The 144,179-nt window shown below is 41.9% G+C and overlaps 3 protein-coding genes and 1 long non-coding RNA gene across 12 annotated transcripts; 2 read left to right on the top strand and 2 right to left on the bottom strand.

Moving 5' to 3' along the window:
• Positions 1-3,913: 3,913 nt before the first annotated feature.
• AP1S2 (adaptor related protein complex 1 subunit sigma 2) lies at positions 3,914-26,631 on the bottom strand. 7 transcript variants are annotated; one of them, XM_081859146.1, is made up of 6 exons: positions 26,271-26,439; positions 22,489-22,667; positions 20,602-20,710; positions 19,253-19,390; positions 12,474-12,566; positions 3,914-5,853 (listed from the first exon to the last, which is right to left on the bottom strand). In XM_081859146.1, the coding sequence occupies exons 1-5, from the start codon at positions 26,280-26,282 to the stop codon at positions 12,522-12,524; spliced, it is 483 nt and encodes a 160-aa protein (XP_081715272.1). In that variant the 5' UTR covers positions 26,283-26,439; the 3' UTR covers positions 3,914-5,853; positions 12,474-12,521. The 7 variants fall into 7 exon arrangements, with proteins under 7 accessions (XP_081715272.1, XP_081715273.1, XP_081715270.1 ...); XM_081859147.1 differs by lacking the exons at positions 12,474-12,566; positions 26,271-26,439 and adding an exon at positions 26,477-26,631 and having other exon boundaries at positions 3,914-5,849; positions 19,240-19,390; XM_081859144.1 differs by lacking the exon at positions 12,474-12,566 and having other exon boundaries at positions 3,914-5,849; positions 19,240-19,390; positions 26,271-26,440.
• Positions 26,632-27,032: 401 nt separating this feature from the next.
• LOC309340395 lies at positions 27,033-35,490 on the top strand. 3 transcript variants are annotated; one of them, XR_014155965.1, is made up of 3 exons: positions 27,033-28,829; positions 31,191-32,008; positions 34,105-35,490. It is a non-coding gene; the product is annotated as an uncharacterized lncRNA (long non-coding RNA). The 3 variants fall into 3 exon arrangements; XR_014155966.1 differs by lacking the exon at positions 34,105-35,490 and having other exon boundaries at positions 27,033-28,790; positions 31,191-32,426; XR_014155967.1 differs by lacking the exon at positions 34,105-35,490 and having other exon boundaries at positions 31,191-32,426.
• Positions 35,491-76,984: 41,494 nt separating this feature from the next.
• Positions 76,985-105,464, top strand: GRPR (gastrin releasing peptide receptor). Its single transcript, XM_081859128.1, has 3 exons — positions 76,985-78,077; positions 96,872-97,223; positions 100,386-105,464. The coding sequence occupies exons 1-3, from the start codon at positions 77,452-77,454 to the stop codon at positions 100,770-100,772; spliced, it is 1,365 nt and encodes a 454-aa protein (XP_081715254.1). The 5' UTR covers positions 76,985-77,451; the 3' UTR covers positions 100,773-105,464.
• On the bottom strand, positions 84,098-140,550 carry LOC309340383 (uncharacterized protein). The gene is made up of 7 exons (XM_081859143.1): positions 140,520-140,550; positions 138,588-138,684; positions 134,516-134,610; positions 133,486-133,535; positions 129,428-129,530; positions 85,450-85,579; positions 84,098-84,179 (listed from the first exon to the last, which is right to left on the bottom strand). Exons 1-6 carry the CDS (start codon positions 140,547-140,549, stop codon positions 85,454-85,456), a joined length of 501 nt encoding a protein of 166 aa, XP_081715269.1. The 5' UTR covers position 140,550; the 3' UTR covers positions 84,098-84,179; positions 85,450-85,453.
• Between the last annotated feature and the right edge of the window lie 3,629 nt (positions 140,551-144,179).

Genomic DNA, 144,179 nt, shown 5'->3' with positions numbered 1-144,179 from the left:
CCAGGAACTGAAATCCTGCTCCAGTTCCATGTGTAACTGTGAGCTGGATAATGCTACAAAGCAGGTAACCAAGAACTGCCACAAATAGTTTACAATAGATTTGAAGAGCACTTTAAATTAAGGTGATGCTGCCATCACACTTTTTAAAGGTATAAGAGGCTTCTGGGTCTAGGAGAGGCACATACTGAGAATAATTATTTCTGTATATTACATCACCAATGAGGATTACTGGTATTTTTTTTCATTTAGGGTAGGCACACCACACCTATGAAAAGTACAATTTTGGTATAGTATCTTAAACTACCCTGAGTTAATCTCACAGCAGTAAGAAAAATCCATTTTACAGTGTGAGAAGTCTCATAAAGAGAACTGTCTCCCCACCACCTGAAGAGTGTGGCCAGAAAAGAGCATTGAGGGATTGTGTCTTGGCCCCATGGTCCTTGTACTTTGGTGCGCTGCAGGACACAATTATGTTGCCAATGCTGTTTAATAGCTGTGTTAGGAGCAGTCATTCCCAGCTTGGGGGAAAATGTCTTATGAAGAAATCTAGAGCTCGGTATCATCAACATGTTGTTGTTGTTTAGTCGTGTCCGACTCTTCGTGACCCCATGGACCAGAGCACGCCAGGCACTTCTGTCTTCCACTGCCTCCCGCAGTTTGGTCAGACTCATGTTTGTAGCTTCGAAGACACTATCCAACCATCTCGTCCTCTGTTGTCCCCTTCTCCTTGTGCCCTCCATCTTTCCCAACATCAGGGTCTTTCCCAGGGAGTCTTCTCATGAGGTGGCCAAAGTATTGGAGCCTCAGCTTCACTATCCTTCCAGTGAGCACTCAGGGCTGATTTCCTTCAGAATGGATAGGTTTGATCTTCTTGCAGTCCATGGGATTCTCAAGAGTCTCCTCCAGCACCATAATTCAAAAGCATCAATTCTTCGGCGATCAGCCTTCTTTATGGTCCAGCTCTCACTTCCATACATCACTACTGGGAAAACCATAGCTTTTACTATACGGACCTTTGTTGGCAAGGTGATGTCTCTACTTTTTAAGATGCTGCTCTACTTTTTAAGACTCCTCAACATATGAGTCAGGAAAGGCAGAGCCTAGTCTGGAATGCTGTCCAGAGGCATTTGTGGAATGGATGGGTAATAAGCCAAGCTTAAACCCAGAGTAGTTCCAGTTCCAGGAGATGGATTGGCCATCTGCCTGTCCAGGATGGGGTTACTCTCCTTTTCTCAGAACAGGTGCATAGGTTGGGGGTGCTCCTGGATCCATCTTTGCTGCTGAGACTTAATGGCTAGGAATGCCTTTTACCTGCTATGGTTAGTGTTCTAATCACAGCCCTTCTTGGACAGGAATAACCTGGCTACAATGATTTATACATTGATAACCTCGACTTTTGCTATTGCAATATGCTCTTATGTGCCCAGCCCAGAAGCTCCAACTGGTACAAAATACATACCTGGCACTTAAAAGTTTTCACTGGCTGCCCCCGGTTACTAGGATGGGGTCAAGGTTCCTATGTTAATTTGCAATATCCTTAACCCTGATATTCTAGCCTGAACACAGAGATCTTTGGGGGAGTCTCTTTTGGTGGCTCAGATGAACAGCTCACAACTACTACAAACTGCATTCAACTGAGATCCTTGCTGAACTCTGAATCTAATCTTTTTTGCTTCATTAGTCGTTTTACGACTGTGTTGGCTTAATGATGTTAATTGTTCTTGTTTTCCTGACTCATTTTCTGTGAACTATTTTTATACACATTGCCTAGAAGTACAAATAATCACTTCTATTTCTTTACTAGTAAATACGAACAAGAGACCATACAGAGCAGATTGGGTACTGGAGCTGGTTGATGGAGAAGGAAAAGAATGGCCATTATTCAGTCACAAGACATTTGAGAGCTAACACAGTTTAAAGAGCTTCTCCCTCATCCAGTCACACTATTTGCAACCTTCTCCCCCAAAAAGACAGGATCTGCTAAGAGTACAATCAGCTACAGTAATTGTCAGGGTGGGGAGATAGCTTTTATATGTTCCCCAACCTCAAGAACTATATGCAAGTTTATTTCGGAGAATAAACAAATAATAATCACAAATAAGGTAAACATTTTCTGCTGTAATCAGAGCTGTAGGTGTGGTACAACACTACTGCATTCAGCATCCTTGGAGTGCCAGAGGGAGTGCTAGCTTGGTGTGGCTGTAATCTTAGGGCTACACAATTATGCTTTAATGGATGGATTATACCTGCTGAAGACTGCAAATCAGAGAAACTAGACATTTATTGTGGTTAGGGATATGGCTTTCACAAGCTGCTCAGCTCTTACCTCCCTCTCCATGAACAATTTGCATAAAGTAGTAAAAGTGAATTACACAGTGGAATAATTTATTCTCGTCTCACAATCTAGACTTTGTTTTTACAAAACACCCACATCTTTGACTTCGGAGGTAAATATATACCACTGTGAAACATTTAAAAGTCAACTTCGAGCCCTGCAGTTCTTTAAGAACAAAACAAAACTCTAAACTTCTAAAAAGAGTTATTTTGGCAGGCTACTTACCCATCTGTGTTCGAAACTTCCATTGTTCTCGGCACATTAGTGGCAGGGAAATTCATTAGAGTGAGCAGTTTCTGAGCTCTGGGAGCCTAAGATTTCAGATTAAAAGTGCAGAGTGGAAGGAAAGGAGGACCTTTTTCTGCCTCCACACTTCCAGCTACTCTCTGAAGACTGGAGAAGAGAATATTGGGGGGGGGCAGGGAAAGGACTAAACCATGTGGGAAATGAACATAATATCTTAGCTGCAGTTCATTTGGTTTTCAGTTTTGTATTCTTGTTATAAAAAGCTGCCTAGACATTCCGTTGTTGCAACCATAACCTAGCTATAAGGTGCCATTTAGCTCCTATCTTTCATATATCAGTTCCTAACACTGCTACCCATGAACTTTAAGTTGATAATGTTCATTTCTAAAGGCCAGAAAACAACCATCTGTCAATAATCTGTCAATAAATTTGTTTTGAATGGAAAGGTTATCATCTAGACACTGATTTTCTTCAGCAATTGAGATAAACCTAAATGTAACTGAGGAGATAAATTGTTGATGCTTTTAAACAAGACTCTAAAATTTATGTCTCCTGTGAATTACAACAGAGCTCGGGGAGCCAACACAGTGCCCTTCAGATGTTGCTGGACTACAACTCCCATCATCCCTGTCCACTGGCCATGTTGGCTGAGGCTAATGGGAGTCCTTACAATATCTGGAAGGCACCACAATGGCTACCCCTGCAATAGAGTACCACAATACTAATTCTGAAATAATGGAAAAACAGAAAAACACCTTATATAGAATATTGTTATAGGCCTGCAAGAATTCATGGTGACCTGAGGAATGATGATACGACCTGAGGAATGATACCTTTGTTTAAAAACTGAAATGACTTTTGTTAAAGGTAAATAAGTAGATATTTGGTGCTTCTGTGAGGGGTGGGATTGTAAAAATGAAAAACAAAAAACCCCAGCTGTATATGAACTATTGTTTATAACTGATTTGCAAGTAAGTAAAGAAAAAAACACAAAAGAAAAAAGAAAAACGCCTTATAAACTAAGATGTGCTACACAATAAAGTTTTGTTTCTATAAATTGTGTTCTAATGCTTCCACTGACTGGATGTCTACATTTTTAAACATGGACAACTGGTTAAACAAACAAACTAACAAACAAAATTCCCGAAAAACACAAAGTACTTTTTCTTAGAAAAAAATGTTGTATATTGTCATGATATGCTTGCTGTTAAAAAAAAAAACCTCTACTGCATTACAAGTGCTATATTTAACTGTCAAGAAAAAGATTAACATTCTTAACCGTAAAAGGAAACGAATTATTTCCACAAGTTTCTGAACAGACAGACGTAGCAATGGAGTAAAAATGAACATTTATTACAACTCAACTGGTGTGATACTAAGACAGTGTCCACACAGCTTATGTCACAGTCACAACAAAGCTTCAAACCAAGCACATACAAGGCAACATTGTAAACCTTAAACATGGTTTGAATACACATTAAAAAAATTGCTTTCGGCTTTTTAAAATGTCAAGTAATTCGATCACTTCAACATCACACAGAGGGCCACTCTAATGTTTCTTGAAACTCATTCCAGATTTTCTGTGAGTGAAATGTAGAACAGGGTTCCTGGGTATCTTATGCAAACATGATATTTTCATAACTTCTCCTTTGTGATTATGGCATGAAGCCATGATCTTTCAAATGCCTGGCACAGCTTATAAAGTATTTGGATGCTTTGGAACACAGTAATCACAGCAAATAGACCCACAGGAGGGGAACTTGATAGTCATATTATTGGAAAGGCGTCCAGTAACACACACAAACACAATGTGCAGGAAGTCACACTGCTTTCAACAGCAGGTGTTCTGTACTGGGGTTCTGCACTATGTGAAGTGCAGGACATGCAGGAAAATGCAAGACAGAGTAAAACAGTTTGACTTTGTGAAGTTCATGTTGCCTGATCCTATACATGTTTATATGGTAGTAAATCCTGCTTTGTTCAATAGGACCTAACGTTTTATTCTGTTTTTAATCTGTTGGGAGCTGGCCAGAGTGGCTGGGGAAACCCAGCCGGACAGGCAGGGTATAAATAATAAATTATTATTATTGTTTTTATTATTAATAATAATTATTATTATTACTGCCAAATAAAGTGTGCATAGCTTTGCAGCCTTCTGAAAAACTAGCTGAGGTAAGGTATGCCAATGACTTAAAGAGTTTGTGTGTAATGTTTGCTTCTAGTGTGTTCAGATTTGAACACACTAGAAGTGTTCAAAATAGGTTTAGGGAGTAAACCTATCCTTGCAAAGTAGAATGAAAAATGAAAAACAATGATTAACACACAGATTGTCAGATTATCAAAATAGCTACTTGAGTTCCGGTTTAAGTATAGTTGATATACTTGGAGAAAGGTAGACAGATGTGTTGTAACATTCTCTTCTTACATTTTTCCCTTTGAGATTATGTCAACTATCTCAATGACTTCTGGCTTAATGCTGCTTTACACTTTTGAAAGGATTACATGAGCAATCAAGAAAGCATTTAAGCTAGTAAAAAATAAGTTTTTTAACAGAAAATTCCATGTAGCCTCAGCTGGTGTTCCCTTTGTACATTAACTCAGTTTTCTGGCTGAATTTCACACTGTACAATTTCATTCTGATACAAGTTCTGTTTACAACCTTGTTGCTAGAAAGAAAGCAACTAACATCTCACAACAGATCTTGGACTTGCAGATCTCAATAGAATTCTTTGGTATTATGAACAGCTGCAAAACAGTTGTTTCTCCCCAATCTAACAACCTAAACTGAGTATAACAAATGCTGACTTTATAGTAAAAGTCTTTGGTTACATAAAACCAAATTAACACATTTTGACTGGTTGCCATATGGAATTGTTTCTTTTCAGTGTAAGACATAATGTACAGTACTTGATACATTATGTATGGCATTTTACAAAATATATTTACTAAAATTGCCATCTATGACTCATCAATGTTTGTAAATTACTGTGGCTTAAATCACTGTAATATCCCTTTTCTCCCAGAAAAATGTTTTTAAATCTTTCATTCCCTTGTTTTTAAATTTTACAGTAAATGGATTTTTTCTTGTAGGCCTAAAAGATGTAGCTCAGCAGAACAGTAATACTGACAAATAGCATCATAACACCATTAGCTAACAATAAATGAAGGCAGTGAACATTTAGTTATGCGGAAACATCACACAAGACATCAGCAAAGAAGGAAGTTTATGTCAGTCCAATTTCTTCGAGTACACTACGAGGGGTTTCCGCTTCCTGTGGAGGGAAAATTAGAGAATGAACAGATTTTGTGCTCCTGGCAAACCATATGTGCTATGTTAATAGAGAATTGATGAAATTCAGGATATGCACCAAGCAGTCGCTAGTTATGCAGAACACTCTTTTATAATAGTACTCATCACACACACCCATCCCTTTTCTTTTGTCGTCAAACAGAGGAAGCAAATTATTTTCTGTTTTCAGAGCAGAGATAGGGGATATTGCTATTAAAATTCCCACTCCCACCCACCCCAGCAGGCATGGCCAGTGGTCAGGAATGATGGGAACTGTAATCCAACAACAAGTGGAGGACCACAGATTCCCCATCCTGTTTGACATAAAAGAATGCTATGATACCACTAAAACTTTTTAGAATCAACACTTCTAGTTTCAAAAAGTTAGATTTCTATACTTTATATGTGAAGTTTGTATGGTACTTCTTGAAGTGATTTGATAGCAACTGTAATGTTAGCCGAACATCAGATGTTTCTAAGACTACCTTAAGAAAAGCACACCATGTTGTTTTTCCTGTTAAAAGCATAACTTGTAATTTTTGTATAAACACAGAGAGTTTACACTTACTTTAGCATCCTAAACAAGGCACAGCACCAAAAAGAGAGAGTTAGAGTTAGGCAACAATTTTCAGAAAAGGCAGCATTGAAAATGTGAAAGAATATAGTTAAAGATGCATTTTGAATTTCTGTATGTTCAACTAAAGGAACAGAAATGGGCCACGAAACTTACCAGATTAAAGACAAACACATTAAAAAGAATTTCTACTTCATGATTTTAAAACTGGAAATTTTGAAAAGGCTATTGTCAGGGGACTGAAACCACAAGAAACCTACCTTTATTATTCATTTACACATCATAGAAATAAACGATGCTTCTAAATATTCATGGATATAAGGATAAAAGAGCTGGACTATCACAAGTGGGGCGGGATGTTCCTAGAACCTCTAGATTAGCATAGATGGTACATACAATCACCAGTATGATCACTTGCCACCATTCTGCATTGATAGAAAGACATGCTAGTGTATGGAACTGAAGGGCAGGATACGAGATAGCACTGCAGTTAAGTTTTAGCCTAATCTGCTCTGTGTAAAGAAGGTGTTTCCTGACAAATAGATCTATTGGCAGTGAAAGGCAGCATTCTTCCAATTTGTGAGGCAGACTACAGCTCCTTGCCACACAAGAACTACTTCCATCAGCAGCTGCAGATCAAGAAGATAGTATTTTCTTCTTCCTTTCACTGATTTGTGAGGTAGGTTAGAGCCACTGTATGCCATGTGAAGCATAGGCTGGACTTCCATGCTAGTTGGAGCTATCCACATAAATGTTCATATTCTCCTATCAGGACAGGACCTAAAGGAAGTAGTGCTTATGGACTCTAAACTCTGGGCAATATGCAAATACTATCAGACTATTGTGTGTATTTTCATATACTGGGTAAAAAAATAAAAGTTAATTTGCACCTTAATGAACAATATTTTATGAGTAAATGAAGCAAGCACACCCTCAACTAGTTAACATCCCAGATGCAATCTGGGAGCATTTAAACTACATAGTAGCTGTGAATATCAATCAAACAAATGTTAACAGCTGTTTGAAAATGTGTAACTGAGTAATGCTTGAGAATCAATTTAAATAATGCTAATGCATTGAAGTTTGAATCATTTATCAAACATGTTTTCACATATTTTATGCCTGTAGATTAGAATTACCAAAGGCCAACTGCACAAACATGAAATATATCATAGCAAAGAGATGGAGGAAAAAAGAAGCCATTCACGTCAGGAGTGCATGCAATACTTTATTATAGACATGCCATGAAAACTAATTCACAGAAATTTACAAGCATGCAGCCGTATAAAGCTATAACATAACACAGCACCTCATTAGCACTCCATGCACAGCACTTTAAAGATTCAGGCATGAGGAGAATGCAAGCAGCATTTAACATATACATTCACAGAAGCAATACAACAAAAACAGGAAAGTTTTGTAATGGGAAAACATCCTAAGATTTGATACTAATACATCCCAGACTGTTGTAAATTCAGAATGTTAAACCCCCTTACTTGTGAACTGACATTTTTGTTCAAGTAAAACACGTATATCTGGAATTTTCTATTACTTATAGTTCATTTGGCTAATCCTGCCCCTTTCCTATTTTTGCAATCACTATTTTATAGCAGCCTCCTGAGCAATGTAAACAGAATTAGTCTACCACTGCTCACACTTGGAATGTTCACATTTCTGAATAGAAATTGCAGAGTGGCTCAGAATATCTGTGGATGTTTCTGTATGATTACCTGCAGGCACATATTCTGCCTGTTGCGGCAATGTTTGGGTCAGCTCCATTAGTGCACTGAAGTATAGTCATATAAACAATTTTTTCTATGGCCTACGAAATTTTTCTCATTATCTATTAAACGAACATTTAACGGGTCCAACAATAATTCACTATCAATGGATTTCTGTAATATATGCACAAAAACCAATTCATACTTAGTTTGAAAAATACAGTCCCCATGGTGTTTGCATATTTAAACTGCAATGTTGGGCTCAACGTATTCCAGCTTGAATACTACATGCCATGACAAGTGCTACTGGTAAGATTTAACATGGAAGTTATGGCATGCTGACAAGACACATGAAAAGAAAAAACACAGACATCACAAATGGTAGGAAAAGAAAATATACAACAGCAAAACAAATGTGATAAACTAATTTGTTCAAGATGACTGGATTCGTCCAGCTGAGGATAAGTATTCTGCCATGAGTAAATCGGCTCTATCACGTCTCTGTATGCATGGTGAATGAAGTCATTTAGTATACTGGGACATTAAAGTATTCATGACGTGGCTACAAAAGAAATGTGCACATTCTTTATAAATAGTACAAAAGTTTGCATGCATACAATAATGCAAATGGTTTTTTATTTAACACTACTTTTAATGCTATTACACTATTTCTACACCAATCTTCTCGATCACATGCATTATTAAACAACATGCTATTCAGGGTTTGAAAAGCACACCACTGTAGTATGTTTAACAAACTATATGCAATTAGACATCAATGAATCATTTGTTTAAAAAATGTTGCTCTGTGTGTGTGTGTGTGTATGTGTGTGTGTGTGCGCGCATGCTTCCATATTTCACAACAAGCTTGTGGTGACTCGTCTGTACCATGCATGGCTATAGTCAAACATTATTTGTTTGCATATGATTACATTTAAGTAGAGAAGGCAGAACTTTGCCTGCCTACTGCTGAATAGAATTGTCATTTTTCCTTTTTAGTGGAGGCACAGAAAGAGGTGTGGAAATTAAAGTACGCAAATTGTTCAGTTTTTGATAATGCATCTAACTACATCAAATTCTATCCCCGCTCTACCCAATGTGTTTTTCAGCATGGCAATTTGCAAGCAAGGGATTGTTAGAATATCCCCCCATCAGCAAAAAAATAAAGTGTAGTCTTGCAAATTATCTCTAAGCACAATGACCACATTCTGTCTAATCCATTTTTAAAACCACTTGTATTAACATTCCAAGCCAGCTAACCGTTAATCCAACTACTCAGATGGAGACTTGGCTTTTGGGATTTCCTGCCAACCAAGGCCAATTTAACAGGATCTTAAATTCTCTCACACTTCTAAGAGCTTCTGTACAATCAGACTATTCATATAACTGTTTCAGGACCAGTTCTAAGAAGACTAATCCAAAGACCCTTCTGAGAATTCTCATTTAAATAGGAATGCCCAAATTCTCATGCACAATAACCAGGCATAAGAATAGCCTGTGGACATTCCCATAGCACTGTGTTTATGTATGAAAAATATGGGCTTTCCAGAAAATGTTAAACTGGAAAGTCTCCCCCCCCCCAAAAAAAAAATTTCTTCTGCTCTAATATCAACTGGGATCCATGTTAGTCTTATATTTAGTTAACATGTAATATCTTAATGAGAAGAAAATGAACTTTCTCAACTAATGTGAAGTGTTCCTGTTCAGATAAGATTTCCAGCCACTCCATTCCAGTTTCCCTCCAGTTTTCAATCTCCGTCCCCCTGCAACATTGTCTGCATTCTATGCTTACTAAACACGTTCTGTTCTTGTTAGATCATTTTTGCACACAACTCATGATGCTGCATAAGATTGCAAAGAAACAATAGTTAACTTCTCAGGCAACAGAGCAAGAGCTACATCAGCTTTAACCTTGACTAGCATTCCCTCCTACAGTGTCTTTGAACAAGTTCTTAAAAATACAAAAATAATTAGTCAATAACCTAGACTCGGTGTTCCCATCCGCATCAGATTTTGCTCCTTCTGTTTCACTTTGCCCCATGTGAGCATGCATTGTGTAGCATTTCTGAAGGAGTTTGTTGCATTTAGAATATTATATAAGGAAGAATGAAGTTTTACCAGAAGGGTGTGAAGGTCTGGTTTGACTTACTAATGTTGAGCTTTTGCGATTTTTTTCTTTTAAATTCAAATTGCACAGAAGCACTTAAGCAAACCACTCTTGAGTAGGACAATGGCAAAGATAGCTAAACACCAGTAAGTTGATTTGTTATTATTTAACAAAACATTTTATTTTTTACATTTTCCAACCTCAGACAGGTAGTGAAAAATGAACTGGTTCAAAACATTACAAAAGTAATTAAAACATTAGGTCAGGGCAGGCGCACTGAGTCAAGAAGCTGTTAGCTTCTCAATGACAATATTCTGCACTGCAGCCCACCCACATAATTTTTGCAGCTCAGGTCCTAAGCAAATTTCTATCACATTGTAGGTAATGCTGACACGAAAGTGTCTCTTCTCTCATCAAATTTGGGACTTTGCAACCAAGTGGAATAGAGAAGGGAAGACTTACTGTTTGAGCCATGATGTACCCTCCATAAGTAGAGCTGAAGATATGTACCAGCATGACTAGATGGAAAATTACTCCACAATCACACTCAAACCAGGGGCAGAATCCACAGAACAGATGAATGTATTGTAACTTTGAACAATTTCATCTTTTGTTCAGTCTATTCAAGGGGAGAATGGCCCGCAGCAATCATTCTATATAATCGCTGTGGCACACATAAATGATGGTAGAGACAACCAAATCCTAGAGTATGGAGCATCTTATATCTTTAGGAAGGGCTGTAGCTCAGAAATCAGGTTCAATCCCTGTCATCTCTGTGTAGGGCCCGATAGATAATCCTGTTGAAAACCACTGCCAGTCAGTGTAGACAGCTTCCTAATTGTCTGATTCAAAATAAGGCAACTTCCTAAGTTTTTGTTTCTTCACCTGTGGCGTGGGATCTAGCAACAGCTGCTATCTACACTAGGGGTCCACACCAGCTATCAAGCAGATCAGCAACAACTCTAGGACATCCAATTCATTATTGGCTGTGGCCAGGTGCGTTTCTGTTCAGCTTAATCTTATGTGCCAGCTACATCCATTCCTGGAGTCTGCAGATCTGGTCAGGTGATGTAATACCTTAGTTACACCATGCCTGGATTGCTGCAATGTGCTGTAAATGGGGCTACCTTTGAAAACTGTCTCAAAACTATCAGTTGTCAAGAATGTGGCAGATTACTGGGGGCCATGTGACTTTCCTATTAAACACAGGAAAATGAAGACAATTGGTCTTTCTAACTTAGTATTGTCTACACTCACTGGCAGCAGCTCCTCAGGGTTTCAAACAGGGGTCATTCTAAACACTACATGGAGATGCCAGGAATTGAACCTGGATCTCCTGCATACAAAGCAGATGCTCTATCACAAAGCTATGGTCCATTCACAACTACTGTTCAGGTTTCCAATTCATTTCCAGGCTCAATTCAAAGTGCTAGTGATAACCTTTAAAAGTCATTCAGTTTAGGACAGAGTTTTCTGAAGGACTCCCTTCTGTAAAAGCCTGCACATGACTGAGTCTTCAACAGATCACTCTTGTGTGTCCCAACAACTTTGAAAGGATGCCTGGGAACAGAGACAAGGTCTTCTCAGTGCCCATGTGCAAGCTCTAGAATTCCCATCCCGAGGTAGGACAGTACTTCTGCTACTCTGTATATAATTTAGCTCTGGAAAGTTTTCAGTTTATCCATTTGAATGTTCACTGGGATTTCTTTAAAATACACTTACCTTTTTGTGTAACATATTCCTCTAAAATACTCAACAAAAATGTTGCAATGCACTATAGATGTATATTAGGCTTGTCCTATGAAATTGACTAGTAAAGCATAAATAAATAGTTCTGCAGCAAGGCCTATGGTAATTTCATGGCCCTTCCAGGTAATGTTTCAATGCATAATTAGGCCCTACCTAGCAAAAAACTTTGTGAACCTTCCAACTTCTATTAACACCTAAAGATTAACAACACCAGAACAAAACCACACACCACACACTTCAAACCGATGCTGTTAGTATGAAAGGAAAATAAGACAAGAGCACCCAAAGCATATTTCAATACTTTCATGCAAGTGTTGCACAAGGTTAAGTTCATCACTGGCCACTTTTCTGTTCTTCTTTTTACTTATCAGGCAAGAGTTCCATTACACGTGCAAAACTCTGCAAAGCACCCATGTAAACCATGCCACCAAAACGGTAAATTTGGTAGTTACCAATCGTATGGATGGGATCAAAACGCTAAGGCTTTAGACTGCTCTTAATCATAAGATATCCTCAGACAAACCTCCCCAGTCTTCATTCTGGCTCTACAAACAAAATCAAGCACAATTGAAAATTTGGCAAGTCTGAAGTTTAAACATTTTTTTAAAAAATGTAGCAGAACTATCTGAAAAAATATCCACTATTACACACACTTGTACATATGAGGACCGCTAAGGCCCTCAGGTAAACGGCTTCTTTGCATTGCTTAAAAAGTCAGTGTTATCAAGGACAAAGCTAATGAAAATGTGACAAAGACAACAACTCCAATGAACTCCACATAAAAAACATGAGAACTCAACACCACAAGATGTTTCTTTTTCAACAGCTAATCAAGCTTCAGGTTGGGGAAGTTATTCTGAACACAATGAGAGCATTTGTTAAGAGTCAAGCTATATTTGACAGTAGAAGATACTTCCTACTTGTCAGCTCCATTCCCATATAAAATGGGGGGTGGGACTCAGGTCTTGCAGCAAGAACACTGCACCCTTACCCTCCTCCTGTGCCTTATTTCCTCTCAGTTCATTTTGCCAACCATTTTTTTCCATTAATGATCCACTTCTGGTACTGGAGCTAGAAACAGGGAAGTGTCTGAAGCAACTGAATACAGGGAGGTGAGGTACATGAGAAAGTCAGTTAGTCGGTCAGTCTCCCATGGACGCCATTTACTGTTAAGGACCCTCAACTTTATATGACAGTGCGGTAGACACATAAATTATAGTTCCCACCATGTCTGATTTGGTCCCCAAATAGATCACATTAATTCAGATCTCATCATTTGAAAACTCTTGCAAGATGTAACTGGACTATTGGATTTATTTTTAATGGGTTTTTAAAAGACAGTATCTCAGAGAATGCTAGCCTCTTTGAAGTTTTCTTCTGAAGAGTACAACATAAAACCTAAAAAGCTGAAGTTAAGCCTTTCTTAAAGTTAGCATTTAATTTTCAATAGTGGAGTTATGCCATTCCCAAACTATTTAGTACTATGTAGAATACATTAATTCCCTCATGCTACAAAGGACTACGATGTAAGACATCGATGAAGAGACAATAGAGAACAAGACAGAGTTCTCATTCAATATTCCTGCCTCTGCCGAATACTTTAAAGACTACTTTCTGTGCTGAGGTCAAAGTACCAAACATCCAAATAGGGTGATGACAGTTATCTAATTCAAAGCACAAGCTCTGTAAGGGAGATTAAACAGCTTTACCACACAGAAAGGTGCTTGCTTCATAACTTATGCAAGCAGTTCAGAAACACACATCTCTCAGAGGCAAAGCATAGGTACTGATTCTTTCAGTGCTAAGTATTACAAAAAACCAATAACTACATTAGGTATGCAATGTATTTGTTATTTCCCTATGTCACTCCAATATTACAAGAAGTTAGAAATCATGTAGAAGGGACAGAATGATTATGTGCATATAGGCACACAGTACACAATACATTTTTTAACCATGGCATCCCCTCACTTCTCCATGTGATCTTCGTCCTCCCATGTAAACTTTAAAGCCTTGCATTCCTCTGGCAGCTCTAGACAGAGCTAAAGGACTGCTGCCATACCTGTAAGTCAGGCCAAGTATGTAACATGGAGAACACTTTAGATGTAAACACTGTCCCAAGTCCTCTCCATATCTTCAGCAAGCTAACTGCAAGTTTGAAATCATATGGAAATACTCTGAACAAAAAAAAGTAGGAGCTGAACCAATGTTTGGCAGCTGGCACAGTTCTGAGTCACTACCAGTACCTGGGCCATAACAGGGAATGTGGGGCTTAACACATCTATTGCTCACTACTTTTCGCCATAATAAATGTGTCTGCAAATCTTGGGGAGACAAGCATATGAAGTGTGGTTGAGGGAAAGCATCTTGCAATTGAAGAGTGAAGCATTTCTTCCCATTTTTCCCCACTCCATATCACACTGCCTCCCATGGCTTTTCAGCTCTGATTATCTTTGTTCTCAAGTTCCCACTTTGTTCTGGATTAGGCATCTCTTGGTCTTAAAATATTTTCTTCTTGTGCCACATCCAAGGTGATTTAAATGGGTTGCATGGAGCTCAGTTCTGCAATGACTTAAGTATTTCTTTCACCAGAACTTAAGCTTAAGTAGTAGATGCATTCTTGTGAGATCTTTTTTGTTATCTGCAAGTGAACATGCTCACTGTCCACTCACAGAACATGAAATGAAGAACTATGAAGCAATGATGCACTAATTTAACAAATCACAGTTCTAGTTAACAGAGTACTTAATTTCCAAAAATAATGGAAATGTACTACTAATGTAACCCTCCCCATGAACTATGTGCTTGATAATAAAGTAATTCTAAAATACACAATTGAGTAAGAGCATTTGCAATCTGTCCTGGAAGGACTGATTGTCCTTCTTTTGTCCTTGTGCTTCAGCTTGTCAAACTGATTTTTAAAAATCCTTCAGTGTTAGGGTATGAAGGAAGTATTATGGTATTAGCTACAAAGGCAGGATAAATGACTCTTCCTTGTCTAGCTTTTGTACAGAGAGTCCCAAGTGAAAAGCTACTTATTATGTTTACATTTGTTTTATCAAACAGATTGTTACATACATATAAGGCAGCACTGATTCCAACCAAAGCAAAGGAACGGAATGACACACACATCACCCATTACAAATAGGTTAACTTCCAAAAAGACACTAACCAATGTAAAGGAAACACAAAATTCCACAAAATTTTAAAATGTTTAGTTTTTGTAACTTTATGTAAACACAAAGTCTAACACAGGTACTGCAGTAACAAATTCTGTAAAAATAAAGTACATAACTAACACACTATTGAAAAGATAAACTATCAATTATACAAACCCTGAAAGTCTATGTGAATTAAATGATGATGGGAAAGAGTAAAACTGATAAGGGGAAAATATTATTTTATTTCCTTTTAACATTTAGATGTCACACATTCAACAACTTCCGCTGGGCAGCTGTACCTCCCTTGCAATTTCTTAAACAAGATTTGTTCTGGCAAAACTATGATTTTAAAGGGGATTTGTATGGTAGTGAAATCTATGTATTTTGTTCTGCAATTTATTATTGGACTTTTTTCTTGAAGAGATTCCAAAAGGAACTGCATTTTAGATTGTTTTTACTATGGTTCATTAGCCACCTCAGACACTTTTAACTGAATGGTAGGTTAGAATTACTCTGTAAAACAGACGTGCAAAATTTTGTTCACAACAGCTAGTGTGCCACTGCACTCTGGCAAGCAAAACAAATGGCCAATCTTGTTCCCAAACTTGGGAGCTATAGAGCTAGCTGCAAATTACTCTAGCAGCTGTGTAATGATCCCGTCCTTTCTTAAAGCTGGGGGGTGTTTTACCACTATGACAGATATCCTGGGCGCCATAGTTCACCAAGCTTCTCACCATACTTTCCTGCTGGGAAAACCTCCTTGGTTGCTTCAAGCCCAATAGCAACTTGACTTGGAGTAGTCAAACCAGTGAATTACCCACAATCCTGTCCTGCAGGGGAAGCATAGCGAGTCACTGGAGCACATGGCTAAGAAAAGTCCTGGCAACCACTATTTTTGGCTTGCCTAGCAAGGACAGCCAAAATTCTGTTAATAAACGAATCCACCATAAAATTATGTGAACAGAGTATGCCAATATTTTGTACTAGTACTATGGAGCCAGATAAATTCTGGACTGTAATGCCAGCCAGATAATAGAGCCAAACTAGACATGACATTTGCCACATGGCTTGTCTTTGTATCATTACTTTTTCTTTAACATATAGCCAGCACTTTGAAGAATCCTTAGAGGGGGCCATGGCATGTAGTAGTTCACAGAGTGGATAGACTCAACAAAAATACATTACCAAGAGGAGGAGGAGGAGGTACACACCCCCCTCTTTTACCCTGGCCACAGAGGCATTGCTATGTCTGACTTGCAGCCCCAGAGCGCTTTGAGAGCTGGTCTGCCAGACCCTTCAGTGAGCCAGTGTGGTGTAGTGGTTAAGAGTGGTGGAATCATAATATGGTGAACCAGGTTCGATTCCCCGCTCCTCCACACGCAGCTGCTGGGTGACCTTGGACTAGTCACACTTCTCTGAAGTCTCTCAGCCCCACTCACCTCACAGAGTGTTTGTTGTGGGGGAGGAAGGGAAAGGAGAATGTTAGCTGCTTTGCGTCTCCTTCGGGTAGTGATAAAGCGGGATATCAAATCCAAACTCTCCTTCTTCTTATGGGGTCCACTTTTCTGCTTGCCTTTCTTCCTGGCAGCAGCCCTCAACTCTCTCCCCAGAACCCCATGCAGTATGTATAGCTATGTGTGTACAAGCGGCTGTCACCTGTCTAATCTTTCTGTTCTCATTTCCTCTGTTTTATAATACTTAAAAATCTGTTAGGGGAGGGAAATCCTCCTCCCTTCAACTTCCTTCCACTCCAACCTCTGTAAAATCATATTTATGAAACAAACCTGTTAATTTCCTATCAGCCTACATGGCACTGTGCACTATTAAGATCAAAGCAAACTAAACCAATAGTAACCATGAAGTAAGATCATACAACTATAGCAAACAGATCTCTCTGCAGCCTTGTCCTTTGTGTGTTTACTCACAAACAACACTATGCAAGACTTGCTCCCAAAAGTGTGCATAGTGTTGCAGCTGTAAAAAAAAAATCTTCCTCCACCCCTTTAATTCATATTCCTTCCTCCCTAATTTCTAATATCACATTTTCTTCCTGTGGATAGGTTAAAAGAGAAAAATCATTCTCAGCTGTGTTTGAGGTTGCAAGCCTAACCATGTATATGCAGGAGTAAATCCTACATAATTCAGCAGGGCTTACCCCGAGGTAAGGATTAAGTTTGGAGGTTTAGTGACCAAAGCCCACCCATCTACTCATTGCCTTTTTCTGCCTTCCTCTGCCATCTGTCCTACTATCCCTATTTGCACAAGCTTGACTTGCTGCACCCAACACCTCGGCTCATAGGCACTTCAGTAATGCAGACTGTTGCCCCTATGGCCAACTTTGCAGACATGCACTGCACACATGCACTTTAAACAAGCATGAGCAGGTTACACCTCATGTAAGGAATAAAGAATCTCACATTTTAAGAAAATGGAAAAATATATACTGAAAGACACTGTATGCAATCACAACAGTCTTGATGGCTGTTGTATTAATCACAGAATTCTATTTGCCACCTGCTCCTTCTGCAACTTTTTCTAAAGCTTCTTATATAATATGAACAAGCCAGAGTATTTGTGGGAATTCAGAATCACTACACTGTCAACATCCGTATGAAAACTTCCATCTAGTTGAGCCTTCTCCTCAGTATACTAGCATTTTAAAGGCAGTGAATTTTTAATGAAGAATGCTTTTAAACAAGTAGTCCCAGTGTATATATTCTGAAGTGGCAAAACCCAAGAAGTTAATATATATTTGGATGGGATGGCCACTTAATTGCCAGCATAAATTTATGGTTTATTATTTTAAAAGTCTAATGAGTGGATACAGGAGGACGACTGAAAGATGGGACTTCAACAAAACACATATCAAAGCAAAGCAAATACACATCTCAAAACACCACCCATGTTTGCAATACAAAGCCACAAAAGTTCACATTTGCATAACTGTACAAGCACACAGGCTAAATCCATGTTCCTTTATGTAGAAACAGACTTGCTGTATTTATAACATGGCTCTGAACCAACATTCAAAACATCTGTAGTGCCAGTTCTATGTTATCACCTCAAGATTGAGGAATTTTATGTAGCCTAACAAAAAATGAGTTGTTCCAACTACTGTGTTGAAACTCTAATTCTAAATCAGTGCACTAAAGGCAACAGAGTTCACTAATATTTATGCAGCTGCTATCTGTATACCAATGAGGCTAGGTAAAGGGTGTCAGTATATGGGGTGGGAACAACAAGGCCAGAAGCAGGACCCTTACTATTGAGTTAATTCTTACGTATTTCAAAGATTTATGGCTTTAACATATTACATATTTTGATATATGCTATGCTGTGTTATATTGATTATTCTGATGCTGTGTTAATTGAGTTGTTTTCTATTAGTCTCTTCGGGCTTCTCTCAGGAAGTAAAAACAGGATGTAATACAGGAAATGCATTTTGTTAGCAGCTGAGGTGCAAAGTTTCAACCCAAAAGTCTACTTTATTTGCTACGGTTCTAAGACTAGTGTTATAACTATTTTCTAAATGCACAGTGTATATCTACTTAAGTTAGCTATGGCACTGTTACTTGTTTTTAAAACACTTAATGTTAACTATACCTTAGCGTCTCAAAGAAGAGAGTCTAGCTTCTGGATTTCAGCAATGAAAGAGGCATACATGCATCAGGTATGACAAAAATTAGTTATAATCATTCAGTTAATTGAATAAAAAGAAACGGATATAAATTGAATAAAAACAACAGAAATGCCTAGACAAGAAGACACACACATGGAGACAGTAGCTGCATGTCTAGCAACACATACAACACCAAACACATTATGAAAGGAAACCTTAAAAAAATAAAGCAGTATTACTGTTCTTTATAGGTTATATACTGAATATAGTGATGCTAGCTAACAGAATAAGAAGTGGGTAAAGCAATATTGTACAGAAGAATATTGAGAAGCTACATGCTAGACATGCTGAAAAGCTTTTTCAACAACTTCTGGAGAAATAAGATGCTTTTCTTAGAAAAGAGTAAAGCATGCTGGTGGAGCTTTGGCAAAAAAAAACACAATTTTCTTACCTCTTGTAATAGATCTGCTTGTTCAATGGCTTTAAGAACATTTTTCTTTGAGGTCTCCTGTACTTCCCCTCCCAAAAGAAATTCATCCAAAATAAAATAAGCCTTCTCAAAATTGAAGATGATATCAAGTTCACATACCTAGAAAACATAGGAAAAAACATGTTGAGATTTAATCCCTTCTTTAAACTGCCAAGTTAAGATCCTGTAGTTTTTAAAGAAACACACATTGTCATGATCTTCTGTGTGATCACTAAAGGCCATGTCACGGATTTGGTAAGGAACAAACTTTTGAGAAAATATTATTATTGATTTAAATAGTAACATTAAAATATAAGGAACAGGCATTTAAATAAGTGTATCATTTGAGCTCATCAACCAGGCCTCATGTATATACCACATAGTTCTCTGAATTATGTAATAGCATTTGTAACAGCAGCAGCACACTACTGAATATCTTCAAAGAAGATTCAGTGAAGTTGCTGACGGAAGAAATACTACCAGTAGTTTCTTGGTTGTTACATACAGTATTGGTATTTGACATGCAATATCTGACAAATTCTTTACTTTCAGACTTCATTAACTGTTCCCAGTAAGGAAACAGACCTATATAATGCAATGCAATAGATAACTTTTTTATTCTCATTCACAGTAATAATGCATACATGCTGTAATATAAAATCAAAATACCAAATTTATTATTCTTTTACAGCACTTTTCAGAGTGCAGAATACTATTAAAATTCCCCAAAAGCACTGTGAGGATGAAAACTAATGTCACATAAGCAAACTTCCACAGTGAAGCTTCCTCTTCTTTTCCTTCTCCCTGCAACATGCCCGCCCCGCTCCCAGGGCAAATCTATTGTTAATCTAGATCTGGCAAACCTCATGAGTAAATTTTGAGGGCTGCAGGGAGAGGAGAGGAAGAGAAAGGCCTCTTCAGAAATCTGTTCCACTCATGTACAGACAGCACTGGGTGTTATTTCTTATGTGTATTAAAACATTTTTTTTATTTTCTTCAGGAAAAATAAGTCATCTTAATTTGTGTATTACATAAATAAAAAACTTCATTACAGAAATTTATAATATAGGATGAGACCCAATGGAGCTTGAGTGAGTATCTACTTAGTCAGTGAGGCTTCTGCTTTCTCTTCTCCCCCCATGTATCCCCCAAATTTGTTCTGGAGGTTGGGAAGAAATTCTGGAGCAGATTTTGGGAATGTGTGGCAGCAGGGAGAAAATGGTGAGAAGAGAAACCCAAGTCCCATTACACAAGTGGATTTCCACTGCCCAAGCAGGCAGACATCATTGGATGTCACCTACAGAGACTAGAAAAACAAATTAATAACTTACACTTCCAAAGTATTTATCAAGCAATTCCACATAACGGTGAATTATTTCCAGGGTTATTAGCTCATTATCCTGATCTTCAATGGCACAGCAAAAGTAGAGACTTGCATATCTGAAAGAAACAGGTTACTCTAATTATGAAACACTGCCAGATTGTTTTAAGAATTATACATACCCATTACATATTTCACATAAATTAACAGTGCCAACTTCCTCAGAGTAATGCATTAACTTTCAAAATTAACCTGAATTCACAAACTTTACAAACTGGCTTGAAAATAGCTGTATTATGGCTTTTTCCAAGTACCTCATTGTAGTTGCCAGTTTGTGGACAAGTTTCATATATGAGTGTGTTATCAACAGTTATTCAATCAATAGCTATAGGAAAGATTATAATAGAAGTTATCGTTTTTATGAAAACAAACTTTCAAGATGGCTGTGGAAGCGCCACCCCCAGCAATCTTTTCCATCTCAAGGGCCACATACCAGTAGTGAGTGGGGTGTAGAATGAGATACTTAATTTTGTACAGTAAGCTATATTCTGCCAAATAAAAGCCAGAGGTTTCTAAATACACACACACCTTTTATCCTCCACCCAGGCAAGGAAGGTGCATTAATACATTTCAAGAACACATTACAGCCAGGCAAATCACTTTAGGCTGATGCAGAGTGAAGGGTGTGTGGCCTGAATGGAGATAGAGGCCTGAAGGGTGTTGGAAGTGCTACAGCAGGGATCATTCAGTTTGTAATTTAAGGGTAACCTTTGTTATCCATAAGTCAACCAGACAGTAAGGGTAGAGGAGTTGCTTAGCAACCAGTAAAGGTAAAATGGTGTTTGCTGAAGCAGCATATGCCTATTTATACATTGCTTTTGTTCATTTTCCTCAGCACAGTGTTATCAGGATTTCTTTTATTTCTGGCTACATCGGCATTATTTAAGTGACTTTGCTAAGAGAGGGGCCCCTAAGGTTCCCCACCCTACTCTAGAACACAACCATCATCCTAGGTACTTTTATGTGGGCCTCTTTCATGGGAGGTTTGGAGAGTGACAACACAAGATCAAGCCTTTTCAATGATGGCTTGTTGAATGCTCTCTCCAGGGAGGCATGCCTGGAACAACCTTTATCTGTTTTTATCTGCCAGGCAAAGACTTTTCTCTTTGTCCCTTAATTTGAAGTGTGGCATTGTGGCTTGTTTCAGTGGGGTGCGATCAGTAAGTCCTCATTTGTATTATCAGTTTAACAGTGTGTTTAATTTTTTATTGCATTTTCTCAACTGTAGAAAATTGGCAAATTAAATAAACAAATAATTAAATAAAGTGGTAAGTAGTTTTGCAGGGCATGACATTTCCAACTGTGAGAGATTTATGAATGCACTGAAGCACAGGTAGTACTTGATCTGTTTAGCTATTGAAACAAAGATTGAAATAATTTCACTGTGGTAGCAAGAACAATTTTCCTTCACGGCATTAAGCAGACAGTACAACATTCCATAGCTCTTAAATTTACAGTTGAACAGGCGAGAAGAATAAGACAAGTGTAATTGTGCAACCTTTCTATATTTGAGCAAAATCAAGTCCTAGCTTATATAAAATAAAATGATGTAACATTTAACATTCAAGTACATTAAATAGCCTTTAAAACACAGTTTTCAAATATGTATGCCTCATTTAATGAAAAATCTGAGTCCATAACTTTTTATTAAGTGTAAAATTATCTCATTTTTACAACACAGAAAAAGTACTGCAGACACGAATAATTCCTACAATGCTATTGAATTATATTTGAGGAAAGTTGAATATGTTTTTCACACATAAGAGAAATCCTTATTTCTACTATTCAATATATCTTTTGTTGTATAGAACTTATAAGTGTAAGGATGGAAAACCACCTTTTGTAGACAATCTTCAGGTCCCTCCACTCCAGAAAACTGCACATTTTCGGTTTACGGGCCAAGACTGTTTGAACAAGTTCTCTTGTGATTTTCTTCTTTTCTTTGTCAGATAATGGGACATACCATTTCTGAAGTCTCAGCTTCCCTTGACGACTAAAAAGCAACATAAACTGCATCTGTTGAGTTAAATAAAACACAGTTTCATGTCAATCCTTCAGTCCCGTTGCATAGTGTGTGCTATACATTTGAGAAAGCGTTTGATCATTAAGATCACCAGCATTTTTCTTTCCAATTAAGCTCTAAAAGCAGGCTGTGGGAAAGGACATCAAGGAATCTCAAAAGATAGACAGTGGCTCATATTTTTAAATAATTATTTTGAAAAATCTGGATAAGATAAACACAGTAGTGAGTTTTATCAATGAATCATCTAAATTGTATACAACTGTATACAAGTGAAGTTTAAATGCAAAACATATTCACAGCAATTAATCATAATTTACTAACATCTTCCCATTGAAGACAAATGTAGCATAATGCCCTAGGTTAAAATTGTTGCTGTTTTTATAAACATTTCTAGAACTCATTGCACAGCAATAGAAATTCTCAACTCTGAAAAGCTATAAATTTCATATTAAACAGATCTCTAGTAGCAAGATCCTTGTTATCTGGGTCAGTATTCTTCAATTATGGGTTCCCAAACATTGTTGGATTTCAACTCCCACCATCCCCAGCCATTTTGGGGCTTAGGCAATGGTCAGGGATGATGGAAGTTGTAGTCCTATAACTTCTGGGGACCAAAGACCACTGATCTAGTTATGCTGTTGCAGGTGCACAATATACTTTATTAAAAACCAGCCCATTCTTCTACACTGACTCTGCGACTGTACACAAAAGATATGACATAAAATAACAATGCTGAAAATATAATGCTGTTGGTCAGACTGGCCTTAGCCTTCTTCCTATATCTATGTCTACTTCTTTCTGCAAGCAAGCTATACAGAAATTGTAAACAAATTTTACACTCAATTTGAAAGACATCATCCTGCAAACATTTATGCAAGCATTACACATAATCCACCATACAGATTGTGGAAGGTTTACTTATGTGAGCAAATTTAGGTAACAGATAAATGAGTATTGTTTTGTGGTTCATTATGGCCAGGCTTCCAATTTTTAAAAATAAAAAAGCGAAGAAAAGAACATATAATGCAACAAACAACCTGGGAGAAACAGCTAAAAACAAGAAAAATATACTAAAGAACCAACTTATAAACTTTAAAATGCCTTGATAACTGTGCCTGAACGATATGTGGTGAGGAGGCAGGTCAAAGAGGAAGTGATGGCATCCACACTAAATGATATTAAAAAAGCAGGAACATTGATGCTTCAAACATGAGATGTGATTCACATATTGCAAGCCATACTTGAAGATAGGTCTCTGGTTTCAGAAGGTGGAAAATACTGAAGAAAATTACTGTATTTTTTGCACCATAACACTCACTTTTTTCCTCCTAGAAAGTAAGGGGAAATGTCTGTGCGTGTTATGGAGCGAATGCCTGCGGGTGGCGGAGGGGATCTGCTGCAGTCGTGAGCAGAGGATCCATGGTTCCCCTTCCTTCCCTCCTCCGTGGCTCGCTTTGAAACAGCAAAGCGGGAGAAGAGCCGCGGAGTGGGGAGGATAGAGGGACAGAGAGCCTGCTTCTTTAAAGGAGCAAAGTGGGAGGGGAGAGGAGCCTTCTCCCTTATACCCCTCTTCTTCATTATTAGCAGCATCCTTCTCCACACACCCCACACGTGTTCCTTGTCCCTTGAGTGCTTTTCCTTCCTTCCCCAATTAAAACGTGGTTACAAAGCACGGATCCACATGGATCCTCAGGATTTTTGCACTGGGTCACCCCAAATTCACCATCAGATCACATAGCATGTCCATGGCTACATCTTGCACCAAAAAAACCACGCACCCACTGTTGCCTGGGGCCACAGTGGTGCAAAAACGTGGTTACAAAGCATGGATCCACATGGATCCTCAGGATTTTTGCATTGGGCTACTCCAAACTCACTGTCAGATCACATGTCTGTGACCACAGCATGAACCACAAAAATCATATATCCACTGTTTCGTTTAGAATATTTTTTTTCTTGTTTTCCTCCTCTAAAAACTACGTGTGTGTTATGGTTGGGTGTGTTATAGAGCGAAAAACACAGTATGTACCATCACACTATATTTTGAGTTCAACAAAGTGCATCTGGGATTGTGGTCAAGTAAATTTGTACTAAAGAATATCCACACACACCAAATATGCATGCAGTTCTTTCTTAAGATCAAGTGAACTTCGGAGTTGAAATCTTTTTGAAGGAACTACCTAGACCTTTTTGGCCACACACAAATATAAAACTTGCCCCTCTTACAAGTAGCTACAACCATGACAGGTCCATTCATACTTAGGGTATTATCTTCAAAATGGAGTTAGAACATGAAAATACCAAGTTCATGAGGTGTGTTGCTGTGAGCCAAAGATTTTGACTAAGCCTTGCTTGCAGAAGTTGTTTTTCTGTAAGCTCTCCTCACTATGTAGAAGGCCTCAGTGAAAGTTACAAGAGAGTTACTTTGAACTTTAAAGGCATTTGTCTCTTTAAAAATACAAGTTAAAAAGCAATTTGTATTCTTGAGCCAGAGCAGTCTGGACAGTTAAATATGGAAATTTAGTACCACACAAACCACACATTTCTCAATCTGAATATAGTGATGTATCTCTCACTTTATCACATGAGATACAGGAAGAGGAGCAAAGAATAAACAAAAGGAAATCCTCCCATAGAACTTCAGAGCAATATAGATTTGTTCTATTTTACAAATCCCAGAATATTAGGCATAATCTAATCCGATCTATGAAGTGTCCTTAAATGGGTTATTTGTATGGAGAATCAAAACTGCAATAATACCATAGGGCAAAAGCTTACCTTATTTATAATACATTTCTAGCGGCTAATCTCCTTAGTGGAAAGCAGCTCACCTGCAATCCCCACTCATGCTCAAAAAATGATCTCTCTCCCTCCTTCTCCCAGGGTCTCTCAGCATACATATGCAAGACCACACTAAGGACAAACACCATTCTGCTTTTAGGCTTTAAGCGCTTCAAATTCGCATGTAAGCATGTGCAGGGAAGGGATGGAGGGGAGAGGGGAGCCACCTTTGTTCATCCAGGCTGCGTGTGGATTACATCCCCCTCCTCAAAAAAGAGAGAGAGAAATAGCTGAAGCGCATGTTAGGAGCTGGTTACCCCACTCATACATCCACTTCCTTCCAGCATCCCACTTATGAGGAATCGCGCACGGGTCCAACTACAACCACGGCCACCAGAAGCAAAATCCACAATAAAAGGCTACAAGAAGTGAATGGTCTTTTTCCCCCCCCAGGGGGTGGTGTTGTGTTTGTGTTTGTTGAAGGCAAGCAGCCTGCCAAGCCAGCGTGGCCTCAGGGGCCACGAGAACGACCGAGGGCAGCGCCAAGGGGCCAGGCAGGAGACTCTTGATCTCAGCGAGGTCGTGGGTTCGAGCCCCGCGTTGGGCAAACGAGTCGTGCATTGCGATGACCCTCGCGTTCCCTTCCGACTCCTACCATCTCCTTCAGAATAGGGCCTAACACTGACGGGTCACGAACAGCTCGACCGACGCATCTACCCCGCCAAGACCTCGAGGAAAAATACTCTCTCTTTTTTTGTCAGCACGTAGAGCCCGCGCGGCTTGTATACAAATGCACGCGCTGTGTATTCCTGTACCTGGGCGCACATTTTTATATATGCACACGACGGCGGCGGCGAACAAGAGGCAGCGGGAGAGTCTTTACAGCCGGTCTTTACAGCCTCCCCGCCTTCCACCCGCCGGCGTATTAAAAAAAGGGGGGGGGGCTCCGTGAGGAGACGCCTCTGACCGTTATAAGGAGGCACAGGCGCGCGCGCGAGGCCAGGCTCGCCGCATCACTTACCGTTAGTCAGGAGCGTTCGAAGCGCGCGCACCGATGTCTCTGCGTGAGTGTGTGCGTGTGCGTGTGTCTGCTCAGCGCTCTCTCAAACTACGCAGGGAGCAACCGCCGCCACGCTCCCCACCAGAGCGAGGGAAGGGCGGGGCTCCTCACGGCGAGCAGGCCGTGCCAACTGTGGCGGGGCCAGGAGGCGGGGCCAGGAGCTCGTCGCAGGGGGCGGGCGGGCGGGCGGCCCCACTTCTTCTCTCCAGCCACCAAACTTCATTCGCCCCCTCGCAGCGGACACCAGGGTGTACCCAAGGGGCGGGGTGCGTGTGCGTGGGAGCGCGGCGGGGCGGGGTTGGTGAAAGGAGGAGGAAGGATTTCCCGGGCAGCCAATCCCTGAGGCCGAACCGCACGACAGAAGGTTGGGGAGCGGGTAGTAACCGGTGCGCAGGCAACAGCCATCCGGACACGGGGGGTTGTGACAGGAGCGAGGCGGACCAATCAGAAAGCCGGGTAGACGCAATATTTGTGTTTCCCCCGCCTCTACTCGCATCTCGCCAATCAAAAGCACAAGGGGAAAGTAGATCAGCCAATCAGACGGGGACGCCCTCATCTTGCCCACCCACCCAGGAACACAAGGCGGTATATGAAGCCTCGACAGAATTGCACCGATTGCACATGCGCAGGGTCGTTCACCCCCCCCCCCGCGCTACACCGGTAATTGGGTTCCAGCTTGTCATCGTTAAGCTATGTCTTCTCTGTAACTCTCCCTCTAGTCTTACACACACACTTTTGCATTGCTTCTAGCCGCTTAGTTGGCTATTAAGCTTCTTAGAAAGCTAGTAACGTGTGAGTAGAATGTAGGAACATAGGAAGCTGCTTTGCACTGAGTCAGACCACAGCATCGTCTGCATCAACGGGCAGGCTTAGTCCCGCAACAGAGTAATATGCAAGCCTAAAAGCGGACACGGAAGCATTTTCATTTCTGCAACGGCTGCAGTCCTGAACTCATTCACTTGGAGAAAAGTCCCACTCCACTCAGAAGGATTTGCTGCTGGTGTTAGCACTAACTGTCCCAGGATATTCCAGTTAGCCAATTAGTGCTTCACTTTCAGGTTTTCTCTGTTATATGTGAAGTGTCAGAATTTTCTCAAGTTCTATAGGTTCTTCTGCCCAGGATTCAAAAGTTGCTTGTAACAATACAGTAATGCAGTTATGAGTGTAGCCTTTTGTTCACTACCAGTCACTTTGCACAACTCTCAAGCCTCGCTAGTAAACGCAAGGAAGTGCACTACCTTATTTAAGGTCCAGGAACCCCAGAATGACGGGAAATGACTCTTCATGCAATTGTGTCAGAGGACAGGCTGCGTTAGACTGTTGGTTTAAGACTGGAGAGACCCAGGCTCAAATTCTTTGTCTTGAAGCTCCCGGGTGACCAGGGGCCATCATTCTCAGCTTCACAGGAGGATAAATTGCAGGAGGTAGAATCAAGTAATGCTTTAAGATCAGGGAAGGGCTGGATAGAAATGTAATTGATAAATACTCAAATTTAGCAGAAGAAATGCCATAAAGGACGTGTAGGAATGGCAACACATCATGTTTTAGGATCTGTGACAGCCTTTAATTTTGAGAGCAATATAGTTTTCTGGAAATGAGCTTAGTTGAGGCAGATGTGATGCCATGATTATCTATTTATGGCATTTTAAGATTAATGGATTAATGGAACATATAAGCAATATGATACCCAGCCATACCCACAGGCAAGCCAAAATGTGCTGATTTTAAGCCAAATTGCATGCAATCCTTTGTCAGGAAGATTGTGAACGGAACAGGATTGTGCCTAAGAGTTTATATATCGGGACCCACTGTGAGTTGAATCCAGACTTAGTCATGTTTAGAGTTGACCCACTGAAATCAATGGAATTTAAGTTGATTGCGATTCTCCTCTAAGCGTGATCACCTTCCACTGCCACTGTGCATAACCAGCATTTCATCTGTGTTGCTGGAACTACATGCCACAGGGTATTCCATGTTTAGGAAATGAGAGAAAAAGAAGAAGCCTGACATGGGAGGAACTGCAACTCTAAAATGGCTGCCAAAAAGGGGATTCAAATTGCCCAAAGGAAATGTTAAAATCAGGGTTGTCTCTAATATTAGGTAAAGGGAAGCAACCACTTTGGGCAGCAGACACTGGTGGTGGGGAGCAGCAAGGGCAGCCCTTTGGCTATCTCCCAGCTGCATATGTTTCACTCTCTGTCCTGGCTATCATACACAATCCTGTTGCCCTCAGATGCAGTGGAAGATTGAACACCATCCCATCAACACTGCTGAAGTAAGATTCAAGTGCTAGGCCACTTGGCTTCTGCACATGGTATGGACAGAGGAGGGGTGCCATCTTATGCACAACCTCGGGGGGTGGGAAATGCATTGTGTTGCAGAACCATTTCTCTTTGTGTTGTGTGTTAAAATACATATTGTCAGCTGCCATGAGCTCTGGAGACGTGGTAGGATATAAATCCAATCAGGGGTTCCCAAACTGTTCTGCAGACCACCAGTGGTCCACAGGCTTTATTCAGGCTCATCACATCGAATTTAGCACAGCGCATTACAATTGCTACAACAGGCAGAAAAATAATTAAGTTGTTCAAACGAATCCCTCAGCAATTTTCAAGTGGTCCATGGCAGGGAACATTTGGTCACTACTGATCTAAACTGTAAAAAAATGCAAGCATTTGGAAAAGACATAGGGCAAGGTGAGGCAACCGCCTCCGGAGGCAGAATCCACAGGGATAGCAGATCCAGCCTCCAAGGAATGCATTGCCTGCTGTCACTGCCAGTGCCACAGTGGTGCAGGATCTGCCTCTCCAGCAGTACCCCTAATGCCATCTCTACAGCAGTCTATTGAGGAGTAGGAGGGATTGCTGGCTTCCTTGTTCTCAATGTAGATCTTTATTCCCCTGTTGTTCCCAATGTAGATCTTTAGTCTCCCCTTGTTCCTGATGTAGATTTTGTGGTTTGCCTCAGGTGCCAACCTGTCTTGGGCCAGCTCTGGGAACTGGATTGGATGGAGAATCAAATTTCTACTACCAGAGCGATTTGAGAAGGGAGGGGAAGTCATTCTCAGTTTGATTCCCATCAGGGTTAAAGGAATTAGCTCCAGTGTAGTAATTTGAACATTAAAATCAAGATTTCTTTTGAAATTATTTATCTGATCCTCAAGGGTGTCTTGAACATTAGACACATATTAGTTAATTTATACTCCATAAAGCTTAACATCCTCATTTTGTACAGTTTTTCTAATCACATTACTCATCTCCCGATATTTATAGTCTTTTACAAGATAATTTTAGGAAGATAAGAATCAAAATCTCTTGTGCTTTTTAGGATCTTATTTAATCTCATTTATGAATGCATGCAGTTTTCCCCCAGTCCTTAATCAACATGCAGTAGCGTGTTAGAAGTATTTTCAATAAAGCTTCCACAGTTACATTTTAATTGTTCACTGGTAAATAGAAATTAGACTTAAGACATTTACGGTAATTACGAAGAAATACCCTTTCTGTCACCTATCTATGTAGACTGTTAGTAGGGAGTGTTTTGAGTGCACTGCAAGGTTTTAGAGGAAAATAATCGGAGTGAAGAACCCAGCCATTGAGATTGCAGTCCTGTATATCCTTATCTAGGAATAAGCATAACTGAGCTTACTTCTGAGTAGATGTGTATATAATTGTTCTGATAGTTGTTTCTGACCTACTATTATTAGTTTCATATATGAACTGCTTCCCAGGATGCATCTTGATCTCAAAGTGACTTTACAATACTATATATATATAGATAGGTAGATAGATAAGTAGATATGTAGATAGATAGATAGATAGATAGATAGATAGATAGATAGATAGATAGATACCTACCAACTGCATTTATGGAAAAGGTTGCATATAAAAACAATTGCATATATAAAAACAATTTCAAATCTAATAAAGATAGCAATTGGGATAAAAATTTCCACTTAGAAGGCTTGTTGAAAGAGAATAGTCTTTAGCAGGTGCTAAAATGACAATAGAGATGGTGCCTGTCTGATAGACCAAAGGCCTGGTTCTGGCACAGTTCGGAACAGACATCCTGATAAGATGGTATCTGTAGGACGCCCTCCTGCAAAGCACAGTGATCAGCTGAATATGCATTTCTTGACACCCCACCCAGGGCCAGGGATTATTGACCCATTCGCTGCTACTTTAGGACTCAGAGATAGTTGGAGGACTGTGATTGAAGTGTACAGCACACCTTCCTGTTAACAAGCGGATTTAATGAACATTGATTAGAACACATACCAAGTCAATAGTGGTCAGAACTGATTGTGCTCAATTAAAAGGGGAAGGGGAGAAAACAGATCAAATAAGAAATGCCCAAAGTTTTAAGCACCTATTCTTGCAAACCACGAAGGGCCAGCCAATCCAAATTATGAATACCACTACTCCATGTTTTTGGTTCTGCAGAGACACTGTACATTCACACTTGCATTTGAATATCGTTTATTCTACAAGTAACGAGGCACCTTGCCCTTTGTTTGCCATTCAAATTCTAGCTCTAATAGCTTTTTGTTTGCATTTTGCAGGGGACGGCATAATCTTTGGGTATGACTAGTAATTTTAACATGCTGTTTATGAGAAAAGAAGGCAGAGTGCCTAGCATAATCTGTAACCTGCCTCTGTTTGTGCTCCACTTCCAGATTTCCTTTGAAGAATCTCGTACTTCTTTTGACCTGTGTCAAAGTCTCAGATTATTGCTGTTTCTGGCTGTTGCTCACCCACCTCTTCCCCTGTCAAGAAGTCTTACTGCCAAGGTAAAATTGTGCTTCCTCCTGCCAGACACTTTACCTAATTTTGTCTCAGAGCCTTGGCTACTTCACAACCCTGGCTCACAACCCCATACCCCTTCAGCACACTACATCAACTTTATTGGGGGTGGGTATTGATGCACAGATGCAATTGCCCAAATTAATCGATTGTTAAGAAAATCAAAGACCCTGAACCTGCAATTCCGCCACTCCTGCTACTCATGCACACATGGAAATATTCCATTGAATGTCCCATTTAGGTGGAAATAATCTAAAATTCAATCTATTCTACACCTCCACAGTGGACAGAAAATCGGTCTGTCTACATTTTCTGTTCCTGCATTTCAGCATTGTCCCATGTGGACACACCACCACCAATATATGCACAAAAAGTGTTTGAGCAACGACAATGGAGACGTGCTGATCTAAAATTATAACAAGGACAGCTTTATCAAGAATCATCTTTGTGCTCCCTTCAGTCCCATTTCAACAACTTAAATAACTGCTCTGTTTTGTAATTGGTGCTGTTAAAATGTCATGAACTGATCAGACCTGATCGTGTTGCCTAGTAGCTTTCAGAAGACGAGTGCTGATTGGAATCTTTCTGTGTGGTTTTGAAGGAAGCCACTCCTGGTTAAAGAGAGAGTTCTATGAAAGCTTCCTTAGGAACCGGGAGAACAGAACTAAGGGGCATATAATACTGATTTCAGGTAAGTAATGCAGATGCAAAGATGTGCCTCGTTACATTAACAAACTGCAACAACTAAAAGCCATCTGCATGCAGTCAAACGATCTCCTTTCTCAAATTTTGACTTCTGCCCTGTGGATAGATTGACTAGCAGTCTACAGATGACACACTAGAGATTAAAATGCAAACTAAGAGCTAGTTCTCATCGCCTTTTGTCATAACGTAACAGGTGCAGCACTAAACGTGTGCTTCACTTTTGAGGGTAGAAAAAGAGACGTGGAATTTCTGCCGTGCAAGACTGAACCTGCTGCGATGCAAGCAGAAATGGCACTGAAAGGGAACACAAACATTAAGGTCAAAATGGCTTGTTCTGAAAGGGTTGCCTTATGTTAATACAGTAGTTTAAAAATGAAATTACATGCATTAGGCTGGCACAAAAATGTGGCTGTTGTCTAATATGTAAGAGTAGCAGTTAATAACAGAACACCTGGCACCTTGACTATTATTCTGCTGCCAGCTCTGACATTTCTAATAGCATTATGTGGTTGCTGGGGTGTTTGGTTGCTTTTAAAAAAATGTGTTTTGTACTTTTGCTTTGTTTTTCATTGGGAACAAGTAGATCCTGCAACAAAACATTGCCGTATCCTTTGTCAGAATTTCAGCCATGTCCTTTTCCGAAATGCTGAATTCCTTTTCCCTTTCCTAGTTTTTCTTTTCCCTCATCAATAGTTGGTCAGCATTTTGTGGCCATTGAGAATGCTCAGTTCCTATTAGGATGGGGTTTTGGGGGGGGGGGCGGGGAGGGTTTCTTTCCCTTATGTTTTTTGCCCCCATGTAGGATGTTTTGTACTGCCATCTTGGGGTTTCTCTGACACAGTGATACCTGCCGCTTGTGTGTGGATGATGCCATTTTAATTACAAAATGATCCACGCCAGTTCACAAAGTGTGGAAACCAGAGGATGGTTACGATGTAGTCACCCAGTGAAACTGATTGGTGGATTAGGGACAGACAAGTGAAAGTACATTTTAAAAGCCACCCACAATTTCTCCTCCCAATTTCCCCTCTCTCCGCCTTTGAGAGGCAGATCTAAACCATCCTCCCAGGTACCATATGATCACAGCTTTAGTTGGTCACTTCTGCAAGCAGATTGCTTGTCTGGATTTGGTAAAGTCATGTGATATGACTTTGTGTTTGCTTCTGACATGTGACCCGTGTCATTTTTATGAAGACGGAAACTACCAAGCCAAACAGATTCACACAAGAATAATAGAATCATAGAACCATATAATTTTACATTTGGAATGGACCCTGATTATCATCTAATGCAGGAGTCAGCAAACTTTTTCAGCAGGGGGCCAGTCCACTGTCCCTCAGACCTTGTGGGGGGCTGGACTATATGGGGTGTGTGTGTGTGAATGAACGAATACCTATGCCCCACAAAATAACCCAGAGATGCATTTTAATTAAAAGCACACATTCTACTCATGTAAAAACACGCTGATTCCTGGACCGTCCGCGGGCTAGATTGAGAAGGCGATTGGGCCGGATCCGGCCCCCAGGCCTTAGTTTGCCTACCCATGATTTAATTATACAACCCCCTGTCATAGTATGACAAATCTCCTATTCTCTTTTGTATAGGCAAGCAACATACTAAAAGTGATCTGCATCTTTGCTGAGAATAAAAAAATTAACCTTGATGAGACGTAATGCATATAGACTTCCTTGCCATTAGGAAATTTTAAAGGACTGAAGCGTACTAAGCAGTTCCTCCCATTTTCCCACACGCCCCTTGCCAAGTTCAGGGCTTTTATTTCATTTGTATCTATGATGTAGTCTAGCAAGCCCCATTAAGGAAAACGATATTGCCTATTCAACAGCATGAATCTTCCCTGTGTCACTAGACCTTGACCAGCTCATTATTAGTGGAATGGAGCCAGGAGAGAGACAGAGTGTTTTCTCAAACATGTGAGGCGAGTGCGTCAGAGCTGTGGAGCAGGCTATTATCAGGGGTTTGTCCTTTGGTGAGGACCTCCTTTCCTTTCCGGCAGCTTTCTGAGCTGAACTTAAGACCCTTATTACAGATTCATGAATGAATGATTTTGATTTATTTTGGCAGCGTCTGGAAGCATCGCAGTCCCGTGGAAGCAAGAACAACCAGCCATTTGTGCAAAATAAGAATGTCATTAGAATGCACCTTTTAGCAGATCAGCCTTAAGCAGTAGAGAAAAACAGCAACCAAGGCCCAGGAGATCGTTTTTTGTGTCTTTGTTATGTGTAAACAGATCAGGTCTTAGCTTAGCATTCCTTGAAATGGTTACCTATATCATGTGGTAAATTCAAATTTACTCAAATATACAGTGGTACCTCGGGTTACAGACGCTTCAGGTTACAGACTCCGCTAACCCAGAAATAGTACCTCGGGTTAAGAACTTTGCTTCTGGATGAGAACAGAAATCGTGCGGTGGCAGTGCAGCAGCAGCGGGAGGCCCCATTAGCTAAAGTAGTACCTCAGGTTAAGAACAGTTTCAGGTTAAGAATGGACCTCCGGAACAAATTAAGTTCTTAACCCGAGCTACCACTGTATTAGCATTTCTGTGAGAAACATCCACCTTCACATCAGCAGGCGTCTCCTTCCTTCCCTTCCCTCCCCCTGCATTTTTTATGCCCTTCGAATCCTCTCCAGAGGGTCCTGTAACCCTCTGAAGCACATTTTGAAGGTATACAGGAGGGGAAATTCATTCTTCCGATTGTGTCTATTCTGTTACTGGATGGGCACCATTGGATTTCACCCAGTAGTTTGGGATTAGGCTCTTTGAAGCCCTACCTTCTCTCGCGTTCCTACCAGTGCCCAAACACAGTGCACAGTGGAAGCATCTCAGATGCCTTGTTTTACATCCCATTGCTACAAGAGGCTTGGTTGATTGGGAGCCAGGACAAGGCCTTTTCAGCTGATGTTGCCAGAGCTTTGAATTTGAAAGTGTATTGGCGAAGCACTCTGTTTGTTGGCTGCTAAGACAACTTGGGTTGCAGTTGCTTACAAAACGGGGGTCCCTCCTTTAACACTTACAAAGAATCATAATGCAATTTCTCCTCCATTCCCTTATCAGATATCTGAAGCATTTATCTGTGCTTTCACACCTTTATATCTGTAACTTTTACTAAAGCTAAAAAGTAACAAGAAACATAAATGTCTCGAGTAATAAAAACCCAGGACCTCCATACACACAGCCCAGACTTACGCTCCAGGGAGGTCATTCTGGAGCTGCAAACGCTGTGGTTTGACTTCACCCCTGGGGGCAGACTCCATTGCATCTCAAGACAGATGCATGCCAACAACAAAGCCTACACATAAAATAAGGTGAAAACCAAAATCTACAATAATGGCAATTAAATTAGTATCATGCAGGCAAATAAAGCAAGTGGTGCAACATGAGGATGATGATTTTTTTGGACCATTTGACACGCTAGACTGGAAACAGGAAAAATGCTTTTCTTCTCTCTGTCACAAAAGTGTGTGTTGGTTTTTCTGTCTGTTATGACTTGAGTCCAAGGCGATGCTTTAGATTTAGAAAGGGGATTGCTCCATGTTACCTGACTAGGACAGTTCAGTGTTAAAAGCCACCATGTGGCTCATCACATTTGCCAGTAGCATGGGGCAAAGGAAATGACAGGCACACCTTCTAGAATCAAGCCCTTGAATTGGGTACCTTTCTAAACTAGAAGCCCTCCTATGGCCAGTGTGAAGATGTGTGAGGGGTCTTTTTTGTCAACAGCAACCTTAGACACAAAGGGTAGCTACATACATCATAAGTACTTTGTTGTTAGCTCTCCCACGTTGCACACTCCCGCCAGCATAAAATATGTATATGAGAATGAAACTGGTAGCCAAAACTCCGAGAATATTGTTATCTTTACCTCTCAACTTCCCACCATCTGTTCACCTGTTATAAAACATCCTGACAAACCGTGCCAGATGAAGCTGTTTTTCATCTCTGTGTGCAGCCAGCTGCCATTAGCGTTGCACAAATCTGGCTGGGCACAGAAAAATATTCATAGGATGATTGGCTTAAATCTCCGCTGTAGGAGAAAATGATTTTTTAATGCAGTGACAGATGTCTTGTGCTGGCAGGTGCTCAGTTTGACAGCGTATCTTGGACCTGGACTGTTGACTTTATCGTTGACTGTAGCATGACAAACAGAACCTTTTGATCTACATATAGGCACACAGATCACATAAAACGCGTTTCCCTCTGTTGAGATATCCCTCTTTAATCTGTAGGTGGAGGGTTTTCTGAAAGATAATTTATGCTTTCATATGGCCCTTGTTTTCTTGAGGCATACAAATTAAAACCATGAGTATCTTGCAATAATGTCTTTCAGAATCCTACTTTAATTTAGAGCTCTGAGCGCTACTTACATATTAATTAACATTTCTTTGCTGAGAAAAGAAAAATCCCATGCTGGGTTTGTGGTAAGAATGTCAGAGAAGTCGGTTGAAAATGGGCTATCAGGCAGATTTCCTTCTGCCCATTATGCTCCTGCTATGAATTATATTTATCTTAGTTCTCTACAACAAAATGGTTTTTTTAAAAAAACATATGCCCATTATACATACATCCATTGCTTTGTAATGTGTGCTATTTACATATTCATGGAAGTACAGTTGCTGCTGTCCTGAAAGGTGCTTTATTTTTTCCAGAAGTGTTTGTTGACATGCAAGTTGTTTGTTTTGTAGATTGGTTGTTGCTGGGGCAGACTATAAATGCTAAAGCTGCACTCTCACTATACTCCAAAGCAAATCCTATTGAATTCAATGCAGCTTACTTCTAGGTATGTAGGGCGTAATCTGCTTTAACTGCAGCCTTAATTTGCTTCCTGCTGTGAATTTTAAAAACTAAAGGCATGCATGCATAGTTCATTATTCTTTTCACATGGACATTAGCTTGAGCGGTTTGTTTCAGCACCCAGCTATGTTCTGAATAAAGTACACATTTATGAATTAAAACACTACAGTACAATGAAAACATGGACTTATATGGTTAAGCGGCAGAAGTAAATCATACAATTCAGGACACAAGGAGCAAGATATCAACGGGGTGATAAACTGTTCCTCCCTGATGCCTGAGGAATGGAAAGAAGATGGGATAACAAGCTTAAACTGTAGTGAACTGTGAAATCAAGCTGGCAAAATGCGATGAAATTCTAATTCCACATTAGTAAGACCCATTGAATTCAATGGGCATGCAAAGGCACGTTCCTGAACTGTCTCCTGAGATAGACAGGTGCCTACCTAGGTGCTTAGAATTGCAGCCATAAATGACTTTGTGATGGTTCATTAGCTGCTTCATTAACTTTGTATTTGAGATACCATTGTCTTTGCTGCAAAAGACTTAAGAGCATCATCCCACTGTAAATGTATTAACTTTGAAAGGGAACATGCTGGGCCCATTGGCATACAGCTGTATGGGAAACACACAGGAAGATATATTTTACATCAAGGTATAGTGACCTGCACGGGACACGGGTGGTGCTGTGGGTAAAACCTCAGCGCCTAGGGCTTGCTGATCACATGGTCGGCGGTTCGAATCCCCGCGGCGGGGTGAGCTCCCGTCTTTCGGTCCCAGCTCCTGCCCACCTAGCAGTTCGAAAGCACCCCTAAGTGCAAGTAGATAAATAGGTACCGCTTTATAGCGGGAAGGTAAACGGTATTTCCATGTGCTGCGCTGGTGCCGGCTCGCCAGAGCAGCTTCGTCACGCTGGCCACATGACCCGGAAGTGTCTCTGGACAGCGCTGGCCCCCGGCCTCTTAAGTGAGATGGGCACACAACCCTAGAGTCGGACACGACTGGCCCGTACGGGCAGGGGTACCTTTACCTTTACCTTTATAGTGACCTGCTATGAATGGTCCTTCATGCCACCCATATGAGGACTTCACTGCTCTCCTAGGCAGTCATTAGCCTTATTTTGCTAAATTAGTTACCTTGTCCACTTGCCACCTGAAATGCCTGCAAGAGATAGCGTGCAGCTCTACGAAATTGGGAGGATCCTAGCCTTAATATCTGCAAGAGATAGCGGCTACATTGGGAGAATCCCATGGGCGTTAGAGTTATTCTTTGCAGCTATAGCCCAGATCATGTGGCCCACACCAGATGTGGGGAATTCAGCTACCGTAAGTCATCATGAGACAGGCAAACAAACTTTGGAGAACCTGGGAGCTGAGCATCAGCAGACCTACAGGCCTGGGGTGCTGTGTGACTCAGTGGCTACAGTGGGGTTCTATCCACTGCTATCTCTTTGCCGGTCTCAGCAGTATCATAGGCGCCGACTCCATGGGGCCTGAGGGGGCCCGAGCCCCCTCAAAAAATCGTTTGGGGGGGCTCTGCCCCCCCCAATAATTTAAGAAAATTATTAGTTATATTATGCTTTGTAAAATCACAAAATTATGTTGGTATTTTTTATTTTCCTTGTTTGACGATAGTTACCTTTTAAAATACATTCAGTAATGAGTTAAAACAAATAATTATTACGGTAGTAAAAGAGGCGGCGCGAGTAGTTTTGCTCGGTGCATGCGACTGGCCCAGCCCCTCTTTCCTTTTCCTCTCTTCTGCTCTCCCGCCAGGCGCCTGAGGGAGAGTTACTTAGCGGTTCTGAGGAGCCGCTGTTGTTTTGGCAGGGGAAAAACCGCCGCCCGCGAACCGCCGAGCTCCCTCTCTCTTTCCAGCCCCTCTCTCTCTCTCTCTCTCTCTCTTGCTATGGCCAAGGAGGAGAAGAAGCCCTTCAGCCAGTCTATGGCCGAGTGGCGGAGGTTCATCTACAACCGCCAACAGCGGCGAGTTCCTGGGGCGAACGGCCAAGAGCTGGGGTGAGGAGGGCGAGCGAGCGCGCGCGGGGAAGGGAGGGGAGGGGGCGGCCGGCACAAGGGGCGGTGGGAGGCGCGGCGCGGCGGGCACTTGCCTTGCCCACCACGCATCTCTCTCCTTCTCGGTCTCTCTCCCTCCCTCAGCTGGCGAGGGGGCCACGAGGCGGGCAGCAGCAGCAGCAACGGGCCGGGAGCGGCTCTTAGAAAACTTCCCGGGGCAGGACCCCGGTATGGGCCCCCCCAATATTTTTTATAAGTCGGCGCCCCTGAGCAGTATACCTGAATGAGCGTCTTCACTCCCATTGTTCAGCCCAGACACTGAGGTCCAGCTCCAAGGACCTTCTGGTGGTTTCCTCCCTGCGAGAAGTGAGGTTACGGGGAACCAGGCAGAGGGCTTTCTTAGTAGTGGCACCCACCCTGTGGAACGCCCTCCCATCAGATGTCAAGAAAATAAACAACTACAGTAGTCTAATTTGTTCCGTAGATCCGTTCTTAACCTGAAACTGTTCTTAACTAGAGGCGTGCTTTCGCTAATGGGGCCTCTTGCTGCTGCTGCGCCGCCGGCACACAATTTTCGTTCTCATCCTGGGGCAAAGTTCTCAACTCGAGGTAACTCTTCAAGGTTAGTGGAGTTTGTAACCTGAAGCATTTGTAACTTGAGGTACCACTGTATCTGACTTTTAGAAGACATCTGAAGGCAGCCCTGTTTAGGGAAGTTTTTAATGTTTGATGATTGTGTTTTTAATATTCTATGAGGAAACCCAGCCAGATGGGTGTGTTATAAATAATAAATTGTTGTTGTTGTGAATGGAGGCGTTGCTTGCTTGGTATGGTATATTTTCCTGTGTAATCTGCCTGCTGTTTAACTAAATCTTAAGGCTTCTTCACCACCTGTGTCTTGTACTGCTTCTGAATCCCAGATAAAGAACCCCCCTTGCTTTTGGCAAGACATCAACTCTGCGTGACGAAGATGTTTCCAGTGTGACATGAAGGCTGGCAACATCAGCTTCAACCGGGGGGAATCTCTTGCAGACAATCATGCATCTGCAGCGGTGACCAGAGGAGGAATGACCGCCGGGAGGAGTGCAGAGAGAAGAACTGCCATGGTTCATCTGCAGCAGCACAACAAGACGCCTGCATCTGCTCCAGCTGTAACAAAACATGTCTCTCCTGTATCAATCTCTACAGCCACAGCAGGTGCTGCAACCTTCCAACAGTTGGACAGAAATTAAGTGGTTTCCAGCTGTAATGTTTTAAGAGATATGGAAAATAAGGTTTTGAATTAAGTAAAAACTAATGGTGAGGATTTGCTGAATTTATAATTTGAATTGGAATATAAGAAAGGGAGGTATGAGGAGGTCCGGAAAATAAGTTAAAAGAAAATAGGTAAAGGGAAATTTTATGTGTTTTTTAGTTGTTTTTATATTTTTCTTATTTTTTTGTATTTTTGTTGTTTCTTTTTTGTTGTTTTATAATGTATTCTGGAAAATTTCAATAAATATCTTATAAAACAAACAAACAAAGGCGCACTCCTCCATTGTCTCCCGAGACAGATGGATGCCAGCCAACCATCTGTTGATGGCTGAGATATACCTGGGTGTCATGTGCTATGAGCTATGTAAAAACAAACAGACAAACATATATTTCTGCATCACCTGATCATGAAATGGAAGGAAGGTTTGTGCAAAATAAAGCAATTGCAGCAGAATGGATAATAGCTGATGACTGTGTGAATGAAGATTGGAATGGACTGGTTTCTCCACAAGTTGCCATGCTAATCTTGTCAGGCTAACATGGGGATGGGGCGTGGCAGGAATAAAAGCAAAAATAACAAAAGAATGTCCCTTAAAAGCATTCCTGGTGTTTGCCAGTTTTATTTCTCATAGTAACTACAGCAATGTTTTCAACGCGAGTTTAACAGGCATCCTGTGCGTTTAAATAATTTTTAATATAATTTTCTATTATTGTGCCAAACTGCTGGAATGCATATTTAGTAGATGGGAATAGCTAGCAACAATCACACAGTATTGTCTCCCAAGACAGACAGGCGCCAACAACAGCAATGTAGAACCCATGAGTTAGTCAGAGGTAAGTTCTACATAATAATCACCTGTAATTAATAAGAATATATTGCTAGCTATGTAACATAGGGCAATAGTAAATATCACAGATCACGAGCTTAACTGTTATGTACTGAAGTTCTCACCCTGGGCCAGCAGGGGGATACTGTAGATAGTTATGCAAATGAAGGATCGAAAGTGATGTTCAGTGATTGGATAGTTTTAGAAAGTTGTTACAGTAACGAGGTACTGGAGCTCTATATAAGCAGGCTGACTGAGCCCTTCAGTTCAGTTCTGTTTCAGCTTACAAATAAAGAGCTGCTTTGGAAGAATCGCTGTGTTGTCCGATGTGTTCACCCACTACTTAACATTAACTATGAAACTCCAGATTTAGAAGCAGTCTACTTTTGATTATGCTGAAGTTGGGGAGACTAACAACAGAAAATGGCTTAATAAATCTCCCTGTCTTTCTAAGCAGCCCTTGCATTTCAACAAAAATCTCCAGAAGTCTCCCTATCATTGCCAATATACACATCTTTTGGCCTAATTGGGTGGTATTCTATGTTAGTCCTGCTCAGTTTGTAAACCCATTGAACTTAAAAGACGTTACTGACTTAGGTTCATCAATGTCAATGGGTTTACCCTGAGTAGGACTAGCATAGAAGAAAATATTTTAAAAGGAATCTTTAAGGAAACCTCAAAGCAAATCTGTGGCCCTTGTCCTGTGCCTTGTGGTAAAAAAAAACCTGAAATAAAAAGCAAATCCTTTCTCCTTTCCCCTGCAAGCTTGCTAGGGAGAAATTAAGGTTTTCAGACTTGAAAGAGCAAATAGTCACATTAAGAATGCATGGTTTTGATTGACTTAAATAGGCTGGGCAAACAAAGCCTGGTCCCCAGTTTACCTTTGTGCCTGGGGACTTGTGTGGCCTCTGAGAGAGAGAAAGGGGCTTTTAAGAAGGAAAAAATGAAGGTTTTCCTGATTTAATTATTTGTTTGAAAAAGCCTAGTTCCCTCCCAAGATTCAAATATATTTATCTTGCACCAGCAGCTTGTGATGCAAACATAGGATATAAATCTTGCTAATTTATTTTATTGATATACAGATAGGAACAACATATTTTCTGAGCCCCATGAGACAGATATGTAGAATATAGCTTTTGGGAATCTGTGCCATGGATAAGAATTGGACACAGGAATAGATAAGAGCATTATTGTACGCTGCTTTTAATTACCAGCAAGCTTGAAAATCCTCAAAAATACAATAGCAGAATGTTCCGACAGTGTAATTTATTTTTTTTATTTTTTATTGTAGCAGTTAAAAAGAAATGTGGCCTAATTTCAACAGGGCCAGCTTTGTTTTATTTCAATATTGATGACTGATTACTAGTCTTTTGTAAGAAACCCGCTTCCCTTCCAAGTTGCTAAAAACATGTGTTGTGATAATCTGATGCCACCTTGTGGCTAGATAGTCATATTGTTGGCACATGTCAATAGCTGTTCTTGTTGTCTGGATATGTAAGATCATAACTGCTAAAAGAAGCATATATTAATTCTAGTGGTGTTTGCCCACTTATACACCCAAGGGGTTCTTAAAAAAGAAGAAGTCTGAGATGCTTTGTGGCATAAGACACGTATTCAAATCTTCAAATTTAAAATGCTGATCCATTAAATCATTTAGGCAGCCGTTATAAAATCTCAGTCCCGGCTTGTTCATTTCAGATTCACTTCCAGTGCCTTTTCAAAGGCAGATAACATTGTACATCTCTCAGTCTCCCGCCACAAAGTCTAAATTTACAGAGAAATTACATTGTAAGTGTTATGTACTGAAGTTCTCACCCTGGGCCAGCAGGGAGATACTGTAGTTTTCACTCAGGTCCACATATGCAAATAAGGGATTGAAAGTGACGTTCAGTGATTGGATAGTTACAGAAAATGGTTACTGTTGCATTCTAGTGGCGCTCTATATAAGTAGGTTGGCTGAACGCTTCTGTTCAGTTCTGTTCTGGCCTGTGAATAAACAAGAGCTGTTTGAAGAATCGCTGTGTTGTCTGATATGTTCACCTACAACTTAACAGTAAGGTCATTAGCACAACAGTATCTTATTTTACAAATTAGAAATACTGCAAAAAGCAAGTGAATTAGATGACTAAGCTCTTCATCACTTTACCCTTCTTCCAAATCCAAACTTAGCAGACTGCAAGCAGTGACAATAAATTCACTGCCCACCATCCTCTCCCTTCCTCCCTCCTTTGGGGTAACAAGAATGCAGTAACAGAAATGTCCTGGGCCCAAGGAGCCCTGGGAAATGTAGTTCTCAAGGCTTACTGTACCCAGGACGTTGATGTTACAGGGGCCCTTCTGCAGTCAAGGCATAGCAATTCCTCCCCCCCTTGATAATACATTTCTCTGTTATTTTTACACATGCATACATTTTTGTGCTCACTTTTGCACAATATACACATTTGGTCCACATTTTTTGGTCAAGGAGCCTCAGGGCAAAATCCAGAGAAGAGCAAATCAGAAGGATAGATGGCTTTTTTTGTCCGATATGGTTTTAGGAACTGCAAGTAAGGTAAGTTCTCATTAAAAGTCAACGCACACTAAATTTATTCCCCATCCCTAGAGTTGGTGGCTCGCGTGGAGGGTCACCCTAGGGCATCTTACGCAGAGCGCTTCATAATCTGAAGCTGGCATCGGTTGTGTGATGCTGCATGTGTAAAATTTACTTTCTGAAGACTCTGCATTCTTAACTTTTTTTAAAACAGTTTTTCATGCCCTCTGTATGTGTTTGACACTTTCCTTCCTGGTTTTTTCTTCCTTCTCCCAAACAGGCTGCAGAAACAGGTCAGGTCATAAAGCACCTGCACAGTTGCTGATCAAGACAGTTTTCGAAGAGCAAAATAATACAGAGTTTCCTCCCCTCCCATATCCTGAATGGTATCGCTCCAGGCAATCTCTGCACCTTCTAGTAGCAATGGGAGTGTAAAATCCATAATTGAGTGAGAATTGACCTGTACTGAAAATACTTTGACTCTTCAGGACACAATATCCTAAAAACAAATGGTTGCATGTAGCATATGGAGCGGAACCAACTTGCATGGGAAACTTGCACAGGCTGAAATCTCTAAAACTTTAGGTTTTAGAGGACAGTTGCGACTGATCTCATTTTCATGTGACTTTTGTGATGGTAGCTGTTCATTGCCAGTAGGAATATTATACCTGAGCAGGTATTCTGCAGGAAATGCCTGGTTTTACCATACCTCACAAATTTGCCTGCTAAAAATGCAGGCTGCTTTTCTCAGCCACTGATCAGAGCCTAATAAAGATGACTTTTAAGGCTTCCTGATCCATAAAATTGTTCTAAGAGTCAGTTTATGCAAGCAGCTGATAAGGGGGTAAAACTGTTCCTGGATTGGACTGTTTTTGACAAAAGATAGAGGAATTTTTTTGTCTGAGTGCTCCTCCTTTAAAAAATAACTCCAAACTTCCCTGATAATAGAAAACTGGATGTTAGGGGAAATAGCTGTAGTCTAGCATTGCTTATGGTACATTATATTGGTATATCTTTTTTTAAAAAAAAAAAGATGAGAAAGCATTAAAAGCTACTATGTGATTCTTCAGTGATTATTATTATTGCTCATCACCTGGTGTCAAAGCGTCTAAGTGCAGCTTACAGGTAACTAGAAAACTTATAAAAACACAGTTCATTGAACAGCAGTAAAACAGAAGCAGCAATAGAATCCGAAAATTCAGGTCTGCTGCAGAGAACAATAATCACTCAAACTTGCAGTCTGTTGGTTTAGTTCTGCAGTTTGTGTTGACGCAGGCGAAGCTAAGGGGGGAAAAAACACTGTACACCACCAGGCAGTGTAACAAAATTCCTATGGGAGATGCTTGTGTCTTTTAGTTATGGTTCTATTTTAATATAAGGTTACCAGATTGTTTTCAATGAATCCAGGGACACTTTTCAACTTCCTACTAAATAGATGGACTTTGTCAAGGGACTGATTTGTAAATCTGGGGACTGTCCCTGGGAAACGGGGATGTCTGGTAACCTTATTTTAATATCAAAAGTAGACTCTGGTGCATATTTATTTAAAGAAATTTGTACTCCAGCTTTTTGCCCTCAAAAGGTGGTTTTCAGGTGGTTTCCAGATTAAAAGCAGAAAAATGAGAGGATCTCATTGAAATAGCCGCCCAAAAGGGCATAAAGGAACCACATTGGCTTGAAAATACATGTCTACAGGCAGATATTAAAGCAGAAGAATGTAAGGTGTATAAAAAGGAATGGCCACAAGAGGTCCAAAAAAGCTCAGAGTTATTCAGCAGTAGAAAATGTATTATAAGTTTCATGAAACAGAAAAGTAAAAACAAAACATAACAACAACAAAAATCACCTGCCACAAAGGGTAAATAAAATCCTTAATAATAAAAGGATGATTGGTCATTGAAGACTAAATCTATGTTGCCCCCCCCCCCGACTCTTATGTGAACAGATTTCAGGGACTGCACTACATCAACACAAAACACTACATTGATAGAAAACTAAGCAGTGGCCTCTGTCACTAAAGGTCCATTGTGCAACTGAGTCCTTTTTACACCTTTCAACAACAAGTGACACCCAGAGATCATCTAAAAGCAAAGTTTGTTTGCAAGAAAACAGTATCAGCAGTAAATACCACAAAATAGCTTTCTCCTTCTGTTGCTGTGGGGTAAAGTTGTGAGAATGGGGCCTGTGATGTCATAGCAAGAGAGGCCATTATGAGATACCTTGTGGGTAAACGAATTCTTGAATTACCCTGATGATATCTCCAAGGAGGAGTTTGTTTATTTTTTGGTGCTTATAGGTGGCTGTTTATGGTGGGATCATTGCTGCTCATGCATGCAGATTTTTTTTTGTAGGATCCACACAGCATCATTGGCATCAAAATGCCAGCCTCCCCCAATTTAATCCGGATTGACCTTTTCCTGGGGAAAAACAAGATTAAACACTTCTACCGGTGATACATTTGGGATAGCACAACAACCTGTTTACAGTAACATCTGGGCTTCAGTAAAGCAAATAATTTAATTAGACAGTGCCTATATGATATTGAGCGACAGAATAATTTGGCCACAATAAGGAAATTTGTCAATGGTATGATTATTTCCCACCTAGTCATTTTGACACTTTGGCACCCTGTTTGCAAAATTTTACAATTCCAAATTGCACTTTCACTTTCGCAAGGTTGCATATACTGCCTTCGGCTATACTTGAGGGTCGATGTCAAAAAATCCCACTGGAAAAACTGTTATGTCCATGTAGAGATAGTAGTATTGAGTCAGTGGCTCACGTGCTTCTGGCTTGCACTCTTTATAAAGATTTGAGGAGTGATGTTATTACTCTTCTACTACTGTCCATGCCGGGTCGCTCAGCCATTGCTACTGTGTCCTTTATTCTAGCAGTTCAAGATGATCAGGTGACAGCAAAAACTTCAAGGTTTTTAGTGGGAACAATTAGAATAAGATTTATTATTTGATTGTTGATGTAAACCTCCAAAATGTATTTTGTATAGTTAAGTTTTTACTTCTATCTTCAGTACATTTTACTTTATTTTATTGCTATGGCTAGTGGCTGATGCAAATAAAGATTCTTCTGATCTAACATTTGGAAGTAACTTTTCCAACTCTAAAGTTGTCCAACACAATAGCTGAAAATGCTGTTTTACCCAGTGGCATAGTGTGGGCTGCCAGAGCCAGGCGCTGTGCAGAGGGGTGAGTGGGAAGGAGGGAAATAGACAGAGTAGGCATGTGCATTCAACTGCCTAACAGTGTTTGCATGACCCAGGTGATTGCAGCCACAGAGATAATAAGAGTTGATCCGTTGTCTAGAAAGATCACTTCCTGGTTTGCATGGAGAAGTTGTTTTCAATGGAGCCCAGCAATGGAAGCGTGCAGCTGTATTGAGGCAGCAACACGTGTTGAATTTTGCGCCCCTAACAATTTTGTGCCCGGGGCAACAGCCCCTGTGGCAACCCCCCTCCCCCACTACCACACTGGTTTTACCAACAGGTAAATTCGAATAAAAAAAATACAGTAGTCTTTAATGTGGAATTTCATTTATTCCAGTTAGCAATGCTCAACTTTGGCTGATTAAAAGTACAGCTAACTCTCAACTGCAATGCTGCAATAATACATTCGGTGTGGTGCTCGTTATTTTAGAAAAGTGACATGCCTAATTTGCTGCAGAAATGTTAGGCTGAAGAACTTCAGTGGTAATGCAAATGATCCACTAAAGGTCAAGAAATCATAGCTATAAAAACACCACACTAAATGTACTAAAAACATTCATACAATTTGATGAAAATGTCAAACTTATTAAAAATGCCCCTTGTTTGGCTTGTCAAAGAGCATGATCCTAGAAATTGCTGAGTTTGGGTAGTATGCTCTAGAGATGTCACAAGAGGCACAAAACAATTTGTAAGCTGGTTAGGAGGTAAAACTTCATTATTTTAATGTTAATGCCAGGCTGTCTGAAGTTAAAACTATTTTATAAGGAAAGCATAGGACTTTGATAATCAGTAGTGGCCAGGATGAGTGGCATTCTAAGACATTTTTGTTGTAACATAAACAAGGGATTAATTCCTGGTTCTTGGCGAGATGATTAATCCTAGGTGTGGTTTTACATAATAGAATATATATTTATTTAAAACTCCATGTCCATAGAAAACTAAATGTGAGGTAGAAGGATAGACCAAAACTTTAACTTTAACTTTAACTTTATTTACGGCTATTAGCCCATAAAATATGTACAAACATAAAAGCACAGAAGCATAAAAACCAATACATCTAACAACAGAAGGGGAATACCACGATGCAAGGGTGGGTCATTGAGCAGTGACAAGTAACAGCTTGGGGCCCGGGAAGATCCGAGGGACGGTTCACAGAAAGGAGAACTGGAGACGAGATCCGTCATGCACTCTCATCATAACTGTCCGATTAATTTTTGTTGTTGTTGTTGTTGTTTGGTGGTTTTTGTGTGTGAGATAACCGCATTCAGGAATCTCGCCACCTGCAGAGTTACAGAAGGATCTGTATCCTGCAAAAGCAGTGCAGCATGTGACTCAACAGGCCTGCCAGCCAAGCGCAGTAAAGCAGGACCCAGGAATTTAGTCCTGGCTATGCTATGTAAGGGACAGTTGAACATTATATGTGGAAGAGATTCAACTGTTTTCCCGTCACACTCGCATAGCGGAGACACCAAACCCTTGGAAAATCTGTGGCTCAGCAGGTTCGATGGAAAAACATTGAACCTTGCACGAATAAATGCAAGTCGGTGTGGTACAGATGAAAGAGATGACATGTATGATGGAAGGCCAAGTGGTAGGGTTATTCCGTGATATGACATGTATGATGGAAGGCCAAGTGGTGGGGTTATTCTGGGGGAGCAGACACCCCCACCCCTGGAGAGGTTGTGTTGATTTTCAATGTCTGCTAATCTTTGCTCGATAAGGCTTTTGGCTGAGCGTAGGTTCATCTTTAAGGAGTCCGCTGGGGAAATTCCAATGCTCAGAAGTTTGGCATGGATTTTTCCTACCCACGGGTTAACAAAGTCATCCCGCCAGAGGCACTGAAAGAGGTAATGGTCGGGAAGCCTATGCCAGCTGGACAGCCAATAGCCAAAGACTCGCTTCCAGATGACAGTCTCCAATGATGCAATCCTTAACTCCAGATGTATGGCTGCATTGCTCGCACACATGGGGAGTTTCAGGAGGCGACGGAGAAACTGATTCTGCAATGTCCCCAACGATGTTAAATTGGACCCTGGGGCCCAGAGCGGGGCAGCATAACAGAGGGTGGAAACCACTTTTGCGTGGTACACCTTCAATGCAGAAGGGATGTGGGAGGCTCCGTCGACCGCAAAAAATTGGAGTAGAGTGTAAAGTATTGTTTTCAGTAAATACTGTATCTGTGGCTTCCAGCTTAGGTTGTAGTGAAAAAAGACTCCCAGGTATTTAAATTTGAAAACCTGTTCTAATTGGACTCCATCTAACTTCCAGCTGTAAGTTTTCCGAGACCTGGTAAAGACCAGTACTTTAGATTTTCCATGATTAGACCAAAACTGTTTGTTTATCAATGCAGGGAGATCATTCTAGTTTTCTATGTACAGATCTCCCTCTCTCTGTATGGAGGAGCATTCAGTCCTGTGAACTCCCACTTGCAGTTTGAAGCAGGCCGGCTCTTATACAAGCCATCTCAATGAGAACTAACAAGCTATAGCAAGAACTTCATTGCCCGTTTAATAACGTACCGCTCTGGATACGTAACTTTCGGGTTACGAACCTGGCAAACCTGGAAGTGTATACTTCCGGGTTTCACCCCGTGCGCATGCACAGAAGCAATCGCGCCATGTGCGTGCCTATGGACTTTTCGGGTTGTGGACGGACCCCTGGAACAAATTTAATTCGTATCCGGAGGGTCCACTGTATTCAATTCCTCACTAAGAAACCAAGATGCAGAGATCTGTATGGCAGGGATGAGGAGCCTTAGACCAGTGGTTCCCAGTTAGCTAATTAGTGAGGACCCCCTTATTTTTCAAAACCCAAGCCGTGGACTTTTTTGAAAACCTTGATAACTCCATGGTAATGACCTCTGCAAAGCAAATTTTTGAACAAAATGCGGGGTAGCCCCTACTAAGCAAAGAATTTTAGGTATACTAAAAACAGACTATGGTGGAGCAGTATCTGGTTTTTAACAATGTGATATATCAGGTGCTAAACATCGTGATATTCTGATATATCATGATTGTGCTGGGCCCGGAGGTAACCCATGAAACGCGGTCCAGGACTGGTCCAGAATCCAAAGATTCCGCTGGGAGTCAGACGGACAGGGCCAAGGCAGGACATGACGCAGGAAACCAGGCAAGGACAGGTACAAGATCTCAGACAGGATCTAGCATACAGCAAAGTTGCTCCCGCAACCTGGGGCAGGGTCCGACAGCCTTTTATTTTTGTCAGGGTAGCGGCTAGTCCTGATCCCCCAGCGACTCACCTCCCTGTTTCACCCGAAGGTGAGTGTTCCTCCTGCGAGTACTCAGGTCTCTCCTTCTCTCAGACCTCAGCCTCTGCAGCTTGGGAGACGTCAGTGGGTTATTAGACCCAGGGGCCGCCTCAGCCTCCCCTGACCCAACCGGTAGTGGAGCAGCTGTAAGTGATGGCCCAGAGGGGTGCCTTGAAACCAGCTGTCCTGCTCTCCCTTGTGCAAGGAGCGATGTATTGCTGTGTATTGCCAGCTCAATATTGTTATTGCGGTGTGATTTCAAAACTGATTTTGGCCGATATATTGAAAAACCATACAGCACTAAAACAGACCATAAAATTTGTGATATTACCATGCAAAAATGGCAAAAATTTAGGGATGGGGCCGTGGACCCCCCTGGGTGTGTTCTGTGGACCCCCAAGGGTTGCTGGACCCCTAATTGGGAACCACTGCCTTAGACCATCCAGATGCTGTTCAATGCACATCAGCCCCAGCAGCACGGCCAATGGTCAGGGATTATGGCAATTGTAGTTCAACATCTGGAAGACCCCATCCCTTGCTGTCATCAGGATCAGCAAAAAACAACAACTATATAGAATGTTTGTGGCAGGAGGACTTGCATGTATAAAGTCATTGCATCAGATGTTCATGCATTAAAGCAGGTAATTGGCTTAAAATCAAACATAATGAATGCCGGATTGCCAGCAACATATCTCTCACTGGGTAAGTAGAAGAGAATATACCAGTAGTTCTTGTTCCCAACTCTTCTTACTTTGGTGACCTTCTAGCAAAGAAAAGCTTAATGGATTCTCTTAGTTGCATTAATGTGGGGGCATTTACCATGAGTTCACGAGACATTTTAAGAAGTACATTGCTTACTGAAATAACTGAATGGATGCAAAGTAAAAGAAATGGCTCTAAAATTATCTGCCTCTGACTTTATAGTGTGGACATTTACCTTGTCTGGTATTCATGTGACCGTTTTAGAATACTGTAAGTAAAGAACAGAATAAGTAAATAAGTGGTTCTAAAGTGTATCCACCTCTGACTTTTATTGTATCTTTTTCATTCACCTTCAATAAAGGAACAAATGAAGCAGCCACATCCACAAATATATATAATTTTACACTGAAAAGTTCCTCTTGGTTACAGGCGCTTGTGTAGACATCTAAGTAGCAGAAGCAAATGCTTGCAAAAGGGATTGCTTTGGGGTGGGATGTGCAACAGGAATGTGAATATGCCTTCTGAGGGGTTATGTTCACTGGCAATGTTTGGCCATCTCTGTACTCATTGTGATGTGGATTGTGTATGTATGTGGATTGGGACACAGGTGGCACTGTGGTCTAAACCACTGAGCCTCTTGGGCTTGCCAATCAGAAGGTCGACGGTTTGAATCCTTGCTCCGGGGTGAGCTCCCATTGCTCTGTTCCAGCTCTTGTCAACCTAGCAGTTCGAAAGCAGACCAGTGCAGGTAGATAAATAGGTACCCCTGTGACAGGAAGGTAAATGGCATTTCCATGTGCTCTGGTTTCTGTCATGGTGTTCTGTTGTGCCAGAAGCGGTTTAGTCATGCTGGCCACATGACCCAGAAAGCTGTCTGTGGACAAATGCCGGCTACCTCAGCCTGTAGCGAGATGAGCGCCACAACCCCATAGTTGCCTTTGACTGAATGTCAAAGGGGTCCTTTACCTCATGCATTACCAGCTTCAAATGCAGCTAGGCTGTTTTGTCTTGCTGTGTTTCAAGTTGAAATTGCCAGTGGATGTACAATTTCAGCACGAGGTGATGTGTACTGAAATCCCTCACTGTGTGTCCATCCCAGTGGGCGGAGACTGGATGGTGATGTCCTCGCCTGATAGAATTGCTGGTTGGTTTCTCTGTCCTCAGAAATCTGGACAAAATGGAAAGCTTTCTGAAACCAGGGTTTCAATGAAACTCGAATAAGGAAAACGTACTCAAGTTGGAGTGAAGGTGACTTGAGGGAAACTGCATCGAAATGCAGGATAGCCCTGGATCCTGGATAACATCTTTGGTAGATGAATTAGAAAAAGAAGAAGACTTATAGGAAAGTGAATTTCAGGTCTGAATTCCAAAAGTTTTTTTTTTTTTTTTTTTTAAAAACCCATTTATTACTCCTCCCTTTTATAGAAATTATGCAAAATAATTGAAAAAGAAAAACTATTATTACCAATCATACGTCTATGAATTGTGGTTGCCTAGCTATCAGTTACCCCAAAAAACGAAAACAAAAAAACTCTATTGGATACAGAGAAGTGTATTTGCTTTTAGAAGGTGATCTTCTCCTTCTTTTCTAATGTATTTATATCCTGCCTTTCTCCCAAGTTGGGTGATGTAATGTAACATAATGTAATGATTGCAAACCAAAATGTTTAAGGGGTGTGTGGAGAAAAGGATTTTGGGGGAGTGCCAAACCGAAATCTAGATCAGCATTTTTATATTATTTGTAATAAGAGTTCTACAGTAGCACTAAGTAAAGTTAGTTGTTTGTTCCACACTTTAGTCTTCTCAGACATCATTTTACAGAACTTTGCAAAAGCGAACATTACAAAGACAAAGCTTCATTCTGCATCACTGACAATCACAGTTCTCCCTCCTCCATTGTTCATTACTGTAATAACTTCGTGGTTCCTCTGTTGTGTTTGACCTTCAACATATTTTAAGTTTATTATCTAGTATGCTCTGCGGAGGAGGATGTTTTATAGAATCCCAGTGTTCAAAGCTGAAAAACGCATTTGTAACTGTTGGGGCAGTCACTTACTGAATATGTTCCCTAGAGGATTTTTACACTCCATATAATAAGCATTAAAATATCATTTAACGGGGTCCTTAGCTATTCCTCATTAGTTGCACTAATCACTTAAATGTACCATGAATTTCCTTTAGGGGATACATTACTGATATGAAAAACAATTAGGAGTTGCTCAACTAAAAAAAGTTTGCACACTTCAAGAGCTAATTATGTTTCACAAAACATTGGAAGACAACACCAAACTAGTCCACAGGCTTGCATTAAGCAAGGGCACAATCCATACCCTTCCCATATTTGAGAGATGAGGAAGATAGAGGTTTCTTCTGTTGCATTTTCCATACTTCTCTTCCTCTTTGTTATACTTCACCAAAGCTATAGGGAATTCAGGCAGTTTTGAATGTTGTATTTCTGTATTCAAGACTCAAATGCTTAATACTGAAAGGAAAATTTGAATGCACATATTTTTGTGTTTCCTCAATGACTGAAGACTCTAGCCCTCTCAAATAGAGTAGGGGAATGTAACAGTGAAAGCTGCAAAGTTAGGGTGAGGGGCATTTCAGCTCAGCTCTAACTTAAATTTAAATACACTGCTGAATAAAATAACACCATATTTGGTAATTAGGATCATATTATATCACTGCTCCATGGTCCAGTTCAAAGTGCTGGTTTTAACCTTTAAAGCCCTGAATGTCTTGGGTCTAGGCTACCAGGAGATTCTTCTTCTCCCTAACTTACCTCCCCAGATTATGAGATCTTCTTCAGAGGTCATTTTCCAACTTTCTACATCTAATGAAATTGGCTGGGTGGCTATTAGGCACTGGCGGAGGAAGGGGAGTGTGGGGGGAGCGTACCGCCCCTGGCAGCGCAATTCTGGTGGGGTGCCATCACGGCTGCCCCCCTGCCTGTGCTGGGCACCACACCCATGCAGGCAGCGTGCCACACCCCCGGCATGCACGCCACACCCCTGTGGGTGGCAAGCCACACCCCCGGGATGCGTGCCAGTGGCGCCCCCACCTGCTCTCCGTCACTGCTATTAGGGAGAGGTTCTTTTTAGTGGTGACACCCAGTATATGAAAGGCTCTCAGAAGAGCTCATCTGGCATCCAATCAGGCATTCAGCACCAGCTTCAGAACCTTATTCTTTTAGGCCTCTTAATTACAATATTTTCAGTACTTAAGCTTTTTTGTACCAACTATGCCTTTGCTGGGTTTTATCCTGGTTTTAAATTGTGTAAATTGTGTTTTAGGTGCTCTGCTTTATGCTGATTTTAGTAGAGTTTTGTTTTGTGGTGCTTGCTTGGCTGTTTATTGTTGTTGTGAGTTGTTTTATCTTCTATTGTTCTTTCGGGTGCTATTGTTGTTTTAATACAAACTGTATTTTTATATTTTATTGTGTGTGTAAACCAGAGAACTAGGTTGAATGGGTGGTATATGAGTGTAATGAATAATAAAACTATATTTAGTCCTGGACCCAAAAACACAATTTTAATTCCATGTCCAGTTAAATGAGAAAAAGCAGCGCCTTCACCAGTCTTAGGTCTGAAAGGGACCATGGAGAAAAACATATGGTACCATGTTGGTTTAGGAATGAGATAAGGCTTGGATTTGCATTTCATCTGAATCTGCTTGGCAATCTTTTGTGGACTATTGTTCATTGTTCTGACTGTGTCTCTATAGTTTTGGTCTGCTGCTAGATGCGCGAAACCACAGGAGAATAAACTTACAGTAATGTATGACTTTGAATTGCTGGTTGCAGACCAGCTTCCAGCCATTTCAATCTTCAATTCAAAAGCTCTGACTCAGACGAACAGTTTAAACAGAGGACAAGAAGAATGGCAGTTTTCTAATGATGCCTTCTAGCAGTAAAATTCTATAGGGTTCTCCCCCCCCCCACACTATTTTTCTTTTTAAAAGTTGCCCTCTGTTGCAGTATTTGAGGACACAGATCTAGGAAATGTGTATGAAACAATAATTCTGCACTAGAAGGGATCCAGGATGTTCTTCATCAAGTAGTTCTCCAATAATGCTCTGCCCTGTGATATACAATTTAAAAGGTTTCAGCCTGAAAAGCAATGTTAAACTGACAAAATGTTTGAAATTGTATTCTGAGAGTGGGGAAATAAAATAGAGATGAGAAAAGGGAAATAATTACCCATACCCGTGGCTATGCTGTGATGCCATGGCTGGTGGCAGAAGTGCTCCTGAATACCAGTTGCTGGAAGGCACAGAAGGGGAGAGGGCTCTCGTGCTCAGATCCTGCTTCCTGGTTTCTCACAGGGCCACTGTGAGAACTGTTAGAATTCCTGATCCGTGATTGCAGTCATAGGATTGATGTCTTTCACACGACGGTATGTGTTTTGACTCCACAGAGTGGGATGTGACAAAGACAGGATGTTTGTGTTACTGTGCTCCGTGAAGTGGGACTATTGTCCTTTGTTCTTTTTCTCTTTGCTGTCTGATGCTAGAGAGAGAGGGAGCCATGTTGCAGTGCTCCGTGTGTGTTTATATGTAAATAAAGTAGATTAGCCAACATGCTGGGGTTCTGTCATGCAAGTTGCGCAAATTCTGCAGATCCCTAGGTGTGCCAGTGTCGGTTGGCATCAGTTGCTGTGATGTTCGGGCTGAAGAAAGCTTTTGAAGCTCCCAAACCAGCAGGGAGAGAACATGCCAGTCGGGCATGTGTCTCTGCCAGGGTCCTACTCAAGTGTAGGCTGAACTCCTAACAAGAACAGGGTCATACCCTCCAACATTTTTACCTAAGTATCTGGGACGTGGCCCTGCTCCCATGAGTCACATGACCCTTGTAAGACCACGGAGCCTCAAAAGGTCTGGGATTGTACCCTCACACTTTCATTCTGTTAAGGTTCATAAAGATAGTAAGAAGACCAGTTCTATGTTTAATGAAGTATGTTGTCCAAGTTTCATCAGTCATTTGCTGGATTGATGAATGTGAAGGTTTCGTTCTGAGGAATTCTTTTTTTTATTTAATCACTTTGACAAATTCTTCTGCTTTTCTGCCCACACAGTGAAGCGGTGATAACTTAGGAAGCAGGAAAGGTTGAACAGCTTATCAGGCTGCTTTTATTGTACAAAACCCGCTGTTAGATAAATCAGAGAAAATGCTTGCTTTAATGGCCTTGAATATCACCAGCGGCAACAACAGGACATGATTTGTGTGAAGGGCATTTTATATTCACAAACGAGTAGATTGAAAACAAAATTAGCAATTTATCCTGAGGAGCAAACTGAAGTATTGCTTCAGAACCAGTGAACACTTGGAACTGAATGGAATGGAAGACCTAAGAATGTGGCAGGCAAATAACAGGTTGCCAGCTTAACAAAGTAGTGCCATTATAAGTGCTTCCATTTATTTCTAAGTTTTGGACCAAACCAGGAGACAGGTTGAGGGGACAAACTAGAAGTGGAACTGAAGAATAACTAAGGAACATGCCAGAGCTGTTTGTGATTTGTGTGTGCATATATATACATCAGTGGAGGAAGGGGGTGCGGGGGGTATGGTCCACTCTGGGTGCCATCCCGGGGGGCGGCACTGCTGCACACACACCCCACACTCACTGTGCCCCCGACCACTCGCCATGGGTGGCGGGAAGCTAGTGGCACCCTTCCCCCGATGCTCGCCATGTGGGCAATGGGAAGCTAGCGGCCCCTCCCCTGACGCTCGCCGCGCAGGCGGCTAGGGATGCTCGCAGTGCAAGCAGTTAGCCCCTTTGGAGAAATTTATGGCTATTTGCGTAGCCTTTGGAAGCACTTAGCCCGGCACACTTCCTTGCGCAGCTCTGGTTACCGTCAGCTACCTGTAGCAGAGTTAACGCAGCATAGAAACCGATGCGGTGCGTGTGTGATAAATCAGGATGCAGACAAGCGTTCTAGCTTATCTCTTCTCAGTCTTTAATCGTGTAGAAAAACAACATAAATCAGACATAGATCAGACCCGGTGAACGCGCAGACATCTTGCTGTTCACCGTCAGAGAACGGAAGAACACACACTGAACACACAGAGAAAAACACTCCCCTCTGTGAAGCTAGCCACGCCTCAGGAATGTGAGACGTCACTCAGAACTTCTTAACCCCATAAGTTGTGAATCTAGCCACAGCCCCACCCCTGTGGGCCAGCTAGCCCTGCCCCCGTGCCACTCTGGGTGCCAGAGCAGGTAGCTCTGCCTCTGTATATATATGAATTCCTGGATGCCAAAATCCAAGTTTGGGGCTAGTACTCTTTGGTGAGAGAACTCCTAGTGAAGTCATAAAATATGCAGCAAAGTAAAGCATGGAAATATAGACTGTTAGACCTTTAAAAATGTGCCCCTCTAAGTGAGTTCCAAAATATTCCCTTTAAAAGTTTATTTACAAAGCTTCCCTCTTCCTCCAGCATAGGAAAACAAGCTCAAACCTCCTCACACATTGAGCTTCTCAGGTAGACTGGGGAAGAACAAAGACTTGTTCCAAGGTGAGGGGAAGTGGACATAGCTGACATAGTAATATACAGAAAAGATGCAGGGTGGTTTTTTTAAACCACGGAGTTACTTATTGAACCCCTCCCCTATTCATTTAGGCACCCCATCCCTAATCTGTAGGAGGACTGGAATTAGCCTTAATATATTATTATTCTTTTACACTCCACTTATTCTTTTTCAGTATCTTGAGGGGGAAACCTCGCTTCATAATTTTCCTAAAGAGGTTTGTATTTCTGTACCGGTCTGAAAAGAACCTTGCTGCGATGCCTGTTCAAAAGAAGAGCCATTTAAAACCTGAAATGTGTCACTTCTGATAGATTCACCACCGCCTTTTGATTTGAAACTGGCTACTGCATTCTGTTCTGCTATCTGGTGGTTTCACCCCCTTTCTAGACCCTTCCCCCTGGCACTGACTGACTGACTCCCCCAAGATCCCTGCAAATGTGATTGCACTCTTTCCAGTTCATTAGTATCACCATGTACCAATCAATTTCAATTATTATTATTATTACTATTTAGTTTTTGTTTTTAGCTTTGGCATTTGCCAATCTGTCCTTTGTCACATTCTCCATAAACAGTTGCCCTTCGGCAAATCTTTGCACGCATCAAAGCATTCCTCTGAGTAAGATATGATACTATTTAAGTTTGTCCCCAAAGCTGTGAGCATTGATTTCACACAAATACTGGGCTTCGGACAATCGCAGAGAACCTTATGAAGCCTACTCTAAAAAGCAATCAATTGCAGCTTTTATGACTATTGCCTGCACGCTGCTTGCTTTTGTTCTCTCAAGGGTGGAAACGTTTGACACTTTGGTAGACAGATGATGATGGTCTAAGGTACTGTATATACGCTCATATTGTCTAGTGTATTTCCATTCAGGCTTTCCTATTCACTAGAAGGAATTCTTAGATTAAAATCCCCTACTAAGAGACCACCCCAGGGTTTCTGTAGACACACTGACAATATATTGCCATGGCAGTTAAGATATACCAGGGGAAAGAGGAGAAAAATAACTCACGGGATTGTCACGAGTTGTCAACCATGGAGAGAGGGAGAAGGAAAGAGAATGAGAATGAGAATGAGAGAGAGAGAGAGAGAGAGAGAGAGAGAGAGAGAGAGAGAGAGAGAGAACAACAACCGTGTTATTGAAACAGTGAGGCATTAAAGCAGGCAGATAAAACATAAGGAGAGGCCTGGGCATGATGCCTTCCTGAGGGTCATTTGCCTTCCTGAGGGAGACACTCATTGTGGACAGTGTAATCTTGTTCTATTGGAGAGGGCAGAGAGAGTGATGCTCATCTACATAAGGGGCTGGTAGCCAAATGTGGCCCTCTACACCTCTCTATCTGAACCTCAGGACTCTCTCCAGGCCACCCACCACTCTCCTTGTGGCCCAACTTACTGTCATTGAGGGTTTTTGCCTGGCTGGAATGTGTCATTGAATTCTGCTAACATTTCTTGCTTGCCTGCATGGAGCACAGAGGGGGTGAATGGCTGCGCACAGAAACTAGCCCAGGCAAAATGTCCCACTTTTGCCTCTACATACCAACACATCAAGGTGAAAAACCAGGAGATGCATCTTCTGAGGATGTGTATTTTGTCGCAGGCTAGGCTTGTTCTCCTTGCAGAATTTCTTTCCAGAAGACTAATGGCATTAACCTGATATTCAGAAATACACTACAAAGGCTACTGCTGCAAATTGCACTCACTCACTTTGATCTCTGTGATCCTGACTCTGCCAGTGGAATGAGGCAGCCAACAATACTGTGCTGGTTTAAGAAGGTCTGATCCACACAATTTCTGCCCATCTTGCCAAAGGGGAGGAACTGGGCTTCAATCTGGAGGCCACCTAGATAACCCCGCCTGCTGCTTTGTCATGAGCAGAACTATATTGTTAGCACTTAAGGGAAAGTCTGCTCCTCCATTGGTTTACATGGCATCCTCACGGATCATTGTACTGAATGCCAATTTTTCACAGGAAAAGTTCTTTTGGACAACATTTCTTTAGAGCCTTTACTTTTAAGAGCTTAAAATGTCTTCTGAGTTGTTCCAACACAGAATACGATAATCAAATATTGTTGTTCTGTTGCATCGACAGGGTGGAAAGGGGGGGGGGGAATCAGAATCAAATAATATGTGAATTACCATTTCAAAAATTGGTTACCATTTAAGAAAAGGCAACTGGACACGACTGTAACATCTGGAGCTGATACCTGGTACTGGCACTTAAGACAAAATCAAATTGCTCTTTCAGTGTTCAATATTACCTGAACGTTGCCTTCAAAAACCCCAAACCCAATTAAGAGCCACTACACAGTGGTTCGGGAGGCCCTCTGCATCTCACCCCCTGTGAAGAACAAAACCAAATTAGAACATTAATGCAGATGTTTGGAGTGCATTGATGGCATGGCTGAGTTGTGATTTACCTACTGATATACAGGCAGCAACCATTTTAGGCATGTCCAATTGACATACAGGTCTTTTGGGACCCGGAAGAAGGCAGAATGGGTGTAATGGGGGGGGGTAACAGGGCGGGGCACCCTGCCAGAGCGTGTGAGGGCTGGGAACGGAATCCCTGTGCAAAAGAGAGAAAGTGATATAGAGCAGAATAGAAACATTTTAATTAATTAATTTTATCCTTTAAACTTATTAAATATATGTTTTGAACCCCTCTGTGATCTTCAGATGAAGGGCAGTATACAAATGGAATAAATAATATTAATACTAATACTAATGATATAATACCAGGGGGAAACATCACTTATTGGATTTTCACTTGCCACAGCTGCTAAGGCTAGACACAAAGAAAGTGGCTATCTGACACTTAAATATTTCCTACTTTCTACCTGTCTACCTAAGATTCTTCATGAAGCGAGCATGCATGTTGAGAAGACAAATTGTTTGCATTAGTTCAATTTAGTATTTGAATCCTAGGGGAACAGGAACATAGGAAGCTGCCTTATACCAAATCAGACCACCATGTTGGTTTGCAAGCCCCCTCCATAGAGGCTGGCCCCTCTCACTGTCCTCGGAGCTTGCTTACCGGTAACCTCCTCTGGCTGATATCTCGGACGACCAGGGAGATTTTGATAGGCAACATTTTCCCAAGCATGGGCAAAATGCACAACCCCTCCCTCCTGCTTCCGCAGGGGAAAGAAAACAAGTCAGAAATCTATTTACATGATGTTTATTTCTGACATTACAGCACTAGAGAAAAACACGTCCTTTCAGTTCAGTTCTTCCAGCAAGTCTGACAAACTTCCTGAACATGCGCACACTCTTCACAGAGACTTATCCAGCCTGTGAACGTCCTGGGAAATTCTTCTTTCCCACAGATAGGCGTATCATGTGATGTCAACAAACTGGCTGTCTGCAGTGGTGATGTTTCCATATACTGACACACCAGTGCATATAGCTTCATCTTGTTTGTACAGTGACCAGCAGCAGTTTGCCACATTTCCCAAAAGAAGCCCCCCCGTCCCCCAACCCTGCCTAGAGATGCCAGGGATTGTGGTTAGCAACTCCTCCAGGTTTCAGTAGTTTTCTATGAAGGATAATTGCAGGCCAAATCTTCTCAATTTAAAAGAATCCAAAAGAGGGAGATTAATAGTGGGGGCCACACATACTTGCCCAACACTTGATGGTTTGATGGATGCCACATATTGTCAGCAAACAAGGGTACAGCATTCCAGTATGGAGAACACAATTTAGGCATGTGCTTGGACGAACCTAAGTCTCTGCTAACTGAGCTAAACGTCTCCCGCCTTTATCTTACCATTATTTGGTTCACATTTAAAGTCAAGCCAAGAATATCATGGCATATATATTAATATTTGCTTTCACTTGGATCCTTATCTTCACTTATGGCGGCAATTTCAAACCATACCTAAGGTTGCAATCCTATACCTGCTTACCTAGAAATATGACCCACTGAACATAATGGAGCTTTCTTTTGAGTACACATGGACTTCTGGGTAGAATTGCACTGTAAATGTGGACTACAATCTGTTAAGGACCATTACGTGATGGATGTTTGAAATGATTCACTCCACACAAACCCTGCTCTTTCTACCCAAGTAACAGTGGATAGCTATGTCACATTTACTTGGAAAGCTTTTTATTGTTTCTGTAAAAGTCAATCATATCTTTGAAAAGTTCAAACAATGCACCACATCAATAAGTTATTGATTCCCACCACCTGGGCTGTTCTATGGGCTGACACATCACAAGCTCCGAAGGAAAAGCTCCCATTACCCAAACCAGATTTGCTTCTCTAAGTGTATTATGTCTTGCCATTTCAAGGTGGGCGGGAAGCCTCAGATCTGATATTGTCTTTAACATTTACAATTCTATTTTTATTCAATTTATTGTGCCCTAGGGCAATCACACGTTATAAAACTCCCATCCCTTTATCCATTTTACACCCGCATTTCAGAGGTAGTTGGAAAAAGCATTAAAAACGTACATTAGAGTGGAAAAGTTTGAGCTCTAATAAAGTTTGAGCTTTAAGAAAAGCAGTCTTTGGAAAATAGGTAAAGCAATCAGATTGCTGCTGCTATTGCAGTGATTGGTTGTGGTGTATTTTTAATGGTCTGCACAACCTTTATGGATTTTAGGTATTCTTATCTACTTGTTCCTCATGTTCCCCATCCCCAAATTTACAGATCTCAAATTCACTCCAGCCTGAATCAGTCCAGAGTTTGATTTTTCTCCTCTCGAAGCTATCACTTTACAAAGTGATAGATCCCATGGCGCTTCAGATTTCGAAGTAAACAGTAGCAGAAATACTCATCTCAGCTGGTCAATGGAAAGTAATTGTTTTTATGCTATTCAGCTTTTGTTCAGGAAAAAACAAATCATAGCATAGTTGTGTTTTTATAGCTTTTATAGTCAGTTAACATGTCTTTTTGTGGGGCTAACCTGATTCTTCTTGTGTCTGAACTATCAGTTTCTGCCCCTCTTTGTAGGAGTCAGAAAACAGTGCTTGCTTTGCTTTTATTATTTCGGAGAATTTCAGTGAAATGTGAGCAGAAATTGCCAACATTCATTTATTTCTCTCATGTCCAGAATAGAAATGAACCCAGCAAATGCGATCAGTATTTGCTGTTGTTTCCAGTCTGCAGATTAGAGATAATGTTGCATAACTGATTGCTCCCCACAATTTATATTGCACTTTCTTTGCATTGAAATGAAAGGTGTGGAATAACAGAATGAGAACATAATTAATTATATAAAATTTCACCATAGCGGGCAGTGAGCGAATAATGTAGTTTTTCTCATAATCTGAACTGCAGCGGAATGGAAACAGCACTGCTTGTTATGAATATGGGATGGAACAGATAGTGATGCCTACTTACAGACCACACTTTCCAGTGCATTTTCCCATCACTTTACTTATAAAGAAAAGTCCGCTTTGTGGTTCGTTGTTATTTCTTGCACAAGAGCACTGATCAGCTTTAATTGCACAACCTGAATTTGCAACAGTAATAGTGTGGAAGCACCCTTATACAGTGGTACCTCTGGTTACGTACTTATGGTAATTCGTTCCGGAGGTCCATTCTTAACCTGAAACTGTCCTTAACCTGAAGCACCACTTTAGCTAATGGGGCCTCCCGCTGCCACTGTGCCGCTGGAGCACGATTTCTGTTTTCATCCTGAAGCAAAGTTCTTAACCTGAGGTACTATTTCTGAGTTAGCGGAGTCTGTAACCTGAAGCGTATGTAACCCGAGGTACCACTCTACACAGTTCCCTTGTTGATGAGTTTATAGCCCTGTTTGGCCGTAAAGTTTACTGATAGCCTTAGGCAAGTTGCTTACATTTTGTTTAACTTAGAACCATAGAATCATAGTGTTGGAAGGGACCCTGAGTGTCCAAACACCAGCAATGCAGGAATCTAAACAGGGTGGTTCCCCAACCAATTTGAAACCATACCTGACCCTGCTTAGCTTCTCAAATGTGCTAGCATTGTTATTGTTGCATCACTAGGAGTACACTTGCTTTACAGGATTGCTGTGAGGCTAAAATGCTTTTCTAATGTCTGGAAAAAACCCTTATGTTGGGAAAGATTGAGGGCACAAGGAGAAGGGGACGACAGAGGACGAGATGGTTGGACAGTGTTCTCGAAGCTACAAACATGAGTCTGACCAAACTGCGGGAGGCAGTGGAAGACAGGAGTGCCTGGCGTGCTCTGGTCCATGGGTTCACGAAGAACCGGACACGACCAAACAACTAAACAACAACAACAAATGTCCTTGGGAAAAGAAGGAAACATGAATAGGTTCACCATAAGTAGCTCATTATTTTCAGTGATTGTCACTTCCATCTATGGCAAATAGTTAAGCTGTTTTGGGGGAGTGGGCACATGCCGCTGCCTGAAGTATGGCTAAATGATATGAATGGATTGCCCTGTATGAGGGATGACCAATAGGATGCCCTGCAGATGTTGTGGAACTCCATCTCTCATCAGTTCAAGCCAGCACAGTCAATTGTCAGGGATGATGAGAGCTGTAGTTCAGCAACATCTGGAAAGTACCACCTTGTCACCATAGTCTCTTTTAAATGTGATCTTAATATGAAATAATTAATTATATAATTATGGAAGTGAGAGCTGGACCATAAAGAAGGTTGATCGCAGAAGAATTGATGCTTTTGAATTATGGTGCTGGAGGAGACTCTTGAGAGTCCCATGGACTGCAAGAAGATCAAACCTCTCCATTCTTAAGGAAATAAGCCCTGAGTGCTCACTGGAAGGACAGATCCTGAAGCTGAAGCTCCAATACTTTGGCCACCTCATGAGAAGAGAAGACTCCCTGGAAAAGACCCTGATGCTGGGAAAGATGGAGGGCACAAGGAGAAGGGGATGCAGTGGAAGACAGGAGTGCCTGGCATGCTCTAGTCCATGGGGTCACGAAGAGTCGGACACGGCTAAACGACTAAACAACAACAAAAATATGACATGTGATTTTCTAACATCTTTGAATATCATATTCAGTTGTACATGGAATCAAGGGAACAGTAGAGCAGACCTGATGCAATTTTCGCTGGTTGAAAAGTGCTTTGATATTGCCAAGTCTTTAAAAATAATAATACAGTAATGAGGAGGAGGTTTCTTAGAAACAGTACTTACCCAAAGTGCTGGAAACAATGGAACACCCTTTGGGCAAACCCGAGAATGGATATCTGATTAAATTGCTACTTGCGCTTCAAAAAGCTCTCTTAACTTAGTATCTATAATCCACTTATGAGCATGATTCACACATAGAACATCAATAAATATCTCCATAATTTAAAGGCCTGCAGTCATTTCCTCTCCACAGGGAACCCAGCGGACTCCACTTCTGTGAAGGGTATTAGGGGTCTCTAAAAAATCTCAGCAGCATCACTGAACTACAGTTCTCAAGATTCTTTGGGAAAAGCCACAATGAGAAAACCTGCAAAAAACTGATATAAATATACGGTATTGATCTGCCTCTGGAATATGGAAAGCAATAATGGAAAACAATAATAGCTGTTGTGTGAGACAGAGGGACTGCTGCCAAGTCAACAAAAATGGAATCAATCAATCAAGAAAGAAAATCTCATTACTTTGGCAGCAGTGTTTGCTGCCAACTCAGTGTCCAACACCAGGTTTTCAGCAACTTGGAAGCGGTTCAGGCTGATGATGGGCTTTTTGGCTCCTTACTTTTCTGTGGACCAGGAAGGGCCAGCCTACATCACCAGCCTTGACCACAGGACTCATCCATGTAACTGATCTAGTCTACAATTGCTGTGTCAAGGTCATTTTGACTTTGGTCTGATGTTCCAATTTATAACTTAAACTGGACTGATTAATAAACCCATTAGTTTCCTTGTTTTGGCTTTGATTTATTTACCATCAATAGCTGGTTGGTGTGAGGGCCAATCGCTATGGAGATACAAGCTGTACCACTGTATCACTGTTGGAATCTAGAACTATAATCCTTGAGCTGTTGCCTTTATCCTCATTTAGGACTATGCAGACTAAGTCTCCACAGACAGAGCCTTATATCTGCGTATACTACAAAATACATATTCTAACCATGAGCTGCTGTCAACATTTGCGTTAATTCCAATATGTACTTCAAACATAAAAATAAAAGAAGTTATAGAAGTGATATGGAAGGCAATAAAAGCTGTCAAATACTTTCACAACAAATCATATTACTTGGAGTTTGTATCCTCCACATTAGTACAATGTTTACAAAAAAGAAAATAATGATAGCAGGAAGGAAGGTACATAAATGCAGATTGCCAATGCACGTTGAATGTCCCTCTGTAAAAATCATCATCTTCATTGATCTCTTTAAAAAATGTATTTATGAAGAGAATTGGCAAAAATAAAGGCACTTAGTAAGGGGACACAGGAGAAGGCAAGAATGCAAAAGAAAACAAATTGTTATGTTTTGAATGACAGACCACAGCAAAACCTCTTAAATAGCAAGCTAAGTATTCAAAGAGGTAGTTATCTTTAAAAGCTTGCAAATCAGGTGCTATTGTCACCCTCTGCATTTATGTAAATATTTGGAATAAAATCTTTTCCCTTAGCATTGCTAAAATCAAGTTGTTTTAACTTGGTGGGCTAACTAATGCAAACACTCAGGTCTGAAATTGTGTCTCATCTCTCTTAGGCGGAGAGGAGGGAAAAGGAAACTTTATTTTTGTGAACTTCCTTAACTTTTCTTAGCATCCAGGCCTATACATGATGTAGAATGGTTTCGGTTTAAATCATGTTATAAATTATAGCCATCTCTATTTACACTCTGATTTCTGTACAGATATTCACATCATTTAGATCAGGGGTTGGCCAGCTTTAGAGTTGGTGAAACTTTTTTCTTTTTTAACTTGAACTCCAAGATCTACTAGCCAGGCCAGGTACAAAGATCGTCTCATTAGAATGAAAGGACAACATGCACATGAGCATATTCTGAGTCTGTGAGTTTGTTTTCAGTGGCAGCCCATTCAGCGAAAGCACATTTCCTCTCCCTCAAAGAATCCTGGGAACTGTAAATTGTCAAGGGTCATGGGAATTAGAATCATAGAACTGTAGAGTTGGAGGGGATCCACAGGGTCACCTGGTCCAATCCTCTGCAGTCCAGGAATCAGAACTAAATAGCTAAACTATAGTTCCCAAGATTCTTTTTTGGGGGGAGGGTAGCTTTAAATGTATGGTATTGAAGCCTTATTGGAGTTCACCGATTGGTTCTGCGTTGCTCCGGGATGGGAGGAAGGAAGTCAAAATGACACCGAGGTTGGTTCAAAGAAAGAGTTTATTCTGCTCTCCGGATAGCAGAAGGCACTTGCGTGATCAAGTCCACAGCAAGTCCAAAGAAATGACAAGTTTCATGCAGTATATATATCCTCCAGGCATCCTCTCACTCCTCCCCTAGGAGCCCAACCACGTCAGCCTACATATGCAGGTTGACATCACATATGTTCCTGCTCTGGTATTCTCAACCATAAATGGATCTTCCTTCCTGTACTTCTGACCATAAAAGGATCTTCCTCTTCCTACTCTTATCTGGGGAGAGGTAATCATCTCCGGGAACACGCTCTGGCGTTTGTTCCCGGACCTGGGTTTGTGTGTCAGAGTGTGTCCAGGACATAAGATAAAGCACAGACGTGTCTTCTCTCTGTTCTGTTCTACTACGGCTACAGTGAAGGCCATAGTTGCCGTCACAACTGATAAAGGAGAGGGCTCTGAGCACTTGTCTATACAGCCGGGCTTTTGTTTATGCATTGAGCTCAGAGCTCAAATTAATGGATTTTAGCTAAGGAAAAATAGGAATTTTGGTGCAGTTTAAAACTGCCTGCACAGTCAGTTTTTGGGTTTTGGAAACCCATTCCTTCAGTATGTACAGTACGTGTCAGGCTTCAGGGACTCACTTCCTCTCCCCCTTTGGCAGTAGGTAAGCAGAACAAAGCGAAAGAAGTCTCTTACCAGTTCAAAATTATAATGACCACATCGAGAGAACAAAGAATCCATTCCTAAGGATGAAGGTGCTCCCAATTAAGGGTTCCACCCACTTCCTTCCTAGTCACCCACGTCACTTCTGTGTCTTGCAACCTGCTCTCGCAACCACTGTGCTCTCCTTGACCTTGGGCTGAGCGGATGGATGCTTTCCAGCGAAAGTGAGTCTGTTAACTCTCTCTTTCCCAGTTCTTTTTCTCCTAGCTGTTCACCACCCAGTTCTTCCCAACTTCTGTCTTCTGAACTATGTCCCTCTGCAAACCACTGTTCCAAATCTATGCTATCCCACTGCTCCTGGGGAGATTCAGGATCCTGGTCAGGAGTAGGGGGAGGGGGAGGGGGAGGCTCCCACCATTCCTCCTCAGTGCAGCCCCCCTCAGCACGGTCCCTGACAGTATTTCCAATATACTTTTCAAATATTTTCAAACAAACATCCATTCCTGGTTAGCTTTCTTCATTTCAACAGGCTCATTTAGGTAGGGAAAACTCATTTTGTTGTTCTTGCCTTTGGGAACAAACAAGCCTTGCTGATTCACTGCAGAGTAGAACTACCTTCTGCCCAGCCTAATTTAGAGGTGTTCCGATATCTCCTCCATTTTGCCATCTTCATTTGCCTGTTTATGAGGCTTCATGTGCTGCTGTCTTTCTTCACATCTAAGCAAAATAATTTCCTTTGGTAACCCATAGCTCCCTTATTACGTAGCATTATGATGTCTTTCATCGACTGTATTTGTTTCATCCTCTAATTTTGTAATTTCTTTCAAAAGCAATCTAGTTTCTCTCACTTCATTTGTTCTTTATAGAGCCGTTATCCTTATGGCTTCTGACTCCTGCTTGGCCCTCAGTCTTGATGAATGGCTTAATTAACTTGTATTACCAATGCGTAAATGACCAATTTCCATCACGTTGAAGACCATCTCCCTTCATTGTGCTTAGCATTCAAATCTAGGTCCTAATTTTGAACCTCACCTTTCGTTTTTGGAGAGAAAGCTTCTGCCTCCCACTCTACCCTCCCTACAAAAAAACAAGCAAAGGGGGGGGGAGTGATGAAAGGGATGCTATTGGCTCAAAAACAGAAGGCCGAAATGAGAAGTTCAATTTTAAAATAATCTTGAGAAATTAAAGCTTATGTCATGGCTTTTTTAGAGTATGAGATCTGAACTTTTCAGTCATTATGTCTACAATGCAAAGGTTTTCTGCTTAAGAAAAGATTGTTCTGTGAACCACCCCGAGACTTCTGGGTATAGGGCAGTATATAAATTCAATAAATGATAATAATAATAATATTAGTTCCACTGAAATCCATAAAAGCCATGCCAGGATATTGGCCGATGGATTGCAGCCTGTGTAACTGTGGAGTGTGGTAGGACTATGCTTCGTGTATTGGGTAGAATTACCATTGATGTTTATTACACTGTCACTGGTTGAGATGGGAGAAAACAATGAACAGGAGAAATAGCAAGTAACAATATAAAAAATATACTGCATCTTTTTATTTGAAAAATATATCTCCCAGTTTGGAATATGTTTATAATGACTTGTTAATTATACACAATAAGCACACAAAGCTTTTAAAACCAAACTGCTGAATATACAGTAAGAAGCTAGAGCATTAATAAACTCTAAGCAGATCACACACACACACACACACACACACACACACACACACACACACATACATGAAAAACTTAAAGGACAAGTTGTCCAAAAATATCAAAATATATAATTGAAAATCCAAGCTTCATACTCTTTCATGAATCATGCTTTTGACTACGATCAATGGATTTTTGCCACTTAATCAAAAAGGGGTACTCAACAAAAATTTTGGTAATGAATTTATGGCAGTATTACAAGATGTATATCATAATAGGCAGGCAAAGGTTGGGATAAATAGACAAGGCTCAGATCCATTTCCCATGCAGTGAGATATGACACAGGGGTGCCCTTTGTCACCCTTGTTCATTGCTCTTACACAAAATGAAGAAAGCACCAACAGTAGTCAAACCAGAGAGGGAAAACTCATTTACCTTTTTGTGTCTTATTTATAAGGACTTTTTTTGTTTTGTTTTGGCAGTTCTTATTTTCATTTTTAGGTGTTTGGTTTGTCATTCATTTCTGTTGAATACGTTTTTTCTTGTTTATACATTTTATGTTTGTCATATTTTTATTTTAAAAACACACTTGATAATTTGTTCCATGAGGTGTTATGAGAAGGTGTCACGTTTTATACTCACTATCCCATTTGCTATGTGTGTTATTTCTATATTTATAGTGCCCTCTAGGAAGGAGTTCTTTCAAAAATATGTTGGGCACAGACTAAATTTTCATTTCTCCAGTATTTAGTCCAGCTGGCCATATTTCCACATCCTCATGTTTTCTTTTTTATTCCCTGCGAAAATATTTCCTATCATTGTGTTTTTGCATGCAATTTTGCCAAATAGGCACATTTTTGTAAGTATCGACCCCTTAAAATCATGTATTTCTGTGTGCTTGTTTCCATGAATGTATGGCTTTTTATACATTCGTGTTTCTTTGTTTGGAGAACTGCATTGCAAAATTCAAAGAAGTACACACTTTGAAAGACTGCTGTGTTTAGTTTACAAATTGGGGAAGTATGAATTGGGTAAGGGAACCGATGCACATTTCTCCCCCATCACTACCCATTGATCATCCTCATTGTGTGTTGTCCAAGAATGGATTGGCACCAGCAGCATTAAAGTACAACACATCCAGAGCCAGTGTGGTGTAGTGGTTAATAGTGGTAGACTTGTAATCTGGTGAACTGGGTTCGATTCCCTGCTCCTCCACATGCAGCTGCTGGGTGACCTTGGGCTAGTCACACTTCTCTGAAGTCTCTCAGCCCCACTCACCTCACAGAGTGTTTGTTGTGGGGGAGGAAGGGAAAGGAGAATGTTAGCCACTTTGAGACTCCTTCGGGTAGTGATAAAGCGGGATATCAAATCCAAACTCTTCTTCTCTTCTTCTTCTCCTCCATCTGAAATTATATAACTGCAAGTGGCTGAAGTTTCACAACAAATAACTACTTGTGAGTCAGTTAAGGAGTATGTAATGACACAATTATTGCAGGAGATATGCTGCCATATTCATTTGTTGAACATCTAGTATTTCTAAAGCTCTAATGCAGTGTGCTTGAAGATGACAGGCCCACTTCTCAACACGAGCTCTCTCTGCTGCAGGAGAATATATAAAGCTCTTGGAAGGACCACTTGTAAAGAAATCCACTTCACCAGTCATGTTTGGACTAGCAATCAATCAGAAGGGTGTCTTTTACAGTGCATTAGGTCAGAATTACTATTTGTTAAGGTGCCAGGCAGCCCTCGGCACCTGTAGATTTGGAAAAAGTAACACAGCTGCTTGTATCCAATCCAAGCTGAATGAGTCTATCACTCAATGGCTGCATCCTTTGGGCATAAAAGTGGGCTATAGATTTGCCAGTGGGCTCTTGATAATGGCAAAGCACTGTGAAAGCAGCTGTGTACTCCAAACTCAAACACATTCATTGTACAGCCCACTCCTAGAACTTCAGGGGGAGAAGGTGAAGGAAATTCTTAGAAATTTGGTCAAAGCCATTGAAAATGTTTGACAATGCAAAGACAGATCTCTGGCCAGTTCCATCATTCTTGTCTGCTGCTCCTGGCAAGTATATTTGTGTATATCCTTATAAAAGTAAAATAAAGCTGCAAAAAGACGCATGTGCTCTTCAGAAAGTTGCCACAATTGCAGTGTTTCTCTACCTCTCTTTTAAATCGGAACCAGTGAAGGCGGTGAAGGTCCTGTGTGAGTGCCTGGAGGCGGTTGGGGGATGGATGGGGGCTATGGATTGAGGTTGAATCCTGACAATACAGAAGTACTGTTTTTGGGGGACAGGGGGTGGGCTGGTGTGGGGAACTCCCCGGTCCTGAATGGGGTAACTGTGCCCCTGAAGGACTATATGGGAGTTATTTTGGACTCACAGCTGTCCATGGAGGCGCAGGTCAACTTTGTATCCAGGGCAGCTGTCTACCAGCTCCATCTGGTACGCAGGCTGAGACCCTACCTGTCCGCAGACTGCCTCGCCAGAGTAGTGCATGCTCTAGTTATCTCCCGCTTGGACTACTGCAATGCGCTCTACGTGGGGCTACCTTTGAAGGTGACCTGGAAACTACAACTAATCCAGAATGCGGCAGCTAGACTGGTGACTGGGAGCGGCCGATGAGACCATATAACACCAGTCTTGAAAGACGTACACTGGCTCCCAGTACGTTTCCGAGTACAATTCAAAGTGTTGGTGCTGACCTTTAAAGTCCTAAACGGCCTTGGCCCAGTATACAGGAAGGAGTGTCTCCACCCCCATCATTCTGCCTGGACACTGAGGTCCAGCGCCGAAGGCCTTCTGGCGGTTCCCTCACTGAGAGAAGCATAGCTACAGGGAACCAGGCAGAGGACCTTCTTGGTAGTGGCACCCGCCCTGTGGAACACCCTCCCATCAGATGTCAAAGAGAACAACTACCAGACTTTTAGAAGACATCTGAAGGCAGCCCTGTTTGTGTGACATTTTAATGTATTTTTAATATTTGTTGGAAGCTGCCCAGAGTGGCTGGGGAAACCCAGTCAGATGGGCGGGGTACAAATAAATAACAACCACCACCACAACAATAATAATAATTAATGGATGTGGGGTCACCAACCAGGAGGGGGAGCTGCATAGGCAACCATGCATATCTTATTGGTAGGCATAGGAGCCAAATCCTAGGTGCTGAGGTCCCTTCGGCTCCCCCAATAAAATATTTGAGGTGGCCCGGCCTCCCTAAAGTTGATAGGCTTTGCCATTCAAATGGTGTGTGTGCCACACCATGTGATTGATTATGCATGGTTGGGCTTACCTGGCCCCCCCAAATATTTTATTCAAGTTGGCATGCCTGTTGGTAGCCAGCCTATAAGCATCCAAGCCTCAGAGTTTCCCCAGCTCTAGGGGTGAAATTAGTACTTCTTGGCCCCCCAAAACATTATCCTTTAAAATCTACTCTCTTTTTTGTTGCTATTGGATATTGTTCATACCCATTGCTTCCCTTCTTTCCTATTGTTTCAGTGGCATACTTTTTTTTTAACCATTACTGTTGTTCTAGGAGTTTAAACATCCTCATTTTTCACACTTTCTGATCCATGCTTTTTTAATGTTGACATATCAGACTAGGTGCATCATGAAGGCTATTTTTAAAGTTTGTATAGCTCAGATATCAGTTTAAACATTGCACACATCAAACACACAGCAGATTAGAAAATTGCAAACTGTAGGCAATTAATAGATATTTAAACTCACGGGATCGAACAGGGCCTGTAATCCAAATGATTGTCCAGAGCAAATATACTCTAAACCCACTCAGAAATTACATTCCACATGCAGTCATGAATGGAAACTTTTAGAGAGAGGTATTAGACCAGTTCAAACACAATTATGTCGATAAAAACATTCGCTACAGATAAAATGCACTGAGAGAGCTTCATGCCAGGAAAGTTATAATACAATATTGCGGATTGCATAGGTGAATATAAATATCTTATGCTGCAGTCCTAAGCTCCATTGAATTTAATATGACTTACTTTTGAGTAGACGTGATTAGAACTGCACTGCTACCTTCAAACTAATAACAACATCCCTTCTCCCCAACATCATCAGAACTACTTTTAATGCTTTAAAAACTGCCCAGGAGATATGATTGAAGTGTAGCAGAAAATGCTTATTATAAATAAATGGCATGTGCAACTAGAGAATGGACAGATCAGTCTATTCCTGGTCCATGTCACTTCCACATGTGTTCATTCCTAAATCCATTCAATATTGTTTCCTCATTAATCTGCGGAATGAGATTTGATGCAGGATGAGGCTACCCAGAACATTCCTCAGCATTAAGAAGCAATTAGCTAACTATTTCGTTCCCATGGCAACATATTTGCCAGGAAATTAAAACTCTTTTGTCAAGTCCTAAAAGGCTATGGGTTGGGGTGGGGTGGGGTGGTCCACTGTCCCTCGGACCTTGTGGGAGGCTGGACTATATTTTGGAGAAAATATATGAACGAATTTCTATGCCCCACAAATAACCCAGAGATGCATTTTAAATAAAAGCACACATTCTACTCATGTAAAAACATGGTGATTCCTGGACCGTCCGCGGGGTGGTTTTAGAAGGCGATTGCGCCGGATCCGGCCCCCAGGCCTTAGTTTGCCTACCCATGCGTTAGACTGTACACTCTGCAATTTTTGAAATACTAAATGGTTTTTAGATGCCTTAAAATGAAATAAGCAATATAAGTTGTTTCCAAGTAAGGCTAATTCTGACCATAAAAGTAGAACTACCGAAAACTCTATATTTGTTTACATTTTGAGTTACTAGTATCATGCTTCTGTTAAAACACTCATCTTTCAGCATGAGCCAGTAGCAGCGCAATCTTTTACATGTCTACTCAGACGTAAGCCCCACTGACTTCAGTGTGGCTTACTACCAAGTAAGTGCATGCAGTTTTGCGGCCTAAACGAATGTAAGCATTGGATAACAACTTGGGTAAAGTCTCCCCTCTGGGATCATCTAATGTCCCTCCTAAAGCCATGGTTTTGTAATACATCACTTCTTATTTTTATTTTCATTTGTTGGATATCAGTAACGGTCTGGCTGGCAGTTACAGATTTTATTTTTATCCCAGTGGTTTATATACTTAATTGAATCCTTAATCCTTCATTATTATTTTTTCCCTTTTAAACACAGGAAACCAATTACAACGTTCGGCTTCCATTCACCTCCGGATCTTTAATCCTCTTGAGGATCCTACTGATGCTTCTGTAAATTGTAATTAAGAACAGAAATAGGGCATGCTATGTTACACATCAAGCTTGCTATTGAACAGGCAACTTTCATTAAGAAATAATCACCATCTCTGCATGAATAGAGTTGGAGGTTATGATAGCAGGAGGGTAATGATGGATGTGAGCAGACTTTTAAATAGTTTGAGCTCATATAGTCCCTTTGCATCTAGGCTACGTCTGGCAGCCAGTCTTCAGTGCAGTTCTGCTGATGAAGCTATTTTTGTTCCAAACTGTCATTTGAAAGCTTGGCTGATTAAACTACTAAGGCTGCAATCCCATGCACACCTAACCAAAATCAAGTCCCAATCCCATTTTGACGTGCTTCTGAGTAGACATGCATGGGGTTGTGCTGCAAATCACTTTTCTGCCATTGGTTTTTGATTAAGTCTACATGACAAGATTAATATAGCTATCTATTAATCACAGCTTAATGTTTCTCCAATGACGTTTTCATGGGTTTGGTTTTTTTTTACTCTAATGATTCCGCAGTTCCTGTTTTCTGTTATGCCTAAATAATTTAGTTGCATTACATGAATTACGGGCTCAATCCTGCACTTGAGATACATTCACTGAGGAGTGATAGAATATGATGGCTATCCTGGTGAAACTGAATTAGGGTGAGAGAACTTGAGTTATGTTGGTGAACTGTGAAGACCCAGTGCAACCCCATGCCAGCATATTGGTTCTATTGGTATAAGGTTCCAAGCCAGAACTGAGGTAGGGGTGGGGCATGAGTGGCAAAGGGTCGTACTGGACTTATGCCCAGTCCTACACCAGAGCTTTTCATGCTGGTGACACACTTTTTAGACATGCATCATTTCACAACACAGTAATTCAGTTTTGCATCATTTCGTGACACAGTAATTCATCAGTTTTATTAGCAAACCAGAGGTTAAAGTAACCCTCTTCCAGCCTCGGGAGGAGTGTGGAGGGCCAACACACTAACATGCCAGGACACACAGTTTGGAAAGCTCTGTCTCACACCCCTTTAGACCCCGCTCCCCTGGCCCAGTCTCACAACAGCTCAACTTCAACCACAGAACTGGTGTGAGGGAAATACCTGCCATAGGATTAAATGGAGCGTGGATATTTACTGCCTTCCTAGGACCCCCTACTTCCACTTACCTCACAATGAGATAGAATAGGATTTGGAGTAACTCCACATCCAGTCAAAGCACACCAATGCCCACATATAAGCTCTCACCAGAGAGACAATAACCCTGGACTCTGAGACTGTGCATTCTCACTTGCAAACCAGTGCTCTATCAACCTAAAGTATTACCACAATAAAAACCCAGCAACCAATTAACATTTCTTGGCCTTATAATTTTGAATTTGAAGGAAACCCCGGAAACACTCCTTAGGTTTTTCTCAATGCTTGGAAATGAATTTTCACAGTCCTAGATTTCATATATGATTACATCAAGGTTCTTTGGGTGAAGTCTCTTACCAAGGCACAGATATCCTCTTGTGTGGGGAAAAACACCCTGTTCAAAGAACATTCTGTTAACTACAGTTATTATTGTAATGCTCTCTACATGGGGCTACCCTTGAAAATGGTCCAGTAGTGGCAGCTGGTGCAGAATGCCACTGCTCAGCTGTTGCACCGAGCTGCAAGAGGAGACTGCATCAGTTTTGATCCTCAAGGGGCTGGTACTATTGAACAAAGCCCTGTATTACTTAGGACCAAGTACTTGAAGAAGCACCTTCCACAGAACCTTCCAACCCAGGTTCTCCAATTGCAGAGAGACGGGCTGGTGACAGTTTTGTCAGTGGGAGTGGGAAAGAGGGTGGTGATATGAGGCACTGGGGTTCTTGATGAGGGGGGTATTTATGGAACTCTCTCACAGGTGAAATCAGGCAGTCCTCTACCTTGGCTACGTTGCGGGCCTTCGAGTTTAGTTTGGTATGAGACTTCACTGTGCTTTCAATGAGGTCTTCAAATGTTGTATGATTTATTGAAGGCGTATCCAATGTGGTACCCTCCAGATCTTGCTAGTCTTCAACTTCCAACAGTCCCAGAAAGCCTGGTCAATAGTCAGGGATAAGTAGTCCAAAAACATCACATTGGGTAGCCCTGATTTATTGTATTATTGTATGGTGTCTGTCACCCTGAGCTCCATTTTGGGAGGAAGGGCAGAGTACCAATGTAATTTATTAATACACACATTAACATTAGTTGTGAGAGTAGCTGCAAGGTATCAGTGAATGGAAGGACCATAGCAGAGCATCCATCTGTTTTGTGTGCCAAAGGTCCGTGCTTCAATCTCTGGCATGTCTAGGTATGGCTGGGATAGACTTCCTGTGTGAAACCTTGGAGAGCTCTTAAGCTAGGTGGACCCAAGGAACTAACATAACATAATATAATATAATATAAGGTAGCTGCCTGTGATCCTATGGAACACAACAGCAGATTGTGCATCCCAGAACATTGGAGAATACCTAATGTGTCTGTTCTGTATAGAAATAAGTGCTGGTATTTCAGACCTCTGAAATACAGGAAGAAATTCAGATAAGGAGAATTTCAGATACACCCATATACTGAACACATCCTTAGCATTTCTGCAGAAAATCTCCCTCACCCCTACCACACAACTGGGAATCCACAAGAATCCAGTACTGTTCAAATTAAATAGATACACAACTCAAACCCATATATGTTTACTGGAAAGAACATCCCATTGTGTCCAGTAATGATGACTCCTAGGTACGGGTGAACAAGGTTACAGCCTATAGGCAAATAGACACAATTTGTATAATTGATTCTAACAGAATCTTGGATGAAACAGAGTAAATTGTTCAAGTATCTTGAGACTGTTTGTGCAGAATTCTAGCTCTCTTGAATTGTAGGGTCAGACATCAGATGCCTTTTGTATCTCTCCCTCTAAACTAATGTAGTAAGGAACAAATGTAAGAAATGTAGTAAAGTGTGAGACTTTAAACTTGTGCCTCCTACATAAGAACAATCCCAACAAAAATACATTAGAGGGATTCAAGTGTATATTTCAAAACACAATTCATTGGGCAGTGATGAAATTGTCCAGTAGGTGGCTGACATCCCCCAGAAAAAGGCTGCACTTTCCTATATATCTACTGTACTCACAGAAGGAAGCTTGCTATGGTGCGAAGCAGGGAGAGAGCTGACGTCCCAGAGATCCTGCCTCTAGGATTTGAGTGTTTAAAGGAGCTGCTCCTCACCTTTGCTGCAAACGCAGCCTGCAAGTGCAGGATCTGAAAGGGCTGGAAAGAGCAGCAACTACCAAAAGTTATTGCAAAATGCAACCCCTTCGTTTCGACACTGAAACCTCACTAGGAGTGTTGGTAATGGACTATGGACGGCTTTGTGTAGACCACTGCTCAGTCTTTGCAAATTGGGGAAGTACTAATTCCCAGGCCTCATGAACAGGAGAGAGAGCAAAGTTTTGAAACAGAAGCTATGCTGATGCTTCCTTGTTTTGAATGGGCTGGGTTTCTTCTTGTGCATGTGTTTCCTTCAGTCACGTCACATATTCCATTTCTGCCAATCACCACTAAGGGACGAAATCTGCTCGAAAGAATTTATGAAGCTTTTTTCTTTTTCTTTTCTTTTTTGGGTAAAAATAATTATCAGGCAAGCATTTTTTTGGTACGCCAAAACTTGACAATGTCTTCTGAGGAGTGCATTATGCTAGGTGTGGAGTTGGATGGCTTCATTCTTTGCAACACCTCTTCTGCTCAACATGCAAATCTGTCCTTCCTGGATGAGGACTTGTTTTACTATCGGTTCCTGTATGCAATTCCAACCATTTATGGGATCATCATCTTGATAGGACTCGTCGGCAATGTTACGCTGATCAAAATCTTCTGCACCGTGAAGTCCATGAGGAACGTCCCCAACTTGTTCATCTCAAGTTTGGCTTTTGGAGATTTGCTTCTTTTGCTCACCTGTGTTCCTGTGGATGCCAGCAGGTACCTGTCTGCTGAATGGCTGTTTGGTCGGGTTGGATGTAAACTTATCCCTTTCATACAGCTGACTTCGGTGGGGGTGTCCGTCTTCACCCTCATGGCTCTCTCTGCTGACAGGTAAGCAGCTGTGCCTAAAAGTCTTCTTGAGGCTCATATAGTACGGTGTGTTAAAAACCCAAGGCTCTTTGTGGATCAAATTTGGTTTTGGAGTACTATATGGTTGAAGTTATGTCTTTCTCCTCCCTCTGAAAAGTTTACAATAAAATAATAATAATGGGTTGCTTAAAATCTGTACCTAAAGCTATATGAGTTAGACATGACAAAATAGCTACCTTTCCCAACGTGGAAACTTGCTGTGCCCTTCACCTTCAGTGTTCTTAATATGCTTAGCCCTAATTAAACTACTTTTATTTTGTGCTTTTTTAAAAAATTCAGTGGGAAAAAAATTGACTCTTAAAAACAAATAAGGGTCAAGGGAACTGGGATGTCATTATTCATACCATAATTAGACCCATGTTATTTCATCAGCTATTTCATTTCATTTGGGCTATTTCCTTCCACATAAATTGATTTAGAATCCATTACAGTTAACAGGTGTTGAGTGGAAAGTTATAGAGTTGCAGTTATCTATCTTTCTGCAAATTGCTTTCCTCTACGTTTTAGGAACCTGATGAGAAAACTGTTCATAGAGGAAACAGCTAAAACCTTTAGTACATTGTTAAGCCCTATTTCTACAAGCATTCAGAATGTATGTTGCAAAATGAAATGTAGCAGACTTTATGTGCCAAACGTCTTTATTGATTCTGAAGACTGTAAAATCCTCTCGTGTGATCTATACTGGAGATTTCCTACACAGACCTGTTGTCTATGACAGAACTTTGCAGATAATCAGGTCTGCACAATTCTATAGCTAGCAAGGTCCTTCTACAAACAGGATGAGTTTTACTGAATGAACAGAAACAACACTATGTTATGAACCTCACTGAGCATTTCCCTAGTAAAGAAAATGAATTGCCCTCTCATTCACCGCCACAACCAACCCGGTATTCTGCATACATACACACACGGCAAATAAGTGAGCCCTTTGCTACACAACAGTAATAAAGGTATGTTCAATGAAACAATAATTGTGGAAATTATTCCTGAATAGTACTTACCTGCATTTCTGAACAGGCATGCATAGGATTGCACTATAAATTACTGAATCCCCTAGAATAGGATCTTCACAGGAACACAGCTCAGCTTGTTACAGCGTGGTGCTGATCATGGCCAGGTTCCAGGTTCCATCCCCATATGGGACAGCTGCATATTCCTGCATTGCAGGGGGGTTGGACTAGATGATCCTCAGGGTCCCTTCCATCTCTACAAGTCTATGAGTCTCTGGTTCTATTGCTGTCTCATCTGCCTTTACTGTTGCAAGTGACTTGGTTTGTTTGCTCAATTACTCATCCTGAGTTATCTGTTTGGGGGGATATCTGCCTGTTCTTTGCTTGTGGTACAGTGGTCTGGCTGTGTGTATTAAATCTGTAGGACAGGGGCAGGCAGCCTGCGGAATTCCCACTGTTGGACCCCAGCTCCCATCAGCTCCATTCAGCATGGCCAGCAGGCAGCATTGTATTCCAGCAAACTCTGTTAAGCAGCTCCATTGACAGGAGTTAGCATGGGGAGGAGGCTGTGAGAGGGTTTCAGCTATGATATTTTGAAGGGCTGCCATCAGAAGTCACTTCCCTCCTAAAGACTCACAGAAGAATGCTACTGTCTTTCTATTGTTTTTAAAACTGGGCTCTGCATAATCTTAGCATGTGAGCTGTAGACATCCAGTCATGGCTCTTGCATCTCAAAAACAACTTGTGAATCAAACACAGATTCTTGTATTTCAGGAGGCGGAGATTCCCTTAGGACATTTGTTTTTAACTGGTGAAAGTTCAGCAAGGTTGCCTGGCACAGCCTTGGCAGAAGGTGGGTAGTCCGAGGCCAGAGGTGGAAAGAAAGCTCCCCTCTCCTGTGGGTGATCCGTGTTGTCAGAGAACTGTCAGCAATGGTGCATGCATCCCCACCCCCACCTGAGGGATGGATAAAGGAGTTCCTTCCCCTTACAGGCACCTTATTCTGCATGCAAAGAATTATCCAAAAGGATAGGACATGCGCTAAAACCACTTTTTGTGCATTGATTATCCTAGAAGCAAATGAGCAAAGCATATACTTCATATGAGAAAAAAAAGCTAAGAAGATTCAACTTTTCAGTTCAGGAGAGAAATGTGTAAAGGGAACGATGAGAGGAGCTGTAAAATCCTATATTAACTGAGTCAGACCATTGGCCTATTCATTCATTCATTCATTCATTCAATTTCATAAAATTTATAAATAAAGGTAAAGGGACCCCTGACCATTAGGTCCAGTTGTGACCGACTCTACGGTTGCGGCGCTCATCTCGCTTTATTGGCTGAGGGAGCCAGCGTACAGCTTCCAGGTCATGTGGCCAGCATGACTAAGCTGCTTCTGACGAACCAGAGCAGCACATGGAAACGCCGTTTACCTTCCTGCCAGAGTGGTACCTATTTATCTACTTGCAGTTGATGCGCTTTCGAACTGCTAGGTTGGCAGGAGCAGGGACTGAGCAACGGGAGCTCACCCCATCGCGGGGATTCGAACCGCCGACCTTCTGATCGGCAAGCCCTAGGCTCTGTGGTTTAACCCACAGCACCACCCATGTCCCTATAAAATTTATACACCATTGTTAAAAACAAACAAACACACACTCATACTTCAAAAGCCTCTGACCTCCTGGCTCAGTATTGTCTACAGTGACCAGCAATGGCTCGCAAGGATTTCAGAGAAGGATTTTTCCCAGCTTCTGGGAGAGATGCTGGGGGTGAAACCTGGGACCTCTTGCGCACAAAGCAGATGCTCTACCACTGAGCGACAGCCCCTCCCCATTAATATTCCACATAGACTGTTAAAACTAAAGGAAAGCCAGGGAAATTAAGATGAGTAGATGTGCAACTGACATCTGAAGCAAAAATGGCTAAAGGTATTATCAAAAACACCCATAGCTCCAGTGATGTACTGGAGCAGGAATGCTGGGTTCATGGAAGGAGCGGCAGCAGGATCTGCAGGAGCAATATTTATCAGTGTTGTAAGCCTGGCTTAGGGGCCGTGGGTGGTTAAACCACAGAGCCTAGGGCTTGCTGATCAGAAGGTTGGCGGTTTGAATCCCTGTGACGGGGTGAGCGCCCGTTGCTCGGTCTCTGCTCCTGCCAACCTAGCAGTTCAAAAGCACCACAAAAAGTGCAAGTAGATAAATAGGTACCGCTCCGGCGGGAAGGTAAACGGTGTTTCCGTGCACTGCTCTGGTTTGCCAGAAGTGGCTTAGACATACTGGCCACATGACCCGGAAGCTGTACGCTGGCTCCCTCAGCCAATAAAGCGAGATGAGCGCTTCAACCCCAGAGTCAGTCATGACTGGACCTAATGGTCAGGGGTCCCCTTTACCCTTTACTAAGCCTGGCTTGGGAGCAGGGCAGAGAGTTGCAGTAAAGGATGTGCAGCATTTACCTGGGAGGAGCCTTTTCTCCTTCATAACACCAGAACTCATGGGCATCCAATGATGCTGACTGTTAGAAGGTTCGGGACAGATAGCCCTTTCAGTAGTCTACCAGATACTTCCAGTATCTGAAGTGTTTCAAGTGCTGTGAGGCCAATAATTTATTGGGATGTGGGGAGAGGGAAGGAATACATTTTGCAAATATCTAGAGCCCAAATGGTGCTGATTAAAATTTCTGAAAGAGGTACAGAGCCCATCCAGAGAGCATTGTCCAGGCTTTGAACACCCAGCTTTGCACAAGAACCCCCCCCCCCCGGAGTCCTGACAGATAAATGCTTTGCACTGTGTCAACATGAAAAACGGTGGTTACCTGATCAGGAGGGAGCAGCGGTGCGTGAACTCAGTCACTCTCTCTCCTCTCAGCAGGTGCAAGAGCCACCTGTTTCATAGTGGACACACAGCAGAGAATCAATATTGTGAAGCTGTAAAAATGTCTAGGAGTTTGCCTTTTCAAGCTGATACCAATTTGATTGCTTCCTGCTTCTGAATTACAAGAATAGTTATTAATTCTCCAGGGTTTTTTTGTTTTTTTTAAAGGTCTCCATTGCTAATCTGCCGGTCTGTGCATGTGTTGCATGTATACAGCACATGTGGGAAACTACAACCCACATGTATACGTTCAGCTGGGGGAATCAGCTTGGCAGGTAGGCAGAGCATGACATCACCCTCCACTCTCCACCAAGGCAGTGCAGTGCATTGGCAGGGTTCAAACTGTTGGCCTATCAGACCAGAACTTGGCAGTGAAGCTCATTGGTTGACCTTGGACCAGGTGCACTCTCTCTGCTTAACCCACCTCACAGGGCTGTGGTGAAAGCAAAAGGAGAAAAAAACCATGCACACTGCACTGAGCTCAATGGAAATAAGGTGATATATAAATGCAGTAACAGACCCTCCAAGTGTCCCTATTTTCCAGGAACAGTCCCAGACCTACAGAAGCCATCCCGGTTTATGATTTGATCCTGGAATGTCCCACTTTTTCTTCGGACATCCCTGTTTTCATCAGAGAAATGTTGGAGGATATGGAATAGGCTGCCCCAACCCTCAGGATTTTTTTCACATGGCACTCATCTGAACTCAGTTCCGGCATTTCCCAGGTGGGTGCCATTGGCATGTTAAGAGAATGAGGAAGGTGTTCCTGGTGAATTCTGGCTTTTCTTCTTTTAGACTGGGCACCCCTATTTTCATCAGAGGAATGTTGGAAGGTAAGGGTAGGATGTCCCTAATTTCACTGGAGAAATGTTGGAGGGTATGAGTAATATTAACTGTCTACCAAAAGCCATCAAAACTTCTTGGGCAAATGCCCTTCTATAAAACGAAGCAATACAAAACACCAAACCTCAGTCTCTCCTATGTGTGCATACACAATACAGTAGTACCTCGGGTTACATACACTTCAGGTTACATTCGCTTCAAGTTACAGACTCCGCTAACCCAGAAATAATACCTCAGGTTAAGAACTTTGCTTCAGGATGAGAACAGAAATCGTGCCGTGGTGGTGCTGCTGCAGCAGGAGGCCCATTAGCTAAAGTGGTGCTTCAGGTTAAGAACAGTTTCAGGTTAAGAATGGACCTCTGGAACGAATTAAGCACGTAACCAGAGGTACCACTGTAATTAGAAAGGCAGCTGGACTGCTCTCCTAGAAATTTGTTTCCTGGAGATTGCTTCTGAATAGGGCCTATCATACTCTGTGCCTTGTGTGTGTATATAGCTAGATATGATGAATCCACAGAATCTTAAACATCCTGGGTTGCTTGCCACTCTGTCAATACAGCATCCCTGTCAATTACATCCCTGTTTACAGTGCGCATTTCTTCAGCTCCCCTGCCCATCTCCACCATGCAGTGCAAACAGCCAGAGATGCTGAGTGAGAGCAGATGGTTCAAGTGCAACAAACTCAGAGCTGTTATGAGCAGCACGTTTATCCATGACCAAAGCAAAGGGCGTTTGGTGAGGTCAGCCAAAGGGCTATAGTGGTTGCAGCTAGCTAGGAAGGGAAAAAAATATTTAAGAATGAGAAACAGATACAATTATATGGGCACTGGGTGTTGTTTGTAGGTGCCTATCAATCCTGATTATAAGCTGGAGCTTCACTGCACCAGATAAGTACTGAATGGAATTGCAACACATTGTCCCGTTCCTCATAAAATATACCAGCTGGAGAAAGATGATGATGATGAGTGGTGGCATTAGCATCAATATCATTATAAATTTGATTTATAATTCCTCCCTTCATCAAATGGTCCCGAGGCAGGATACACATACAGTAGAACAAAGCTTTAAATGCAAAATAAAACCCAACAGTAGAAAAAAGTGCAAATTAATAATGCCTTGTGCACAAACAACAATATTACATAAGGAATATATAACAACAGCTAAAACTGAACAAGATACAGATAAACAGCAAGTGATAGCTAAAGAAGCATATTAAAGGCCATCATCAAAAGGTAAACAACGTCAACATCAGAGACATATTGGAGGAAAGGCCTTTCCAAAAATGTGGTGCCCCCACTGAGAAGGTCCTATCACTCACCAATGCTCCCTGTGCTTCAGCAGGTGGTGGGACAGCAATAAGGGGCTTCTGTGTTGGCTATTTCAACACTGGCTTGCTCAGGAGGCTGTGCAAAAGGACATAATTTAAGACTGGGGTTGTCATAGAACATGCCTACTACTACATTATTGTTATTACATTATTAATATTACATTTACCCCAAAATCTCAGATTCTTTAGCCACTTCTCTACATCTGCTCTTGAGCATCTTGAGCAGGCATAGGTAAACTCAACCCTCCAGATGTTTTGGGACTACAACTCCCATCACCCCTAGCTAACAGGACCAGTGGTCAGGGATGATGGGAATTGTAGTTCCCAAACATCTGGAGGGCCGAGTTTACCTATGCAAGATCTTGAGAATTACTTTGTGATGTAGATTATACCTACTATAGGTGAAGGATTCCACTGTGTATTCTTCTGCTTATCCCCCATCAGCAGGAGAGCTTGACCGCTGGCAAAACAGCTCTACCACACGAGAGCACACCAAATGCCTAAATATTGGCCAGGTAGAAGCAATCTCTGGCAGCAGCTCTGATGGCAGCAGCCAGTACAGTCCCTCAAAAAGGGGGTAAGGTGGTGCAGAATCTGCTGGATTCTGTGTGGACCCTGCTGCCATTATGTGACAGCAGCAGTCCCAGTTGGGCCTTTTTGCTCTGCTGGACAGCTCCGCTGGTTAGAGCATGGTGCTGATAACATCAAGGTTGCAGTTCAATACCCATATGGGGCAGCTGCATTTTCCTGCATTGCAGGGGGTGGGGTTAGAATCAGTGATGGCCAAACTTGGCCTGCCAGCTGTTTTGGGACTACAATTCCCATCATCCCTGACCACTGATCCTGTTAGCTCTGGGTTACATGATCCTCGGTATCCCTTCCAACTCTACAATTCTATGAAACCTAGGCTGTGAATTTGACATTGGCTGTGCTGCTCCGTCAGACCACAGCTGACTGAAGGTTAGGATTACCTCCTGAGTTAGCGGCATGGAAGAAGGGATCTGAACTCTACTTCCAAACTACCGGACCATATGGTCCTCACCATAGGAGCCAACTCCTAGGGACCAAAGTCCCTTTGCCTTACCCCTAATAACATATTTGAGGGAGCCAACCCCCTCCCCACCAAGTTGATGGGCATTGCCATTCAAATGGTGTGTGCGTGCACCACATCTTGTGATCGATTATTAAAGTTGGCACCCCTGGTCCTCGCTGATCAGTAGTTCCTGGGAACAGAAGGACCAATCACAGGGCAGAAGAAGATAAAGGCAAGCCTAAATGCTGTTTCACACAGTTCCTTGCATAAATGCCTCAATGAATCTGCACCTCTCATTTCTATATAATTGTACCTCGTTATGAACTCTGATTCTTGTTTAGATCAATCATGGCAGCAGTGGGCAGTTTTCTGTGCTTTGTATTCTCTCCAGCTCCAACTGGGAACATAGGCCGAATTTCCTTTTCAGCACATCTGTCTATGTTCTGCGTAAGAAAATGACATATCAAAATAAATCACTAGCAGTTAAGTCATTAAGGAAAATAATCCCTCTGAAAAGGCTTTAAATAGCACAGGGCATACTGCAGCAGCCCACTGACAGAGTGAATGGAAACACATCAGATTGTTGAACATTGTGCTCCCTGAGCCACTTATGAAATAATAACCCTATAATTATAGAAATTAATTATTTCTGGCCAAAAAGAGCTAGAAATACGAGTGGTGGTGAAAATAAGGATCTACAAAACATGAGCAGCTGACATGTTGCAGTTACCAGTAAGGATGTGTCTACTTGGCATGTGTTTCTTCGTAAGGTGATACCATCTCATTTTTACATTGTGCACACTTAAATATATAATTCTTAAAAATCTGTTTGTAACCCTCTACACACAAACTTCCCTGGAAAAAAAGCCCCAAGGACTAAACATTGGAAAAAATTAAAATTATTACAAAACATTACAATACTACAATATGATAGACACTTATCTTTTGTTTCTTTGTTATGTGCTATGTATTGTTTTATACTATACTGATATTTGTATACTAAAAACGTTCTTGCATGGGGGGATCCATACAAAAATTCAGATTTAAATATGAATTTAAATAATTCCCCCCCATGTATGCATTTCTAAAGCATTTTATCCCAAAATGCACATGCCTTACATATTTGGGTACATTTCTTTGAGCCAAGAGCTGCATTTCAAAATTCGGAGAAGTTCAAAACCTGCAGGCTAGTTCTGTATACCACCTCTAGGAGGTGTGAATTATGTAAGTCAGCTTGCTTAAAAATGCAGGCCAAACAAAATTCTTTTGCATCCCTGGTGGCAGGCTTCAGGCAAGCATCTCTGCAAGATACTGTTTTTGATATTCAGTGTCCACATCCTGCACCATGTTTGTGGGCACTCGTGATTGGATGGTCATCGGCAGAATGGCTATATCAGCAGACCTTTTGAAGGGTGAAGGAAATTCAAAGATGTCCATGGAATTCAAATTAGAAACACTGAAAGAACATCACTTGCTTAAATTACTGCATGTAGCTCAGTTGGTAGAGCATGAGACTTGGGTGAAGCTGATATCCCATTGTTGCTCCAGAAATTTCCCCATCGCTCTGTCCCATTGTTTTCTCTTATTTTTATCGACTTCTTGCCTGTTTTCCATGGAGTTGTTCTCCCCTTCCTTTTGCTGCACCCTATCTTCTATCTATTAAATCACAACTACAATTGGTAAAGGTAAAGGGACCCCTGACCATTAGGCCCAGTCGTGACCGACTCTGGGGTTGTGGCGCTCATCTCGCCTTATTGGCCGAGGGAGCCGGTGTACAGCTTCCGGGTCATGTGGCCAGCATGACTAAGCCATTTCTGGTGAACCAGAGCAGTGCACGGAAATGCCGTTTACCTTCCCGCCGGAGAGGTACCTATTTATCTACTTGCACTTTGATGTGCTTTCGAACTGCTAGGTTGGCAGGAGCTGGGACCGAGCAACGGGAGCTCACCCCGTTGCGGCGATTCGAATCGTGACCTTCTGATCGGCAAGTCCTAGGCTCTGTGGTTTAACCCACAACGCCACCCACGTCCCTACAACTACAATATTATAACCTAATTACTTCTGTTGCTCATATCTCAAATCCTGCTCATGAATTCATCATACCATAATATTTTTTAAAATATTCTGAAAAAGGGCATCCATTCTTCCAACCTTTTGTACTTTTCAAAGCACGAGGAAATCTGGACCAAACTCACCATAAGGTTATCCTGTATTATCAGCCGATAGTGGTGGCTGTACTGGATGAGAAGGGTCTGTACGATCAAATAAATAAGGAACTTGACGAAGTCACAAGTAGTTCTTTTCCGTTCGCAGGGATATATTTTTATATGCGACATCGCTCAAGATGACATTTCTCTCCAGTAATGCAAATGTTTGTAGCCCACTCTCCTGTTCTAGGAAACATTTGGATCATAATGTTTATAACTGCATACCTGCATCAGTCTTCCACTGTGTTCTTGCCTTTCCAGGTAAACAATAACCTGGAAAAAAGCATTTATCATGGTAGCAATTTCCAATCTGTAGAATTTCTAGTGGTACAATCTTTCTTTAAATAACATACACACACAAAAAAGCACACGGGCAGATGAACACCCTGCTTCTGCTAAGGTCCTACAAGAATAATATTAATAGATTTACTGAATAGATTACATATTTTTTTTAATTGAGGCCAACTCAAGCCATCTCCAAGGGAACCTGTGTCTGAACTTTGAAAAAGAGCAGGACGTTGAGTCCTGGATATTAATTGCTGGACTGTGAGTTTTGAGAGGCCACTTGCTTGTGGGTTCTGTGCAGAACATTTGCTGCACTTATTAGCTGACATTGCTTGGGACTGAGATTGGATTAATCACTCTGATAAATGGCGCTGTGGGTTAAACCACAGAGGCTAGGGCTTGCTGATCAGAAGGTCGGCGGTTCGAATCCCCGTGACGGGGTGAGCTCCCGTTGTTCGGTCCCTGCTCCTGCCCACCTAGCAGTTCGAAAGCACGTCAAAGTGCAAGTAGATAAATAGGTACTGCTCCAGCGGGAAGGTAAATGGCATTTCCGTGCACTGCTCTGGTTCGCCAGAAGCAGCTTAGTCATGCTGGCCACATGATCTGGAAGCTGTACGCCAGCTTCCTCGGCCAATAAAGCGAGATGAGAGCCGCAACCCCAGAGTCGGTTACGACTGGACCTAATGGTCAGGGGTCCCTTTACCTTTACCTAAATATGCTAGAGAGAAGAGCAGCCTTGCTAAATGGGCTCTTGCTGCAAGGCAGTAATCTTGGCATTACCACTATGTGGAGTGGCATATTTCTGTCTATCTCTCTGTCTCTTTAGGGATGTGTGTCTGCACACATGAAACACTGGAAGAGAGCAGAGTCTCACACATTGGACAGAGGCATCCTGGTTCCCAGCTTGATATTTGCTGCATTTTTCTTCAGATATTCTATTTCTCCATGGGGAGAATGTTTCATGATAAATGTTTCAAGATAAATCATATTCACTAGTAGCTTCTCACGATTGCTAATGTTCTTTGGGATATTCTAAGGGTTGTGAGTCCTTTGAGATTCATAACTCAAAGAATCTGTCTTAAGTTTTAGATTATTATTATTATTATTATTAATAATAATAATATAAAAATGAAGCCCCATGAATAGTGTTGGAATTTGCTTTATTTAGCAGGATGCCAGGGGAAAATAGGGTTCTTCAGTACCCAAATATGGTTTCCCAAGTAAATCCCATCAATTAGTTACCATCTCAATGCATCTATATCAGGGATTTAAGCTGGCATAAATTCCGATGGTAAATAATAAAAACATGCACATGGAAATAGGGAACAGAACCAGAAGTGTAGCTTCAAAGGTTGTACAGCACATCACATGAAACATTTCAGATGAGTTTGTGCTGCTTATCTGTAAGTACGGAGCTTGGTTGCAGGTTTCTCATAATGTTCTTTGTTAGCCTCTGCAAGGATTCCAGCAATTACACTTCTCTATCTACTATAAGTTTCTCCAGCTCCGTATTTGCCCATCGTCATTCCTGACTAGCTACGCTTTATGTCACTGTGAACTAAATCAGTTACTATAGCAACTTCTTTGTCTTGGTCCAGGTAACTAGGTACGTACTCACTTAAGCCATTAACTTCCAGAGTGACTCACCTGGGCATTTTTCTCTTTTCTACAAGCTGATTTTGGCAACCACAGTTGCTTTCACCCTGAGGTGATTGCAACCATAATTTTCCTTGTAGGAAGAAAGTGGCTGGAGGTGGATTCAGACTAGCTTATATTACTGTCCACCCATGCAAATCCACCCTCAGTTTCAAAATCAGTGCCAAGACAAACAATCATACTTGTAGGTAGTGGCTAACTGAAGATGAACTGCTGGATCTTCTTAAGAACCGTTGTAAAAATTCAGCATGTCTCCAAAATTCTATTATCCCAAAATCATACTAAAACCTGGGATGTATTATTGTTTTATTTGGTTATTTGTATGTTTGGCTGGGAACAGACCACGTCCAGACTTTTCACTCAGTTGATGTTAACTCCCAGATATCTGACTAGATTTCTGAAACTACCGCAGCAAAGAGCAGCTATTAAAATGCATTTAGGATGTGCTATTAACTGAAAGAGGTGCAGGACAGAATTGACTCAGGAACTGGGTAAGATTATATTACCAAAGCAACCTTTTTTGCTCATGTTTCCTCTGAGCTAAACAGTAGCTATTGCAGAGCTTTCTGAGTATTTCTTATAAGGGTCATCCCCATACTGTCCACCTGCATCTCAGCTGGAGTTCTGGAGAAAGACTTTTTAAGTAATTGAACCAATTGTCTGACTAGTACAAAAGCACTGAACACACACAAAAAAAACTTATCTAATTCAGGAGAACTGATTAAAGGTTGTTAAAATCTAACCACCCATACACTGTGGTCTTTCAGACAATTCGTGGTTAGTATTGATGAGCTGAGTGGCTTTGCGCCATTGCTGAGGAGTGTGGAAATAGGCAGAAAAACTTGATGCTTATGACTGATACTTGATGATCCACTAGGGCTCCCACTATTCATCTTGTACACAGGCAGTAGCAATGGGTAGGGTGCTGCTGCTTACCTGACCATGGAGTACCAGGAGGGCAAGTGAAGTGGTGGTGAGGTTGGTGTGGTGGAAACACATTGGCAGAGCCAATCCAGTGTTTCTCCTGGTGTGTTTGCACCACACCAATCTCGCTGCTGCCTTGCTCTTTCTCTTTGCCCGCATGGTACACCACAGGGACAGCAGTGATGGGAGGTCAGGTAAGCACCCCTGCCTTACCAACAACTGCTGCACACAGGTCCCTTCAACTTAACAGACCAGTCCTGGGCCAAATGTTGCTATTGAAGGTGCTTATGTGTAGATCACCATATTCCTTTCTGCTGGTCAGTGAACACGTTTGTTAATTCTGGGCTTCCATACGAAATGCACACACATAGCAAATAATCTACTAAAATGGGAGAGAGAGCAAGGCAGAAAGCACAGCTATTTTATTTTTTAAAAGCAGCTATTCAGTAATTACACATCAAGCAATAACATAATTGCTTTTTAACCTTTTTGGCTCAGTTGGGAAGTGTACAAACAACAGAAGTCTCCCCACTGAATTAAAATTAAAAATCTGGATTAAGCAGCAGTGAGTATGATCGAGCCAAAGTTAAACACCTTTATGCCCCATGGGAGACATTGAATGAGTGCTTGACTCTCCCACTCACATTAATTTTCTTAAGAATGTGCTTATCTTGATCAAATAGTAACAGCCTTCTAGAGCAAACACAAATGAGATCTGTTCCACACATGCAATTTGACATCACAGATAATTGTTAACATAAATTTGTTGATTTGAACAAAAATAGGAATGCACTAGGGGTGGGGAATTAAGTGCCATGTTTTATCATAAAATAGTAAAGGAGCCCAATGAACTGAAAGGATATATCCAGGTGTTTATAGTAGCAGTCCCTAAAAATGACATTTTGTGTAGCCATACATCGTTAATTAACAACTGGAAAAATACCACTTGTTCAGTGTCTTATTGAGCTGCATCCTGGGTTGGGAAGGTATAATACTGTAAGGGAAGAGAATAAATTCCAAAAGCACGTGGAATGTGAGCTATCATTCTGCCCATTAAAGGTGAGTGAATCGTCTGGTGGTAGCAGCTGATGAACTGGTTTCCTAGTCCAGAGATGGGGATCCTGAAGTTCTGCAGAAGTTGCTGGACACACATCAGCTTCAGTCAGCTTGGTCAATAGTCAGAAATTCTGCATTCTCACAGTGCTGCTGAATGAGGAAGGCCCTCCCTCCAAGCACTTGGAGGGAAAGGAAGCTTTCGTACCTTAACAATTCCACAGCAAAACCCAGCAGTTCCAACTAACAAACTGCCTCACCAGCCACCACTGTCTGCTAGTCACAGTGGAGATTAATCAGTTCAAAGATTCTGCTGCTGCAAGCCCATTCTCCATCTTGGGCCTGGGGGCGGGCCCCATACTCCACCTCAGCATATAAGGCTCCAAGGAGACCTCGGGACATTGCTGCTGCCGCTTTGCCGGTGAGTCTTGGGGAGGACCGCTCCCCCTGCAAGCCCATTCTCCATCTTGGGCCTGGGGGCGGGCGCCATGCTCCACCTCAGCATATAAGGCCCCAAGGAGACCTCGGGACATTGCTGCTGCCGCTTCGCCGTGAGTTTGTGAGGAGGGTTCTTCCCCCTGCAAGCTCACTTCACCAGGCCAGGGGGCGGGGCCCACAGTCACCACCGCCACAACTTTAATGGACACTGGTGCTGCTGCAGCAAATGTTTAAAATGTTTTTATATATTTTAAAGTATTTTAAAAGTGTTTTTACTTTTTACTTTGTTGTACCACCATAAATGGTGTTTTTTATCCATGTATTTTTATTTTGTTTTGTTTTATTTTGGGTTGGGGTGGGATGGTTGTTTGAGTGGGGTGGGGATTGGTTTTGTTTTGGTGTAATTGTTTTCTGTTTGTTTGTTTGCTTTTATATGCTGTAAATGGAGGCGAGTATGAGGCTTGGGATTCCTACCGTGGAGGGGCGAGGGAGGTATGGCGGTGGGGGCAGATGTCATAGGCGAAGGGGATCGAGATATGGACATGCTCGTACCCCTTCCAATCTGTGCCCCATCCCGAGAGACGAGGGTAGGGTGAGCAAGGATTACTCACCTCCGTCACTGGCGTTGTGCAATGCCAGGTCTATAGGCAACAAAACCGCCATCCTGCGAGATTTTTTCATCTCGCAGGGGGTCGACCTGGCTTGTGTGACGGAGACCTGGGTGCGCGAAGGGGATACTGTTACCTTACGAGAGATGGTGCCCCCGGGTTTCTCCGTCCTCCACCAGTCGCGGACTGTGGGCCGGGGGGGAGGGGTGGCATTATTAATCCGGGAAGATTGTTCTTTCAGGGCTCTACCATCGCCATCGACCCCCGGGCTTGAATGTGTTGGCCTAGTGTGGGGCTCCGAGGTGAGCTTGGCTGTCTGGCTGGTGTACCGGCCACCTAGCACACCAGCAGCCACCCTGTCAGGCCTGCTGGAGGCGGTGGCCGGCTGGGCCTTGGAGTTCCCTAACCTATTGGTACTGGGGGACTTCAACATCCATGTTGATGCCACTCCCTCCTCACAGGCTCTGGACCTGGTGTCTTCCATGGCGCCACTAGGGCTCTCCCAGTTTGTTTCGGGCCCCACACATCAAGCAGGCCACATGCTGGATTTGATCTTTGGCGTCGGTATAGATGTGATCATGTTTCCTTCGATGAAGGTGCCATGGTCTGATCACTACGCTCTGAAAGCCAGGATTGACGCTCCACCCCTACCCTGCTTAGGTGGCGAGCCGATTTGGGCTCGCCCGCAGAGGCTGATGGACCCTGATAGATTCCGTCAAGCCTTGCGGGACCTTTCTCCCCCTGGCGACTCATTGACTGAGCTTGTTGAGGGCTGGAATACCCATCTCCTGGCAGCCATCAATGAGATCGCACCTAAGCGCCCTCTGCGACCCCACAGAAACTGGGCTCCCTGGTTTACCGAGGAGCTTCGGAAAATGAAGCGGGACCTCAGACGGCTAGAGCGAGTATGGTGGGGTGCCCGTGACGGAGCTTCAAGAACATCTTATAGGGTTTTTATGAAAACCTACGAGATGGCAGTGAAGGCCGCTAAGAAGTCCTACTTCTCGGCCTCCATTGCATCTGCTAGCTCTCGCCCGGCGCAATTATTTAGTATAATTCGGTCTTTAACGTCCCTCGAAGGACAGCCAAATTTAAATAACAATTTGACACACAGCTGTGAGGCATTTGCGAGCTTTTTTGCGGAGAAGGTCCTGTTGCTCCGCCATGACCTCTCTGCCAATTTGGATACAATAAAGGAACTGGAGGCCCCTCGACTGTCCTCGGGTCCAGTATTGGACCACTTCGACCGGATATCCCCAGCCGATGTAGACAGACTCCTCCGAGCTGGAAAGCCCACCACCTGTCCTCTCGACCCGTGCCCGTCTTGGCTGATTAGAGCATGTCCAGACGATGTGCGGGCTCCCCTGGGGGATATCATCAATTTGTCCCTTGGCACCGGGACATTCCCAGGGGAACTGAAGGAGGCAGTGGTGCGCCCGCTCTTAAAGAAAACATCATTAGATTCCTTAGATCTATCCAATTACTGCCCGGTTTCCAATCTTCCATTCCTGGGTAAGGTAATCACCTTCAGCGGTTGCTGAACAGCTTGGTAGGTTTCTGGATGAAACATCGGCTCTGGATCCATTCCAGTCCGGCTTCCGCGCTGGTCATGGGACCGAGACGGCTCTGGTTGCCTTAACAGATGATCTTCGTAGACAGCTGGATCGAGGCGGGTCGGGGCTGCTGATTCTTCTAGATCTGTCAGCAGCTTTCGACGTGGTCGATCACGAACTCCTGGACCACCTTCTATGGCTGCGCTCGTTTCTCTCTGGTAGGGGACAGAGGGTGGCGCTTGGGGGGGAATTGTCATCGTGCCACTCCTTGGTGTGTGGAGTGCCTCAGGGTGCGATACTCTCCCCGATGCTTTTTAACATCTTTATGCGCCCCCTCGCCCAGCTTGTCCGGAGTTTTGGGCTGGGTTGCCATCAGTATGCCGATGACACCCAACTCTATTTGTTGATGGATGGCCATCCTGACTCGGCCCCAGACACACTGATCAGATGCTTGGAAGCTGTGGCTGGATGGTTACGTGGGAGCCGGTTGAAGTTAAATCCTTCGAAGACAGAGGTCCTCTGGCTGGGACGGGACGATATGGGATTGAGGGGGCAACTCCCATCTCTTGCGGGGGTGCAATTAGTGCCAGCATCGTCCGTTAAGAGTTTGGGTGTAATCTTTGATACCTCCCTCTCCATGGAGGCGCAGATTGCAGCTATTACAAAGGCGGCATTTTTTCATCTCCGCCAAGCTAAGCAGTTGGCTCCTTACCTCTCTCGCCCTGACCTAGCCACTGTGATCCACGCGACGGTCACCTCCAGACTGGATTATTGTAACTCGCTCTACGTGGGGCTGCCCTTGAGACTGACCCAAAAACTCCAGCGGGTGCAGAATGCTGCAGCGAGACTCCTTACGGGGTCTTCGCTGCGAGATCACATTCATCCGGTGCTATACCAGCTGCACTGGCTCCCGGTGGAGTACAGGATCAGGTTTAAGGTGCTGGTTTTAACCTTCAAAGCCCTATACGGCCTAGGACCCTCGTACCTACGGGACCGCCTCTCCTGGTATGCTCCACAGAGGAACTTACGGTCTTCAAATAAAAACATCTTGAAGGTCCCAGGCCACAGAGAGGTTAGGCTGGCCTCAACTAGAGCCAGGGCTTTTTCGGCTGTGGCTCCAACCTGGTGGAATGCTCTGTCACAAGAGACCAGGGCCCTGCGGGACTTGACATCTTTCCGCAGGGCCTGCAAGACAGAGCTGTTCCGCCAGGCCTTTGGTCAGGGCGCAGCCTGACTCCCTCCTTTGGCAATCTTTACAAAACTTTAGTTTATGGTTGCCATCAATTTTGATTTTAATTAATTTTTATAATGTTTTTATAATGTTGTACTACTTTAGTGTTGTTAGCCGCCCTGAGCCCGGTTTCGACTGGGGAGGGCAGGATATAAATAAAATTTATTATTATTATTATTATTATTATTATTATTATTATTATTATTATTATGTTTTTCATTCATAGGCTAAAGCTACAGACTGCAGGAGAACATTAGGTTTCTGCTCAGAATGATATCCTGTGATGTGACATAACTGTGTTGTGTGTTTCTTTGCCTACCGCCTGCAAGCGGCAGCCAATGATACAAAAGAGTCAGGGAAATTTACATAGAATCATAGAACTGTAGAGTTGGAAGGGACCCCAAGGATCATCTAGCCCAACCCCCTGCAATGCAGGAATTTCAACTAAAGCATCCATGGCAGATGGCCATCCAACCTCTGCTTAAAAAACTCCAAGGAAGGAGAGTTCACCACCTCCCAACGGTGTCCACTGCATTGTCGAACAGCTCTTACCATCCGAAAGTTCTTTCTGAGAACCTACTTTCTTGTAACTTGAATCCATTGGTCCGAGTCCTACCCTCCGGAGCAGGAGAAAATAATCTTGCTCCATCTTCCATGTGATAACCCTTGAGATATTTTCTCTTATGTCAATAATGCTTGTCCCTTCCACCTGAATAACTAGATCAGTCAGATTTCCATTCCCCCAGTGAAATCTTGTGCGTCATAAGTGGTATCAAACACTGAAGCATCTCCTCCAGAAAACATTGGATATTAATTCAACATGAAGGTACAGGGATTTTGACTTTTCTTAGCAGGAGTTCTGGCCTTCTTGAATGATACAGTCATTAACTTTGGGAAAGCGAACTAAGGCAAAAAAGACACAATTACAAGGGATAAATTAGATATGATTTTCATTGTTTGAATGCAATTAAAATGCATGTTCCTTCTTTTTTTAAAAAATGTCAGTAGCAGCTGTACAGGGGTCAGGTAAGAAGCTAAGGAAGGGAAGTTTAACACCCCATTCCACTGTGGTCTAGATTCAAATTACGCTCCCACCTGAAGCTGCTCTTTGCATCAGGAAGGAAACCTCCACTGCACCGAAGGAGGCTATTCTCCCTGATGCAAAGTGCAAGACAGCAGAGGAGGGACTTTTGTCCAATATATGGTAGATTTGTACTAAGAGGTACAGAATCAGCAACACTGGGCACAGGGAGAAATCCCTCCAGGAAATGTAGCCAAACCAAAGACAAGATGGACTGGCACTTTCAGCTGCTGTCACTCTGAATGTTATGTGCTGTCCTCCTTTCTGTTCTCATCAAAAGGAGCCCCTTATGAATGCTATTTATATACATATTAATGTCCACATTAATGAAAAGGAATCAATGTCATGGGCAATCATTTTGCAGGCTGAACTATTTTTCCTAAAAGAGTTTAACGTTTTTCAAAATAGCCATCAGCCATGTCAGGCAAGTCTTTGGTAATCCTCACCATCACAGATTCAGACCCATTGTTTCTATGTGTGTTGGAAGGTGCCCAGAGTGGCTGGGGAAACCCAGCTAGATGGGTGGGGTATAAATAATAAAATTATTATTATTACTGGGAATGGGGGGAAGGGAAGAGTATAATCCAGTTTTTATGGCCAAACATATTTTCTCATGTGAATAAGGTGCTAATCAAGGCACGTTTGACCCAGTAGGTTCATCCTTATGGTTAGTAACATAATTATTTTTCTTGTCCTTAGGTATAGAGCTATAGTGAGACCAATGGACATTCAAGCTTCCCACGCCCTGTTGAAGATTTGTTTGAAAGCTATCATGATCTGGATTTTATCTATGCTGCTTGCCATTCCTGAAGCTGTGTTTTCAGACTTGAGACCTTTCTATGACAAAGGCACTAACAAAACATTCATCAGTTGTACACCCTACCCACTGACCAATGAGCTGCATCCAAAAATTCAATCCATGGCTTCCTTTCTCATCTTTTACATAATTCCCCTGTCTGTTATTTCAGTATACTATTATTTCATTGCCAAAAACCTGATACGGAGTGCTTACAACCTACCGGTGGAAGGAAATGTCCATGTTAGAAAACAGGTATGTCTTATTTTGTTTGCAAGTAATTACTACCCAAAGCCAAACTGGGAATGACATTTCATTACAAATAAAGAGAAAGGTGTTTCAAAGGATCCATTGAGCAAAGAGGTATGGATAAATTATGGTACATTGCAGCTTGTCATTTGTGTATATTTCATGAGTGGGAGTCTCAGTTCCTTCCCGTTTGTCCTTTTTTATTTACAGCTCTAATGACTTTAAGTATTTGGAGTTCAAAGACTGTTTCTATAAAGCAATTCCATAAATACATTCATGTGGAAAAGTGATGTGAGGATTAGGTACATAACATTTCTGGGGAAGGACTCAATAACCAGCACCTTTATGTCCATCCAGTCCACCTGATTGGTTCATGCCTCCAAGAAGGATATGGATAACAAATCCTAGTGACCTTTGCAAACATCAAACATTGGAAGGGTCACAGGATCCCCACCCCTGCTATATACTTACTCACTGGAGAGTGAGCCCCATTGAATACAGTTGGCCCTTACCTCTGAGTAAACATGCATAGGATTGCATTTTAAATTGTGCATTAACTAGAAAAAAATTGGGGTGAAATAAAAGTATCACACTGAATAACTTGTGGGTGTTTTCCAAAAACAACTAATGCTCTTTATGTTTTCTAAATTATATGAAGCATTCTTCTTGTATTTCTTGCTCATGCTTGATTCTATTCTTCCTTCTGCACCTCTGACAATAACCATTGAATATATGCAGAGTAAAAAGGAGAAGCAATATTTCTCACCAGCTAAGGGAAACAGGAGCCAAGATTAAGTCTGTAAAACAGTGGTTTCCCCTTTGAGTTTCAGACAGACAGTGCCTTTTGTCTCTTTCAGAAACAAGTATTGCTTGTTTATTGCATTACCTTCTGCCTTCATAATGTCCATGCAGGTGGCAGGAGCAACAAGTATTAAGTTAAGATTCCACTCCATAAAGTATATATGATTTGCCTTCACAGAAAAGTCTATCACAGAACTTAATTGTTAGTTTGATCTTTGAAAAAAAAATTGTTTCTCAGCAGGCCTGTGTCAATCACCTGTTGTCAACTCCATACCTTTCAGTCTATGCAACTGAGAGGAATAAAAGATCTGAAGTGACAGTGTTAGATGACAATGGCGGTACTGTTGCTGCCTTCCCTCTTTCAAGGTGGAATAGCTGCTTTTCTGAGAGGCTAAGCTCATTACTTGTTGACTGATTATTTTGTGAGATATAGTCACTGCTCTCTAGATTTCTCCATGGCTGTCAGTGTCGAGATACAGAAAGTTGAAATGAAAATCCTGGCCAGATTGCACCCCACTGAATAGAATTGCTGGGATTGAATGAAACTGCTGGGGTAGATCCGGCGTTGGTACAAGTGTTGGGATGGAGCTGCCCTCCTGAAATTGGTTTTACCATTGCTTACCCAGATGAGACTGATTTGGGCAATGGCAGCAGTGAGCTCAGAGTTCTGTGGCCACAACACCAATCTGGTGGTCCTACCAGTGCAACCTCACACCCACCCAGCCTCAGTGCCATCTAGGTAAGAAGCTGCAGTGCTGGTGCTGTGAGAGTGACTCCAGCCTATGCCACATGCCACTACTGAATAAATCCACAGAAGTGTATGGCCAGAAGCAGAAATAATTGCAGGCTGGGTCTGAGCTGAGAAAAGCATCTTGTGTGGGGCTGGCAAAAGAATGGGAAAGGAGGTTAGGGTGGTAGAAGACTGGGAGATGTTCAGGGAGGTAAGGTGTCAGGTAATACTACTACTACTAATAATAATAATACCCCACCCATAAGACTGGGTTGCCGCAGCCACTCTGGGTGGCTAGCAAGACTGAGAAGGTCTGGCTGATGCCCAGGCAAATGCCCAGGCCAGATCTGAAAATATTTATAACCAGGCCATGTAAAGAGGAACCAAATGGCTGTCCAGTTAGGGGTCGTCTAGAGGTGGAATTATGCTCTGAACCGGAACACTGTCAACGTTGATAGTGCTGTCCATCTGCTAGGCAATGAGGCATAGGCAGCAGTATTCTGCATGTATCTATCTGTGGTTTGGGACCAGAATATAAAAGAGTGTCTGCCCCAGTTTTGAAGGGACATTAGGATCCAAGTACCTCCATTATCCACACATATTGACTACTTCAGCTCCTGCACACCCTTTGCTCTGCTGCCCCAACTCACTAGCAAAGAGCAGGAATTGTGGGGGCAGCATTGCCATTTACTCTGCTTTTCAAGATTCTCATTTTTGGCACTGTCAAAAACAAAGAACAGGATTTTCCCTCACATCTCCACTTTGTTCTCTTTGCATACTTCAGTTTTTGTGGCTTTGGGGAGCATGGGAAGCTGTGATGTCTTGGAAGGACTTAGATGTGCTCATTTTCTGTATTTAACTGAACTGGAAACACCACTGAAAAGTATGTTTATGCATTTCTTGTCCACAGGATACTTTCCTCACATAACTATGACATGGGAGTTCTGCTCCCTGCAGCAAGGCTCCCCTCTCCTTACATTTGTACAAAGATCAAGTTACCAATGATGGGACAAACATGGATAGAACCATAGGGCAATATGTTCCTTTGCTCTTGGTATGAAATATGGTGTTCCATAATGGCAAATCTTTACTGCTGTTCTTCACCGTATGTATGCAAGGTGTCATAATGCATTTAACTAGGCCCATGGAGCTGCAGTCCTTTGCATTCTTACATGGAAGTAAGTCCCGTTCAACTCGGGGGTCCAGCAAACATGGATAGGACTGACTGTAAACATATTTTGGTGCCCACTCTGTGGAAAGCCCTCCCATCAGATGTCAAAGAAATAAACAACTATCTGACTTTTAGAAGACATCTGAAGGCAGCCCTGTTTAGGGAAGTTTTTAATGTTTGAAGCTTTATTCTGTTTTTAATGCTCTTTTGAAAGCAGCCCAGAGTGGCTGGGGAAACCCAGCCAGATGGGCGGGGTACAAATAATAAATTATTTTTATTATTTTTATTAATATTTCAAATGGATTTATTTCAAAAGAAAATGGAGTTTTAGAAGGGGTGGGAGAAGCATGACTATATTTCAGAGATTGCTAAACTCAGTGCAGAACAAAATCACCCTGTCCTCTGTTAAACTGAAATAGTTTCCACATCTTCTATTGAATGTTGTTGACCATGTTGTTCTTTTCAGATGGAATCACGAAAACGCCTAGCCAAGACAGTGCTGGTTTTCGTCTGCATCTTCGCTTTCTGTTGGCTGCCCAATCACATCATCTACTTATATCGATCGTACCATTATTCCGAGGTGGACACATCCATTCTGCACTTTATCACTTCTCTCTGTGCTCGGATCCTGGCATTTGCCAACTCTTGCATTAACCCCTTTGCACTCTACCTGCTCAGCAAAAGTTTCAGGAAACAATTTAACCACCAGCTTTCATGTTGCAAAGCCCGCGAGCTCATGAAGTCCCAGAGCAGAAGCACCATGCGGATGGCGTCCCTCAAGAGCTCCAACCAATCGATGGTCGTGTTCAGCTTCATCAATGGCAACCACCCCTGCCACGAGGAGAATGTATAGGCTGCACCACAGAGACTGAAAATGGTCACAAGATCTGTGTAGCCATTGCTGCTTGTTTTGTTTTGTTTGTTTGTTCCTGTAAGTAACAAATGTACATAATTGCACAGAGAGGCGGACAGTGACCAGAGAACAAACTGACAGCATGCGAGCAAGGTTTAATGCAGAGCAGAAGGGCTGCCCACATCTGCACTGTCATTTTTAGGGTCTTGCATTATAATATGTGGGTTCCTTTCGGTTTCTGCTGTTCAGAGATGAATGTTGAAGGCATCCAAGTCCTCATCAGATTATCAGCCTGTTCCTTTGTTAGCCTTGTACAGAAGACTGCGGAGGGAGGAAACTTTTTTGGTACATGCAGGTTCTGGAAGAAAGTCAGGGTTATTATCATTATCGTTATTTATTGCTAAAATGAGCCAGTCCCCCATTTTGTCCTTCACACTGTACGGAAACAGCCACAGGGTCCAGAGTAGAGCCAGCTCTCCATCTTCACTGTCCCACACTCCACTCTTCTGGACCCATAATACCCACTGATAAGGCATTCTCATCCCCTTTCTGTGAAATACCTGCTTAGATGGGACAGTCCTAGTAGCCGAGTCAGATCAGTGTAGTACATTTGCACTTGCACAACAGGTTAGCACATATGCAGAGAGAGCACGACCATTTTCGGAGATTGGCCAGAAGGCTTTCCCCCCAATTTGTCTGGTAGGATGCTAACTTCTTACTTACACCATTTTAAATGAGCAAGCCTGCAACAAAAACGAAATAACAAAATGATGTAAGGGACTCCCTGGTTCTATCTTACCTGCCCACCTTCACTCATGCTTAAGAAAACACCTTTATGGTTTTGCTTTTTGCACTAAAGTAAGGTAGCATTTCTAAGCATGCTTAGTTTAGAGTAAAACCTATTAAATCCAAAGCGATGTCATCCAGGGTTTTTTTAAAAGGAATTTTCACTGTGGCAGAGGGCAGGGGAATGAACGCAAAAGGGCACTTAAAAATCATGCAACAGTGCATTTTTCATCTTCACTTGAAATAATTAAACACACATTGATTTAAATAGGCAAATGTCTTGGAACATATATTCTAATAGTAAATTGTTGTAATTTAAAGAAACTTGGCATTTAAAACGAAACTAAAATGTCCAGAACTCTCTTTTTTTATAATCCATTCAGCATAAATCTCCTGAGCAGGCTGACATTGTCTCCTGACTTTGATTGAAAAAAAGTGGACAACAGCCGGTTGGGGATCACAACAGGCTGTACCAAGCCCATTCAGAGCTGGGTTTGGCCATGCATTAACTACCTGTGTTTGTGTGTCATTATGCAGGGACACAATTATTTTTAGTTTGCGCTGTGTGGTGAGAGAATTGCAATTGCTGCCAGACATTATTGCACCATGCTATAATTTATAGGAAACAGCTAGCGAAGATACAACTGAACATCCTAAATCACTCCAATGTGGGAGATGGGGGCACTTTAGAAATTACTTCCCATGGTTCCCCTCCTTCTTCTATGCAAGAAAGATTCTAGCATACAATATCAATTCTGTCTTCACAAGCTGTGTGAGTAACTATGTTTATAGCAGACCTTGGATAGCAGACAGCTTAGGGTCCTGTTCTTTATGAAGATGCTCTGCTAAAAAAAATTGTTCAGCTGCTTACACACTTTCCAAACAAATTGCACATGCATTTTGACTGTTAACAAATCTTCAATTCTTTCACTTTCACCATGACCAGCAAAGTTAAATTTGGATTTGGATTCACATCTCCAGGGAAAGGACCTTCCTTCATTAACTGTAGCTTTCTGATTGCTGAATCTCTACAAGTAAGTATGCCAGGAAAGATGCTCTTATCACATTACAGATAATATTGTAGAACCTGGTGCACATCTAAGCTATTCCTGTTTTGTTAGCCAAATTTGCTTTAGCATTCCATGTTTTCAGTAGACCATAGGCTTCTGATTTTTCTTTTCTATCTTCAGTCTTCTTAAGATCTACCCAGACTTTCTGGCAACTAGTCTGGTTGAGCAACACTATTATTAATGAGGTGGACATGGTGCTGTATAAACCATACATAGTGATTTTGCAAAAAATGTTTTGATGCGAGAAAGACAGAACCCAGTAGATTTGTTTTATTCTTTGATGTGTGGAAGTAGGTGTTCCAAGCTAATAGGCTAGCCTTCCAGATCTTCAGCTCTGGAACAGTGGTGATGATGCAGCAAGGTCTGATCAGTGAGCACAGCACCAAAAAGTCAAACTTTCTCTAATGTGCTGATCTCTTAAAAGTTTCCCAAGACCAGAGTTCTTCGTTGTGTTTGCTGATTCTCCAGTCATTTCCATCCGTTTCTTGACATCAGAACTACATTATTTCCAGGCTTCTTTCATGTAGTTCATCAGAAACTACATTATTTCAGGGCTTCAAGCAAACCTTTAGCCCTATTCTGCTCTGGCAGATGCATCAGTAGGAAAAGATTTCTCCAATTTCCATTTGTCATTGCAGTTCTACAACTAATACATTTGTTATCTTCTGTTTGCTGACACTGCCATCAATGGGAATACTGAATGCCAAACATTCATCAAATTTTCATTTTAGTTCTGTGGCACTGATACTTGCCAACACTTCTCTGTAATAAACAAGATCTCTACAGTGATTACATGCTGGTAGTTTCACGATCAGGTCTTTCATCATTCATAAGGCACTCTAAGCGGCTGGTAGCAAGAGTTATCAAGGACCAGATATGCAGAAATAGTCTCCCCACATGCCAAAGTGACTGTGAATTGATATTTTCTGCATTTTGTGTCTTCCGTATTTTCAGCCACGGATGTTTATCATTGCTTTTCTCCCAGTGCAGCTCTATTGCCTGCTGATGCACTTCCAAATTGAGGTGATTCACAATTCTTTTAAAATGACCATTTCTGTCAGATCCCAGTGAAGTCAACACAGTACTAATTCTTAAAGTACTTCTTTGCTTCCTCTATATATTCTCAACACATTTTACAGCTGACATGCTGACACGTCTTCCTATTCTTAGCTGTGCAGGAGATTCTAATTCTGGAAAGCTTTTTTTACAAGCTAACTCACTCCCTTTTTGATGGTTGTTGGTTTCCCCCCATTCTGCTTTCAGGTTTTGTCATATCCTTTTCCTGGCAGTGTAACTCCAATTCCTGTATGGGATTGACAATTGAGACAATAGTGGTCACAACAGCAGGCAGTGAAGACCGCTTGGCAAACTTACTTGTCAGCTTAGTATTTTGCAACAGCTCGTTGACATTCTTTATGTTTCCATTTTTCAGGTCTTTCAGCATTTGGCATTGTGCACCACATCTCAATGCCCAGATCAGAATAATATAAATAATAGCAGCTTGCACTGAATTCCTGGCACCCACTTTGTCCTGAACTATGTTTCACTGGAGAATTGGCCTGAATATCCCCTGCCAACCAGTGGCAGCTAGTGAACTGGGAACTGGGAAGATTATTTACTTTTACTTTTTTAAAAACAAACAAACAAAGCTTCTCTTGGACCCTTCTGCAGGAGAACTTCCTGATAACACACAAACTTTTTGGTAAAACATGGGATACTGTCTGCCTATAGAGAAACCCAGAATCCCTATGGGTAAGTCCTGTCCTATGTCTGATGTGATCATTAAGCAGTGCCTATATTGCCAGTTAAGTAGAGCAGCTACCCCCAATGGGCTGACTGGGCTTCCATTCACCACAATTTAGCCTTTACAAAAAATAGCAAGTCTACCTTCAAACTTCCCACAGTTCAGACTTTTGAAGATTCAACTGGAGAGACCAAGAAGAGAGCAACAGACTTCCCAGAGAGAGACAAAACCTTCTTCCATCCAGGCAGGTTTGCTGGGAAAGGGGAAGAGTTCCAAGGGGGGACAGCCTGATGGGAAACAGAGTTCCTGACTCACTGTTCTACTATGGCCTAGCAACAACAGTTACCATTTTAAACATTCACAAATTTATTTTAAGTATGATCATCCCTCCATATGGATTTGAGACTCCAATATAATAATAGCTCTCACCCTTTAAAATAACTAAATAGTCTGGGCCTGCCCTGCCCTGCCCTGAATTCCACTCCTGCTGCTCTTAGTCAAAATGACTCCCAAAGCCCTGGAAACTACCTTTTTCTCCTCCTTCTTCCCACCCTAGTTTACACACAAGAGTCCGAAAGCCTTGAATCTCCTTAATAGGCCTAATTAAGCCATATGGGTTATGTTTTGCATAAAAGAGGATGGCAAACCCTAAATCTCAGAATCCAGATGAAAACACAAACAGCATCTAAATGTTGTTTCCCCCCCAATGTAAACCGATATGTAAAAGTAAATGTAAACTCAAGGAGAATTAAGAGGGCTCTTCATTGCAGGGGGATTCATGAAGGCTGGGGGAGGAATCCCCTCCATTTTATATAAGACATGCTTGGATTATGCTGCACATCTATGAAATGAGCAAAGTGAAGGATTTTTATATGTTCAACAACAGCAGCAGAGGGGTGGTGGTGAAGGCAGGCCTTGATTAGAATGGTCAAGAATCTCTAAGTATTTTCAGTACAGTATTAATTCATGTTGTGAAAAAAAAGTGAGGAGAGTTGTGTTTACCGGGGTTGTGTGGCCCCCTTCTGAAATAAGCCGTATGTTGTATACAATCTAAATGTGAAAAGTGATACCATTAAATAAATGTAAGTTTAACTATGTTTACAACAGTGTGCATTTTGCCATATTGGGGGGTGGGGGTAGGGTAAAGCACAGCACTTTCCCAATGTTTCTTAAATGTTCAGGAGATGTATTCATGGATGTCAAACTGTGTCATATAGAGCTTTAGGCATGTTTAAGAATAAGGAACAACTGCAAAGTGAAACACACAATGCTTTTTTTGTATATTGAGATATGTACTATGTAGTAATAATATGCGGTGATAGATATTAAAAGCTCAACACATTTATTCTACAACAATGTGTCTGGCTAATGCCACTAATAGAATTGCAATTTTCTAATATTATTGGGTTATGGTTATGATAAGTTTGTGGTTTATCCTGTCAATTCTACAATTTCGGAATCTGACATTTGCTCAAAGCAAGGAGAGGGGTTAACTGGTAGTTAGCAGCTAGCAGGTTGACCAAAAATGTTTGGGGTTTATCATCTCTGCTAAGAACATATTTAACTACCTTAAAACTGGCCACTATCTTTTAGCCTCAGCTGTCCAACTATAGCATGAAGATAATTATTTTGGCCTATCTCTCAAAGTTATGGTAAAGAAAAATTGGCACTTGGGCCTCCACAAAGATGGTTGGATGAAAGAAGTGCTAGATCTGGACCCTGACTCCACTGAGTCTGCGTCCAACAACCAGGGAACTTCTGAACCAGGACTCCCCAGTGACTGCAGTCTCTGAGCTGCACCCCACCAAGAAGCCAGCATACATTCCCCTATGAGCCTCACATGCCACTGTGCTTGGCTGCAGGCAGCATGTCTTATTAGAGTTAGCAGAGTGCCAACCTTCAGGTCAGAGGGTTCTTTATTTACCAGCAATGAAGCAGAGCCTGGGAGAGGCAGTGTGACTGAGGGGCCATTTAAGAACTCATTCTGCAACCAACACTTTTGGAACAAGTTGTCTCTTCCTTAGGACCTGTCCAGGGTACTGAAGGCCCTGTCTTTGAGCACCCTTGTTCCCAGACTCTGGTTTTCGGCCTGCTAATTGGTCGCACAGTCTCTGCCTTTTGGCACCTTCCTCTTGCAACTGGTCTCTGGACCACTACTTAGCTTGATTCCTCAATACTCCACCTGAGTTCTGGGCTTGACCTTGAAAAACAGGACCTTGGAAATTAGGACAGTTTGAACTTCCTAAAAAATAATAATACTGTTTTGTTCCATGAGGTCTTTGCACCATGAATGCTGCTCTGATATTTTAATCTTCTGGTGTTTCAATCCTCCGGTCTTTCTGTTTTAAATCTTCTGTTTTAAATCTTATATACCGTATGTTTTTATTTTGTAAGCCACTTCATGATCCAGATAGTGAAAAGCAGGGTATAATTTTTTTAAAATAAATAAAATCCCTCCTCTACCTGCAGGGGAGTGGATAAAACGTACCGTATTTTTCGCTCTATAAGACGCACCAGACCACAAGACACACCTAGTTTTTGGAGGAGGAAAACAAGAAAAAAAATATTCTGAATCTCAGAAGCCAGAACAACAAGAGGGATCGCTGCGCAGTGAAAGCAGCAATCCCTCTTGCTGTTCTGGCTTCTGGGATAGCTGCGCAGCCTGCATTCGCTTCATAAGACGCACACACATTCCCCCTTACTTTTTAGAAGGGAAAAAGTGCAAAAAATAGAGCAAAAAATACGGTACATGGGAACAAGTCTCCAAACAGATCATTGTTCAAGTTTTCTGCTTCTCTCACATAAGCATTGGATCACTACTTGTCAAAGAAATGAGTTGGATCAAAACATTTTGCCATAAATAAGAGGGGGAAACTGTGAAGGTACCTTGCAGATGAGAAGAAGGTTTCGAGCAGCTTCATCCAGCAAGGTGTGTGGGCAGTTTCCATTTTAAAAGGAAGTTTTCTGCTGTCAGAAATCAAAAGCAGAAATTCTGCACTCTGGATTGTCATGGGTCACACTCAGCTACAAAGCTGATGGAGTGGCCTGGGGTCAATCACACTGCAGCCTAGCCTATTTGACAAGGTTGTTGGACGAATAAAATGGCATGTGGGTGTGCAGCCCAGAAAACTATGTGTGGCACCTCATGTTCCTTGGAGAAAGGGCAAGAGAAAAATGCAGCAACAATCCAATCAAATGTTTTTCTTTCCCATATGTTTGCAAACAAATAAACCTATAAAATTCAGATTAGGGGAGACACAGACAGAGAAGAACAATAAAACAACTATTACAGATAGAATAAAGCAGATGTAACTCGAGACCTAAAAGGCAACAGCACCAAGCAATGTTCCTGAGGGAAATGTGAACTGATTGTGATGTTCTTCTTACCTGGACTGAGTCTTTGCAATGGAACACTTTAGAAGTGGAATAGCTAAATAAATAAAAGACATGAATCTTAACCAGTAAGTTTCCACCAAGGGAAATGAGAATCTTTTATCACTTTTCCTGCTTTCTACATCCCAGCTTCCATCCAACAAAAATTATCTCTCCTACACATTTATTATTGAAATGAAACAAGATAACGAAATATCAGATTCCTGCTGGATTTTGCCCATGGCACATGACAGCTTTCTGCAACCCAGAGCCACCTCCCCACCCCCGCCCAGACTACAACATCCATGGCATTTGCAATCTAAAAATTCTGGAGCTGTGTGAGAAATCTTTGGGCAGATTTTTCTCCTTTGTTTTACTGCCTGCAGTTTCAGGGGGCTGCAAATTGGTCTGGAGTATTCAAATGAGGTGCATTGGTTTCTCTGTTTTTCTCAGACTGGGCAAAGGTTCTCACCCTGCCTTCCTTGGACGTTTCTTTCAAATGAAGATGGGGAGGGGAAAATTGGCAGCTGGGTTTCCATGGACAAAGATGGCTCAACAGCACCCCTAAATGGTGGATCTGCTCCTTCAGGGGGAATGCAACCCCAAAATAACTAGAACAAAATCCCTAGTACCTGGACTTGGGAGCCACTCACCCACAGTGCCTCTCTTGTAGCAGAGTTCATTTTCCATTTATGGGCCATCACTCCATTCAGAATTCTGAACCAGATTTAACAGAGAAATAGAGCTCCACACCATCAGCATAGTGATAACTATGTGCCCCAAATCTGCTGACGACTACTCCAATATAGCTGTTAACAGAACTAGGGATCAAGTGGTGTCTTGCAGCACCCTGCTCCTAAAGTAAGGTAAAGGTAAAGGGACCCCTGACCAATAGGTCCAGTCGTGACCGGCTCTGTGGTTGCGGCGCTCATCTCGCTTTATTAGCCGAGGGAGCTGGCGTACAGCTTCCAGGTCATGTGGCCAGCATGACTAAGCCACTTCAGGCGAACCAAAGCAGTGCACGGAAATGCTGTTTAACTTCCCGCCGGAGCAGTACCTATTTATCTACTTGCACTTTGAGGTGCTTTCGAACTGCTAGATTGGCAGGAGCAGGGACCGAGCAACCGGAGCTCACCCTGTTGCGGGGATTCGAACCGCCGACCTTCTGATTGGCAAGTCCTAGGCTCTGTGGTTTAACCCACAGCGCCACCCGTGTCCATGCTCTTAAAGTACCAGGATGTAAATAGTCCCTGAAAGCTTTTCTCTGAGACTGGACATGCAGGTAGAAGCAGGTAGATCATGGAAAATTCCATCGCAAGCATTAGGATTTAGTTTATAGTACAGCTGTTCCTACATGGGTGAGGCTCCACTTTTCTTTGGTATGCCAGATCAAAAGGTGGCCACCTATCCATGGGCCCCTTCTGAAAGGTGGGTAGTTCCACCCACCTGTCAATCAGCTGACTTCATATGAATGCTAAGCTTCACACTTCCATTTGTTTCTTTGCAATGAAACTTGCATTCAGCTCTGTTTAAGTTCAGAGCCAAGTGCAAGGCCTGCTGTTTACGGCAATGATCGGTTCCTCTTGGACGCTCCAACTGAGAACATTCAGGTAGAACTAATCATAGTGGGCTTTGCATTTGGTGCTTAATTTAAACAGCCTCGAATACAAGGCCCACTGCCAAGGAACAAAACAAAATAAAAAAATTCCTTCCAGTAGCACCTTAAAGACCAACTGAGTTAGTTCCAGGTATGAGCTTTCGTGTGCATGCACACTTCTTCAGATACACTGGATAATGCAAAAGAAGTGTGCTCCAAGAGGAACCGATCATTGCCGTAAACAGCAATGCATTCATATGAAGTCAGCTGATTGACAGGTGGGTGGAACTACCCACCTTTCAGAAGGGGCCCATGGATAGATGGCCACCTTTTGATCTGGCATACCAAATTGATTGGCATACCAATGCAAAAGAAGTGTGCATGCACACGAAAGCTCATACCTAGAACTAACTCAGTTGGTCTTTAAGGTGCTACTGGAAGGAATTTTTTTATTTTGTTTTGACCATGGCAGACCAACACGGCTACCTATCTGTAACTGCCAAGGAACAGTCAGGAGCACACATTAAAGAGTCTGATAGCTCCTTTGCAGCAATGGCTTTTACCTAGGTTTTAGGAAACAGGTGACATCAGGTAAGTGACAGGTGGGCATGGCTGGGGGGAAACAAACTGTGTTGTGTTAAAATCTAGTATTTGTCCTTAAAAAAAGAAACCAAGAGAAACTACCATTAGACTTCCATAATGCAGAGAGTTTATTTCCATAATCAAAGTTTATGGATCAGAAAGTCCTGCTGGTTTTGAATTCCACAATATTTAGTTTAGCAACTCATTTCCCCCAAAATGGAAATTTATAGCTGGCAGAATAATTTGGTTGATTGAAATATCTCCAGTTCTGACCAGCAACCTAGTTCTATAAAACAAGATTCTCTTATTTTTCATTCTTGATTTGGCAGGGCAAATACAAAAACCAAAACCATGACCCTTCTTTCTATATTGTGAAAAGTAGGCTGTCAATGTTGCTTGACTTCAACCTCCAGACTAAGGGGGGATTCCATTACTTCATGAATTGAACAGTTAACATTCTATGGAACAGTAAGTGTTGCTCAAGCTCCATTTAAAGATATTGCCAGTGAACCTTAGCCTGCACCTGGTCTGCATAATGCAAACCTAGCCATGCTTTCCTCTGGTATACTACAAACTGTAAAAGACTCAATAACGCCAACCCACCCACCCAGGCCTCCTGAGTTTCATTCCCAACCAGCACTCAGCATTCTGTGTCCTGGAGGCCACTAAGAATGCTTAGTCCTTGTTTGGCTGTTTTGGAGATCAGTGAGTTGCATCCTTTTAAAGCGAAGGTTTTGTACTTCTGCAGGATTCATCCAAGGATACTGACGACTTCTTCTTCCTTCTTCCTTCTCCTTCTCTTCTTCTTCTGGCTTCAATCCAGTCAGCACTCACTGTTTGAGTTTGTTAGAGTTTGGATAGTGTAGATTTGGGGATGCTGACTCAGTGGGTTTCCAGTATGTTCACCTTCACAGGCAATACTTCTCCAACTTCCAGATTCTAAGGACCTACAGAGGATGCTATTACAATCTCGACCCACCAGCTGAACTAGATTGAGGCATCCAGTTAGCCATTGTAGAGTCAGTGCAGAATCATTGATCTTTCCCAGATGGACCATTAAGCAAACTACTGTGGTGGTTCATACACTGTGTTATGTTCTACATTTTGGCCTGAATATGTATGGGTGGTAATCTTGTTGTCATTCTAAACAATTGTGCTTTTTCTTTTCTGTTGAAGCATAACAGTTTTACAACGGGTTTATATATCATTTTGTTCTAAAGCTGACTGCTCAGAGATATCATTAACACTCAAGAGCATCTACTGCAGTTGTGCTTATGTATAAACTCTGGGTGCGGAAACTGTGTCTATATTTCTTGAAGCATAAATTGATTATTATGATACATGCTCATCAGCAAGTATTTTTTATCTGTCTACTATTAGAGGCATTATGATGGTGCTTTGGAAATATTGTATTCTGCATAGAAAGCAAACAAGTATTTGTTATTCTGAATGCCCTGTACGCTGTTGATTTTTTTTGGGGGGGGGGCGGGAATTAAAAGACAAACAGCTTCTATGAAATCATTCCAGGAACCAATTTCTGTGAGTGGCTCAAGTGGAGGGCAGGGAGGGGGCGGAAATGCAAACATTAAATCAAAGATGCCTTCAGTTTGGATTTTTGGCTCCAGAACAGGTTTCCCAAGCTTAAAAGATGTGTACTTGTGAAGGGAATGCACGTGCTGGGAAGCAACAAGTATTGTAAAAGCATGTAGACTATTGTAAAAGCATATAGAGTAAAAGTATTGTAAAAGTATTGTAAAAGCATATAGACTATCTACCATCTGCTCATCTATTTATGTAAATGAACAGCATCTTGCAGCAAAGGAAGTCATAATAGGTCAAATAACCATGTTACCGGTTGTTAGACCAAGTATGCAATGCATTGCAATCATTTATATGCAATCTGTTTGCATTCAGTTGTCAAACAGCCACTTGGCTTTCAGAAACTGATCAAGCATAATAATGTGGACAGAACTGATAGTGGTCTGGCTTAGTAAAAACAAGACAAGACAAGAATCTTAGATAAGGACTTTTCCATTGGAGTCCAATGTTATTGAACATAAGAAGAGCCCTGCAGGATCAGGGCCAGTGGCCCACCTGGTCCATCATTCTATTGTCACAGTAGCAAGGCAGTTGCCTGTGGGACACCCTCAAGGAAGACCTCAGCCCAACAGTACTCTCCCCTCCTGGAACTGTCTTCTGAGAAAAGTTGATTAACCTTTTAAAGTAACCTGCCTTCCTACCAATGAAGGACCTAAGGGGGCTCACAATATAAATTAAAACAGATACAACTAAAACACAATGAATATAAATATTAAAAATAAATTAAACAAGAAACTATTAAAAATAGCATTGAATACACATAAAATCTGCCAACAAAGGTCCGTATAGTTAAAGCCATGGTTTTCCCAGTAGTGATGTGTGGAAGTGAGAGCTGGACCATAAAGAAGGCTGATCGCCAAAGAATTGATGCTTTTGAATTATAATGCTGGAGGAGACTCTTGAGAGTCCCATGGACTGCAAGAAGATCAAACCTATCCATTCTTAAGGAAATCAGCCCTGAGTGCTCACTGGAAGGACAGATCGTGAAGCTGAGGCTCCAATACTTTGGCCACCTCATGAGAAGAGAAGACTCCCTGGAAAAGACCCTGATGTTGGGAAAGATTGAGGGCACAAGAAGAAGGGGACGACAGAGGACGAGATGGTTGGACAGTGTTCTCAAAGCTACAAACATGAGTCTGACCAAACTGTGGGAGGCAGTGGAAGACAGGAGTGCCTGGCGTGCTCTGGTCCATGGGGTCACGAAGAGTCGGACACGACTAAACGACTAAACAACTAAACAACAACAACACATAAAATCATTTAAAAGCAGAACAATGCCTCGCTCAAAGGAGCCTGCCATAACAGCCAGTTAGTGTCAAAGGCCTATTGGAACAAACAAGTCTTTGCCTATTGGTCAAAGGAAAGCAGAGAAAGAGAGTGCCAGTCTAGCTTCCCATGGAAGAAAGTTTCATAATCTGGGAACAGCCGCTGAGAAAGCCCTTTCTTGTGTTATCAATGTGCCTGTAACGGTGGTGGGACTGAGAGAAAGACCACCCCAGATCACAGACTAGCCAGGCTCATACAGGGAGATACAGTCCTTCAAACAGTCTAGACCCAAACTATATAAGGACACTGTGAATTATGCCCAGAAGTAGCCAAGTAGCCAATGGCATTGTTGTAACAAGGTGCTTCTGTTCCTCCTGGAACTGGCTCTGGTCAGCAATTTGGCCATGGCATCTTGGACATGCTGAAGTTTCCATACATTGTCCAAAGGCAGCCCCACCCAGAGCACATCAGAGTATATCTTCCTTCCTACTGGTCTAAATAATGGCAGGAAAAGAGCATAAGGCAAGTGGCATAATGAAAAGCAGTACTGGGATGTAGTCGATATAGCAGCCAATTTTCAAAGGCAAACTGAAACATGTTTGCCTGTCAGTTTTCAAAGGGCAACTGAAATTTATTTACCTGCCAGGTACAGATGTGTCAAAAATCCTTTGGAAACTGACAGCTATGTCTGTCCCACCCCAAACACTGATTTTCACTAAGCTGTTGGAGATTTTCTCTTTAAAGTTTTGGTTTTTCAACAGTATGGTTTATGTTAAAATCCCATGAGTGTCATTGAAAGAGGTCACATACCTATTGCTGAGAATAAGACTAGAAGGAATATTTCCAGCCGATTACCTTGAGGTTATTTGTTATTTTGTATATAGCTGACCAGCTGTTACTATTATTACACTTTTCTGTATTTATCCTGTATAAATACAGGGTACTGTGTAGTACATTTATTTCTGGTCTGTTGACTGTAATAAAGTGAAGACAGTGATGTTATATGGGGGGGGGATAGAAATGTTTTAATAAACAAATAAATAAAACCACAATTTGAAAACTTGAAACTGTAGTGAACATACCTAGCAGATTCCAGATGCAAGTCAAGTAAATAGAAAGTAAAAGATCAGGGTAATGAGATTATAAAGTTTTTCCCAGAACAAGAGCAAGCTGCTTTCATTGTACCAGCCTAATAATGGTTTCTGTTTCAATTAATTTTGTTAAGTACACAATTAGTTACTGCGGCTCTCCTCTGTATCTGGTCATAACCTTGCACTACTGTGGCAGGTTTGGGCTATTTACTTAGGCTTTAATTACCTCAGTGCCATGGTCCATGCCCTTCTGGCAAAGGCAGAGATTCGCCTGGAAGTGAATCATACATGCAGACATTCTTTGATGAGGCTGAGATCATCTTTTCCATTCACAGCAGAAGCCAGGCTTCATCAGATGATCCCTCTTTTTGAATTTAAGAAGAATGAAGCTGTACTATTTATGTTGGCTCCAGCTTTGCTAACTGAATATCGCAGCATCTTTACTATCTTCCACATCCTTCTCTAGACTGTGTCAAATTCGTCTTCTTGTTTAATGCATGGATGGAGGTGGAGGAACAGCATCTTTGTGCTATAGTTTGGCTCCTACACACCCACACCCACCCACCCACACCCCTAACCCAATGGAAGTTGTCACATGAACTGTGCATTATTATCTCTCCAATGATGGGAGCATTGTGGATAATTCTCCAAATTGCAGAAGACCAAGGGGAGAGTACCCTTAAGCAATCCACATTTAATCCATGATCTGACCCCTAAATCATACCATTTCATATCAAAAAAGGAACATTCAAAGCAGAAAAATTATATTTAAAAAACTCTAACTCATTTATTTCAACTCTAAAGATTCCATCTTTACTTTTCAAACGACTTTTAGACTTTGTTTTGGTGTCAGTCATACATCTTGGTGTTTTCAGACTTTCTGTCTTCAGGGGAAGCCCTTTCCAGTTTGACTTGTCTCCTGAAGAACTGCTGCAGAAACTCCCATTGCATTGTGAAATATTCTGGATCAAGGTCAGTGAACGGAACCTGCAGCCTTCCAGATGTTGTTGGGCACCATCCCACATCATCCTTGTCCACTGGCTGTGCTGGCTGGAACTGATAGGAGTTGTTTGACACCATCTGGAGGGCTACGGATTAGTCACTTCACATGGAGTTCTGGTGCATGTGATTCCTACCTCCATGTGTTTTTATGATGCTTGGGAAATGATACATTATCATAAATTATTTCCTAAAAAATAGTCTGTGCCAGCCTAATCAATATTTAGTCACTGTACATGTCTGCGCAGAAGTAAACTCCAGAAGTTTAATGGGGATTTACTCCCATTTAGGTTTTACTACTAAGAGTGTGGCTGATCTGCTTTAAAATGTTGTCTTTAATGAATGATTCAAATGATATACAAAAGAAAACACGTGCAAAATAACCCACAACTTTGTTCTTTGTGGGTCTGCACATTTGGGGTTCTTATTTGTAAGATCTGATTGTTTTATTTCCCAGTTTCTTATTTTATTTGTTTCATGTTTCAGAAATAAAATCTACTGGATTTCTCTCCCCCTTTCTCTCTTTTTAGCCTCCATTCTTTGCAGCAAGCTCAGGTACCTTCATTCTCATTCTGGTGAGAAACACAAATAGCAAAAATGTCTGGTTGTGCAAAGCATTTCCTTGCAGGCAGAGCACTGATTTGACTTTTAAACCTCAGCAATCAGCAAATAATCCACTTTGTATTCTCTTACTGCTCTAATTGTATGGAACAGGAATACATTTTGTTAAGCAATTACGAGGAAAAAAATATTATTGCCTGAGTAACAGAGGGGGGAAAGGTGAAGTAATTTGTGGGCTCTTGTTTTCATGGGATAAAAACATTGTAATTGCTTATTTTTGCAGTCTGTTCCTGCTGACTCCACTTGTAAACATATCTGCTATTTCAACAAAGACATTTGTTTCCCTTGCAAAATAATTGTCCATTTAATAAAGAAATAGATTTAAGGATTAGCCTTAATGAGTTGTTTTCGGGAGATTTCCATGTTCAACTCTCATTATATTTAATTATGTAATTAATTATAATGGGAGCAGCACACTTAAATGTGCTTGGCTGTTTTATGTATTCAGCAGAAATTTTTATTTCAAAAGGACAGAGCACTTAATCAGTAGAAAGTGGTCTCCCACCCCACAGGAACTAATTTCAAGATACGAGAGAACACACTTCTTGTATATTGCACTTAGAAAAATGATAAAATTATGGCCAACGTTGCAAATAAATGAACACTCCGTCTGGGAAACCCGCAAATCCTTGCTTAATTTATGGCATGATCACTGGAAAGCATCTGTGTGATTAAAAAACCAGAAAACAAACCTCTGCACAGAGTACAGAAAGAGTAGGCTGACAGTTATCAGATGAGCCAAGTGTGATTTCTTCAGGGAAATGGAAAGTTGCACCCAAGTTGACAGAACTCAGCAACAGCAAGTTAAGTCTTATGCAACTTAGAAAGGCAGTTGAACTGAGGTAGGAGTGGGTGAGGACCTCCCACTTCTTGGTCACAGTCACTGCTTAAGAAACAACACAAATTCTAGGAACACTCCTAAACTGCAAACCTGCTTCTTTCAAAGGAAGTTCAATCTTGTCCAAAAATAAGCCAAACTTTCACCCCTTTGTGAGTTGCCCAACTCCCCATCAATAGCTTTGTCTGGAATGTGCTTCAGTTTTGTTCTAAACTGGCAAGAGGTTTCGGTTGAAATCACCTAAGTCCTAAGCAGTGATTTCATCAGCAGGAGCTGTTCACTTCACAGTCAGCGCAAAGTCCAACAATAAACCAGAAACAATCAGCACTCCGGAAGCAGTAGACAGGAGTTTCCGGGCATACATCAACTTGCGCCAGCAATTTGCTTCTTGGAGACACCGAGGCTGACTGATAGAGGCTTCAGGAAGCACTGCCTTCACGCTCAATGGACGGACACTTTCACTCCCTTTCAACACAACACCAAGTCATTATGGAAGGATTATGCAGAACTGTAGAGGTTTATAGCTCAGAGTGCTACGATCCAGAACTGTTCATTCAGCTGTTGGCTTGTGTCTGCTATGACTCATAATTATAGATGTCTGCTAATGGCAATTCCACTCCTTAAATGGTCCATTTGGTCCTAGGCACTTTGGAGACTGGGCATTGTTGTTAATTTCCACAGTGTCTCTGATGAAGGAGTGATCTCCTGTTTACCATGCCACTGTGGGTGACCTCTAGGCAACCAAATCAAATTGGCATGCAGCCCAGACCAGCTAGGCCTTTCTAGAGACAATCCCTGACAACAATATCAGGCAATAGTTATTTGTTCCCCCTGTTCTTTCCTGCCATTGCTCTTCTTATCGGACATATACCAGGGTTATATATGTGGAAATACGCACTCAGTCCTGCAAGCTACTGGAATGAATGTTTGGGTGACAGCTACTCCATTCCCATAATGTTGAAGGTGTCATGTGTTCTTAAGTGTTGCTGAGCTTAGGAGTGGAGTGGAAGGCAGAGATGAAAGAGGAGGGGAAACTGGAGAGTGGTAAACAGGGGTCTAAGACCAGGTAACAGAGGCTGGAGGAGGCAGTCACTTCCTTCTCCCGGGATATGGCTTCGTTGCATGGGGAAGCAGGACCCCTTCCTTCCTGGGGAGAGAAGCACAGCAATGGAAACTGAGGAAGGTGTCCACCACCTGCTGGGGTGGAGAAACTGGGGTCAGAAGGTGAGGGCACAACCTGGTCATCCAGGACTTGGCAGTGCTCCCATCATTGGGAACAGATTCATCATTCCCAATGCAGTGAGGACCTGCATACCCAACCGCCTTGCACTTTGCCCCACTTTAAAAGCTTGGTAGGTGGGTATGCCTACTCATTGGGACAACTCTGTTGCTTCTCTGTGGCTCTGAATTCCTTGTCCTGATCCTAGGGCTGAGACCAACAGACCTCCTATTCACCAACAGGGGACAGCTTCTGAGACATGAAGCAGGTGATGCACTATTTGGTGGCTGTATCTGCTGCCCCTGTGCAGCCTGCCACCTGAGTTAGTCACCTCACCTTGCCTCATGGGTGGGCCAGCTCTGCCTGGATCCCTTGGACTGCTACTCCTAGCCCAGATAGCCTCACTTTACCTGTCATCTAGACTCCTTCCAAATCTAATAAGAAGCCCCCCTGAACTCAATAGGACTTATTTTGGAATTGCCATGTATATGATTGCACCGTTAATTGTAAGGGATGGGTGGATCTGACAGTTTCTGAGTCTCTCTCTCTCTCTCTCTCTCTCTCTCTCTTTACAGTCTTAACATCAGTTCCCCACATTTCTACATTATTATTTTATTTTTTCAAAGTCTTCATGAAAGCTCATCAGCTTTTCTCCTGATATACACCTTTTAGTGCACTTTTGTCTAATGTCCACATTTTTGCAAATAATTTTCCCTAATCTGTTTTTGTCTGTTACTTTCACAAATGTATATGCATTTTATGCACACTTTATCCTAGTATACACACTTTTATACACATTGCTTGGCTGTAGAACTGCATTGTAAAATGTGGAGAAGTGCAAATTTTGAAGGATGGCTGTGTTTCATTTTGCACATTTCTTTGCAGAGTGCGAGTTTGGTAAGTGTGCCTTTAAATGCGAACTAAATCAGTTTTATCCATCACCCCTAGTGGTAGCCAACTGTGGCAATCTCGCCACCCCACCCCAGAGGTTAATATGTCATGACAGTCAGCACAAGTCATTGCAGTGAATCAAATCAAATCATTTGTCATGTCCACCGGTTTAAATAAATGACTATGATAAAACCAGAATGGCCACATCTCCATAGTGGGCTCCTGAGATGACAAATAAATTCAGCTCTGTCACCAGCGCAGGGTGCTGCCTTATATCATGTCTGCATAAATTAATCTTGCCAAATGTACTGGAGTTAACTGATTGCACATATTTGAATTACACACAGGTTGCAGATTGCCCATCTGCCCTTCATGCCTTTGGAGAGTCCTTTGCTGATGTTGCTCTGAATCTCTCAAGCAACAGCCCTTACAAATGTCCTTGACATTTTCTCCCAAAAGTGCATAGTATGTGCTCGTTGAATTATTTTGGCAGTATTCGATTAATCCTGATGAGATGCTTCGTTAAACCATAAAGTAGGGTAAATCTACACCGCTCGCTGTTTTATAAACCAGGAGGGCTTATAAGGATGCAAAATAAGATGCAATATGCTCTACAGAAACTAGGGCATAATGAGATGAAAAGCATTAATTAATACAACCCTTAAAAAAACCTCTAGGATGTTGGCTCTTATCAATTTAATTATCTAGCAAACAAGGGAAATTCTCATTAGTGCTATTCTTAGATCTCTTATAACCATGGAGTAAACAGTGAAGGGTTTCCATCTTCATGGTTCTCATCTACATAAGTTTCTGCCAACACACCCTCAAGTGGTTTATTTCCTACATTTGTCCCCTCTTCCCCAACGTCATACGACCTGCATTCTTATTATAGATCCTTAATTCCTCCTGCTTTTCACCCATGTCCTCTGACTGCTCCTCATTCCTTAGCCCAGGACCATACAGTGTGGTAAATTTCTTGGCAGCCTTTGGAGTAACGTATTCCAGTTTAGATTTTCCAGCCCAGTCACACCATGCCTAAGGAGTATGTCAAAGCTGGACCTGCGCCTTTAAACACCTGCAAGTTCTTGAAGCCTCATCAGTCATCACTGTTTATACTTCTGCCAACTGCTACAGCACATGAATCTGGACAATGTTATGTATTCATGGCGGTTGTGGGAAGGTGCGTCGCACGGAAAACTAGAAATGTAGGTCTAGCTGGGACTTAAGGTCATATAATCCAAAATAACAGCACTGAGGTGGCATCCCTCAGAACAGACGTACACAAGTTTTGTTTCTCCAAGTCAAAATGGTAATCATGTATCATGCTTTGCTGCAAGCTTGGCTTCCATCATGTTTTTATAGTTTGAAGCAGACAAAAAAAGCCCAGCAAGATTATACAGGGTCTCTCAAACAGAAAAGGCTGTGCTTGGTACAAAATGAATAACCTATTCAAGTCCACTTCCCCATTTTAATGTTTTAATGTTATAACCTGCCCTGGGACCTTAGGGTGAAGGGTGGGTTGCTGCTGCTGCTGCTGTTTCTTCCCCAAGCCATTCTGTTCTGCATACCCTTAAAACACCTGCAAGCAACTAGGGTCAAGATAAGGTAAAGGTAAAGGAACCCCTGACCAATGGGTCCAGTCGTGGCAGACTCTGGGGTTGCGGCGCTCATCTCGCTTTATTGGCTGAGGGAGCCGGCATACAGCTTCCAGGTCATGTGGCCAGCATGACTAAGCTGCTTCTGGCAAACCAGAGCAGTGCACGGAATCACTGTTTACCTTCCTGCTGGAGCTTGTACCTTGACGTGCTTTCAAACTGCTAGGTTGGCAGGAGCAGGGACCGAGCAATGGGAGCTCACCCCATCGTGGGGATTCAACTGCCGACCTTCTGATCAGCAAGTCCTAGGCTCTGTGGTTTAACCCACAGTGCCACCCGCGTCCCTAGGGTCAAGATAGCCCTGTGCAAACTAAGTGTGCATCCCCCAATATGTCCCAGATTCCTTTTTCAATGTGCAGGGATTATGTGAAAGGCACCCAGAATTTCTTTGGCATATATGAGGGTGCACAGTGTTCCATGAAGACAACCTTTTTCAATACTACTGTCTATCAGCTACTGATACTCAATGCCATTGTATGTCAGGTATTAACTATATGAGGACAGCTGTTTATCAGTAGAGCATCTGCCAGTAGGGCTAGGAAATAATTTCATCTGAAACTCTGGAGAGTTACTGTCTAACACTGAGCTAGATGGATGGTCTGCCTTGGTTTAAGGGAACTTTCTATTTTCTACTAACTCTGCAGCATTTCCGCAATTTTAATCTTTTAATAAGCTTTTCAACTTTTAATCAACTGGAAAGTTGCTATGACTAATTGAACAGCAACTTTTTAAAAAAAAATTCAGACATTGTTATTTTAAAACAATTCAAATGCCTTGTAAGTACTGACTCAATCCCATGTTTCTCTCTCTCTCTCTCTCTCTCTCTCTCTCTCTCAGCAGGCAATGCTTCTTCTACCTGCAAGAAATATACTTTTTGCTTCAAAAATATTGTGTTGTTCATGCAAACATGAATATTCAACCAGCATATCAATTAATTGACTAAGATGATTAGTTGATTAAAATTATTTCATTAAATTGCCCTCCTTTCTAACAGGTTTCCAGGAAACTAAGCCAGACAGACATGTAAAACATTCTGATGCCCTTCTAAAAACTGGCTACCCTCCAATTCTCCAGGAAAAATGCTGATTTTAGTAATATGCACATTACTGTTAAAATTCATATTTCTTAAAATATATTGGGTAGCGGCCATCTGGCCTCTGCATCCTGCTAATTTGTAATTTATCAGTTAAGCTTCAAAATCTTGCCCTTTGCCACTTGTCTGACATAGCTCCTCAAGATGCTCTCTGAAAATGCGAGTTCAAATCCGTTATTGCACTAAGTGCCTTCTTTGACATATCAGCAACACCATCTCCAGCTACTACCTATGTGGTTTTTTCTGTAGACTTTATAGCCAGGGATAAACTGTATCCCAGCAATTATCACTGTTACATCTGGTTTCTAATATTCTATGATACGTCTGAGTATTTGATTGCCTCGCCATTGTCTCTGCTAGCTCATTATCAGCTTCTGTCCCTTTGCAGGCATAAGTTCATAAGCATAGCTGGCTAATGGCTGAATAATAGCACCAGGTCCTGTGTCGTTGTTTACATTCACAGGAAGGAAAACAAACAGTAGTCCATTCTTTTATCACCTTATATCACCTTCCCCTAGCAAGTGACATATTGTTGTAGACAGCTTCAGAATGTAAACATTCAAGTGGGTTACATCCAAAGTGCAGCCAACTTTTAAAAATCCCACCACAAAAAGTCTCCTCAGTTTGGAATATGTAGCACAGGGGACTTCAGCAGGCATAGTCAAAATATCAGAAGCTGGGAGGGTGGAGTTTCCACTCATGCAAGAGGTTTTCTGGGCCCCAGCTATTGCATTCGGTCCAACCAAGTCATGTGGACTTCAATGAGAGAAAGTTTGGAACATGTTCAACTCTCCAATCAATTAACTTTGCATGGATCATGCAAATCATACACAATGCTTCTAGCATCTGTTATTCTAGATGCTAAAATCAAAGGCACTGTGTGTCACTAGCTTTTGGTTTCTCATCCTGTGGAATTGATGTTGTCTGGTGCAGTTCTTACAACCCCCAGGCCACTGGAGTCAGTGACTGCAGAAGTGGGCAATGACCTTTTAAGAAACAGCTCCTCAAATGGGGTTGGATTAACAACAGGTCCAGCCCAACCAGCCTTCACAGTGCCTCAAAAGGCCTCAGCATGCTGCTGAGACAACAGCTCCCCTTGGCTGTGACCTGTCCAGGGTCCTGACTTAATGGAAGTGACTTTTTTCCATCAGACTAGACCAGCAGTTCTCAAACGGTTTTCTCCCACGCTTTCAAAATGAAAATTTGCTCATGCCGCACTGAATTTTTTATTGATAAGAAATACATTGGAAAACAGAAAAAAAACCCAACTCCTAGCAATGCTTGATTTATAACATAGAACACAATTACTTTATAATATGATCATGAGACATCCAGAAAGTATAAAACAATGCAACCATATAAGAACTTGAATCATTCCCAGAATATAATTATAAACAAGCCTCTTACATATGTACCTTAGGTATATAATCTCATTTATATTAGGTCTAATTTGAGACAAACAAACTCTCGTTTCCTCATCATCACAAAGAAGCCTTTCTCTTTTCTGACCTTTCATATTTGTCAGAGCTGAAAACTCCTGTTCACAACAATAAGGCTCTTGTTCCTGTGCTCTGACTCTCCCTGTGATCTGAGCCCAGAGATATTCTGGGTTCTTTGCCATTGGATTTGCTGCAGCACATATGTCCCTAACCTGATTCTCACTTATACTCTGACCTTGTGGTTCAAAATGGCACTTATATATATGCCTGCACACAAAGTTCTACTTTGCGACAACTTCCACACGTTCTTTATTGTGACAAGTTCTTTCTCAAACTGCATCACTGCATGCTGCACACCACTCCTTGACTGGATATTTTCACAAGCAGTTTCTGCTATGATATGCGGATCCACTTCTCTAAAGAGGGAGAATGTCAAACATTCTGCTGGGTTTTGGGTTCACCTAAAGTAGCTCCTGGGAGCACAGCCATGGTCTGCGCAGACTGCTGTTCTTTCTTGGGTTGTTGCTGGTGTTTCTGGACCTTCCTGTTGAAGAGTTAGCCTTGATTTTCTGCCAGACATATTGACACAGAATGAAACCCAGATGTGAACACATCAAGAACAAAACTTTCATTAAGCAAACAGATCTTTTAATTTATAGCACTAACTCCACATGAAAAAAACCCTGAGAAGTATTTGAGAAATACAGCTAAGCACTCATAATGTTTGGAGAGACCTGACTAAGAAAATCCATACTTTGTCTGTGCTTCTTCTTCTCTGGGCTGTATTCTGTACATTGCCTGATCCTGAACTGCCAATCAGGATGTTATTAAGCAGAATCTTCCTTGCACTGGCAGAAGGTAGGACTACATTACCTCTACTATTCGATGTTCCATTGTGGGAAGGAAACCCAAGCCCAAGCGTCTTTCCCTTTAAAAAACTTAATTGCTTGGTGAAAATTCAGAAACGAAAAGCAGCAGTGTATTCTCAGGCCCCATCTGCTCAATACAGATAAAACAGTATCATACCAAGCCATGGCTTCCCTCAAAGAACCCTGGGAAGTGTAGAATCTTGTAGCAATACTTGGATCTTGCAACTGACATATGTCCACCCATCTTCCTAAAATGTGTACCCCAACATACTATAGAGTTCTAATGGACTCAGAATTGAGGCTGAACCTAAGAACATCTTGCTATGTACACTAGCTGGAGTCTAACTAAGGAAGCAGAGGAGATAAGCAAGAATGACCAGGCCTTAGATGCATGAGGATTCTAGTAACTCTTCATTCTTTTGCATGTTCCCTATGTTTTACTCTCTCCATTCTTTTATAGCTGTAGCTCAATACAACTTTAAAATAATTTGAAATGGTCTGATCTATCACCACTTTGTTCAGTTGGTGGGAAGACTCTGATGAACTCCTGGTTTGTAATGTATTATTATTTATTGTTTTACTAGAACTTATAGCTGAAATCATTTGCAAGGATACAAAAACAGTGGGTGTCATAATAAATCAACAGGAACATAAAGAAAATTTATTTGCTGATGACATTGTGATATTAACAAATGATCCCCTGACATAAATTCCTGCTTTAGTTAATAATATAGACAGATGTGGTAATGTGGCTGTCTTACAAATGAATTGTACTAAATCTAGGAGAGTATGAATATTCTACCAGGGCTAAAGGTTTTACACATATCACAAACATTTTCATTATCGAGGAGTAACAATTCCTCCCAATTGTAAATAAAACTGCAGGTATCACAATATTGTTATATATGTATCTATGGCTCGACTGCACTCGGAATACTGTGTGTGGTTCTGGTCACGTCAGCTCACCTCGAAAAGGATATTGTAGAGTTGTTAAAGGTTCAGAAAAGGACTATCAAAATTATCAAAGGAATGGAGTGACTTCCTTATGAGGAAGGGTTGCAGCATTTGGAACTTTTTAATTAAGAGAAAAGGTAAGAGGGGACATGATAGGTAAAGATAAAGGGACCCCTGACCATTAGGTCCAGTCGTGGCCAATTCTGGGGTTGCGGCACTCATCTCACTTTATAGGCCGAGGGAGCCAGCGTACAGCTTCCGGGTCATGTGGCCAGCATGACTAAGCCACTTCTGGCGAACCAGAGCAGCCGACGGAAACGTCGTTTACCTTCCCGCCAGAATGGTACCTATTTATCTACTTGCACTTTGACGTGCTTTTGAACTGCTAGGTTGGCAGGAGCAGGGACCGAGCAACGGGAGCTCACCCCATCACGGGGATTCAAACCGCCGACCTTATGATCAGCGAGTCCTAGGCTCTTTGGTTTAACCCACAGCGCCACCCGCGTCCCAGAGGACATGATAGAAGTTTATAAAATTATGCATGGCATGAAGAAATCGGACAGAGAAAAGTTTTTCTTCCTCTCTCATAACACATGGAGCTGAATGTTGGAAGATTCAGGAAAGATAAAAGAAAGGACTTATCCATGTAGTGCACAGTTAAACTATGGCACTCATTCCCACAGAAGGCAGTGACAGCCACTAACCTGGATGGTTTTCAAAGAGGATAGACAAATTCATGGGTGAGAGGGCTATTGGTGGCTACTAGCCATGATCAGCTGCCTAGGACAAATCATTCCAAGCATGTAGAGAAATTTGTTTTTGGACACTGTGAAATCTGCTTAGAAAAGCCCACTACCGAGCAAAAGATATCTCAGTTGGGTCGCTTATGTAATTTGTAAAATTAATGGCTTGTGTACTTCCTAGCTGTGTGACATTTACCTTACCCCCTGCCTCCATCTGGAGCCTGCTACAGGTAGGGTGCAGTGAGCTCTAAGCAGCTCTTCGCCGAACCTTAGCAAATTATTCATAGCTGCTGCTTAGATGCAGGCTTTCAGTATCTAAGAGGTAAATGCAGCGGATACCTCTTGGTACTATGACCAAGGACTAAAATGTAGCACACACCAAAGAGACAGCATAGCATAATGGCTACAATGCTGAGATAAAAGACCCTGAAACTTCCCTAATGGTCAGGGGTCTCTTTATCCTTTACCTAATCTTCCCTGTTAGCCCTGATCTCAACAACAACCACGAAGCAATGGAGCAATGCTGAAGACAATGTCATTATCCCATGGACCATGTGCAGCTCCAAGTGTCTGCCTTCTGTCATTAAAGAGGCACATGCAGACCCAGCTGCTGCATGAAGCAGGCATCAATTTTTAAATACATTTACATTTTATGAGCACCTAAATTGTGCCTGTTTAGCTCGACCTGTATTGGAGGCCACAAGATCAACCAAACTGCAAAACATCTCAATAAATAAAGCCCCTGTGTCATTTTGAAAGCAGGCATCTCGGAACAGGCGTAGCAGATGTGCTGCATGTCAGCAGTGGCAGAGTTGTTGCAGAGCGATGTTGCAGAGTTCCCCAAATCTAACATTTGCCTCACTCAGTCTAGCCAGTGCTATTACTCATGTATATCACTAATGCTTGAAATTATTCCAGAATTTTGGGGGATTCTGGATTAATTGGAAAGAGGCACATTGAGAAGCCGAATGAATATATCCAATATCTAACCAGGTCTGTTATCAAGATAGAATCCATGTGTTTGTTTACTAGACATCACTGCGCCAATATTTTTCACAGAAGCAATTGCAATTCACAGGGCATGCTGTATGGAGTAAAGCCCTGTGTCTCCCTTATTTGTAGTGAGATTTTGTGCTGCGTGCCACCACAAAATGTAATAAAAAGCCAGAGGGTCTTAAGTCACAAGTACTGTACCTTTCAGGAAGCATGAGAAGTGGGTGCTGCTATTATAATAATAATAATAATAATAATAATAATAATAATTTATTATTTATTATTTATACCCCGCTCATCTGGCTGGGCCTCCCCAGCCACTCTGGGCAGCTTCCATGGAAAGCAAAAATACAGTAAAATATCACACGTTAAAAACTTCCCTGAACAGGGCTGCCTTAAGATGTCTTCTGAATGTCAGGTAACCTTTAAAATGAACTCGGGTACATGCATGCAGACCTCCACACCTTCAAACTAATGTTGAGAATGCTCTCTCCATTAACTTCAATAGGGAGAGGAAGAAAGAAGAGGCTAGTCCCCCGCCAAAATGGCTGAAGCCAAAATCTGCAAAATCTTATAGATATAAATAAAATTCATCTACATTGCCCTGGTGCTGGGGCCCCCTTAGGAGCTGCACACAGGGCCCAATTTGGCCAAATTGCTCCAACTGCCTTAAGGTCAGCCCTGATGAGACTGCGCAGGGGTTGGACTGACAAGCCCTGCACCATCTAGGTCCCTAGTGTCACTATTCAGACTATAGACTCAAGGACTTGTTATGGAAATAAAGAAGGGGGCACTTATTGGAAATCAGGTTTGTTACCTCTCCCCCCCCCCAAACTCCGAGACAATGAGCCCAGCCACTTTTTATTCACAGTCACATAAGCACTACACTACAGCATGGCCATAAACCTGTACGTTCAACTGCTGAAATACACACCCAATGTGTAGCAAGGGAGATTTATGTACCTGCTTTATGAATGAACACTGTGTTAATGGACTCTGTATTTTTGGAATTACCTAAGAGCCACCAATAGGGAGCTCTAGAATCTGACAGCTAACCAATTGGGTACTACCAAACAGCGACCCCTGTTGCTGAAAGCAGGTAACCAGCAGGAAACGCTTCAGCTCAGCCTTTGCACTGGTGACTGAACACCCCCTGCTGTGCAGATAATGGAGAAAGCTCATAAATTGTATCCCTTCGGGCATCTTGGCCAACTCTGCTATGCTGGTGTAAACCCTGGTGTACCAGGAGCTCAGAATAGCAGCAAATAAAATCTGCTCATATGTCAGTGTCTGATAAGGCTTGTCAACCAGTTCTTCCAAAGTCTTCCTAAATTATAAAGCTCCAAAGTACAGGTCAAAAGAGAGGAGGTCTGGGAAGAGCGAGCCATACAATGGGCACCATCAGTGAAAAGGCCCTGCTCCGTGTAGCTCCTGCCCTGTCATTTGATAGGGTGCCTACTTGCCCTCATTCTTGACATGGAATGCTCTCTATTGGAGTCTCCAGGTCCAATATAAAGACCATAAGAAGGGAGAGCAGGGACCTTGAAGTTCCCTAAAGCTGTTAAGCAAGCAAGCACACAGGTTACCTTTGTCACAGGACCCTGTGTCTTGGCCAGGCCTGTACCCAATCTTGTTTGTTCTCAGTAACCAAAATTATATTATCAACATATACAAGCAGAAAAGTTGTTTTCCTTCATTTGCAAGGAATCGTACAACACAAAGTGGCACTAATAAAGAAAAGTTCCAGGATGGCAACAGAAAGCAAACTAAAAATGCTTTTGCAGTTCATCAGATCTATCCAGCAATATCAAGTTATAGGGAAAACTGGTGCTATTAACCCTTCTAGTTGGTTGATTGATCTGGCAACTTCCAAGCACATGGCGTCTGATGCTAATCCCCCCCCCAAGAGTTAAATGATAACTCATCAGAGGCAGCTACAGTTGCAAATGGAAACAAAATATCTGTGAAAGGAAGAGGAGCAGGTTTGCTGAAGTGTGTTGCAGGTAGAAATACTGTTTATAATGAAGTGAGAGCAGTAGTTGCTTGAATTAACAAATAAGAAAGTTTTGAGAAGATACATGCTAGATTAAAATTGATTAATCATTGAGAAGGGGATTGTAAGAAAAACCCTGGGGCCTAATTTGAATAATTCATTCAGGTGAGGGTCATATGCCTTGTCAATCCCAGCAGGTATATAACAGGAAGACCCGGCCTGGTGCTTTGGCTCTCATAGAACAGTAGCAGCCTGCGGCCTGCCCAGCTTCTAGTTCTTATGCATTTTTGTCATTTAAGATTCAGTCGATAGCCGTGATTGCTCTCTGTACAGTTTTCAAAAGAGGCTGCCTGAACAGTTTTATATTTAATATTGGACCATTGTGAGGTCTAAGTCAAGGTGACTGGAAGGGATCATAAAGGAACCAAGATGTTACAGAAGTCTTTTCAGACTCAATGAGCCATGAGGACATTTACATAAAGCCATCTCACTCACTGGTACTTCTCTCATCCCCAAACTATTATTTTACTTATTTCATAAAATTTAAACACAGCTTGATCGTAACCCCCCCCCAAAAAAACCCCACAAAAACAAACACACACCCTCTCAAAGCAGTTTACGGAAAGATAAAACAATAAAATCAATGAAAATTTGAAACCATATTTTAAAATGTTCAAAAGTTACAATACTTTTGCTATCCCCCCGCCATTTCCTGTCCTGCCATTAAGTATGTCTCTTGAGTCTCTTCCTTGGTCATCATTTCATTGAAACTGCTCTTACAAAATGCCTAGAGATTTTCTTCTAGGAAAAAGTTAAACATTATACTAGACTCTTAATTTATAGAATAGATCTGTTACATATTATAGGTGGTGTTATTGACTATTTTCTCATTTGCAAAGTGCTGGGCATCCCTGTTCCAGGAAGCCACTGATCTGTGGCACCACAAACAGTATTTTATCTTGCAGTAGTGGCGGGTGGGGCAGGACTGTGCTGCAGCTTCCCAGTGCTGTGTGTTGCTGCAGGTTACTGAGATGGTGAGGGGGCAAGGGCTTGGTACAGTGCAGCAACAAGAGTATGAGCTTATTCCCTGCTGCATCATACAGTGTTGGGAGGCCAGGTCAGCGACACAACTCATCCCATGCTGCTCTACTAGCTGCTACTGTTCTATGATAGCCAAAGCACCATCAGCCATAGGCTCTGTTGGTTAGATGTAATTCCTTTTACTCTTAATGTGATTGCACCTTTGTTTCTGGAATGGAATTAGAAAAGGCATAAGGATGGCATGTTGTGTGGCTGTTCTTGGGCCCAGCCTGAACTCCCAGCATCTCCAGGTAGGATTGTTCCCTGTCAAAAAAAAACCAAGAGCCACTGTCAGTTACAGTAGACAGTACTGGCTGGAGTGGACACAGTACAGTGGTACCTCAGGTTACAGACACTTCAGGTTACATATGCTTCAGCTTACAGACTCCGCTAACCCAGAAATAGTACCTTGGGTTAAGTACAGTGGTACCTCAGGTTACAGACACTTCAGGTTACATACGCTTCAGGTTACAGACTCCCCTAACCCAGAAATAGTACCTCAGGTTAAGAACTTAGCTTCAGGATGAGAACAGAAATTGCGTGACAGTGCAGCAGCAGCGGGAGGCCCCATTAGCTATAGTGGTGCTTCAGGTTAAGAACAGTTTCAGGTTAAGAACAGACCTCCAGAATGAATTAAGTTCTTAACCCGAAGTACAACTGTATAGAACTGTTTCCTATGTTCCTATATTGTGGCGTATGCTGTGGAATGGGTATATTTTTAAAGTCATCAATACAGATAACCTAAAACTGCCGCACTAGGGATGGTATTGGTTCCTGGTGCCATAATGTTATGGGCTGGATTCAGGTGACTCTGCAGCTACAGCACATCTTGAAAGAAGAGGCTTATAATTATTGTTAATCTGTTTAACCACAGCAAACAAACCTACTTGCTCTTATTGTGATATAATCAATATTTTCACCTGACTGGAAATAAACTAAAGGATTGTCATACTATTCATTCTTGGTGGAGAGGGGAGAAATGCATTTTCAGAAGACTCCGTTTCTACAAAAGATTCCTTTTCTACAAAAGCTAGCAAAGGTATTTAGTGTATTGATTGAAAGTAAAGTTCCCAAGCCACCATTAAGTGCCTTTGGGCTCCGTTACCAGAATCAATTTTCCAATGACTTCTTTTCTTTTCCATATGCTACATCTTTGTACGTTGATTCAGTGATGCATATTAGGGCAACACTAAGAATAAGATTCAGCTCAGATCTGAATCTGAACTTTTGGGAAGCCGTCCAATCGGTTCCACATCACACTGTGGCCTGATTTGATTTGTATTTTGGGTCCCAAGCAGCTTTGTTAAGAACAAAACTCTGTTCACTATTATGAGGAATTTAAAAAACAGCTAAAACCTTTCCCCCCTTTCTAACTGAAGTGGATGAACTTCGTAGGCAAATCAACCTTCCCTAGGTCGAATAAGCCAAATTATAAGCAAATACATCCTGGGGCTTGGGAGCTAGAAACCTTGATTCACCTAGAAAACAGAAATGATTTGGGGGAGAACTGAATTAAATTTTCAGCCATGATCACCCCTGAATGAACCCTACCGAATTCTCAGAAGAATAGCTGCAGTAGTTTTTCCTGCAAAGGAAGGTGTTATAGTTTGGGGTGTGTAAAAAATGAGCGCTAATGCCTCCTTTTGTGGGCACCCTTTGTGGGACCGCACACAGCACCCGGGCTCACCAGTTGGATGGGCTGACCCACCTCCCTGTGCTAGTCATTGGGGGTTCCCGCCAAACTCCAGTTAACCTATCAGCGCTGAGTGGAGGCGGGGGTTGTGAAAAGGGAGTCAGTGAAAGGTTGTTTGTGAACTCCCTTACATTGTGGGTATATGGAGTGGGCTGCCTGCATACACAAGAGTCTTGCAGTGCACCCTCCCATATCCCATTCACCCTGAGGAGCCCCAGTTCCCTGGCTGGGGCCTGAGAGGGACACATGCCCAATGCCTAAGCCAAGATCTTCCTACATCTGAAAGGTTTAATAAAGTTGTGGCCATTTTTAAATTCCATAACAAATTGCCACAAGTCATTATTCCTTCTGGTGGTCTCTCAGGGCTGGGGGGTCTCCGCCTGGGCACGCAAAAGGAACCACTTAATCTCACTTAGTGTTTTGTGGGAAATTGGTTTGGAAATTGCAGACATGAGGGACGTGCCCCTGGGTAACAAACCTACTAAACTACCGACAAATAGGTCCAGGAGTGTTGTGCTATGCACCCTTAACATTTGTTGTTCCCAATAAATCTTGCATGTACGTATTTATTGAAATTTGCATTCCTTTTTCTTGTTGATGTTAATATCCTGTTGCTATCGATTTGTTTTGTTTGTATCTTTCTTACAATGATGAATGCAAGTACTATTATTTTCCTTTACCAAATTGTAAAATTGATAAATAGCATTAGATGGAGCCTGAAATCATGCTTGCTGACAGCTATATAATGGCTGCCCTGGAAATAATGGTGGTCTGTACTGTACTTGTGGTGTTATTCGTATTTCTGCAGTAAATTTACAGTTTTCCCAGATGTTTGGCATGCTGACATCATTAGTTTGGTGCTCTGATTCAAATTCAAGTTGACAGCCACAGGGGTCACACAAGTTTATGCAGACAATATTATTATTAAGATAAACACTTTTTTATAATAGTTTGTGATCTATTTTAAATTCTTATGTGGTTTTTATGGTGTATGTATAATTGATGTACACTGCTCTGGTGTGTGTGTGTGTGTGTGTGTGTGTGAGAGAGAGAGAGAGAGAGAGAGAGAGAGAGAGAGAGAGAGAGAAATCGTGGTATACAAGTATTTTTTATAAAATAAATAAATATTAACTTCCAAAGGTTAACAATTGAAGACAATAACTCCTGGCATGCAACCAATTTTAGTTTACTTTATGTAGTTCTTTATTTTAGCTTTTAACCTTCCCCCTACTTAGAGCCTGAGTAGGCAAAAACCCTTGTTTTTCATTTGCAAGATAAAATTGCTGCAATCTTATGCAAAGTTGCCTGGGAGAATGCCCCACTGAACACAATAGGACTTACTTCTTAGTAAACATGCAAACAATTGTGCTGTAAGAATATATAAAGCACATTACAATGCCCAGTACTATTGGAAAGCATATTAGCATTTATTTATTTATTTATTTATTCATTGCATTTGTAGTCTTTTCTTCCTTCCAAAGGAACCCAGGCATATCCAAACACGCTTCCTTGAATGCTTATGAGCAGGTTCATAGAACTGTAGAGTTGGAAGGGACCACGAAGGTCATCTAGTCCAACCCCCTGCAATGCAGGAGTCTTCTGCTCAATGTGGGGCTTGAACCCACGACCCAGAGATTAAGAGTCTACTGCTCTCCCAGCTGAGCAGTCCCAGCATCAGGGTGAGCAGAGTCTGGTTTCCAGACCACTTTATGCAGGGTTCAGCTCACCCTGATCCATAGACTATTGTCAGCGCCCAGCCACTTTCCTGCCCAATGTGAAGAAATTTATGTTAGGGGCAGAGATGGATGTATCTTTTGAGAGTGGACCCAAATCCATATCTGCCCCGAAGGGTGAACGTAACCCTGCATAAAGCAGTCTGAAAACCAGACTGTTCTCTCTGGTCCTGCTCAAGGAATGCTCAAGGAGCATTAAAGGAAGCATAGTTCGATATGCCTGCGAAAACTCCCTCCACAAAAGTTCACAAGGTACTACACTACTGAGCACAAGGAAGCAGTAAGAGAAGTTAAAAATGCTTTTTTTTTCCCACGGGCGACCATATCTATTAGTCCCAGAATCCATAGCACCAAAAGATATTCCGCTAGAGCCTCCAATCATTGCTACCACCTCCTCCTCTATCCAAAAGGGAGTTTCTTCACTTTAACTTCTCTTACTGCTTCTCTGTAAGCAAGGGTATATTTTATCACCTGCCCTAGGACTTTGGGAAAAGGTAGTGACAGGAAGATATCTTGATAAACAATCATTCTCTTCTCTTTTCCCATGATTTTTTTTTAATGCAAACTGTTTAGTGAGTTAGTACGATGAGCTCTTATCTATATTCAGCGAGACTTTACACTTTTTAAAAGAGATGCTAAGGTACATTCTTTTCCCATTCTTAATTAATTTCAAAAGTCCTTAAGGCATTGTGTTTGGTCCTTCATTACATGCACTGATAAGCGTCAGACCAAGACTGTGGTCCAATGTATGTTCATGGGAGAGGCAAATCCCATTGAAATTAATGAGACCCACCTGCAGGTAAGCAGGTCTAGGACTAGACTACAAAGCAGTGAATGCCCCATTTGGAAAGAGTACAAGCCAAAAGATTAGGAAGGAACGTTTATCTATGAAACATTTTAATGAACCCCTTAATAGACTGTGGATTAAAGCAATACAAATCTTTTAGATAACTCTTGTTCTTACCCTTCAGTATTCCTGCCAGATCAATCTGTGAGTGGTACCTTTATCACACTCCTGCATCACAGTTTTGCAGTCAACACAATTCTGTGTCCAATGTCAGTACAATGTTATCACATGATATCCAAGGTCAGCAGACTAAAGTTCGGAACTCTTTTCCCCCTCCCCTCTCTCTGCCAATCACTTGCCAAAGGTGATGTAATTACAAGCTGATCAGGAAAGGGAACACACCATCTACAACACACACACACACACACACACACACACACACACACACACACACAATGTTCAACCATATCTGATTACTCATGTCTTACCAAGCTAATATAGCCTTATTCAGGCATTCTACTCCAGAGTCAAATCAACCCATGATGGCAGGGTGAATACAAGTGTATTAGATCTGCACCTGCTTGTCCTCCATGATTTCGAAGGATAACTTCTGCAGTGAAGAAGCTTTTGTACCTGTGTAGGCACCATGCGTGGGCAACTTACAACCCTGGAAATCAGGCCTCTACAGTGGATGGAGAGCCTACATCAGTAGAAAAGGCTTCCCACTGCAGAACATATCCCTTCTACTCCCTGATGGAGCTAGTGCCTCGGCCACACTGTTTTCTCTCAGGTGATGATTGTATGATGAAATAGAACACCTGATTACAGTTTGAGATTTATGTGTCAAGTAAGAGTACCTGAGACTGCAGCCTGAACAGGCAGATATTGGGAGGCCAGGAAAAAAGAAGGCTTCTATATCTTTAGGTGGGGGGAATGTGGGCTGGCATTTGGATGTCATTGATGTCGGCTGAATACTTCAAGAAACTTGCATGCTTAAGAAGCACTGATCCCACAATAAACATGCGCCTGGAAGTACCTTGATAGCTTCCTCCTCCAGTGGGAAACTTCCACTCGATCCTGGTTCCCTCCATGAATGGAAGGAGCCCTTAAGTTTGTAGAGGGACAAGTCAACTTTTAGCAACAGGGTAAAAAAAAGCAAAGGATTAGATATGCCACATGGGAAGAATTACACAAACATAAATCTAACCTGCAAGCACAGCTACCTAATGTGTTCAATCTTCATATGTGTACGGGCACTTTATTAGGACATATGTTGAAACCACAATGAGCCACTTGCTGACCACACACCACGATCCAATGAAAATACATTGTTTGCACTGTATTCATTAGTGCTAATTTGTATAGGTTTAAATTATTAAACATTAGTTTATACTTCACACACACACACACACACACACACACACAGAAGGGTGGAGTTTAGATGGTCCAACTGTGAGGTGATCCTGCAATTCAGGACATGTTCCCCAAATCCTGTTTAATAATGAACTAGGTTGATAAAATAGTTTTTATCAAACACATAAACTAAGGAATTGTTTGCCTGGCTTAAACAACCTATGAAAAGGCAGCGTTTAATGATAAGATTAGTTAGTAGAAGGAAAATTATTCCAATTGCTTTTGTTGATTTAATACAAAGCTCCAGCTAAACAGACTGTTTTGCTTGCTGTGTTACGCAGCCTGATCCTGTACATCTTTCCTCAAAGTAAATCCCACTGAATTAGCTAGAACCTACTCCCAAGTAAATGTGCAGGGAAATGCAATCATAGGTTCAAATGTGTGTTTTATTCATTACTTTATTCACTCAACTTGTTCAGATACCCAGCAGGAAATGCACTCTGTACCAAAGGAGAAAAATATTAAAACACAAAAACACAAAGTTCAAAGTTCAAAGTTTATTAAATTTGTGAGGTCCATGCCTTTACACAAAATACCATAAAACATTATTAAAAAGATAAACAGTAAAATTATAAAAATAAGCTAAAATTCATGCCATGCTGTCCCAGCAAAGGAAACTACCCAAAAAACCCCACCATACAGGAAAGAAGATACAGCAGCAGGTTAGGAGAGCAATGGGAGGGACCTCACCATTTCATCCAGGAACCATACCCTAGTTTTCATGGCCTTCACCACAAAGACCGCTACCACGTGAGAAATCCGTGGATCAGCGTCCACCAGTAAAAACTTTACTTGGTCCTCAGAGTTGACTATTGATTTGGGAATAGTTTGTAACATCGCATCCCTGAAGGCCGAATAGATGGGACAATACAGCATGTAATGTGTGACATCCTCTTTGGTTCTCATATGACAAGGACATATACGCTGCTCTACTGGGATTTTTGCATATCTGCCTGACAGATAGGCCGTAGGAATGGTTTGAAAACGGGCCATGGTGAAAGCTCTCCGAAGGGTGGGATTGGTAATATTCGCCAAGTAATTGGCGCAGGTTTTGACTGTTTTCAGTCAGGGAAACCAGTGGGAGGACCCTGGGTTCTGTATTTTTGTGATGTCTAACAGGGCGTCTCTCTCCAGGATCCATTCCCGAACTTTGTCCGGGCTCCACAGTTTGAGAGTATTAAACTCCGGTAGGGTGTATCTAACCAGGATCTCAGATAGGTTTTGACGCCAAGTGGTGTTCTTTTGAAGAGATACAAAGGCTTGTTTGGCCAATAAGGTGTTTGAAGTGTTTGCAAGGTTGATGTAAAATCGTAGGAATCTTAAGTGGGCCCTGGCAGATACAGAGGGTAATCCAACCTCCACCCTCAAGAAAGCTGCTGGGGTTCCTTGAGGAAGGCCTAGAATCCTCTTAAGATAATAATTTTGCAAAATTTCAAGCCGTTCCAACAGCCTCTGGTTCCACCCCCAGAGTTCTATCCCATATAACATCTGGGGAATAACTTTCCCAACAAAGGCTCTTAAAGCCGGGATCACCAATTGTCCACCCCGGGTATGGAAGAAACTAAGCAGGACACCAATTGTTCTTCGTGTTAGGATGGTTACAGCCTTAAAGTGGGCTAGCCAACTAGATGTAGCCTGGAATGTAACACCCAGATATTTAAAAAAAGGGCACTGTTCAATCACATGTTCGTCTAAAGACCATCTAAAAGTGTGGCGAGCTCTGGTGAACACCACAATTTTTGAAAAACACAAAAATCCAAGCAGAATTAATAAGGAATCTAAAACCACAACAAGCAGGAGAGATAGCTTTAAAATGCTAAGGAATAAAAACAAATATAAAGCCTGCAAAAACAGAGGACTTAAAAACATTTAAAAGTCGCAGGTTCTAAAAGCCTGAGAGAACAAAAAGGGTTTTGTCTGGTGCCAAAGACACTAAACTCTTCAACACAATGAGACTTGGAAGAAAACATCTACAGTGGTGCCTTGGGTTACAAACGCTTCAGGTTACAGACTCCGCTAACCAGGAAGTAGTACCTCGGGTTAAGAACTTTGCTTCAGGATGAGAACAGAAATCTCGCGGCAGCAGCAGGAGGCCCCATTAGCTAAAGTGGTATCTCAGGTTAAGAACAGTTTCAGGTTAAGAACGGACCTCCAGAACGAATTAAGTTCTTAACCCTAGGTACCACTGTATAGGATTGTGCTGTAAATCTGATGTTTGCTATATTTCCCTAATTTCCTATGTCTAAATAAATTGGAACTGATCTCAGTCGAACTTGATTCTCGCCACTGGTTCAGCCACAGCTTTAGAAGATTTCCGTTTCAATTTGGATTACATCTGCTAATGTGACCTTTTGGGTGGGGGTCTTTCGATCCTACCCCTGGGAGTAATTCTGATTAAACTCAGTGGGGCTTACTTCTGAGTAACCATTGTCAGTCTGCCTGTTTTTAGCATTTAACTAACCACTTCTAAAAGTTTGCTCAAAGTTACAAGTAGAAATGAAGCATCAAAAAGGATGGCCAGTATCTAAAGCATCGTGTGGCTAGTTTTGGGAGCCTGAGGGGGTGCAGTGATGTGGTGTCCTCCTTACACTGCCCTGCCAGCACTCCCCAGAAAAATGTGCCCGGGGCCATCACCCCGGAAACACTCCCATGCTATGTCCCTGCTTTCTACTCTTTCTGAAACAATGAAATTGTACACCAGACTCTGCTTGTCAGATAGATATATTTATAAGAAGTCGTATTTCCAAAGTCTGAGGCTAACAGTTAAAAATTCTACTCTAAGATCTGGTTCACATGTGCACATATCTCCACATTACTCAACATTTCAGGGCCTGCAGCTGGTGAATGAACTGATGCCAATGAAAAGCACTGCAAAAGTTCTACCTGTAGCTTTTGATATATTACAGTGGTACCTCGGGTTACAGACGTTTCAGGTTACATACGCTTCAGGTTACAGACTCCGCTAACCCAGAAATATTACCTCGGGTTAAGAAGTTTGCTTCAGGATGAGAACAGAAATCGTGCTCTGGCTTCGCGGTGGCAGCGGGAGGCCCCATTTGCTAAAGTGGTGCTTCAGGTTAAGAACAGTTTCAGGTTAAGAACGGACCTCCGGAACGAATTAAGTACCTAACCCGCAGTACCACTGTATAGCTCATTCATATAAGTTGCCACTTGATCCCATGCTTGTAAAGTTTGAATGGAGATGTATGAAGCAGGCCTTTGGCTTTGGGTAGCAAATGGTTACTTGTTTGTGCTGCTGGATTGCATCTATATGGTGCTTATCGGTGGCATTTTATATCTTAGCCCCGCTTCAGAGACAAGAAGCCTTATAAATGTTGTTAGATTCCTGAGCCCATCACCCCTGACCATGGGCCATGCTGGCTAGGACTGATGGCAGCTGGAATCCAACAACATCTGGAGAACCATAGGTTCACCATCCCTGCTCTACACAAAGTGTTGCATCAATGAAAAAATGGAGAGAATATTTCTCTTCCTGCCTCCATCCTTTGTCTGTCGTCTCTGTGTAAGTTTGTGAGCAGTTCCTGACCTCTCAGGGCAAACACTTCCTGTAATGCATTAGCTCACAAAGGAAGGAAATAATTTCCACTTTTGTTGCTCAAATGTATTCAGCCAGGACACAAAAACGAAACACTTCAATGCATTCTTAGACTCCTTAGGTATATTAAAGGACGTACGTATGTCAGGAAACAGATACACAGCTTCCTCTCTCCTATTAACACTCAGAATCCAATTTCCCACTTGGCTGATCATTTCGGTTAACGTTTGCCCAACCTGAGAGACAATAGTAAAATAATGATTGATGCAGAAGGTGCAGAGGATGTGCTAGAATGTGCACAGACTTGACAACCTTCACACTCTCCAGTCTTCTTCCCTCAACTTTTCTGAACATGATTTTTAAATTTTTTTAAAAAATGGCTCTCTCATACAATGAAGTACTACCTTCCCAATTGCACTTCAGGGGAGAGGGTGATGCTGTGTGATGCCGACATGTTCTCAGATATTCTTTCATCATGTGCGGACTTTTGAGTGGACTCAGCACTTGACTTTACGGAAAACATGAAAGATATGAGTCACTTTTTGGGGTTGAAAAAGTGTTATCGCAGTTGAACAGTTGAGGCCTTGGGATGAGATGAGACTAAATTTATGTAGCACACAAATATGAATTTCATATTGTTCAGGCTAGTGCCCAGACTCTTCAATGCACACTAAATGTTGCCAGAAGCAGTAAAACTTGTGATTGCCAGCCACAGAAACTGCTTTCTTCTCTTTAGTAAATGGCAGGGCAGATGGCAGCTGGTTTTCTCTCTTTATTTGTCCCTTTGCTATTGGAAAGCATGCCAATAAAAAGCATAGACGATAAAGGGGATGGGTAAATGATACATCTCTGGCCAAAATGTTAAATCTCTGCCCAAAGATAAAATGCTTTTAAAATATACTTTTATTTTAAGCAGTATTGGGTTTTACAGTCATACCTCGGGTTACAGACTCTTTGGGTTGTGTGATTTCGGGTTGCGCACTGCGCCAAACCCGGAAGTACCGGAACGGTTACTTTCGGGTTCCGACACTTGCGCATGCGCAGAAGCGTTAAATTGCACTTTGCGCATACACAGAAGTGCCGAATCCCAACCCGTGCGTGCGCAGACGCGCAGGCCGCAGGTTGAAAATGCTGCAGGTTGTGAATGTGCCTCCCACATGGATCACATTCGCAACCCGAGTGTCCACTGTATTTTGATTTGGATTGATCTTGATTCAACAGCCCAAACAGCCCCCTAGCGTCAAAGTAAAGCATATAAGTATTCCTGGGCAGGGTCAGATTTAGATGAAGAGAGGCCCTAGGCTACTCCACTTGTGAGGCTTCAGCCTATTTAGCCTATACATAAATCCAGCACTGCTGCTTACTCAAACTACAGTCCAGAGCTTAAAGGGGAAAATATGTCAATTTCTACCAAATGCTTTCTAAACTCTTCTAGACTAGTTCCTATAGAAAGGTTATCCCATTGTAACCCTAGTAGTAGTGCCCAGAACTGAATATAAGCAAGGAAACAGCACAATAAAATACCCCATGTCTTATAGTTTGCCTTACACTAGCATATTTCATACTGAAATTATTTGTTGTGTATTTTTAAAAAATTAAACACGACCACTCCTTGAACCTCTAGAAAAAGGTTAGGTTTTTGAGTATCTGAAAGTTCATCCTTTGTTCTAACAACCATGTCAAGAAAGATTTCAAAGAGTTCCCAGGCCCATTTGCTTGGCTCCATCACTATTTTGTTTCAAACTTTTTTTGTGTGCTCATACTTCAATGGCTTTTAAACTTTCCCATTGGGTTCTGCATTGCTCTTTTATTCTGCCTTTTCTGCTGTTTTAGTGTTCCTGATTGTTGTATGTAATTGCTGTTTAAAATTGTATTGTGAGTTGCCTTGGCAGCTCATCAAAAGGCAGGGGATAAATATTGTTGCTAGACAAATAAATATAATGCAACAGCGATGGAAGCAATATTTGATTTCTAAAATGAGGGATGCTGAGACTGATGCCTACCTGGAAATAATACATTTTAACATGGGTCCACAGGGTCCACATAACAGTGAAAAGCAGGTTACACTTACCAGTGAGAGAAGAGCATTTTGCATATGCATGGAGTGGGACACACTGCTATTACTTCACATGTTCCAAGGCCAGCCTGTGGAATTGAGAAATAGATCCTGGAGCTATGCATCTGCCCAAAGTAACCCATGGGAGCAACAGCTAGAAGGATATGCCTTCCTGCATCAAGGATTGGTTGGTTTGCACTACAGTGGACTTACCTATTTGTTAAAAGATTTCTATACTGCCTTTCTCAAAATATAGCAAAGCAGCGCACAACTGTTTTACGACACAACCAGATAATGTGTACATAAGTTATATATTAGCGGAATATATATGAATGCAAAAATGTATATGTTCATGACAGTAGCATACCATAACACATTATATGATTACAAAACAATGCATGGTGCTTGCAAAATGTGCGTATTAGGAGCAATGGGCGTTAAAATGCTGCTGCTAATCTTATCAAATGCCTAGGAAAAGAGAATGTTTGCAGCCAAAGAACCTGTTTTCAAGGTGTCTTGCTTTTTCTTGTGCCTTTTTTATCTGACTCTTGCAAATAAAACATTCCCTCTGCACATGTCCCATTGTGACACACTATCTCCCCCAAGCCCTATCTTGCTACTATGAAAAATAAAAAAGCTAAAATGCAAGCATTTCCATTCTATTCCATCTGCCAGTATTTGACTGGCATCAAATTTGATTTAATTACTTTATATATACAATATGGATGTCTGGGGGGGGGTGTGTCAGAGATGAAAGTTTTAGGTTCATCTTGTTCCACCAGGAAATGAGCAATAGCAAGGGACTTTTAATGTGTTCTCTGCCCAAACATTTAATTCTTTCTTCTTTTAAAAAAGGGAGAAATCTATATTTCCAATAATGCCAGCAACCACTTTAGCAGAGGTAACAATGTGTGTGTTCAGTGACGCTTGCTTTATATTCCCTAAAATCATTCACTTTTATTGGCTTGTTTTTCACTTCACTGTGTTCAAAGATTTTTTTTATTACTATTTTGAGAGGGGAAATCTTGTATTCCCTTTGACAAGGAGGTGAAATAAAAAATACATAGATCCTCTTTCTTCATCAATAGGACATAGAGACATGAACTTTTCCATGAAATGGCCAAGGAAAAATGTGTTTGGCTCTCCAGTAAGAGCTCAAAGAAAATGTTGAACAACATCTCATTTTTAAAAAACAAAAAACAAAAGAAAAACTCACTACCGTAGTTGTGATAACTGTATCACAGAGTTACGGATCCATAGATGCCTTGACTGAAACTATGGCAACCACATTTTGAAACAAAATGAATAAAAATGTTTATGCTTCACAAATACCCCTCTTCCCATTTATAGCTATAAAATTGCCTTTCAGCATCACTTTTGTCCAAGATAAATTTATTCATTCCCTACATGTATCCTTCATCTTTTCATATATAATATGTCTGAATAAAACTCACCATTTATGCTATCATTGTCACAAGAACCCCACTGCATCCAACTATTTGGCTTTGAGCCCACAGTAACCTCACTGTGCCCCTATTAGCCTGAGATGTTGCTATAATTAATGGGTGCTGCGTCCCCTCTTATAGCTCTGTTGTTTCACTCACCCTGATGTTTTGTCAGCTGCAAACACTGAACTAGCAGCAGCAAACTATAAAGCTGTGCTTCAAACATGTCTAAGGTCCTGTTCCATTGGATGCACTTTTCTAGTCCATGTTTATAAACTGAGCATGGTGAAAGAATGAACATATTATATCACCTGAGAGATGCAGTAAACTTTTTATTAATGTCTGTTAAATGGTCCATGAAGCAGCACTATATTTTGTCTGCTCTCCCCTTCCAAACAGAAGTCCAGTAGTCAGGGGCGGAGGGAGGGTGCAGTAGGGGTGGTGCACCCTGGCTGTCACCACTGAGGGGGGTGACAAAATGCCAGGCAGCACTCAACGCAGAGCCTGCAGCACGGCCAAGCCATGTGTCTTTCCTGGGAGTGATGTGGAGGCTTGGGCACCTGCAGGCTCTGCACTGCCCCAAACGGTCCGCGCCCCCCACCCCGCCTCCCCCTCAGCTGTAGGGCAGTTGAGTGGGAGGAGGCAGGCAGACTGCTTGGAGGCCCCGCGGAGCGTCCTGCCCCTGCTCGCCCTGCCCCCATGGGCAGCTGGCCCCGCCCCTGGGCACAGGGCACGCACGCTCCCCCAGGCGCCCGATCGGCTTGCTCCACCGCTGCCAGTAGTGATCACTATTTTTACTGTGTTTACTGTAAAAAAAGTCTAATGGCACCTTAAAAGTGAGATCTATTGTGGTGGCATGAGCTTTTGTGGATTACAATGCACTTCATCAAAAGCATGAAGGATCCTTGAAGGTATCTGAGGCTAACGCTTCATGCATCCTATGAAATGAGCTCTAGTTCATGAAGGCCTGTGCCATAACAAATCTGTTACTCTTTAAGATGCCACCAGAATGTTTTGTGCGTCTCTTTGTGTTATGGTAATCAACTTGCCTGGTGCCAATGACATGTACTATACTGAAGTGTTTTTCACCAGTGAGAATGTTCAGTTCTTCTAGTTTATTACTCAGATGTCTGACACAAATACATTAGCATAAAAAAATATGAACATCACTTTCTACTTGGATTCAAGGCAGCATAAAAGGAATGCGGTGATCAGCTTGAACTCTTTTGCCCCACTTCCAATCTTTAATACTGCTTTCAGTATTAAATGATTTCTGAGAGAAAAACTGATTTGTCATGTTGGGCTTACTATCCTTAAGGCACTTTACCAACATGAAGGTTGACTAACCTTCCACAAAACCGAAACCTCATTTATTTTTAATTAACATCATACAAATCTCTCTGTGTCTCTCGCCATTTGCACATGAGGCGTGCAAAAGGACTACAGGCCCAGTGAATACTGGTGAAATAATTAGTGCTTCCCTAGTGTTGCTACCTTTTTTTATTGGGTATGCTCATGTGAATTTAACAACTTAACATACATAAAGTGAATGGAGTTTTCCATCACTCCCTGGCAGAGAACAAATTCTGAGTCAGAACAGTAGCATGGAAGCTTCTAGACCTGATCACATTCCTGACATAGTCACATAGGTGCCAACTCCTAAGGGCCATGGGGGCTTTGGCCCCCCACAATAAAATATTTGAGGGGGCTGGGCCCTCACAAAGTTGATGGGCATTCCCATTCATCATGTGATCAGTTACGTGGTGGGGCAGGACTTACCTGGGCCCCCACAATATTTTATTTAAGTTGGCATCCCTGCATAGTCGGGCAAATCTACTGTGAACTGGCACAATGAGAGACTCAACATGGAATCAATGTGGAATTCTGTGCATCCCTCAAAAATTTCACAGCTGAAAATATACTGATTTTTTTTCTTCTGTTTTGAGGCAATCCTAGTCACAGGATGTGGAAAGATGCAATATTTGTTTGAGCCATGATACTGGGAAATAATATATTTAATTTTTAGCCACACCCCATTGGTTCAAATTCAAGCATCCACTGAGGACCAAGAACACACACATATATAAACAGGTTATGCATTCATTTCTAACAGATAGCAAAAGGAAAACTAGAATGAAGAGCTAATTTTAAACCTAAGCCTAATCCAATTAGACAGAAGCAACACTTATTTATGTACTGCTTTATAACAGTTTGCCTACGTTGGCTTGGA

Source organism: Podarcis erhardii (genome assembly GCF_964252035.2).
Source record: "Podarcis erhardii genome assembly, chromosome: 4".
In the NCBI taxonomy this organism is placed as follows: domain Eukaryota; kingdom Metazoa; phylum Chordata; class Lepidosauria; order Squamata; family Lacertidae; genus Podarcis; species Podarcis erhardii.
This window is presented reverse-complemented; position numbering and strand designations above follow the sequence as displayed.

Excerpts from the sequence above, each read along its gene's own strand:
- LOC309340383 (XM_081859143.1), bottom strand. The coding sequence starts at position 140,549 with ATGCATATGCAAAATGCTCTTCTCTCACTG. Across the intron at positions 138,685-140,519 it reads AAAATGCTCTTCTCTCACTG|GTTGGGCAAACGTTAACCGA; the intron begins GTAAGTGTAACC and ends ATTGTCTCTCAG. Across the intron at positions 129,531-133,485 it reads CTAGACCTGCTTACCTGCAG|GGAACAATCCTACCTGGAGA; the intron begins GTGGGTCTCATT and ends TTTTTTTGACAG.
- AP1S2 (XM_081859144.1), bottom strand. Across the intron at positions 20,711-22,488 it reads CTGAAGATTGTCTACAAAAG|ATATGCAAGTCTCTACTTTT; the intron begins GTGGTTTTCCAT and ends TGTTTCTTTCAG. Across the intron at positions 19,391-20,601 it reads TTGATAAATACTTTGGAAGT|GTATGTGAACTTGATATCAT; the intron begins GTAAGTTATTAA and ends TATGTTTTCTAG.
- GRPR (XM_081859128.1), top strand. The coding sequence starts at position 77,452 with ATGCTGATGCTTCCTTGTTTTGAATGGGCTGGGTTTCTTCTTGTGCAT. Across the intron at positions 78,078-96,871 it reads ATGGCTCTCTCTGCTGACAG|GTATAGAGCTATAGTGAGAC; the intron begins GTAAGCAGCTGT and ends TCTTGTCCTTAG. Across the intron at positions 97,224-100,385 it reads ATGTCCATGTTAGAAAACAG|ATGGAATCACGAAAACGCCT; the intron begins GTATGTCTTATT and ends TGTTCTTTTCAG.